The 114288-nt window shown below is 41.7% G+C and overlaps 2 protein-coding genes and 1 pseudogene across 5 annotated transcripts; 2 read left to right on the forward strand and 1 right to left on the reverse strand.

Annotated features, from left to right (window-relative positions):
- Positions 1 to 6743: 6743 nt before the first annotated feature.
- Positions 6744 to 68331, reverse strand: ILDR2 (immunoglobulin like domain containing receptor 2). Of its 3 annotated transcripts, XM_072732913.1 has the most exons (10): positions 67651 to 68331; positions 52038 to 52370; positions 51018 to 51137; positions 32700 to 32756; positions 29852 to 29998; positions 28576 to 28752; positions 20219 to 20332; positions 16244 to 16460; positions 13685 to 14360; positions 6744 to 12361 (listed from the first exon to the last, which is right to left on the reverse strand). In XM_072732913.1, exons 1-10 carry the CDS (start codon positions 67694 to 67696, stop codon positions 12326 to 12328), a joined length of 1923 nt encoding a protein of 640 aa, XP_072589014.1. In that variant the 5' UTR covers positions 67697 to 68331; the 3' UTR covers positions 6744 to 12325. The 3 variants fall into 3 exon arrangements, with proteins under 3 accessions (XP_072589014.1, XP_072589015.1, XP_072589016.1); XM_072732914.1 differs by lacking the exon at positions 32700 to 32756; XM_072732915.1 differs by lacking the exon at positions 28576 to 28752.
- Positions 68332 to 81371: 13040 nt separating this feature from the next.
- MAEL (maelstrom spermatogenic transposon silencer) lies at positions 81372 to 111036 on the forward strand. Of its 2 annotated transcripts, none has more exons than XM_072732912.1 (12): positions 81372 to 81678; positions 81974 to 82066; positions 83262 to 83361; positions 84276 to 84431; positions 85610 to 85651; positions 93694 to 93818; positions 94549 to 94603; positions 94723 to 94864; positions 105877 to 105939; positions 106905 to 107037; positions 109938 to 110013; positions 110580 to 111036. In XM_072732912.1, exons 1-12 carry the CDS (start codon positions 81547 to 81549, stop codon positions 110765 to 110767), a joined length of 1305 nt encoding a protein of 434 aa, XP_072589013.1. In that variant the 5' UTR covers positions 81372 to 81546; the 3' UTR covers positions 110768 to 111036. The 2 variants fall into 2 exon arrangements, with proteins under 2 accessions (XP_072589013.1, XP_072589011.1); XM_072732910.1 differs by having other exon boundaries at positions 81476 to 81690; positions 110580 to 110930.
- Positions 111037 to 113669: 2633 nt separating this feature from the next.
- On the forward strand, positions 113670 to 113734 carry LOC112923585 (U4 spliceosomal RNA; annotated as a pseudogene).
- Positions 113735 to 114288: the final 554 nt, after the last annotated feature.

Genomic DNA, 114288 nt, shown 5'->3' on the forward strand with positions numbered 1-114288 from the left:
ATTTGAACAAATTATAGCTGAGAACTTCCCTCATCTGGGGAAGAAAATAGGCATTCAAGTCAAGAGGCACAGAGAACCCCCTCAAGATCAACAAAAATAGCTCAAGAGTACATGATTATAGTGAAATTTGCAAACTATAAAGAGAAAAACCTGAAAGTAGCTCAGACAAAAGGGTTAACCCTTAACCTACAAGGGTTGACACATGAGGCTGGTACAGACCTGTCCAAAGAGACCTGGCAGGGTAGAAAGGACTGGCATGATATATTCAACATGCTAAGTGGGAAAAATACACAGCCAAGAATACTTTATCCAGTAAGGCTGTCATTTGGAATAGAAGGAGGGATAAAGAGTTTCCAAGACAACCAAAAATTAAAAGAATTTGTGAACACTGGGATCCCTGGGTGGCTAAGCAGTATAGTGCCTGCCTTCGGCCCAGGGTGTGATCCTAGGGTCCTGGGACTGAGTCCCGCATCGGGGTCCTTGCATGGAGCCTGCTTCTCCCTCTGCCTGTGTCTCTGCCTCTCTCTCTCTCTCTGTCTTTCATGAATAAATTAATAAAATAAAAAGAATTTGTGAACACTAAACCATCCCTGAGAGAAATATTAAGGAGACCCTTTGAGCTGAAAGACCAAAAGCAAAGACCAGAAAGGAACAGAGTCTATAGGAACAGTAACTTTACAAGTAATACAATGGAACTAAATTAATATTTTTCAATAATTACTCTGAAAAAGGAAATAAGATAAAAATTGAGAGGGAGGCAAACCATAATAAGAGATGCTGAACTCCAGGAAACAAACTGAGGGTTGCTGGAAGGGAGGTGGATGGGGGGAAGGGATAATTGGGTGATGGGCATTAAGGAGGACACAATGTAATGAGCATTGGGTGTTATATGCAACTGATGAATCACTAAATTCTATCTCTGAAACTGATTTTAAAAAATAATACTCTGAATGTAAATGAAATAAATGCTAATGGCTAACAGACAAATGACAAAAATGCTTAACATCACTCAGCATCAGGGAAATACAAATCTAAACTACAATGAGATACCATCTCACACTGGACACAATAGCTAAATTTAATATCTCGAGAAACAACAGCATTAGTAAGGATGCATAGAAAGGGGACCCCTCTGATACTGTTGGTGGGAATGCAAACTGGTGCAGCTCCTCTGGAAAATAGTATGGAGGTTCTTCAAAAAGTTAAAAATTGCTATGGCCCAACAATTGCATTCCTAAGTATTTATCCAAAGGATACAAACATCATGATTCAAAGGGGCACCTGCGCCCCAATATTTATAACCATGTCCACAATAGCCAAACTATGGAAAGAGCCCAGATGTCCATCGACAGATGAATGGATAAAGAAGATATGGTATATATACAATGGAATATTACTCAGCCATCAAAAAGAATGAAATCTTGACATTTGCAACAAGGTAGATGGAACTAGAGGGTATTATGCAGGTGAAATATGTATTAGTTAGAGAAAGACAAATACCATATGATTTCACTCATATGTGGAATTTAAAAAACCAAACTGATGAACATAGGGAAGAGAAGGAAAAGTAAAGTAAAATGAAAACAGAGAGGGAGGCAAACCCTAAGAAATTCTTAGGGAACACACTGAGGGTTGCTGGAGGGGTGGTGGGTAGGGGATGGAGTAACTGGGTGATGACCATTATAGCAAGGGTACTTGATGTAATAAGCACTGGGTATTATATACAACTGAGGAATCACTAAATTCTATCCCTGAAACTAATAATATACTTTATGTTAACTAAATTTAATTTAAATAAGAAATGAAAGACTCTTTTTGGATATAGTAGTGGATACGTGTTATTGTGTTTGATTTACACAGCATCCCATTTCCCACTTCTATCAATACTCCCCTCTCTTCTTTGGAGAAATGTTCTCATCCCACTCTCCAGTCCTTCACAGAATCTCATCTTCCTAGTCATAGTGGACTTGCTATCTTTCCGGCTGCAAAGATTAGGTCAAAGATGGGCACATGACTTACTATGGGTCAATCACAGCCTTTCCTCATTGTTTTCTTGAGTAAGGCCTTTCATCTGTCTTGTCACATAAGCTGGAAAAGTGTGACTCCTGGACTGCTAGTGTCTTTATTCCTGCCTTGTAGAGAAGGTCTGTTCTTACTGGGAAAAAATATAGATATAAAAAGATAAGGAGATGTGAGTGGTGGACATAGAACTGACTACATTAAACCCAGATTTTCTCTCATTACTACTGCTCTTCTTCCATTTCATGAACTACCCCAGGATCTTTCTAATAAACTACCTCCATTCCCTCCTTTTTTTTTTTTTTTCAGCTAGTCTGAGTTGGCTTTCTGTCATTTGCAACCAAAAGATTTTTGACTAATATCACTGCTAAAGGAAAAACCTCAGCTGGAACTTTATGTCTCCCTGTCATGAAGGAATGAGAAAAGCCAGTTCCAGGATGGTAGCAGCAACACCAAGAGGCTGTGATTGAGGAAGGATGCTAGTATATCTATTATAAATGAATTCCATTCAGTTAAACAAAGATCTTTTATAAGAACAGTGGTAAACAGCAGTCAGCATATATATCTTTGGCTTTGCTCTGCTGGAGAATGAACATCTCCAGAAAAAAACAAAGTGAGTCAGTAAGAATATATTGGTGCTGGGCTGTCGCACAAGATATATAAACAAAATACAAGAACACATCTCCTGAGAGCAAGGGTTGTATTTAAAGTGTTTTAATATAAGAGATGACAGAATCTTCTCTACTTATTTTTGAGACAGAGAGAGAGAGAGAGAAAGAGAGATTCATCTTTCTATGGCCAAAGGCCAGGCAATGGACTATTTGGTTGCACATTTCAGTGACATAATTTTTGCTTGTTAATGAGAAACTGGCTTGACTATAACTCTGTAGTATCAAAGTCTGATATGACTTCAGAAAAGACTTGTAACTCAATGGTGTTAAAAACACACTTTAAAATAGCTTTAAATCAAAGAAGGCATGTGCCTCATTCCCACTTGGTCCCAAGGAAGAAACATGAGATATTCCCCACATGGGATCCACAAAAGTCTGCCCTGAAAAGATAATATGGGAAGATCTACACTTGAAAAACATACAGAAAAACTTATCACTTCTAAATAAATAACTCCTAATATACTTGAATTTTATTTGCCAAAGTGAATTCATACATGACTTTTTAAGACTACACCCATGGGACGCCTGGGTGGCTCAGCAGTTGAGGTCTGCCTTCAGCTCAGGACATGATCCCAGAGATCCAGAATCAATTGAGCTCAATTGCATTGAGTCCCTACATGGATGCTGCTTCTGCCTATGTCTCTGCCTCTCTGTGTGTGTCTCTCATGAATAAATAAATAAAATCTTTAAAAAAAAGAAAAAGAAACAAAAAGTCTATACCTCATGAACAATGTGAAGAACACCTCTAATACCTTGAATCCTGGAAAGTTAGTACCAGAGGTAGTTCCTTGGATGTGTGCCACTAGATGGCGTGTCAGGCTAACCCACTGCCCTTCTCTAGAGTTGGGCTTGCTGGCTACCTCTAAGCCTCCTGCCATATTTGGTGAGTCATCTCAGACCACCTAACAAGCTTTCAGGAAATGCTTAAAACTAAATTCAGCAGAAAGTCTTTCACCTAAATGGTGTGATGAGTATTATTAGGATGTATCGTCAAGATTTTTCAGAACCTTTCTGAAACCTAGTTAAGCCTGGTTCTTTATTTCTTAAATTGAATGAATATAAAAATATGATTTTTACATTAAACAAATGGGAATCAATAGGTGCAAACATAAAATATTTTTTCTCCGCAACTGTCTAATTTTGATCCATCCCATGGGTCTAGTTCTTCCTTGCTTCTTGAATAAAATCTGGATCCATAATGTTTTTGGTCACTTTTGACTGGTAAATGGACTTCAGTTTGCTTTTAACCCCCCAAATTATTAAAATAGTGACTCATTATAAAATGATCAAACTATGAACAATACGTAAAGTTAAAGCTTTTTGTTCTCTTTTATCTTAGGCTCATTTTATTTGTATTTATTTATTTTTAAAGATTTTATTTATTTATTCATGAGAGACACACAGAGAGAGGCAGAGACACAAGCAGAGGGAGAAGCAGACTCCATGCAGGGAGTCTGATGTGGGACTCGATCCCAGGACTCCGGGACCATGCCCTGAGCCAAAGGCAGATGCTCAACTGCTGAGCCATCCAGGCATCCCTCTTGGGCTCATTTTAGTCTAGAAGCTTGCTTAGAAAGAAATTCATGTACCTTCTAGATTTATCTCACTTAGCACTTCCATTCCCTCTTCACTCAATTACTCATTTCTCTTGGACCCTCCAGAGAAGGTCCTACCGTGTATACGTAGAGTCATTATGGAGAGAAGGAAGACAGGTAAGGAGCAAGAAAGGTCTTTCTTCACTGGTATCCATACAGTATGGCATTCTACCAAACATAATTTTAAAACTACAAAATGTATAAGGAAATAAGAAACCATAAGTGAGAGTTAACAGAACTAATGAACTTCAAAAACCTATAAAGACTGCAGAAAGAGTAACTGGGTATAAAGTATAAAATTAGTATACTTAACATAGTCAAAGAAATAAGAGGGAATTGTCTACACGATTAAGGAGCAGGGGGCAGCCTGGGTGGCTCAGTGGTTTAGCACAGCCTTAAGCCCAGGGCCTGATCCTGGAGTCCCAGGATCGAGTCCTGCATTGGGCTCCCTGTGTGGAACCTGCTTCTCCCTCTGCCTGTGTCTCTGCCTCTCTCTCTCTCTCTCTCTCTCTCTCTCTCTCTGTGTGTGTGTGTGTGTGTGTGTGTGTGTGTGTGTGTCTCATGAATAAATAAAATCTTAAAAAAAAATTAAGGAGCAGGACAGTATCAACAATGACCATGAAAATTTGAAAAATAACTAAAGTGAACTTTTAGAAATGAAAAATTTTGAATTGAAATTAAAACTCAAAGAAGGAGGGATCCCTGGGTGGCGCAGCGGTTTGGTGCCTGCCTTTGGCCCAGGGCGCGATCCTGGAGACCCGGGATCGAATCCCACGTCGGGCTCCCGGTGCATGGAGCCTGCTTCTCTCTCTGCCTGTGTCTCTGCCTCTCTCCCTCTCTCTCTGTGACTATCATAAATAAATAAAAAAAAAAATTAAAAAAAAAAAAACTCAAAGAAGGAGATTAGAGCCACTTGAAGAGAAAAATAGTGAACTGGAAGATAAACTTGACGGAATTACCCAGAATACAGCACAGAAAGACAAAGAGATAAAAAAGACAAAAGACAGATTAAGCAATATGGAGGATAGAATAAAAAGGCCTAACATACATTTAGCTGGAATCATTAAAAGAGAGCTTAAAGAGAAGACATACTTGACATATTAATAAGTAAGAGTTTACCATCATTAATGGAAAATCCAACCCACAGATTTAGGGAGCACAACAAATCCCAATCTGAATAAAAAAAGAAATCAACACCATGTTAATTAAACCAAAGAACACAAGAGACAAAAAGAAAATCTTAAAAACAGCCAGAGAGACAAGACAGATACAAAGGAAGGATAATTAGATTGGTAACTGACTTACAAGCAACAGCAAAAGTTGGACTAGTATCTTCAGTGTGCCAAAGGAAAATAACTATTAGTCTAAAGTTGCATACTCGGTAAAATTATCTTTCAAGAACAAGAATGATGTAAAGCCTTTGTTTTAGATAAACAAAAATGGACACAGCATCCTACCAGAAGACCACTACTAGAGAAAACTTACTTCAGAAAGAAGGGAAAAGATTTCAAAAGAAGATCTGAAATGCAGAAAGAAAAGATGTGTGGAGAAAACATGTAGATATATAAATCAGTATTGTATTTTTTCTAGACAATATTTTATAAAGCTGAAAAGGCAAGATAAAGTGAAAACAATGGACAAAATCAAAAGTCCAGAGGAGGTAGTCAGAGTTAAATTGCTTTGGAGTCTATCTTCAACTGAACATTTTTAAGGTAACTACTAACAGAATTGAGTCCAGATGCTTCCAGCAAGGATAGGCTTTCTGTTCAACCAGAACTCTAAAATCTAGGACTCCCTTGGTAGGGTCTCCCTCATAAGAAAGGATTAGTATGTCCCCAAGGTAGTTATCCTTTCTTTTGCTAACAAAGATTTTTCAGATCTCTTTGGAACTTCAAATGTCCTCCCACAAATAGCTTCCTTCCTCCCTTCCCCATTTCTAGCAGGCGGATCCTTGTGTCCATCGTGAAAATGAGCTAGGTACCATCACCTTGCCCACCGTCTTTCCTACTGCTCATACTCTCCTGAATGTTAGTCTGTGGAGAGCAGCGAGAGTGGCACTAGAATCTATCCGGGCCATACATAGCATATGAAAGTCTGTGAAAACAGAGATGCCTGGGTGGCTCAGTGGTTGAGAGTCTACCTTCAACTCAGGGCGTGATCCTGGGATCCTGGGATTGAGTCCTTTGTCAGGATCCCTGCAGGGAGCCTGCTTCTCCCTCCACCTGTGTCTCTCTTATAAATAAATAAATAAAATATTATTTTAAAAAGTCTGTGAAAACGTATTTATGCTCTGTTAGTACTTGCCTCCCCTACAATCCCACTGTATTTAACCCTCTAAATACAGTACTTAAAACAATCAGAGGCAGTCGTGTATGATTTTTTTTCCCCCTGCTGAGGTCATTTAATGTCAGATCATGATTAAACATAGTTGTGTTAATTAGGAGCTCTTGGTAACAAATGTAGGTGAAATGCTTTATTTAGAGTAAAACATTACAAGCAAAATCACTTTATATGTTTACACTGAAAAAATCATGGGCAACAGTGATACAACATTTTAGTTTTGATGCCACAGACAAGGCACAAAATAACTGGGCAGGTGACTCTCAAGCAACAGATTTCTGACCCCTTGTCCTGTTTTTCCTTCTATTCCCCTCTTGTATATTCCCAAAAGGAAAATTCTCATGGGATAGTGTCTGATAGCTTTGTTAATAAGCTGGCTTTTCCTTAATGCCAAGGTAAGAGCGAAGTTATTTGTGTCTCTTTTGGTTTTTCCAGAAGAGATGGGTCGGGTCACATGGGCTTGTGTCCAGCCCCAGGAAGAAACTCTAACAAAGCTTCTAACTGTTAGAGCTGCATCGCCTCCTTCTACATCTAGTCCCTCCTAGCTCTGCCTAAAATCCCCAAATGCAGTGGAGGTGCCAGATAGTTCACTTCTAAGCAGGTTGCCCCCAAGCCCTAGAATTCTGAGTTTAGATGAATTTGTAGTTTGGCTCAGAAGTTCCTCTTCAAGAAGGAATCTGAAGTATATTTTTGTCCAAGCCTTTTCTCCTCACAGCACAGCTAATGAAACCAGAAACCATCCTTGAGGGAAGCTGGCTCTCGTGCAGAGCCGCAGTGGAGGAGTGGGGTGGGCAGCATGAAGCAGCCCTCACTGCCAGCCTTCACAGCCTCCCCGCTGCTGGCGGCGTGTGGGTGAGCACGGGGGCCAGGACTCTGCACCAGGTGCAGACCAGTCAGATACCAGTCCTGGGGCGGGGGGGGTTGCAGGATCGTCTGGGAAGAACCCTACACAGACAGAGGGAGGAGGGTGTTGGGAGGATCAAAGGCTATAATGCCTGTGAAAGTGCTCTGTAAACAGTGATATACCATAAAAATAACACAAATACATTAGTATTAAACTTATCACCCTCAGGCAGTGCCAAAACTCGGGATACTGCTTAAAGCAGCACAACATTATCTCCGTTCTCACTCTGATAGTAGAACCCCTTACTTAAAGCTCCACGGATCAGCGTTCCAGGTGACTAGGAGGTAGGATCCTGGCAGGAAAAAAACAAAAAACAAAAAACAAAAAAACTAGGCACTCTTCCTCTAGGACTTTAAGTACCCAGGGTACTATTTTGGTGAATTTGGATCTCTACATCCTGTAAGTCAGTTTTGAACTCTAGCAAGATTCTGGCAGCATCTAAATCTGATGTTGGAAGGGTATATAATGCAGATTTAATTTTTCTTGCCCACCCCACTTTGGGTCTTAAGGTGGAAGAGGGAGTTGACCAGCCAGGCTGATAATTTGAATGCTTCAAAAAATGATTTGCCATTTCCCTTTTCCATTTCCTTCTATTCATGATCTAAGTTTTGCTCAGAATGACATTAAGGGAATGAGAAAATTACCTATAATTCTTGTTGTCAGATCTAAGATTGTCACAACAGATCACTATTCTAGGATTAGAAACATCTAGAACCGGCTCTTGGGGAGTGTTCCTAGTTTCCCTCTCTGCCTCACACAGTTCTCCTGCCTCTGGACCCTGGCAAACCGATCCCCACCATCACAGCCAGACTGCTGGGTGCTTCACTACTGCCTGCCCCAAGGGAGTAAGAAGACGTCTGAACCCACCTAATCAATCTCCAAGGAAGGACCCAACAATACATTTTCAACAGCAATCAAGTAATTTGTAGTTTAGGCAATCTAGGGAAACACTAATCCAGCACAAAGGATCAGGCTTGAAATCTAAAAGCCTAATGAGATTTGTAACTTCACTAATGGCAATGCTGGTTTATTTCTTCACCTTTAAAGAAAAGGGGGGTTGGATTATAATAGTATCTGCAACTTCAGCTTCTCTCAAACGCTCCCCAAAGTCTAGTCAGATGACCTATATGACGTCTTTCAGATTATTTAGAAATACTTAGACATGTGGCTAGGTGTTTTCAGCATGGAGTGCCTCGGGCTACAGTGGCAGCCCCTTTCTTACCCCCAGTCCCATGCCAGGTGCAGAAGTGAGGATCATGTGAAGCGAGATGAGACGCCCATTATCTGTGCCAGACTTTCTGTGTGTTACGGAGGGTGGCCAGCAGCACTCACGGCTGCAGAACTGAGGCCCTGGTCAAGCAGAGGCAGAGCGCCCCTGTGAGCATGCTTGCATGGAACAGCTGACATGTATCATCAGGTCCATGGCAAATGTCCCCAGCTTCCTAGTGAATCTATGTATCGCCTAAAGAAGCTGTTCTGGGGGATACCTCCAGCCACCTGCATCCACTTTCCCGACATATCCCTGACTCAGCTGTGACTCACAAGTAAACAGCAGCTCCTGCCATCATCCCACTGGGCCTTCTGCCTTGTACCCCTCTCCATCCTAATTCACCTCTTTCAATCAGATTTTTTAATACTGGTTTGTAGAACACTGAGCTTATCTTTAAAATACAATGGACTGACACACACACACACAACATTTAAATATCAAAATATACCCATTTAAATTTAAAAACTTTAATTCTCTGGGTTTGTTGTAATTTATCCATAGCAGTATTTCACATTATATGCATAAAACCTCCTACTTCTTTCCTGGGCATGTCTTATTTCCCCTTTTCAATTGCAGGGTCCCAATGGACAGAGATCATCTCTTACACAGGACTTATTTTGTACCCCCAATAAAACCTAGGAAGGAAGCTAATATGTATAAGCCCTTCCTGTGTGGGAAATGCTACTCGGGGAAGAAACAAGAAGACCCACTGAGAAAAGCCACGGTGCTGAGAATGGCCAGCTTTGCCTTTGCTTGTCTAGCCAGTCTTGTCTCTATCCACATACCCAGAAACAACAGTGTTCTCTCTCCGGGGAGTGATTTATGCAGCCCTACAGAGGACAACCTGGTCCTATATCCCCAGGTTATTTCAGGAGCCTGCTATCTTCATGGTTTTGATTGCATTGTCTGTCCATCGTTTTGCTGTCTTTGGGATTGCAGGTTTCCAATTTTAATTATTCCTTCCCATGACTCTCCTAACTTTCTCTAAAATCCTACATGCCCTCGGCTAACAAAAGCAATATGTCTGGTCTCTGCAGCTGGTGCTATGGGGCTCTTTGGTGGAGAGAAGCCTGACACAGTGCTCAGTGTGAAGAGAGAATAGCCTCTGAAGCTACCCAATATTCTCCAGAATTGCCTGAGCAAGTTAAAATCCAAAGCTGGTGACTAAGAAATGACGATGTTTAATCATCCTTTCCATCTGAACTGGGGCCCAAACAGACTAGACCTAGCTCTCAGAGGCCAGGGACATCAGCAAGTCTAAAATTCAGCACCAGGGTTATGGCTTGTGTCTTCCTGCCCTTGGAAGTGCCAGCACTGGGCTGAACTGTCCCTGGTTCCTCTTTAGGCCAAAGCCACTGCAAAGTCCTTTGGTAGGCCAAGTCTCCTCCAAGCATGAGTTGATATCAACTCATCCTTCTGATCCTCACCAGCCACTTCTTTATTTCATTGCAAGCGTAGGACTGTTTTTAGAAGTGCCATGAAGTAAATGGATACCAGTGGAATGGTGCTCTGAGAATAGGGCCCAGCTCCAGTCAGGTGGTTCTGGAGACCAAGGAGATGTTGAACAAGAAGCCTTCATAGGTTGCCCATGGACTAAAAAATAGAAAATTGACCAGTACTGGGAGGCCAAGCATCACTGTCCTGCATTGATTTGATCCAACCATGTGTCCCACCATAATGGTGTGGGATGAAAAGCTTTGGCAAACGTTTGCCAAAGGAAGTGGAGACTGTGATACACCTAAGGTTAGATGGAGTCAGGGAGTAAGGGCTGAACATCCAGACAAGAAGAAACAGTCAGCTTTTCCTTGAAGAGAAACAGACATTTAAAGGGTGCACCAACTTCTCATGCCTTGAGTAGGAATCAGCAGTTTGGGCTGGGCTCAGCTAGGCAGTTCTTTTGTCAGTCTTGGCTGGCTCAAGCCTGTGTTTGCGATCAGCTGAGACTTGACAGACTGTCAGGGTGTAAGGGCTGTTGGGCCTTTTTTCCTCATCATGCAGCGGGGATAGCCCAGGCTTGTTTACCTAGTGGCACCTGCAAGGTTCCCAAGAACAGCAAGAGAAGATAGGCCCCATGCACAAGAATTTTTCAAGTCTCTGCTTGTGTTACATTTGTTTTGGGCCACTGGCCAAATCAAATCACACAGCCAATCCCAGATTCGAGGAGTAGAGAAACAGACTGCACCTCTTGATGAGAAGGGAAGTAGTTGTGGCCATTTTTTGCAATCTATACAAATTACAAAATTCAGAGATATCTAGCTTTGGGATTTAGGTAAAATCTATCATTTTGGCAAGAGTGGGAATAGGAAGTGCTCCTCCTTCCTGAGAGCAGTATCACTCATTTCCCAAAGCATCTAGAGCAGCAGCCTAGTGAGGCAGAGATACGTGCTGCACACATCTCTGGTGTCCTGGAATAACAGAGCTGGAATGGCAGAAACAACTCATGGTAAATGAAGTACTAAACCAGAGAAGACTGAGTAGAGTTTGTGGGGAACATGGCCCGCATTCAGAACATAATGAAATCATATATTCTTTTTCTCTTCAATTCTTTTTCATCATTCTTTATTTTAGGTTACTGTTTCTCCTTTTTTCCCCTTCCTCTTTGCTTTTATATGTGTATTTTAAGCTTTATTAAAAGGCACCTGATGACAATTGAATCAGAGTGCAGAGGGAGGGGGGCTCCATGGGTGGCACCAACCTGTGGAAAATCCAGGGGAAGGAAGGATGAGGAGAGCCCTTAATGTCCAAGACTCATAGGTCACTGTGCACAGAGGAAAGAAAAAAAGCAGTTTGTGTTCTCAGAATGGAAAAAGAAATACCACTTATACAGCTTTTCAAAAAGGTATACTCTCAAAAAAAAAAAAATATATATACTCTCTTTTGTCTTGTTCCAGCCACTCAAGAACTGTCATTCAGAACAGCAAACTGAAGTCATTTCTCTGATTGTCCAGCAGGTCATTGTCACTGAACTCACCAAAGGCCTTCTGATTTGTGTGTAACAATAGTCATTGACTAGTGACTGGGAAGAAATGGGGATAAAAGGTGTATTTTGCCCAAAGCTATCTTCCGTTGTCAGTACAAGGCCTTCTTCTAACAGTACTATTAAGTTCTTCTGTCTCTAAGCACAGCACAGAAGGTATAGAAGAACATACTGTAGGCAGAGGCATTTTCGAAGGATTAGCAGTCCGGAGCTAACTCCCTTTCAGAATTGGAAAAGGAATCCTGGTTCGGCTAAGGAGGAACATCAGGCAGGATGAACTCAGTGAGTGAGACACTCCATGTGTGGGAATGTTCTCACACGTAGTCATCTTCCTAAGTTTCTCATACTAGTTAGATATACACTGAGGTTTGGAATCAGCCTCCCTGAAAGGCTGCCCCCCACCCCTTGCCAAAGCAGAGATCAGCAAATCTTCCAAGGTGGTGGCCAGAGAAGGTCCCTGGTGGGCCTGCTGGCTCTTGGATCTGTGTCTTGTCCCGGTAGTCCACTTCTGATTTCTAGTCACCCAGAGAGATGTCTTGAAAACAAACATCAGACCACAAGGGACATCCTGGTTGGAAAGTCACTCTGGAAAAGAGCAGAATGGGCACGGCATTAAACTACACAATGGTTAAAGAAACCCAACATAAGAGGTGGTTCCTTGGGCAGAGTCCACAACCTGTTCAGAGTCTGGCACCCCCTGACTCCGGGCATTTTATCAAGCTTGTGGTCATTATTCCTAAGCCTCAGTTCCTGCTGAAGCCAACATACATGTGACAGAACTTAGCTCTACAGCCAGAGAATGGCTTCCCAAACCCTTAGGGCTAACCACAATGTTCATAACACACAACAGCTAGTGCGGATGGTGGTCATCAACCCAACAGAACCACAAAGTTCACTCCTGCTCCTGGTACTTCATACGTCATCTCATTTTTCTCTTTAAAGAACAATAACCAAGAAAAGTTAATTATTTTGGAGGGGTTAATAATCATGTCAAAATTTCTTTCCATTCACATTCTCTCCCCATACCTCACACTAAAGAAAATGTCCACCTTGAATTATGAAACACAAAATGGCAGAAGAGGCAGAGGACCTGAGGAGGGAGCATGAGCACTGGGGCTTGCAGAGGGGCCCCCAGAGCACAAGGGGCAGAGGCTCTTTGGCAACCCAGAGTGGACATCGGTGACTGTCCTTCCTCTGAAGTCCAAGGCTCACATCTAGGGGCTGAGGGATGGACTGGGCTGCTCTTGGCATTTACAGAGAAAGCAATAAAAACCTATGTAAGGCCAATCACAAAAAGAGGCAATTAACTGGGCAGGGACCAAAAGGTTTCCCTCACACAGAGCACAATTTTCAGTTTCCATTCAACAAAATGTCAAAGGAGGAAAGAAGCGAGCTGTCCTTCAAAAATAGCAGCAGCTACTAACCTTCCCTGGGATGTGAAGGCTTTGGGAGTTTTATGCAAGTCATAAGCCCTCCCGGTATGGGGTGGGAGACCTGGGAGGAATGCGCACACAGGCATGCGCCGAACATGCGCACACGTCTCTGAAGTCCGCCTAAATGATTGCCTCGAATCCCCGATGCTGCACGCTTACAGCTGGTCTTAAGCATGTGAGACTCCACATCCACACACCGCTTATTTCTGCTCTGGGCGAGCGCGCAGGGCCCCAGGCTTACTGACATGAGCCGGTCAGGGGAAGGGCAGGGCAGGGCAGGGCAGGGCAGGGCGCAGCAGCGCGAGGCCCCGCAAGCCAGCCCAGCGTCCCGGCTCCCCAGGGCTCCTACCGCGCCTGCGCGCTCCGTCCCCGCGGCCCCGCGGCCCCCTCCCCCCGCCCCCCCGCGTCTCCCCCCTCCCCCCTCCCCCCTCCCCCCTCCCCCCTCCCCCACCGGCAGCGGCGGGCTCGGCCTCACGGGTTTCTTGCCGGGCTCCTTCTTCCGCTTCTTCTCCGAGTTGCTGTGATAGGGCAGGTCGCGGCCGCGGTAGGACGGGCCCCGGCTCAGCTCGCGCTCGCTGTAGGGCGGCAGCGCGTCGTCGGCGGAGTCGTCGTCGTCGTCGTCGTCGTCCCGCGGCGCGGCCGCCTTGTAGGTGGCGGGCGGCGACCAGGCGTAGTAGGAGGCGCTGCGGCGGCCGAGCTGCGCGCTCAGCCGGGACGGCGTCTCGAGGCTGCCGCCGCGGCTGGCGCCCTCGGGCCGGGCCTGGCGCTCCAGGCCGCCGGCGCGGGGCGCGTGCTCGTACTTGGGCGCGGTGCCCGGCGTCCGGCTCACCAGGCGCGGCAGCGGCGCGTCGTCGGGCCGCCGGCGCGGGGGGCTGGGGGCCCAGGCGCGGCCCGCGTCGCCCAGCGGCTCCCGGCTGCGGCTGCGGCCGTAGTAGCCCTCGGGCGAGCCGTCCTGGAAGAAGCCCCCGAGCGCGCGCGCCTCCGGGCGCTCGAAGCGGCCGCCGCCCCGCGCCTCGTGGCTGTCGCCGTCGGCCCTGCGGGAGCGCGCCCCGTACGAGTCGGCGAAGGCGGCCAGTTCGTCCATGGAGACGGCCGGCACCCCGGCGGCGAAGTTCTTCCGCGACAGCATCTCGGACTTGGAGCGCTGCTGGCTGCGGGCAGAGGGCACAGGAGCCGGCGGTCAGCGCGCCGGGCCCGGAACTGTAACCCGGACCCGCGCGCCTGCCGGGGCGGGGAGCCCGGGGGAGCCGCGAGCGCGCCCCGCGCCCCTGGCCCCGGGCTGAGCAGCCTCCGGGGCCCTGGCCCCTGGCCCCTGGCCCCAGGCGGAGCTGCCTCCCAGCCCCTGGCCCCAGGCTGAGCAGCCTCCCGGGCCCTGGCCCCTGGCCCCAGGCTGAGCTGCCTCCCGGCCCCTGGCCCCTGGCCCCAGGCTGAGCTGCCTCCCGGCCCCATGCTGAACAGCCTCCCTGGCCCTGGCCCCAGGCTGAGCTGCCTCCCGGCCCCTGGCTGAGCAGCCTCCCGGGCCCTGGCCCCAGACTGAGCTGCCTCCCGGCCCCAGGCTGAACAGCCTCCCTGGCCCTGGCCCCTGGCCCCTGGCCCCAGGCTGAGCAGCCTCCCGGCCCCTGGCTGAGCAGCCTCCCGGGCCCTGGCCCCTGGCCCCAGGCGGAGCTGCCTCCCAGCCCCTGGCCCCAGGCTGAGCAGCCTCCCGGGCCCTGGCCCCTGGCCCCTGGCCCCTGGCCCCAGGCTGAGCAGCCTCCCGGCCCCTGGCCCTGGCCCCTGGCCCCTGGCCCCTGGCCCCAGGCTGAGCAGCCTCCCGGCCCCGGGCTGAGCTGCCTCCCGGGCCCTGGCTCCAGGCCGAGCAGCCTCCTGGCTCCCAGCGCCTGGCTGAGCAGCCTGGGACCCCTCTGGCACTCTCAGACACAAGAAGGAGGGCGACCGCGGCTCTCTCCTGAATTTGTGCTAAGGATCAAAACGCAGCGGTGATTTGTAGGGTGCAAAGCACACCGCGGGGCCCTCTGATCATTGTTATGGGACTTCTGGTTGACAAGCACCTATCCCACTTCTGGCACCCTCGAAGCCAGCGTGGGTGGTGTGGCTTGTGATACAAAGTCATAGCCCAAGGATTCCCTGTAATATCTGGTGATAGACGGAGAAGCCTTTTTCCTCCCTCAGAGCCCGCGGCCAAGTTCCCTCTGCAAGTTCCCTGCAGTTGGTAAGTCTAAGAAAAAGGCAATGTCTACTGTCCTTCAAGATGAAGGAGAGGTGAGTGGTAACAGTGCTATTCAGTGGGAAGCAGCCATACAAAACAAGGTGCACATCTTGGCCTCCCATGTTCACTGGCCAGGTGACTCTAGGTAAGTTCCTTCACATCTGTACATTTCAGTTTCCCCAACTTAAAACGGAGCCGTTAACATTACCACCTTGCAGACTTATGAGAATCAAACACAGCAGTATAAGGGGTTTGGCATTTTACTTTTCACATAGGAGCGATCAAAAATGATTGAGGGGCACCTGGGTGGCTCAGTCGGTGAAGCATCTTGCCCCCTTGGTTTTGGCCCAGGTCATCATCTCATGGGTGCTGAGATCTATCCTGATGCCAGGAGTCTGCTTAAAGATTCTCTCCCTCTGCCCCTCCCCTCACCAGTCGTTCTGCTGTGCGCATGCATGCTCTCTCTCAAACAAATAAATAAACCTTTAAAAAAAAAAGTGATGGAGATGATACATGGAAATTTTCAGAGGTTACAGGATAAGATTTTATGAGAAGTGCAAGGAAATGTTAATAAGGTTCCTTAAGGAGCATAGAGTAGCCATTTCAAATGGACTTGAATGACTTACTACACATGGTGTCACAAGTGTTCCCTTGCTTAATCAACATGAGAAGGGGATGTTCAATAGGCAAAAGAGGGGTGTGGCAGGAAAACCTGAATGGGGGACAGAGATGCTATCAGGAACTGACAGTCTCAGAGCCACCTTGCCTTCCAGCTCCCACCCCTTGCATCAAGCACCAGAGCTGCAGCACTGGCACAGCCATCTTCACCTGTACCTGAAGCTCTCCCGATCCTCTTTGTTATATTCCATGGCTGAGGGCCCCCGGCTTGCCCCACTGCTGCCTCCCATGACACCCGACCAGTAGTCAGGATTGCTCTCCAAGTCCCCGGACACAGGGAACTGCTTGCTTCTCATCTGGTGGTAGGCCTGGCGGAAATTGCTGTCTTCCTCATGCAGAGAGCTGAGTTCAGAGATGGTGTTGTTATCTGCAGGAACAAAACCAGGCATGATAGACCTTTCTACATATCAGGATGGGAGCTCTGTTAAGGGCTGAGACCAAGGCTCTGGGGAAACACCCTCCCGAAGGCCTCAATCCTATCCATGTTTTGTTGTAGGCCTGAACTAAGCTCAGCAGGAACTGGCTCCATCCAGAAGCCCCCTTGCTTATAGAGAAGAAGACTTCCTACATGCTCTGATCTTAGAAGAGGAAAACAATTGTTTCTGTTCCACCTAAGGCACGTTTCCCAGAAGTTGGGCTTTTTGCAGCTGGTTTCCTCCTAGGGCATCATCATCCTTGTTCCAGTGTTCTTCTTCTTGTATACTTCTGTGAAAGCCATGATGATCCCGGGCATGTTGACCCAAAATGGGCAAAAAAGAGAGAGAAGCTACAGTTCACAAAATCTTCCTTGCTTTTGGCCGAATCCCAAGATGGGTCTTTGGAACCAGAATAGCCCTATGCTTCAGAGGAACCCATTCCAGCCTCCTCCAGCTGCGCCCTTCAGCACAGAACATAGTCCACAGGGTCAAGAGGACTGCATACCTAGTATCCAATCATCCCCTTTCTGTATACTCATCCAAGAATGTGGACTACCCTTCTCAATTGGTACCAAGTCCATTTCCAGGGTCTATAAAGACTTCTTTGCCTCCTCAAAGAGTAACCCAGGTGTATGTGGCCTTGGGTAACTAGGACAGCTGTGTTGAGGTATGAGGACAAAAGGGAGGTTGGCTGCAGTATGGCCTGTTGGCTCCACTTGTACTTTTCCTAAACAACTGTAAGGGATGGAGTGGGGGTGGGGGGTTCATAGTTTTCTCATTTCCTAAAGTGGCCTAAGTAGCATTTTGCAAAAGCACTTGTGAACAAGACCAGAATCACAGTCTAAAAGAAAAAAAAAAAAAAACCAACTATTTATTTATAGAACTTTGAGATGGATTGAATTTCATTTTACTTAAAAAACACAGCTAGTGAATCTATTTGTAATGCAACTGGATCCATTTGTTTTCTAAAATCCTTTGATTAGAACTTAAAATATTATCAAAATCAATATTTACAAAGTATCAGGACTGGCTATTGAGCAAAAGGTAAGCCAACATAGGATGTGGGCAGCAAAAATATGTGTCTCGGGTTCCCCTCAACTTCTCTTTTCCTATCCCCAACAGTTCTTGGTGGAACAGAGAATTTTGCTGACTCCCACCCATAAAGAAAAGGAAGGACCTGCCCCCTGCCTCTTCCCCCCTGGATAAACACAGCCTCCTTGTCCTGTTTTACCAGGTCTGGGCTTACCGCAGATTCATTTTGGTCATGTAATCAGTTGGTTTTGAATTATGATCTAATTTTTAAACCTTTTCATCCTTCTAAGGAGAATGGATTAGTCAGTGACTATTTGAAAGGAAAATAACTCAGATACTACTGATTAATAAAATCTAGAACCTCCCTTTTCTCATGATCCCAGAGAATTCTAATCTCCTGAGAACAGTAAAGAACTTTAAAACACATCAGACGAAACTATTGAAAAATCACATTGTTGGCTCAGAACTTGCCTTAAACTTCAGCGAATAATGGATCTTTTCCATTTCTCCACATGAGGGCTACCTCAGTGTCACCATTCATAGTGACGGGCTGTCTAGGTTGTATACTGCTCTAACATTTCTGCCACATTGAACTTAAACATCAACATCCCTGCTTCACAAACACCTGACAATGTAATTCTAGGACAGGATAAGCAAACTTTTCCCATAAAGGGCCAGATGTTAAGTATTTTAGGCTTTGTAAGCCATACTGTTACAATTACTCAACTCTGTCATGGTAGTGTGAAAGCAGTCACAGACAGTATGTAAGTGAACTGGCATGGTTCTGCTCCAATACAAACTATTTCTAAAAACTGGAGGTGGAACATATTTGCCCTGGGAGCTATAGTCTGCAAGATCACTGCACCAGTTTCTGGACTAAAAATATCCCAAGAGCAACCCCCTACCTAAAAGAGACAAGGAAAGTGAGGCTCTTATGGCTAGCAAATTCACAAACCTGAAATTCCCAGTTCTTACAGATTCATGTACCAACCCGAAACCATGAGATCCATTTTACAATGAGATCCTCAAGACTGTCCCACATCCATGATCCACCCCAGGGTTTATTCTGCTCTTCAGAAATAGAACCTCTCAAAGCCAAGTGAACTGTATTCCTACTTCATCTCTATGCAATTATTGTCATGTCAACCTGCAGGCTCCAGGAGATCTTGGTTCTAGTTTTGGCACTGAGGTACCAGCACTGGGTACTTTCCCTCTTTGCTTCCTTTCCTTCTCTGTAAGATGAGGGAGGTGGTTTCAACCATCTCAGTCTCTTCAGCTCTAACATAGAAGTCTGTGATCTCTGAACAGGAACAGCTGCTACAGCCATGGAGCCATCCATTTGCTCAAAAATTTACTGCGTAAAGAGCCCAGGACTGGGAGTCAGACAAGCTGGGTTCTAATCCCAGTCCAGTCACTTCAACCCTTTGGGTTTCTGTTTCCCCAGCTGTACACTGCGAAGATTGATCTTGGCCATCTCTAAGGTCCCCTGGGATGCTAAGATGCCATTACCTTAGGACCAGCCAGTCCCTGGAGACCACTGTAATCCAGATGGCCAGGAGACATCACCTCAGTCAGGATCCATCCTTTACTTTTAACCTCAGTTTTTAACTCTTTTTCAGAGCTGAGAGATCCACAGATTTCCTCCCCAGGTCCCTTCTCCTTGGTCGCCGTTTCTGTCCCCTTACCGGGCTCCATGACAACACATTACAACTAACTCGTCAAGTGCAGTGACATCTGCATTCCTGACATTCCAATCTGGAGATGGTCTTTTTATAGTCGGGGCGGTGGGAGGATGCAGCGATGGATGCGGCTCAGACAGGATGAATTTAGCATTGCAAACTGGGAGGAATATGTTGTCCTTAATCTGAATAAAGCGCCTCTAGTCTGGGACTGTTTCCCCAACAATTCCACCAAGTCTCTCCTTGTTTCCAAGGCAAGCAGGGTTCAAAGAGAGAGACACAGTGACCTCACTGCCGTTGCCTGCCAGCACCGCCCAATAATTAGCCCATCCAGGTCAGACCTGCCCTGTGCTCTCTCTCATCATACATGGTAATTTGGAATCCACCCCCAAATAATCAGCTGTGCCAGCTGCAGGGTGTCCAAGGGCTGTGGGTGAGTTAAGGTTGGGGCCTTGCCACCTACAAACTCAGTAATTTAAAAGTCCTTTTGACAAAAGGGGCACCTCTTTGCTAGCCCATCAATCTCTGCTGCTGGGAATCTCAGAGGAACACAGGCTTCTTCTTTGTAGATTCATTGAGCCGACTTATTCTTCTACTTCATCTAGGCCTCCATGTAGCAAGTCGGCAGCTGGACCGTTCAAGGGTAGGAGTTTTCATGTTGGAAAAAACTCACCTTTTTAGTCACTATTTTGAATATATTTTAAAGAGAGTAGTAGGGAAAGACTCTCTGAATAAAACTTTTCCAACCCCAGGATTGCATAGGCCCAGCAATGCTGACTGCCCCACAGAGAGAAACAACATAAACCAAGGTGGTCCACCAGAAGCCCTGTTTCTCCCTTCTGTGGACTTAGAGCTACTTTCTTCAGGATGTCACCAGCATCCCTGCTAGTTCAAAGTCCTGGGAGCTCAGGGCTGCCCAAGTTTGCTAACCCTCAAATCTCCTTTAGCTGTGAACTCCTGCATGATGCACAGATTACAAAGAAGTAACTGATGCTCACATCTGCCTCTCATCCTTCTGGCTGGATCAAACTGAGCCAGCTCCTTCTCGACGTAGTACAGGACCTTCATGGAGTCTCTCTCTTTGTCAGCTTGAATCCGGTAACCTTTGCGAACTGTTGAGAAAGGGCAGGAAAGGGAGCTGAAAAAAGCAGGAGAGGGCCTCCACTTACTTTACCAAGTAAAACACTTGGCTCCTGCTTATAACAATTCTTTTTGAAATCACCAGAAATAATCATTTACGTTTATACTTATGGAACCATACCTGAGATCCCTTTTATCAGATGGTGCCTCTGGAACGGAGGAACAGCAGGTAAACAACAAAATTCTATTACAGTATAGTTTGGGTCATTTGTTACCTTCTGCTTCCTACCCTCTGACCTCCTATAGCTCCACGTAAAGCTCAGAGATGTATACTTACACTAAAAAAAGACAATTTTCTAGACCGAGGACACAGATCACTCTATACCATCTGAGGATCACATCTTTACTTGGTGGGAGCACATGTAAATAAAACAGACACCCAAACATCAGGGACCTTGATGAAGGTAGCCTAAAAGCCTCTAGTTTCATGGGAGACGATGTAAAAACTCCATAACAGGGTGGTGCATAAGAGCCAACATGATTGACAATAAGACACATTAGTGCAAAATATGTGGATTGCTAATTATGGTTCCATTTTATTTCTTCGACATTTTCCTTTTAGGAGAGGGAATACCATATTCTATACATGATTAATTCAACCTGCTGCTATGTGGTTATAAGCAGGTGTTGTTTGGGGGGCTTAATAAAAACATTAATTTTTATTAATTTTGTTAATAAAAAACAAAGCGTGAGAGATATACCACCTCCAGTGTTCCCATCACTCATAGTCTCAGGAGCAAAGCCTGTTTAAGCCCCACATCACTTAGTATCAGTCAAGTCCAATACCAGCCTCAAGGGTGATCAGACACAGGCAAGTGTCATCTTTACAAATAAGAGAAACAAGAGAAAGAAAGAACGAATGGAACGGGAACAGGACAACAGTGGTGAGAGACAACACTCATCGGGTCCTGTAAATGTGCTAGGTACTGTGCTAAATGCTTTACGCGGACATTTGTTCCTCACAAGCCCTACTGAAGTTAGTATTAGCCTCATTTTATGGTTGTGAAAACTTTGGCTCACAGAGGTTTCATAACCTGCTCGAGAATAACTGGCATCACTGGGGCTAGAACTATGTACCTTGATAGAAACCTCTCTGGAGCCCAGAAGTAGAGGTAGTAAGGAGAGACAGAAGAGGAAGACAAGAAAGCCCAGAGTAGGAAACGCTCGTAGGTGTGCCACAGCTGGTATGATCAGTCCTATCTTCGGGCCAGTCAGGACTATACAATGGGATGGAAGCAAGTAACCCAACTCCCAACATTCTCTGTTTCCAAAGCAGGGCAAATACCAAAGATACCACACGACTGCATGTGACTCCAGAGGACATTCTGCTTTCTGCTTTCTAGTCATGTTACCTTGACTGTGGACAGAGTCCTGCACACAAACTGTGCACATGGGAGATTAAAATAGAGTATCCCACAGCACTCTGATCACAGCCCTGGCATTGAAGACTAAAAGAACATCCCCACACCCATTTGCAGGTGCACTGATTTTTCTGTATGAGAATATTCTGAGTTGTTCATATTCACCTCAAATTGTGGAATTACTTAAAAAAAATTAATCTCAGCACACGCTTTTAATCTCACACACCTTCTCCTGGGGGCTAGAGCCCATAATCCTTATGCCGAAGCAATTATTAATAGGAATTATTTTATTTATCAAGCTACACACTATTCCATCTCTGCAGAGGCGTTTACAGAGTTGTACAGACAGTTCAATTAAAATGCAATTATCCCACGGAACCGCTATGTCTGTTCTGAGGCAGTTATGTCTGATGGATGAAACACAGGGCTAGGAAGTAAGGGATCAAGGCATTTGTAGGCATGTTGCTGGTTTATTGAGGGACCTCAAATAAATGATGACCTATCAAGGATCCAGTTTTCATGTCTATAAAATGCAACTAATACTTCCCAGCCTTTGTCTTCATAAAAAAGAGAAGACAAATATAGAGAAAAATTTAAAAAGAAAAAAAAGACGACGACAAAGACCAAATCAATAGATTACTCTGAGTTCTTTATAATTATTAGGGGCAGCTCAAATGGCAACACATCCAGAAAGCTTTCTCTGATTCTCATAGCTAGAAAGTTCTATATCTTCTCTCTCTCTCTCCACCTCATTTCTCTCTTATAAATCATTTACTTTGAACTTTCACTACGACTTTCAATATATGCTACTTTGTTCTAAATTATTTGTATAAATGTCCAATCTTCCCAGAGATACTTGAAGGAAAAGAATTCTTTTTTTTTTTTTGAAAAGAATTCTTATTCTAAATCAGTGTAAAGCCAAGGACACTGCTTAGTAGGCACTAAATAGATGTTTGTTTGAGATGAACTGGTGCCAGTCTGGGGATGGTGGTGGAGTTAATGACTTTTTTTGAAAACAGTATTTATAGTAGAGTTTCCCCCTCTAGACTGTAAACTTCCTGAGGATAAGGACCAGTTCTCTTTGTCTCTGCATCCCCACCACTTAGCACAGAGCCTAGCACACTGTAGACACTCAAAACATGTGTTTGTATGAATGATGAATGAATGAATGAATGAATGAATGAATGAATGAACAGAAACTAGGAATAGAAACCACATTACAAGGGACTACAAAGTAAGGCAGAAGCAGCCATGTGGTTGGTTTGTTGGAGAGTTTTGACCAGGAAGGGAAGAACTTGAATGGTAGCTTGAGGGAGCAGCAAGTTTTCAGCAAGTTTTGTTGTTATTGTTGATGGTGATTATTTTTAAAATGCTAGGATAAAACTAGCAATTTATAGGCATTAGGGAAAGGGCCTACTCTACCCGACTTATGGCTTTATCTAGGTGCTTTTAATATGTGAAGCACTGTTATGGTACACATTCAGTCATTCTGAGATAAAGTGGAGGTGGGGGGTGTTCCTTCATGGAACAATGTACTGGCCGTCCCCTGGTGGTGAGAGATGGTGGCCACTCTGAGCAACAGCTGGAAACCTCTCAGTTAATTGCAACTTGCACTAGAGCATAGACTGTTTTCTGTGTCATTATAACAAATTACGGTCCTGATTATGAGACAGATTTGATTACGTATGCACAGGTTATCATGTCCCTGAAAAGTTACAGTAACTATTTCCAGCTTCAAAATGAAGATGGTAGGTTTACCTTTCAATACTGGTATTATAAAGGGACTCCACCGGAATAGATATTTTCAGCCTTGACTTCTCAGTCACCCCAGGCTAATATCTCCATAAATCTATGTCCCTCTAATTTGCCAAGAAGTATTGATATTTAGACTTTAAAGGGATCATCCACTTGGTTTCAGTAGCTAAAAAGCTAGGCAATTCTCCCAGTAAAAGATGTTGGCTTTTGTTTTGCTTTGTTTTGTTTTAATCTGTAATCTGTCTGGAGATCAGAGAACTCTGATGTATGGTGATATTTTAATAAGATGTGTCCTAGACTATGGGCCAAAGTCCAGCACTTTTTTAGAAAATGACTTCTCCCTGCAGGGATGTTTCAGTTTAGGTTGGATGGATGATTTATTTATCTTTTTCAACTTCTGTCTGGTCCAAGTCCTTTGGTTGGTGTGGCTCTTCATACTTGAGCTCCTTAGCCTTGCCAACCTTGGTTTTAGTGAAGAGGGAATATTGGGATATTCATTCTGATGCCAAACTGTAACTTCAAAAATTCCTATTGTTAAGGCAGTTGAGCTGATACTTTTGACCCAGTTAACTGAAAATTAACTATTTTTCAGCTAATTTCTCCTTTACAGCTAAAACTAACTTATAAACTTGCAAAAGAAGTCTCTAAGGCAGATACCCATGGATATAGCCTTGTTTTTCCTGTCCTATCTTAATCAGCTAAGTAAGGCTGTTTATGGATGATAGAACAGCTGCCAGAGTCCACCCCCAGGGTGATAGCAGCTCAGTTGTGGGAGAAGTGATGCTTAAAATTTGCATATTCTCTGTATACATACAGTAGGCATATATATAGACACACATCCTTATTAGTTTTGAAAATGACATTTCAAAACCCTACTTGCCTACTCAATTCTTTTGTAAGAAGGATGAGTGGGGGCCAGGTAGATGTGAAAATGAATTAGAGCAAAGCAAGAGATGCTGTGGGAAGCCAAGGTAGGAGACAGTTGCATTAATTAAGGAAGGAGATGATGGTAGCAAGGACTAGGATGGTACAATACCGAGATGGAGGAAAAGTAAACTGATTCAAGGTTATTTTGAGGTATAATCTGAAGGATTTGGTGATGAACCAAATGAGGGAAATGAGGAAGAGATAAGGATGAGGTCCTTGCTTCTGGTCTGGGCTGCTAGGTGGACAATGGTGCCATCCACTGAGATAAGAATTGTAGACGTTGGTTTGAAGTTGAAAAACAGCAGATTAATTCAATTTCCTAGAGTTTAAGCTTGAAATGCCTGTGAGATGTACAGAAGGCAATTTGATATATCGGACTGAGGAGCAGAGGAAGGGTTGGAGACTGGGAATCATGAGCATGGAGAAGATGAGAAAATGACTGAAGCCACAGAAGTAGGTAAGATTTCCCAGAGAGAGGACCTTGGACAAAACAGGAACCCCAACATCTGGAGTGTGTCAGAGGAAGGGCAGCCAGCATATAGTGAAATAGGTAGGGAAAATTGCTAAGTAAAGTGTTGAGGAAGGCAAAGAAAGAAGAGTGCAGCAGAGGTGGTAAATGCTTTTGAGAAGTCAAGGGGCTTGAGAATTGAGATGTAGCCATTAGATTTAGCACTAAGGCAATCTTCACAAGCACTGGTTTTTGGAGTAGTGAAAGCTACAGCAAGATGGAAGTAAGGAATTGGTAAAAAGCAGAGGAAATAGAGACATGAAATATTCAAAATGTTGAAGGAGTTTGGCTGTGAAGGGAGAAAACAGACAGGCAACTAACATCAGAGGACTATGGGGTTTTTGCAAATTATTATATTTTAATGGGAGAGATGTAAGCATGGTTTGGATGCTGAGAGGAAGGAGTCACTAGAGAAGAAAAGGCTGGCAATGAGAGGGAAGATTGGATGGACTGTGGATTCTCAATAAAAAGGGAATCTTGACAAAGCTGAAGAGGCTGCATCCAGAGGAGGGTAGGACGAGACAGTCTTCTTCTATTGGAACAGAGATCTCAAATGAAGAATGGGAGAAGGAATCAGGATGCCTCTTCTTGTCTCTCACATTTGGTAACCCTGCCTTTTCAACTACCCAGAGGGTTCAAAAGGGCATGTGTACAAATGTAATCTTAAATAAGTCACTGTTGCTAGATGATTACCCTAAAATTGAAGTCGCATATAAATATAAAATAGGACAAATTTACATATTTATTAATCAGCATTTCTTAACATCTCTAACATTCTTTTTAAAAGAAGCTACATGCAACATTGGCTTAAGCCACCTTTGCCTTAAAGGACAAATAGCCAAATGCCATCATTAAGTCTAGCCATGGGACCTTGAGTTCAGAAATGTGTCCACTGGAGGATCATGGAGAACTCCATCTGACTCTGTGAACCAGACAATGACACCCAGGGCCAGACTAGCTGTGGCCAACATCAGCTGTGCATTCTTCCCTTTTCCCTTGCTAACAGAATGCTGATTTTATTCATTTCTAAGGTGAATAGTGTTCTGAGCTCAGAGGTGAGTCTTGATTAATTCAAGCCAATCTGGTAGAGAAATGGGCACAGGACATGGTTCTTGACAATGAAACTGCAAGGAGAAGTCTGTTAGAAGGGGCAGGGGCTTCTGGAAGAGGTTTCCTCACTCTTGAGAAAAGCAACACAAGGAAGAAGCATATCTTTTTCCATCTCTAAGCGCATTTAGTACCTGAAACTATGGGAGTCATGACAGGATCATGAGGAGAGCCAGCCCAGAAGGACAGAGCAAAAAGATGGAAAGAACTAAGTCCTACACTGGTACCATCTGAACCAATCAATTAACCAACCCCAGAGCCATCTTTCCTTGGGATTTCTTGCTATGTGAAATAATAATTGTTCCTATTTTTCAAGCCACTTCTTTTGTTTTTAAAAAAGATTTATTTATTTATTTTGAGAGAGAGAGAGAGAGAGAGCAGGGGGGGGGGCAGAGGCAGAGAGGGAGAGAATCTCAAGCAGACTCCCCCCACCCTGCTGAGGGCAGAACCTGACACGGGGCTCGATCTCACCACAAGGTCATGACCTGAGCCAAAATTAAGAGTTGGATGCACAACTGACTGAGCTACCCAGGCACTCCCAAGCCACTTTTTTTTCTTTTTAAAGATATTATTTATTTATTCATAGAGACAGACAGAGAGAGAGAGAGAGAGAGAGAGAGAGAGAGAGGCAGAGACACAGGCAGAGGGAGAAGCAGGTTCCATGCAGGGAGCCAGACGTAGGACTCGATCCCAGGTCTCCAGGATCACACCCCGGGCTGCAGGTGGCACTAAACCGCTGCGCCACCGGGGCTGCCCCCAAGCCACTTCTAATTGCAGTTGGTTAGTATGGCAGGATGGGGCCAAAATGATTGAACTGCAACAAGCAGGAATTAGAAAAAGGTTTAAATCAGTAGAGAGGAAGTACTTATCCTATGAATAAGAATTATTAAGAATTATTTCATTATGAGAATCCATTTCTTAAAAAGTAAGAAGGAACGGGTTCTGGTGGGAAGGAAGGATAAAAAGACTGGAAAAAAGGGGAAGCTGCAAATAAAATATGAGACAAGTTCCATTAATGTCCCTTGGCCCACTCTATCCTTGGAGAAATGAACTGTATTGTCTTTATCTCTCCAATTCCCTGTATGTCCTTGATCATTAACTTTTACTTCTCAGTCTGTGACTCATTCCCAGGCTCAGACGTCAGAATTCTACTAATAGTTCCAGGGAGAGAAAAAAAACTCACAAATACCAATTACTCACTGAGGATATCCACTCCTTCCACGGTCAAGCACTGACAGTTCAATCGTGGGCCAGATACTCTTCCCCTCTCCCACCACAGGAAGCCAGGATACCTCCAGGGGAGAAATGTCTGTTTTACCAACCCTACTGGCTCATCCACACCTAGGGATTTAAAAATCACCTCCTGCATATACTTCACACACATCTAACCTTTACTACCCTGTTCAAATGCCTCCAGGGAAGCTAATTTTAATGCCCCTCCACCCCTCTACTCCTCTGCCCCTGCCAATAACCATGAATTCATCATTCCCTAAATAACATGGCTAATCCCCATCCAAATAAACCCTTCTTACCAATTACTTAATTCTATGATGTGCATCACTGGGCAACTTGGGCTCTTCCTGAAGCCTCCCTTTCCTTCATTCCCTAAAGTCACATTTTGAAGTATCTCTCAGATTTACCTAATCATTTCAATTCCCATGGCCTCTATCATGACCCAAGTGCTTTCATCCCCCCTTAATGGCTTCAATCACATCTCAGCTTGGGATCTCTGATCCCACTCTCTTCCATTACCACTCACCTTGGCAGCATGTCACCTCTTCAAGAACTCAGGAACCTTCCTGCAATGGCTCCCGCTCACTTATGGCACCAAACCCTGGGCTCTCCTGGATGGGTTTCAAGACCTTCTCTAATCTGGATGAGGCTCCACCAAAGCCCTCCACTTTCTTCCAGTCAGCCACGTTGGAGACTGTCAAACACACACACACCCTATTCTTCCAGCTTCAGGCTTCCACAGTGTGTCCATCCTGGGAGGTAATCAGCACCTCCCTCTCTGCTCTCCTAGTCCTTTGTCTCTTCTAAGGCCCAGCTCAATTTCAGCACTTCCCTGAACACTCTGTAACGCTCCGGCTCTTTCTCCTTTGAACTCCTAGCACCATACTCTTTGCAGTATCTAACTGTCCTGATAAAAGTACATTCTCCCTCCCTGGATGGACCCTAATGCTTTCTGCAGAAACCCCATCCTATACATCTTAATGTCCCTTACAGTACCTGTTACACTCCTGAACACTAGGTGGGGAGGAGATAACTATTTATTAATTGGATGATCAACATTCAAGGTGTACCTTGCCTGTTTTCCTTATCATTTTAGTTATTGAGGAGCCTGGGAAGAAAGCAAAGACAGCTACACCCTGCAGTCCTTTGGAAAGCCTGCATTGCACTCCAGATGACATCTGATACAGCTGGAGGGATCCCATTTCTGGAATGGAGATCATTGTTTTCCAAAGAAGAATCACGGAGCTGATGGTTCTTATCAGTAAGGAACCAGAGTAGAAGCCAGAGAGGAGCATGGGGCAGGGCAGTCTGGAACTACATTTACCACTGTGGCTTCCTCCAGTGGAGTCACTTGGTGCCAGGGGAGGTGGATGCGGCTTGTCCATCAGCATGCCAGATGAGGGGGCTCCTCCCAAGGGGACAGAGGGGATGGAGTAAGGGCCGGGGACACCGGAGACAGAGGGAGGGTACCCGGCCTTTGCTGCTTTCCCTGCTTCATACACTGTGGAGGGAGATGAAGAGCAAAAGAGATTATATTATCATCCCACCCTCCACAACCCTCACACCAAAACTGCCTGAGGATTCGCTCAAAGGAGCTCCCGGGTGTGTGCCTGTGTGTATGTGTGCTCTCCTAGGCCTGAACTGATTCATCAGAACCACTCTACCCCACTTCCTTGGACTCCTCCAGCTCCACCAAAAGTGAATGACATAAGGAATTACAGTGTTTAATACCTGGCAACTGAGTAATTAAGCAGTACTAGGAGCTGTCACAGCAGCCTCCCCGGTGACAGCCGCAGCCCACTCAACCACACTGTCTGCAGGCCGCCTCAGTCCCTCTGGAGGAAGCCTAGCACTGGGCCACCCAGGGCTGCTTCCAGGAGGATCCTGAACCCTTTTAGAGAGGCAGGGCAGGCAATGAGCTTGCACTTGGCTCTGCTCTGTGATCTCAAAAGCAGAGCAAATAATCTGACTCTTCCTGGAAACTGTTTTATTCCTAAGGACATTAAAGATACATGTATGTCTTTCCCTTGAGGATGTATTTGGTTTCTGGCAGGGGTGCCCAACATAGTGTCTACATGGGCTTGGCCATTAAGATACAATTGTGAATTCTCAAATGAGGACTAGTCCCTTCGTGGACTATTGTGTCATGGAAATAAATAAACTCATCTGTGGCTGGATGGTATCCAAAAGCTGCAGTTTGCACACACAGCTTGTAAAAAGAAGAGTTCTCTGCATATGAGAGGCATGACCAGAGAAGGTTTCCTCTAGCCTAAATGCCTGAAGAGAGGGCAAAAGCCTTACTCACAACCTGACCATCTGGAACCTGCCCTTCCTTTCATCAGTAGTGCCAATGACAAATGCAAATGCATGGGTGATTGGTGTGGATAAAGAGTATGGAGAAGTGCATGCAGGCAAGAAGGCAAACAAGAATGGCCATCTCAGGAAGCCAGGAGCTCCCAGCAGAGGAGTGAACCTGGAACAACCAACTTTTAAGGTGGAAGGAAAGGAGGTGGAGAAGGAATCAGGGCACACAGCTGTCTGATGGAGAGGTGACATCTCTTCTGATCACTCCTTGTCTCCCCACTGGTCACTTTACTCACAGGCCTGAGGGCAGCAGCAGGAATCTGGACAACATGGGCACCGGATGTAGCAACAGCAGCTGTGAGGGCAGCACTGGCACCAGCAGATTCCCACCAGGACGAAGAAGAGGAAGACTCCCAGGATCACCAGGCCAACAAACACCCACTCTGGAAGGACGCACAGAGAAACCCACACTGGAGGTGGCCCACTGTTGGGACACGCACACTTTCATCACTGTGTCCTGTGAGAGGAGTGGGTGAGAGGGACCTGGGGAAGTAAGCATCTCATGACAAGGCATGGAGCCCTCACACTCAGGAGGAACTCTGAGAGTGAGATGTATTGACTTTACAGGTTAGGGATATGGAGAAGGCGGAAGAAGGTTACCTAGGTCATACTGAGCACATGTAATGACCAGCACAAAGTGACGGGGGACTTTTGGGACCCCCACCTGAGAAGAGGGTTTACCATATCAACTGTAGTGTCAGGACAAGTGTGGACAAGAGCAGAAAGACTCCTGGCTGGGGAGAGGAGGAATCTTGCTTGCTGAGCTATGACGTGGTGGGTTCTGTGAATATGTTCCTTTTGTGGTCAAGTTATTCTTACCTACAAAAATATAAGTCCTGAGAAAAAATTCTCTATGTTTCCGTGATCTTATTTAGGTGGTCTGGGTCCCTTATGTATTCATCTATTTTCCCTGTTGAGCACCCCCATAACACCTGTACTCAGCATCAGGGCTGAGACCAAAACCTTTTGCTTATACCTGTGTAACAAACCATGGCTAGAGAAAACTAGAGACAAAGACTCAGGTAGAGAATATGCTGTCCCCATGCCCCAAGAATGGCTTGGTTTGATTGTACTCGGGCTAACCACGCTAAGTAGCCAGCAGAGCCCCAGCTAAAATGGTGCAGGGCTTTGATGACTATATTGGCTGTTTGTTAACTTCTGCTATTGTCACACCTCCACCAGGGGCTGAACACATATTCTAGCTCATCTGCTAATCCAAAAGATTAGAGAAAGGAAACAAATTCCATTTGGCTTAGTAAAAAATGACTGTGACCCTCAAGTGACCTTATGTCACGCTTTCGGGACTTGGCTACAGGACCCAGCTTCCCACTGAGGCCTAGGACAGGCTGGAGCAAGCCAGGATTTCCTTTAAAAGTCCAAAGATTAAAGTGATTCATCTTGATTGAAAGCCACCTACCCCAAATCCCTTTACAATGAACTTTATGTACATGTTGTTTCTTGAATTTTGGTTATTAAATATTCCTTCAATTAAATGGTCATTCAGCTGGAGCTTGAGAATATGACATTTTTGTTGTATAAAGTGTTCTGTGTTAATGATAAAATTATCTGACCTTTGTTTAGAACATAATTTCCTCAGGAAGAAAACAAATAACTTATGTTTTCTAAATGTCCCTCCTTACTCAGCCATGTGAAATACATTCAAATTAATCAGGTCACCATCTCTTCGGGGAGGAAATGAGAAGGTCTTGCACTTGCTGAGGATGGTCTGGAGAACATTCCTGCTGAGGACAACAGATAGCGGAGGGCTTTGTCCTGGGCCTCATCTACAACACAGTAACATTATGTAGTCTGAGCCAGAGGTGAACTCTGAGGAGCAGAGGTGTGGGGTGGCTACAACTAGAGTCAGGCAGTCAATGGTATAAAGACTGGCAGGTTACCTTGGAGAAACAAAATAATATTATCCATGGAAGGATTCGTGGGGGTCCAAAGGGAGGGATATTCAAGGGACAAGGACCAGATATGAAAAATACAATAACTCTTTCTTGGGACTGGGGGAAATAACATCTAGTTTGAAGCAATGCTTTGTAACATTGTGTGTGTAAGGAACAAATGAGTACATGCTGACAAAACTGGATAAGAGGGATTACAAAGAGGTATCCATTTGGGTCCTTGGGATCAACAGTAATATGAAGACTGTCTATATTTGGGTTGGCCAGCTCATGGCAAAGCAGGAAAATTTATGGAAGAATAATTAGTGAAACTCAAATGTAAAGATTATGGATGTTTTAAAACCTGAATAGAGTCAAAACCAATGGCCAGGAATGTTTTGTATCTCTCTGTTACTCCCAACTATTAACCCTTTGGCAGAAGCAAGACTGAATTATACATAGTAAGGACTATGTATTTCCTGAGTTCAGATATGTCCTTTCCTGTAGTTCATTCTAGTTTCTCTCTGAACTTCCATCCACTATGGACTCTGGGGCTGCACCGAACTCATGTTGGCTTGTCTAGGCTGCGGCAATCAACTCAAGCTACATAAGATGACAGAGGTGTGCATTTGGGGTTTCCTTGACACCTGGTTGGTGGATCTCGGGGATTCAGGGGGCCCAACAAGCCTCCGAAATTGTATACTAAGCAATGTCTCTAAGTGTGTAGTTCAAGGGAGGAGGTGTGCATTACTTTCATAAGGCTTGAAAAAACATTTTTTGATAAAGTTATAAAAGGCAATTCAGAGTCACATGATTGTACACTAATGAATGGATACACATATAACTTAGGGAATAAGGAAATGCAGATAATAATAATTCTGTTAAGGATACTTATAGATGTCTCGGTACAGCTCTGACACTGAATTTGGAGATTGCCAAAGAGCCTGCAAGGCCTGACATGGAAGGACTGGGTCCCCTTGCAGCCTATTTGAATTATGATTGTTCTCTTAGGGCCTAGTAACAGAAGAAACACAGTCTAAAGTCTTTTCCACTGGGCTTAGTTCATCCTGGAAAAGACCACAGAAACATAGACAAATGTGCAAATAAAAAAAAGGAGCAATTAGTGACTAATGCAGAAGCAAGACAGAAGGAGTGACAGCAAATTAAGCAAATAAAGAGTTAAATGACTGAATACCTGGCATAATCTCCACAGCAAAACTGGGCAAGAGATCAGCAAGCAGCCCTGTCCTGCCTAGAAGAGGTGGAAGGAAAAGAAGAAGGAAAGAGGTTACTCCAAAGGAAAATACAGCTTAAAGGCTGGCTCCAGTTGGCACCATCCCTATACAGGGTCAAAGATACAGGCTCTAGCTGGTAGGAGAGGCAAGTCACAGAGGCTGGACTCAGTCAAGAGAAAAATCTTCTCCATCAATCTTTGGCAGCCATCTAAGTGAACTTTGCACCTAAACCAGATGGAAGCAGAAACAGAACTTTCTCTCCAACTATTTATAGGAGGAGGAAATCTCTGCTTCAAATCTGAAAAACCCGGCTTGAGCAGACTGGCATACACCATCTCCATTCATTTATACATTCTTCTCCACACATTTTATTGGAGAGTCAAACCCATCTGTATCCAAACGTTCAACCTACATTTTCATACATCCATACACAGTCCTATGTCCATATAAAAACAAAAGTACATATTTGGTTTTAACTCAGAATTGTCTCACTACATGATTCTATTTTTAGCCTAAAGATGTTTCAATGATTAAAATTTTCAAAGGCAAGGAAAAGATAAAGCTAGATGAGTTATACGCTCTTCTACACTCCTTCTGGTTTCAGAAATACTCTATACATATGTATATGGTATGGCTTTTCCATATGGGACCCACAGCTGGCACTGTATGAACCCAAGTGCCTTCTGCATGATTCAGCATAGGAGCTTAAGGGCTGGTGTGAGAACAGGTGCCCCTCAGGGTTTAGAAGGCAAAGAGGTGTGAAGGAACCAAAACTATGGAACATGTGAGGGAGGAGGTTAGTCCTTCTAAAAACTAGCCTGATTTATAGAAAGAATCACTGAAAATGCTTTCACCATGTTCTCATATCAAAATAAATGTAAAGGCCCTGATGTGGTTTTTGCACCTATACCAGATATTTCTACCACACCGAAGCCTTGCTAATAAACAAGCTCCCAACTAGCAACAATATGAAGCAACTAGCAAAACTGCCCTCCTTTTAGACTTCTGATGGCAAAAAGCCACTGAGGTACCACCTAAGCATGCAACTGAAACTTACTTCACTTATGTGCATAACATATACCCCTAGAACAGCCCTGCCCAATAGAAATAAAATATGAGCTACTCGTAATTTTAGCTTTTCTAGTAATCACATTAAAAAGTAAAAAAAAAAAAGTTAATTTAATACTATTTTTGACTCATACCAATGTAGCCAAAATATTAACACTTCAAAGGTTTAATAGCCATGTGTCACTATTGAATACACAGTTTTAGGGCTCTGTTTCTTGCATATAGATTTGGTTCATTTAGAAAACAAGTTTTTTGAGGTGCATTAGAGAAAAAGCTACCCATGTGTGTGGTTTATATTTTGAGTTTAAGGTTGGTGATGATTGGTCACTGGCCCCCTGTTCTATCAAACCGCTCCATAGAAAAGAAGCTCTGATAAAGGTCAAAGAGAAAGAAGTTCCTCCAGGACATTTACTTTTTCTCGGCTCTCCCTAGCTACACAAGGCCAATGTGGTAAAATACGCCTTGATCATGTCTCCTGCATGGGTAATGGTTCCTCATCTGAAAAATTAATCAGGATCACAATACATTCCAAGGTCAAGGAAGTATAGAGACTGACTCAGGCTAGCTCCGTTTTAGGTTTTAGCAAGAAGCAAGGGCTTCTTTCCTTCTGTATTCTATCTTGTGTATCTGACATGGTAGGGATGGTCTGCCGTTCGCAAGGTCTCTTGGAAGAACATACAGGAGCCAAGTGGACACTGGAGAAAGGCATCCTGAATTTGAAAATTCTCAGGCTAGACTTTGGCCTAAGCCTTCATGAAATGCTAAGAGGTGCCTCTAAAACTCACACGTGGTCTAATCCAGTTCCTAGGATGGGATGCCAGACAGGGATTTGGGGCCAGAGTCTGAGCAAGTGATTAAGAGCATGCATTGATTTCATCTGGAGTGTTCTGTGTACAAATATCTCTTGGGAACTCAACAAAGAAACAGTGGTCAAGGATTGGGGAATTTTGGATGTTGGCCATCTCTTAAAGACACAACTAATATTAATTACCAGCCAATAGCCAATGATCAAGAAGTCTATATGCTGTGTTTTTAGCAAACTGGTTATGGGATACTTACTTAATAGTGGTTTAAAAAAAATTCAGACAATTGGCACTTCTGAATGAATCTCTTATTATATCTGGTAAAATGAAAAGGCTTTTCTTGTGTCTACTCTTTAGCTCTCAAGCCTACCAATGTTTTAAACATCTCTAGATGTGCTATAGCCCATAATTAACTACATTGATAATAGAAATGTTACTGATGATATAAACAACTGATTTGTACACCCTCCCAGGAAAGTAGTCGTGTGATAATTATTAACTGTAAAAAATCCATATATTCAAGGAAAATATGGTGCTCATATATATTACATAAAGCACATTAAACTAGAAAAAGCAGTGGACTGGGGGTCAGGGTACTGGGAGTCAGCTTTGCCATTAGTCTACTTGCTACTACAGGCAAATTACTTCCTCTTTCTAGATCTCAATTTTCTCATTAGTCAAATGAAGTGGTTGAATAAAGTGATCTATAAATAGGGAGACCATATATCCTGGTGTGTGCCTGTTGTCCTGGCGTAAATATTAAGAGCACTACTTTTTACTCTCAAGGTGTGCGATTTTGGACAATTAATTATATGGCCATCCCATCTATAACATTTTTGGTTCTCATATCTGCTACTTAGTGATTAGAGTTTCAAACTCAGCTCTGTATGTTTATAGGGACAGCAGGCAATGCAAGTAAATACAGCTTGCCAAATGTATTACCACAGGGAGCATTTAGGGGTGAAGCAAATGGCAGATTATGTGTCTACGGGGACTGCTACTACTCACCTCGAGCCAGTCGCTGCCTCCTAGGAATGTGTCTCCATGGTCTCAGGTCTTCTAATTTTTCAAGATTAGCCAGACCACAGAGTTTTGTGTGAAATATCCTGATTTTCAAATGTTGGCAACTGATTCACAGTTTTTTTTAAAACACTAGACAAGCCATACAAAATATATTTTGGGGCTGTATAGAGCCCAGAGATCACATACTGGCAACCACTGACGGGTATATACAAACCAACATATTTATGAGCATGTAAAACACACACAAAAAGCTGGATTTCCCCACAGGCTGTTTAGGTTATGTTGTTGGTTTCCTGACCTTGCTACTACACACTGAATGTCAATGAATACAAGCTCTAGGAACCTATATTCGAATTAAAATCTGAAAGCAACAGTATTACATGCCAGACTGTTTGCCCTTCTGATTTTGGGGAGGGGCTGGAATGGGCATCATGGAAGAACAATGAAGGAATTTTCATTTCTAGATTTTGTTTATATTTCTAATTCAAAAAAATTAAGGATGGGTGGTATCAAAAATATGGACAGGAGATTCACAAAGCTTGTCACTCCAACAGAAAAACATACATCAAGCTTCTCATTCTCCCTGAAGCAATAGAGTTTTCCCAGAATATGCCCATGTAGTGCTAGCCCCAGGATGGTGTGGGTGAAGAATCTTCCCAGATAGTGGGTGAACTTTAAGGTCTTCAGAATTCAGGACACAGAAGGAGTTCTGGGATAGCAGACAATATGACTATATCATGGCAACAGCAGAGAGAGAGAGTGCAAGTCTCTCTGGCTTTTATACCACAACTTATATTTTACTGGGACTAAAGACATTTTTAAAAGTAGATTTATGCTGGAATCATATATTTCTGAAAATAATTTTGCTTCCAGCTTCTTACCTAACAATTCCTAAGAAATGCTGTTGCCAGTTAGAAATGCTCCATCTTTTCTTCCTATTCTATCACATCCAATAGAGGTCTGATCTTAGAAAGTCCAAACAATTGCAGTAAATACTTTCCAGATTTCAGTAGCACTTTACCAACACTTGTGAATCATTGCTTTTCTTCCAGGATTCAGTTTAAGAGGGGCAATTACAAGTCACTTTAATGTCTGAGGAAAGGATAGAAAACAGACCCTGCAAATAGAAGGCCACGTTTATTCTTTTCAAACCACAGCTCAAACTATCAGTAGAAAATACAGTTTTTACATAAGCACTCAAATAGTTTTCCCCAAACCTTGCAGAATCCATTACTTTTAAGAAATTTCCACATGAATAGACCAAACAAATTAGGCATACTAATAGTTTGTACACGCACGCACACACACAAATGCCAGCTTTGTACAATTACTCTCACAAACTTCATAGCCAAAAACACTCACACACTTTGAGTTGACTGATCAGGGCAGAAACATGAATTGTGGGAAAAAATGACCCTTGTGTCTTACCTATAGAATTCTCTATTTCATAGCTGTTTTCTACCATTGACACATTGAAGTTATCCCCACCTGAACTCTTTGTACATATTCCTGAAAACCAGCCCACTTCTGGAATGTCCCCAATTCATTTATTCATCATTCAGTCAACAAAGAAATATGGACTGTGCCAGGTGGAGACACAGAAATAAGATGTGAACCCTATGCCCGAGAGGCTCACTGTCTAGCCCATGCTGCTTGTCCAACGGTGTAGGTATAAGAATGAGTTGTAGCTAGCTGCTTATTTCACAAACTTACTAAACTCAAAGGACTTTCCTCCTGCCAAATTCAATTATCATCAGGTTTTTTTTTTTTTTTCATTTTTGACATCAAGCTCCATCTGATGAGGCCATGAGGCCTTTCCCCAGAAACACAGTCCTTGCCTGGTTTCCAACCTCTCTTCCACTCATGGCCTTATCTCTGCACATTTCACAACAAACCATGTCCTGGTGCTATTTCCCCAAGGTTCAAATGCTCTTTTCTTGGTAGGCCAGGCTCCTCAAGGCAGGATTTACTTACCTTCTTTAATAATATAACCAGCTAACACAGTTCTTGATCTCCTGCTTTGTTCAAATCCTTACTACACACAGTCTCCAAGACTCTGAAATCCATCCTGGTAGAGCCCTGGAAGAGTGCTGCCCCTTTCCATGCTCCTGAGGACCCTGCAGACACCTTCCTGAGGGCACTTATTTCTCTGCTGCAGTAACTCCTTTACACGTGCCTCCTCTAGCAGGATGGAAACCCTTCAAAGGCAGGGACTGTGCTCCGTGCTTGGCATCCCCAGAAGCCCACCTAACCCAAGTGGACCTTGAAGTGTTTCCAATAGCAAATCCCCAGTCTGATATGCTGAGCTTCTGGCTGGACTTCTGGTTTATTGTTCACAAGAGTACTTTTTATCTCAGATGGGAACCAGCTCTTAATAAGAACATGAAGGAAACATTATTCATTCATAAAGCACTATTCTATGTACTAGAGAATGTTTAGCACCCCTGGACTCGGGGCTCAATGCCAGGAGCATCCACTAGTCCTTGCAACACCCCCAAATGCCATCTTGCTATCTAGGGGGATTGAAGCATCTCCCCACCCCACACTCCACAAGTTGCAGACTACCAGGCTATGGTGTTTTTAAGGCAGTCACTTCAGAGAGATACAATATGCATACAAAATTTAGCCAAAAAAGTTGTTTTTGTCTCTACTCTTAAAACTTAAATCTAAGCTCTGATTACTAGTTCAAACCTTCAAAGTGCAATGGAAAGTACAGAAATTCTGGATTTAGGACAAACTTGCTTTCAGATCCTAGATCTGTTATTCAATTACTTGCAACAAACACACTATTTAAAGCATTGGAACTCATAAAGAGGAGAAAAAAAATAATACTTTCTTCATACTTATGATGTCACCACTCTTGACAGCATTGTTATCTTCAGTCATTTCTTTGAAGGTATTACCTTGGAGTCCTCCTTAGGTTTACCAATATTCATACCAATGACCTTTCTGTTCAGGATGATCTAGAATGCTTTTCTTCTCCAGTTCCTTGTCATTTCCTTCTTCTTCCTTCTGTTTAATGCACATCTGGCTTCATCCCACTTCCAAGCTTTCCTAACATGCCCTAGATCCATTTTCAGGGATGTACTATACCCACCCCCTGGTCTCTCAGCTCCTAACCATCCAAAATGTTTCTCTCCTAAGTCTTTTAGGAGAGCAGATGGTTTTCTCTGGCCCCCTTAAGTGTAAAGTTGTTTCTATGGCTATTTGGAATCCCAAAAAGACTGGAAATTTCCCAAGTGCACACACATCCCTGTTTTTATTCTATATCCCCATAGCAACCATGCATTCAATAAATATAATTTATGATTATCCATCACAAATGTGGATATAGCTTCCCTTTCTTTTACATATATTTATAAACTGTATTTAAGCATTTCATGCATGTACTTTTTTCTTTTATATCTTTTTCATTTTAGGTCACTTTAAATTATAGTGAATAATTCTGACAGTGAATTCTCTCCACAAAATGACTAGTATTGGACCATCTGCAATTAACTATTAATAAGTGCTTCAGCTTTTTGGCAGTGATTATAAGCTTGGCCTAAGGCACTGACTTTTTTTTTTAATTTATTTTTTTAAGTAGGCTTCACACCCAGCAGGGACCCCAACACAGGGCTTGAACTCAAAACCTTGAGATCAAGACCTGATTATGCTTGACCAACTGAGCCACTCAGGCGTCCTGACACTGACTTCTATTCACACAGAATTCCAGAGTTAGATGTTATAGCTAGAAAGAATCTCAGAGGTCATCTAATCCATAACCCACTCCATGTTTTCAGGAATCGGAGGATCAGAGACATTAAGATCCTTAAGATCTTACTCAGAGTAACATAGCTAATGAACCAGGAGTAGAACCTGAGTCTACTCAGCCTCATTGCAGTATTTTTTCCTCAATATCTCCTCCCCCCTCAAGCTTTGCTTATCCTTAATTTAAAAATGTGCAGCAAGGGCTTTTTAGCCTCCTAGTATTTGCAAGGAGCAACCCTGAAATTTATGTTTGTGGCATTACTGCTCTACTTATATAATTAAGGCATAATTTTTGGATGTACAAAATGTTAGAGATGGTTAAAATTTCGGCATCTCTTAAAGTTGTGACCAGAAGATGATTACTGAATACATCATAACACAGTATGAGCTAATTAAGACATTCACCATGCTGCTACAAACTAATAAACAATAATAAAAATGATTGCAAAGTACTCTGCTTTTGCAAAGTGCTAGAGTGAACCATCTCCCTGCCCCCAGAGAAAGAACAGATGCCAAGCATTATTAGTAATAGAACATGTACAACTTGGCCTGCAATGAAATGCAGAAGACAGCTAGACTTGACTCCAAGATGACATAGAGGAAGGTGGGACTTAATGGAAGGAGGAAATGGGCTTTCTTGGCACCCAGTGGGAGTTCCTGAGCTCACTGTGCTCCATGCAACAGACCGGCACTGCAAATTAAACACAAAGATAAGAACGGCTACTCTCCTTCACCCCCTAAAGCCCTGGTGGTCTGAGGCAGAGGCGGAGGGCACAGGGCTTGTAGGCAGGTCTTGGATGGCCGGAGTCCCTGCCCTCTCCTCCCTGGCCAGCCCCTCTTGGGGTGAGGGGCTTCCACCGTGGGGCCTTTCCCAGACCCCAGTCGAGGCACCGCCCGCGTGTGAACGCGAATCTGCACACTTGAATGGCAGCAGCTGGCTCCGGAGAAAAATGGAATGCCTGTTTCCTGCCCGGCTTTCAAGGGCCGCAGCTCTTTCTTTCCAGGCCTGAGCCGATTTCTCGGTGACACCCACTCTCCCCTCCCGCGCCCAGGCCGGGAGACCACAATGAGGCTGGCGGGCTGACCCGGCTGCTCCAGCTCGCGCCCCGGTAACCACGGCAACCGCAGGCTTCAGGAATGCGCACTAATTGAAGGCCGAGCTTCCTCCCACAGTGATGAGCAACAAGTGAAGCAAAAATAGTGAGGCGGGATAAAGGCTGAGAGCGAGCTGGGGGCGGAGGGGAGAGCTGGCACCGCGCGGGGCGGGGGCTGCGGGGCTGGGGATTAGCGGAGGCAAAGGGCGCCTTCGAGACCTCGTTTGTTCTCCTAACAACCCGGGGTCGGTCGTGAGGGCCTAAATGGACATCATTTACCCTGCAGACATCTTAGTGCAAAATCTCCAGTGAACAATTAAGGCAAACCACCATCGCCGCGGCGCTGGGCCCCTTTGCTTGTTTCTAGCAAATGAATGGAGATGTGCGCATCCCTGGGTCTCCACGAATAAAATGCCAGCTAGCAGCAAGGGTTTCTCAGTGGAAGAAATGAGCTGACACTAATTTGCCCCCAGTTTCTCTGGATCTTCTGTTTCCTTCAAGCCCAAAGAAGAACCTTGAGGGTGGTCATGTTTATGGGGTGACCATCACCAGTTTGACTGCACAATGCAAAAGTTTATGCCTGTTGTCTTGACATAAATCATTAAAAGTTTCCCTGTGTCACTCTCAAGTATTCTGGTTTAGATAGTAAATTATAGAGTCACCCTATCTAACGTCTTTTCAGGGCCATCCAGATCCTAATCCAAGTTAGGTGTTCCCTAAACCCCTCCAGACCTCATCAAATGGCCTGTATAATCTTGTATTTAGGCACAAAACACCCTGTAATTAACTAAGGGCCATCTACTGAGAAATGGGAACTTCCAACAGCAACCAAAATATAGTAACCAAAACAAAACATGCTGGGACAGACTGTCCTGAAATCCACTAGCAGGAAGAGTCCCACAGGGCTGATTAGGGTCACCACTGGCAAGGCACTGCACAGATGTCATTGAGAAAACGTGAATCTATTAGTAATAGGATTGCCAATTCACAGATGGCTCGTTAAAGCCTCTGCCTATGGAACAGGCTAAAGGGAAATTGGCTCTCTAGCAGGAGTCCCAGAACACAGAATTCCCTAAAGAGGGTTCCCTCAGATTAAGGATGACACATTAGGAATGAAATGTGGGGGATGGGAACTGGTGGGAGTTCTTATTATGTGCCATTTAATCCTCACAATAGGTCTTCCATGTAACTTTTATTACCCCTTCCCCACTTTTATAAATAATGAAACCAAGGCTCTTCAACATCAACTTATGTAACTAAGGTTATTTTGCTGCACTGAGTCCAGGGATATCTGACCCCAAAGCCCATGCTCTTCACAGTAAACCTCGTCCCAGTATCCAGATGGACCTTTGGTCAAGATCAGGATTTTGCAACATAGGCACTACTGACATTTGGGGCCAGATAATTCTTTATGGGGTGTAGGAGGGCTGTCCTGTTCATTGCATAATGTTTAGCAGCCTCCTTGGCCCCTACCCACTAGATGCCATAGCACCTCACAAATTGTGACAACCGAAAATGTTTCTAGACATTGCCAAATGTCTCCTAGTGGGGGAAGCCAAAATAGCTCCCTGTTGAATACCAATAGCCTAGACATTTAATATCAAATACAGTCAATCCCTTCTTGTATTCTCAAATTGCTTCAGAAATGCAATATTTATCTTTACCAAAAGACAGTAATTTTTATAGGGACAATATAGTGTCACTTGTTTATTTTGTATCTTCACTGTGCTAGGGACACAGTATGCAAAAAAGACAAGTTAAATGTAAATCATAATTTAAATGTAAATCATAGTTGAAGCAAAACTGACTCTATTCCTTGGTGCCTATCAAAGAGCAAGGTTGCAATTATGCAGCCAAGAGTTTTGAAGGCCACGGGAGACTTCCTGCAAAGACTAAAAAGCATAATCCAAAGTCTTCGGAGCATCCACAACCCCCACTCCACTGCTCACAGAGTAGAACGGTTGTCGCTGACAGTTATTAACCAGAATCACATTCTAGTTGATGCCTGGCTAACTTTGTAGTTCTTCCAACAGAGGCATCTAGGTAAGCTCAGGACACAGCGGACCAGGACTAGGAGAGAGGACTAGGAGAAAAGGTGATAGGCTAAAGAGCTCACTCCTCATTAGTTCTCTTTCTCTCCTTCCATGGGAGCCAGCGTGGCTATCTCGGCTCTCTCGGCTATCTCGGCTCTCTCGGAAACCTGAAGGCACATGTGTCTACTGAAGATAGGATGGTTCTGCCCTCCTAGTGGAATTGAGTCCACTTAAGGTCTTTCATACGGGCCAAGATATCTGAGGTACAATTGAGTCTACAAATGAAAATATGAGCACAGCCCAAAGCCAAAGATGTTCCAAAGGTGTAAACCTCAGATTTATGGCTAGAGTGTGGCTCTGTAATTAATTCCTTCTCTCCTTTCTGCCAGGAGTAAACTTCTTCTTTCTTCTCCCCCAATTCTTTTCCCTCTTCTTCTGTTTGTAAATCTTGGAGAGAAACAGCGGCAGCCACTCAGAGAGATCAAAGTTTTAGCAAGCAACAAAGACCTCCAAGGAGGCTGTTGCCATGGGAACCTGGGAGCTGAAGCCCTTTTAATCGGCAAATCTCCTTGGTTAGCAGCACTGGGCTGGGGCTGGCAAAGAGGAAGAGAAGGAGGAGGAGGAGCCTTGGCAACAAGTAGCCGTTCTCAACAGCCAGAGCTAATGTCACGGGGGTGGGAGTGCAAAAGACTTCAGACTGAGGCAGTGCTGACAAGGGGTGAGTGCGAGAGCATTTCTGCTCAGGCTCAGGAGCACGCACCTGTCAAAAATCCCTAAAGTCAATGGCAAGTTCTAAGATCTCCCCTCCCAAGAATCCCCTAATTTCTGGGAGTGTGTCCTTAATGGCTTCTTAATACTAACAGGCTGAAAGGTGTATTTTGGACCACAGTAACAATTTCAGGCAATTTCAGGTGTTGTGAACAACTTGATTTTATAAAAATTCATGGATGTCTGTTCCTCCGCCCCTTGCCTAGGTAATACACATTTGTACTTCTGGGTAAGTCACAGCAGGAGATACGAAGGAAAATAGAAGCTGACGGAAAACAAAGGTATCTCTGTGACATTACTGTCACAGGGAAGAATCAATCCCAACTTAGCGCCTACTCACAAGGACCTACTGGGAGCAAATCTATTTCTGGCATCCTGGAATAGCATTGCATCTGGCCTATAAAGAAGCACAAATGGATGCATTCCACAAAATATTAACAGTGTTTGTTTTTGCCTGCCTTCTTCATTTGGAAACAACTGCCCAATTTCCCTTTAGGAAGCTACTCCTTATCTTTTTCCCCTTCAATTCATATGGTTCAATTGGGGCTGGTGGTATAGTTATACTCCTTTCCCAAAGCACAGCCCACCCCTAATAAACAGGATTATGGCTGGAACTATGGAGAAAGGTGCTTTACCCTCCTGAGATGGAAGTCATTAAAGACCATGGAAGTCGGGATCCCTGGGTGGCGCAGCGGTTTGGCGCCTGCCTTTGGCCCAGGGCGCGATCCTGGAGACCCGGGATCGAATCCCACATCGGGCTCCCGGTGCATGGAGCCTGCTTCTCCCTCTGCCTGTGTCTCTGCCTCTCTCTCTCTCTGTGTGTGACTATCATAAATAAATTTAAAAAAAAAAAAAAAGACCATGGAAGTCTGGACCTGCTGGGGGTTATCTTTGCCCCAAATGGGGAGCCTCCCTGAGAATTAAGCTAACACAGAGGGGACAGAGATTCTTTAAAATATAATCCGAACACTGAGACTCAGCCATGCTTGAGCTTGGACTTGTCAGTTGCCTAGCCAAAAAATTCCCCTGTGCCAAGTTCAGGGTCTAGCCCTTGTGATTGGAAGAGTTCTGAAGAATATAGTCAGTGGCTCTGGATGGTGAGATTTTAGGAGATATTTTCTTTATTTGTACATGCCTGTTCTGCTTGAAATGTTTACTATATATATATATATAATTTTTTTTCTAAAACAAACAATATTAAAGCAAAACAAGACAGCAGTATTCTAGGCATCACCCTATATAGAGAATTAATTCTGCAATCCGTGGGTCTTCTAAATAAAGTCAAAATCATAGAAAAGACTCTGAAAGCTATTTTGTTTATCCTAATATCTGAGACAAGAGAACCTGTTCCATGTTGAAAGCTCATCAGAGAGGGAGTTTCTATAATTTCTCCCACCAACCATAATTTCTAAAAATTGTTATTTACCATTAGGAAAGCCTTCCTTAGCTTTAATCTCAAGACCCCTTGGGTCATGTCCTCTTCCTCGCTTCTTGGTCCAGAATCAGGAGTGTTCACCCCGCCATGTTTCCCTCATTTTTCTGCTTGAAGGGCCTTCAAAAACAAGCTACCACATGGGACATCAGAAAGAAGGGGTCAGGCCCTCATATTGCGCATGGAAAGAAGTAAGAACAAGGCGAGCTGCTTTTAGATTTTAAAATAATAACTTCTCTGCTTGAGCCTTCCTGAATGTTGAAGTCTTTTTCCTGCCAGCTGGAGCTGTCCAAGGGAACCTTCCTCCTATCCAAACAGTGGCACAGTTCCAGGTTATAAACATCCTGTCCTTGCCACAGATCTTAGACCAACATCTAATCTCAGGGTGGCACATTTCTGGACACTCCCTGCTTCTGTCTGCGGGTATGGCTCTAAGATCCCAAGTGTCTAAATGTTTCTAAGGTACCTGTCACAGTCATCTCAAAGCATTCAAAACACCAAGTGTATTTCCAACTTCTGTATGACTTTACCTCCTGAATCATCAAAAAGAGATAAAGAATGTTCAGCATAGTTTTTATGTTTAATGTTGAATCAGCAGTTGTCCTCCCATTTCTCTGAATCACTTGTCTTCAGATACTTCTGAAACCTCTGAAAGAAACATCCATAGTGATTTATAGATGGTTCAGATGTCTGGGAAAAGGAGGATGGGGTCATGCTCAGTGGGGGAGGTATGCAATATGGGCAAAAACGACTATGCCTTTGAAGTGAGGGCCTAGGTCAATGGTTGTAGGCAGTTTCCCTAAGAAATAAAGTGAAGTACTAAAGCAAATCTGGGACAAGTAAAAATGATTACCCATGACCTCAAGCAGCAACCACAGTTTTTAAAACATGGCTCATGGGCGCCTAGGTGGCTTGGTCAGTTAAGCCTCTGACTCTTGATTTTTAGGCTCAGCTCATTACCTCAGGGTAGTGAGATGGAACCCGGTATATCAGACTCTGTGCTGCAGGAGGAGCCTGCTTAAGATGCTCTCTCTTCTTCTCCCTGTACCTCTCCCTCCCTCTCCCCTGTTCCGGCACTCTAAACAAACAAACAAACAAACATGGTTTATGCAGAGGAACATTCTATAGCTTCTTAATATACACAGGTCATATGGTATCATGGAAAGAGATGAGGCTAGGAATCAAAACATTTGGGTTTGGGACGCCTGGGTGGCTCAGTGGTTGAGTGTTTGCCTATGTCTTTGCCTCTCTCTGTATGTCTCTCATGAATAAATAAATAAAATCTTTAAAAAAAATGGGGTTTGATCATCATCACTATTTTTTAGAGGGATAACTGTCATAAAACCTGAACATTAATTTCTTCATTTGGAAAATGACGAAAATAATGCCTTCTCTCCTACCGTATGCAGTTCTTATAGGAAAAAAAAAATCTGTGAACTTCGAATTATTATCAGTGTACATTAACATTAGTAGCAGACATAATAATGGCATCACTTTGGTGGATATTTATTGCTTTTTTTAAAAATCTCACATCCATTCTTCCTTTGTTTTGTAAGAGTGCCCCAATTTGCTTCACAGAATTGATTCTTCTCCTTATCTTGATGGACTAGCCACCAAGAGCCCTTGGTCTCCCAAGGCTAAGCAGTGGATACCTGTCTAAACTAGGCCAATTGGACTCTCTCTCCTGAGACTGATTCTTGAGTGGGAAAATGCAAAATCAGAAAACAAAACAAAACAAAACCCAGTTGAATTGACTTTTTTCTGGCTATGGAGCTTTAAAGACATTGTCTATTAATTCTTGCTACATAGACCCTAAAGCAACTGTGGCACAGTAAGGACTGTGCTGTATTCATCAAAACACTCTTACTTTTTCATGGGAAAATACAAAATAACAGCAGAAGTGACCCATCTCACTGTCAGACCTGGCCCCTAAAAGTCCCATATGACCTTTCTCCCTTTCTGAGCAGCTGGGAGCAAATGTCTTCAGTACAGCTGAGCCACATAATGGGGAAGGTTAGACCCCTACTCTACCACCTGGAAGGAAGCCTTCTAATCCCCATCTGACTAGGACAAGAGGAAGTAACAGACTTCTGCTATAGTAAGTCACTGAGACTTGGGGGGTGTTTTTACAGAGCTAACAAGTGTTACCCTACCATACTATCCTTTTCAGAGACTGATTTTTCCAGCCTTCCTTTCAATTATGATACCTTTTCAACAAATTATTTTCCTGCTGAAGTTAGCCAGAGTCCACTTTTGTTGCTTTCAACCACAGTCCTTATGGATCCATTACCAGTAATAATTTAAACAGCCAATAAAGTATTATGATCAGATTAAATCATGTTATTTCACTTGAGACTACATATTTATTGTATTGATCCTTTATAAGTCAACAAATACATAGCACTAACATTTAGGAGGCATAAAATATTAATTACAGATTCTGCCCATTTATCATTTAAAAAACATTCACACCAGCCTCTTTACACTAGACACTCTGCTAGGCATTATAGATATAAAGACAAATGAGCATTGGTCCTTTACTCTGGAAAGCACATGGTCCAGTGCTACTGAGAAGCTTGTAATGTTGCAGGAAACATCAAGACGAGTGCATATGCAGTGCCAGTGTTACCAGTCACATGAAGTAAAACTAGAATATAAGACTGATAAGTTCTGTCCTTGGCCCTTTCTACTTTATATAATCTTCCTTGGTGACTCATCTATTCTTCTATGGTTCTATCACTCAGGATTCTCAAATCTATTATATCTAATCCTGTCTTCTCCACTGAGTTCCACACCTACATTTCCAGTTGTCAGCAATACATCCCTACCTGGGTGTCCCACAGGCCTCTCATATTCAACATATCAAGAACCACAGTCATTCTCCTGCCTCTCTAACCTGCTTTCCAGCCTGTATCCTCTCTTAACTGACGGAACAGTTGGCTACCCAGCTAGCTAGAAATCATGGTGTCCTTTTGACTCATCCCACTCTCTCATTTCCTTTTATACATAGTCACCAACATCCATCATTTCCATCTCAGAAATGTTTCTGTGTTGTCACTTCTCAATCCACTGCTCTGGTTCAGAATCTCATACGCTCTCACCCATCCTGCTACAGCAGCCCCATTGCCCATCCCTCTGTTCTAGCATTCCTTTTGCACTGTCTACCCTGCTGCTAATTATTGTTTTGACCCTGAGATCTCACTTCAATTATCTGTTAATATTTCTTTACTGGCTCCCAAAAGTCTTCAGGATAAAGTCCAAACTTCTTAATCTGACATATAAGACACTTCACAATCTTGTTCTCTCAATTTTTCCATCTTCACCTTTGTATGATGGGAAAAATAAATTCTTAACTTTGCCTCTAACTTACCTCTTTAACTTGCTTTTCCTTACTAATTGGTCATCTGAAATTCCAACCAGGTTTTGACTCTCCACTTCGTGATCATCTCCAAGAGGAGCTACTCTCAACTCTTTCCACCACCATCAATAGTTTCCTCTCATTCTTGTAGGATTTTTTCCTTTTAACCCTGACCTCCTGCAAAAGACCACAGTCTATTTCTCTGGCTTCCTTGTGAATGAGACTCACCCTGTACACTCTTGTAACTAACCTATAACCCCTGCTATCCCTGTCATGAGGACGGAAGTCCTGGGAGGTCTTTTTCTCATCTATCAAGGTAGTCACATCTCTCATGTTCATCTACTTTTCAATCCAAAAATTTTTAAATTGAAATGAAGCTCAAAAGTAACCTAAGCCCCCTTTCCTATACATAAATATCTCATTTATTACAACTTCTAAGAAATTTCCAACCCTCCTGGGACAAAAAAAAAAATCACTACTCCTGAGAATGCCTACTCCATCTTTAGATGTTTCCCATTGCTAACAGTTATTTCTTCACACTGAGATGGATTCCTCTACTCCTGGTTCTAGTTCTACCAAGCCACACAGACAGAGTAAGTCCAGTCCCTCTTCTGTACAATTTCAATAGAGATACCTCCCATGCTCGCTTTCTCAAGTCCTCCTTCACTAGATCAAGCCTTTCTAGCTCCTCCAACCATTCCTCATGTAAAATTCAATGACTGAACCAGTGGCTCATGAAGGTTGTAATTAGCAAACTGTGGATGCAGTTATATGGCCCCTGAGGTCTTCATCTTTTTGAGGTTTACCTCAGACATCAGGTTGCTCTCTTGGTCTCATATAAAAGGAACACCTAACTATTAGGCCTGCATGATATAACAACCAAATAATTAGAATTCTTAAAAATGTGACAATATTTTGAAAAATTCTCTAAAGAGTATATAAAGATCAGAATTTTGCACCTGGAAAGTAAATATAGTACATCCTGTGTCCAGGAAATTCTCATAGATTTCAAACTACTTCTCTAAATCAATCTAACACATCTAGTGTTGCCCTGAAAAATTTACACAGCAAATATATCATACTCTGAACATTTCTCATTAATGTGGAACACAGTGGAATGTTGTGTTTCTCCTCCCCAAGAACTCTAGTATGTATCTGTTTTTCTCACAGCTAAGCTTCTTCTACCTGTGATGAACAGTGGATTTGCAGCCTCCCCAGTCCTGCCTTACCATTCTTTTTGGAGTGACACTGATTTCTTCTTTTCATCTTTTCTCCCATCTTTGGTGACCATTTTCATCTGAGCCTTTCTCTCACCCACCTCTCTTTGTCTCAAGGACAGCATCTTCCCCCAAATGACTGTACGTTTTATCCAAGGGAATGCCCTTCCTATACTTCAGGATAACCTCATATGACAAGGCTTTTACTCTATTCATTTCCCCACATTTGTAGAATTGGGAACAAATTATTTAAAGTGGTTTTTACCTGGCCTCCTTTTCCTGCACAGGCAATTACTTCTCTGCAAATGGCTGCACTGGCCAAATAATTGTGTTCACAATTAGCTAATTGCAGGCTCAATGAGCCACTTGTTCCTTCAGACTTGGCCATTACCGTTGTGTGATTGGACAGAAATTTATCTCTTTACTCCCTTCTGATTTACAGAGTCATAGCAGATCCCAAATCTGATTTCCCTGTATTCTTTCACAATGTCAGTATAAGCCTTTTCACTTTTTTACTTCCTTTTCTATGTGTGTCATACTCTTCACATTCTTTTACAAATCACAACAGCCATGCTTTGTATATTAGACCCAAGGAATATGTATTTGAATTAAGTCAACCCTCGAGTAAGGGTTATTATTAATTAAAAGGTTAATTATGAATAAATAATTACCTGAACCATAAAAGTAAGGCAGCAGAACAGTTGCACACAGTCATGATAGAGTAAAACCAAAAATCCTAACTAGCAAATCTACTTCTTCCCTGGGCCCTGAGTTTCCCACAAAGGGTAAAAATTAACCTGCAACCTCATCTGCCTTTAAAAGAAAGCACTATTAAATATTCCTCCAAATTGTTACCACCTGGCTTCTTGGAAACTACAAAAAAGATTATTTCATTTAAAAAATGGCCTCAAGTCTTTACCTCTTCTCCTACAATTAAGGGAGTTTCTTTTCTTAATTTCTGTATATTTTATTCTACCTTTCTTGTACAACCAACATGTATAGAACCTAAAATATATGCTCAATTTTTAGTTTCATATAAGGAGGTCATCTCCCACTGACATTCTTCCAATCCACAAAAGAGGACAGGTATAGCCAAAAATAATGAGTTTTCCTTTATGAAGAAATGAATATTAATAAGGATTAGACACATTTGCTTTGAAAATGACTCAACCACTTTTAGGTTTCAAGGCATTTGCCTTCCAATTAAACACTAGCAGACTCTCCAACAGCTCTTTCCATCAGGTACATTTTCTTGTTAAACTCCCAGTCACCCTTTCCCGTGATTGTCTTAATCGTAGGTAACTGAGTGGAAAAAAATTCCTGATGTCTTGGGAGATCCCCACTCACCAATGAGTTCTTATCTCTCAGCTGTCTCTACTCTGCTTCAAAGGCCTCTGGCATTTTTGTCAACACTTAGCACACAAAAAGATAAGTAGAGCATAAGAGCAGAAAGAAATCAGGCTTAAAGGTATACAAGTGAAAAGGAGGGGGGAAAAAAAACCCTGAGAAGGCATAAGAAACATTCAGGACAATGCCATAAAGGGGGCCACAGCCTCTAAGAAACAGGATACAAGAAATATGGCCACTGCTTGTAAAGAGCATATTCTAATACCAGTTAGTACACAAGAAATAAAGTCCATGTATGTAAGCTGCTGGAACATGCAGGGAGATGTGAGGACAGGGAACAGTGCAAGCAGTCTAAGATACAAATGTGCTGATGGCTCTCACTTACCCAACACCAGCAGTTCCGCCAAGTCCTCATTTTTGCCCTCCAGGTCATCGGGGGTAGTGATAATACAGTAATAGAGTCCGCTGTCTCCCCACATGAGTTTTCCAATTTGAAGATCTGCATCTGTTATCACAAAAAGAAGTGCCCAGTCCTAAAACTGGCCCCTGAAAGGAAAACACTGAAAAATGGAGGGTGAGAGGGGACCCTTCTGGAAGGAATGTCTGCTGTGTTTTACTTCTCCACCTAGATGGTGGTTGACAAGATGTTTGTTTTATTTCAAACAAATACACAAATAAAAACCCAATAGCAAACACCAGCATGCCTAAAGTGAGAGACTTAGGGTGACCCCAGAAACTGGTCTAGTTCCAGTCCAGTTTTAGGAATAGAAGATTGCCTTCAACTAACCAGGTCTGCAGAAGCCCCTGAAAGCCAGATATATTCCAGAATTACTCTGGACTCTTGGAAATGAGCTGGCTTCACAAGCATTCTTCAAAGTTCAAATAATCAAACAAGTCAGGTCAGGCTCTTAGGCCCTTTTCTTGCCCAATGGTTTACGGAACAGAAAAAAGGGTAGAACTGATACAGAACCAGGTGGGGCATCTACCTGGCTCTGTAATATCTATGCCTACATCCCTTCTCCCAGCAGAGAAACTTCTAATGGAAGCCTGCTTTCTGAGTTTGGGAAAGGGCCATAGAGGCTGAGGTCAAGGTGTATTTGAGAACATTCTTTGACTAGAGCCTATTCCAGTTCAGTTCTGATAACAAGCTCCTCAGACTAGAGGTCAGGTTGGAGAAAGACTATTTTCAGAGCTCATCTCTGTGTCTTTCTAGATATTATACCCTCCACCCTTTATTCCCCTCACTGTCTCATTAAGTAATCTGCTAGGCTTCTTGGTGTTTCCATCTCCCATAAAATCAAAATCTTGAGGGGCAGCAAGGCAGAGAGGCTGACATTCCCTTGTGTTTGGGACAGGGGAACTAATCTTCCTTCTATTCCTGGGTTCAAAGCAGAGGCATCATTACCATGCACAATCGTGATCTCTCTGCCCCTGTAGAAATCCCCCAGGGTGACAGTTGAGCCCTGTTTTGAAGCTACCACTCGAACAGTCCTCCTGCTGTCTAAACAATCCAAGTAGGGGTCCCATTCCAGGTTTCTTTTGCTGAGAGGCTGGGCTCGGGGAGAGGCCATGCCCAAGGATTCCCCCATGCGATCTTGGCAGTAAGACTTGAACTTCCACTGCACGACTGCAGGCTGATGGGAGGATGTGGAGAAGTGGCAGCGAAGCACAGTAGGCTGAAAGAGCATGGCCACCTTCTTCTTGTCAGGCACCGTGACTTGAAGGCCATCAGCCATGGCTGCAAAACAGAATGAATATGTCCAAACAGCATCCATATTATGGACCTCACTTCACACCCCACAGTCATGCCTTTCCACCTCACCTCTGTGACCTGTCTCTCCCTGCTTTCTCCATCACCATTAATGGCATCAATATCCATCTGGTTGTGTTGTCCAGAAGCCTGCCCTTGCTCCCAATACTCAAACAGTCACTAAGCCGTATCAACTTGATCTCTCTCTTTCTCTCTTTTTAAAGATTTTATTCATTTGAGAGAGAGAGAAAGAACATGAGCATGAGCTGGGGGAGGAGCAGAGGGAAAGGAAGAGGGAGAAGCAGATTCCCTGCAGAGCAGGGAGCTGGACATGGGGCTTGATCCCAGGACCCTTAGATTACAACCTGAGCTAAAGGCAGATGCTTAACTGACTGAGACACCCAAGTGCCCCTCCACTTGATCTCTAAACATCTTCAGTATTTCTTCCCTCCTCTTTGACCTCACTATCATTGCTTTGGTGGTGCTCTCTTCATTTCTTACTTAGAATTTTACAATAATCTTTTGTCTGGTCTCCCTGCCTGCAGTTGCCCATATGCCATACATTTACTTTGCTATATAATCCAGATGATCTTTCTAAATCTAATTGTCATGGCTCTCCTTCTTTAAACCCTTTCCTCAATCTCTATGGCCCAAAAGTTCCTGAAAAGGCATTGTAGGTGCTCCATCATCTACCCCTTACTTCCTCAACCTCACTTCTGGTGGCATCTCTACTTAAGCACCAACCTCCAAGAATAACCAAACAAGTAACAGTTTTCCCAAGTGGGACATGCTATCTCACACCTCTAGGTCTTTGCACACGATGCTCCTAGCTTCTGTAATGCTTCTTCCTCACTTCTTTCCTTGGGAAACTCTTTCCTGCCTTTCAAGGCCCAGGTTAAACGCTTTCTGTAGGCCTTCTCTGACCCTCAATCCCTTAGTCACTTCCTCCTTTGTGCCATCAGAACCCCAGCATCCTCTTCTAGACATTTCTTATAATTGCTTTGCAAGTATTTATTTTCATGCCTGTATTTATTTTCATGCCTGTCACCCCTAACAGACTTGTCAGGTAAGGAACAGGTCTTATCTTGCTGTCCCAGCTTGTGAAGCCCATAAGTACTCAATAAATATTTGATAAATAAAGACAATGAAGCTGGGAAGTATGACTTCAGGAGGAAGTGACTTCCCTTCCAGCTGATAACCAAGTATAGGGGGCAGAGATGAAGGGGAAATGAAAGCTTTAAGAGAGATGAAGATTTTCAGATCAAAAGCTGTAGACTAAGTTCAAAAGCTTTGAAGGGTAATCAAAAAAAAAGGGAGAAAAAAAAGTGCTAGAGAGTAGATGAGAAGTTTAAGTGGTGAAAAGATCTGACCTGAGACCTGGTGTCCAAGAGGGAAATTTCAGTGAACGGAAGACCAGGGGAGTGTTTGAGAGGCAAATGGTCTCTTAATTCAATAGTGAGATCTAGAAATTCCAAGCAAAGAGAACTTAACTTTCCCAGTTGAAAGAGAGAATCAAGAGTTTTTAACTTGAGCTGATATTAGAAGCAGAAACAGAATGATGATGAGAGGCAGAAAAAAGGAATATGAATAAAAAGATACCATAAAGAGATTTTGAATTAAATCTAGGAGCCTGCCAAGTCAGTGTCAGGTAGCTTGAGACAGAAAGCTCCACCCTAGAATTACAATGGACTCAAGACACACAAGGACTAGTTTCCGTGGGGCACCTTCTGTCCTTCATTCCTGCCAGTGTTCAAAATGACACTCTTATGGTTCAAACACACACTTATTTATGAATGTCTCTTATGGAAGCACCCTTGACAAGGGCAAGATACTACGTTTGTGCTCATGTCTTCTGATTTCCAGACCAGTGTCTCTCTACTATGAAAAACCAGGTTCTAATTCTTCTTGGGAGAAAACAGTTTCTGCATTCTGTGGACTGAGGAAATGAGAGTATTTGAGATTTACCAAATCTTAGTGTTTTGAACCTACCAAATGCCATAGAATAAATGAAGGAAAGCATGCACAAATGAATAATTACTACTATGGGAATCTCCAGCATTTTTAAGAGAAAACCAGTTAAATATGCTATAGATAGCATGGTATAGTAAAATAGCATTGGAATCAAATAGATAATAGGACTTTGAATCCTATCTGGCCATCCACTAGCCATGAAGCCTCTTAAGCAGCCCTCACTTACAAAATGAGCCTCATAATCCTTACTCACAGGGTTATTAACAAACAACTTGTAGGGAGGAGACTCTAGAGCAGAGCATTGTGACCATCCCCAGTACTGGTAGATCTCAAACGCTAATCTTCCTTTCCATTTCCTCCTTTTCATCTACTTCCCATACTGAGGCCCCCTGAATCTCCATGACCATTCACCACCAATAAGTTTGATTACAGCCAGAATTTGTAGATCAGCCTCACCAAGGGGCAAATAATTTCCTTCTGGAAGCTCACTGAAGAACCTCAGTTTTAGGCTCCATTGTTTCCTTCCACCACCCTCAAATATTGATGTGGCTAATTCCACTGCTGTCTAACTCACAGAGCTGGATTAGGAAATTTCTTTAGTTTCTCCTTAAATTCTACTGCATTAATTCTTAACCTTGTAATTCTCCTCCAAATCCTTATTCACACTCCAATTCTCCAGGTAACAAAAATGGGACAGAGATATGAAGGGACTTCAATTAGCAGTAATTGAGGGTGGATTGTTCCCAGTACAACACTTTGTACTTGACCATGTCACCTTTCTTCTCAGCTATCTATTCAGGCTATACCTGGGAAATCATATTTCCTAGCCTTTGTAAGATAAATAAAACAGCAAAGGAGGCAAGGGCTAAATAAAAGTGTTGTAGGGTTTTCTGTTTTGTTTCATCAGGGTTTTTTTTTTTTTTTTTTTGACAGAGAGTTAAGTGTGGGGTTTTGTTCATTAGGTGATTACCAAGAATAACCTCTTTCCAGCTCTGCTGTCTGTTAGATTAGCCACTTGACCAAGCCATTGGACTCCCTTAATTTTTTTTAAAAGAGGGAGGGGGAGGGGCAGCAGGAGAGGAAGAGAGAGAATCTCAAGCAGGCTCCATACCCAGCACAGAACCTGACATGTGGGGTTGGATCTCACAATCCTGAAATCATGACCTGAGCCAAAATCAAGAGTAGGACGCTTAACCCACTGAGCCACCCAGGCGCTCCTGGACTCTCCTAATTAGTAATAGAGTTTAGTTGGTTCTTAGTTTATGCCATGACACACAATATAAATTCAAGCTCCAAAGAATAAGGAATACAGTGTCAGAAGCATCTGCCTTTTTATAACATGAGAGTTAAAGGCATGGATTTTGGAGTTAGTCCTAAATTAGAATCCGAGCTCTACCACTTCATAGCTGCATGGCCTAAGGCAAATTTCTCAACTCACAAATTTCAGTTTCCTCATTGGTAAAACCAGAATAATTGTAACTACCTTATGGAGCTGACTGAGGGTTAAATGAAAATTTAACCTAAGCACTTAGGATAATATGGTATATAGTAAACAATAAATGTAGCTGTTGCTGCTACTGTCAAAAACAGTAAATAGAAGTCTGTTGACTTCTGTGAAGCTATGAACCTAGAACTAGGTGAGCACAGATATCAAGATGGGAGATGCTGAATGTGTATAGTGCAGAATGGGCAAAAACCACACAGGAATGCTAGAATAGGTAATTAGGAGCACAACAGTAACAGTGCCTGGGTGTGCTCATCACTACCCAAGTATGCATCACCTTCTGGAAATCAGAAAATGGAGGGTAACCATGTGTGTACATGTGTGGGGTATGATGGGAATCCTAGGGCTGTAAGCTAAGGATGAATCTGGACAACTGGAGAGGACAGGACTAGACATTTCAAGGAAATGCCAGTTCATTGGATCTTTAAGGACCATAATAGTGAAGAGTTAGAAAGAAAGCTGAAAATGCCAGCCCCTGCTTTAGCTCTGTAAACTGCAAGATGAATGCCACCCAATTCTAGAGTCTGCCCTGGCCATGCCTATTTGGAATCCCATTCCCATTGAAGGATGTGATCTAGAAGTGCTCGTCTGGCCCTAACTAAATCCAAGCCAAGGTGAAGGCTTGGATTCCTTACAGCCACTAAGCAGCATCTCTTTTGCTCAACTTGTGTTTATCCTGGACTGTTTCCTCCTTACTTCCTATCCATTTGCCCCACTGGGACTGAGATCTTACTCTAAGCACCGGCCTGCTTGCCTGGGCCATGACACCAGCCCCTTCTCTAGAGGATTTGGTATTGTTTCCTATATCCCTTACACGTGACTAAACCATATCTGAAATTGATGTGGCTAACCACCCAACTTCAAAAAGTACCTCTCATGGGATCTCCATTCCTACCTCCAGATCAGGCTCCTCAGAGATAGTACCTCCCATTTCCAAGAGATCTACCTTGGAGTGAGGTTAGTGTCCTGAGCTTTGGTCCTCTCTCCTATAGAGTTTTTCCTATTTCAGCACTCGTCAGATGCCAAAACCTAGTACTTCTTATGCTGGAGTTTATAGTGAGAATAATTTTGTATGCCAGGTAGATAAATTAAAAATGTTCAGCCTCTTTGTGGTGTTCATCTGTGCATTTGATCTAAGAAATCTTATTCATTCCCACAGTTCTATCATTATGTCTCAGACCTCAACTCTCAGAAGCCTCATTTGCAGGTTTTAAGAGATATTTCAAATTCAACATGTCTAACCTCATTCATGATCTCTTTTCTCACTTCTTGCTTATAAAGCTGTCCTTCTTCTCTCTCCCCCTCTGGTTCCTTTGCCGTATACCCTCATCCTATCACCTCAGAGAGAAATCATAGCTTTGATGATTTCTTCTCTGTCCCCAAATACATTTGGTTGGTCACTAAATCCAAACATCTCTTAAATTTGGTCCTTCTTTATTTCCACTGCCACTCCCTTAAATTAGGTTTCTATTCCTTCTACTAGGTATTAAATATGAAATGCTTACTAGGTGTCAGAAATGGTGTTAAGCATTATTCATGTAGTATTTTTTTTAAGATTTCATTTATTTATTCATGAGAGACATAGAGAGAGGCAGAGACATAGGCAGAAGAAGAAGCAGGCTCCCTGTGAGGAGCCTGAATGTGGGGCTTGATCGCAGGACTCCAGGATCATGACCTGAGCCAAAGGCAGATGCTCAACACTGAGCCACCCAGGTGCCCCTATTCATGTAGTATCTTAATGAATTCTCTCAAAAAAATTCTATAAAGTAGGAATTATTATCATACTCATTTTATAGGTGAAGAATCTGAATCTCAGAAGTTGTATGTATCTTCCCTATCATCTCAGGGCTAGCAAGTGACAGTCAGGTATGAGCCCAGGCTGACTGGCTCCAAAGCTCTTAACCATCACTTTACATAGGCCTTCGTCACCTCCTCAGTTTTATAATAGCTTCCTACGTGGCCTCCATACTTCCAGCCCAGTATACTTTCCACATTTTTTATCTAGAGTTGAGAATATATAGATATAGTATTTATACATATAGAATAGATACATTTAGAATTTTAGAATATATTATATATACTATATATGTTATATTATATATACAATATATATACTATATATATTTTTTTTTTTCTGTGCTTTAAGGCCTCCATTGATTCCCCATTCCATCCAGGATGAGACCTGAATGCCTATAAGGTCTTCCCTGTGATTTGGTCCCAAGCAACTCCAGACATATGAAAACAGTTTTCATTCTTTAACTATAAATGTATTATCCCTTTCATCTGGGGAAACACAAGAACATGTAACTGAAGGAGGCTCCGGCAGCCAGAGTGTGGGTCATGCAAAGGCTGGGACTTTGAGTCCAGGCACCAGTGACACCGTAAGGGACTTCTGTGTCAGTGTTCCCATAAAGAGATTCACAGAGGTGAGGAAAGAATCTGAGTCTCATCCTCCAAAGAAAGCCAAGTATTCCAGGGCACTGGAGACAAATAGGGAAGAGAGCAAAAGACAGAAAAAGAAGTAAAGCAAGGGAAGGGATCATCCTGTATAGAAGGTGCCTATAAAAATTAGGATTCCTGAATGAGAGCAGCACTAAACTGCATACAAAAGATCATAAGTGAAGACTGCAGATTGTGTGCTCTTCTACATCTGCAAAGGAGGGAATCCTCAGTCTTAGACCACCAGACCATTCCTGTAACTTCTATTGTGCTCTTGATGCACAGAGAAGCTGCCCTTGACTATCTAATTCAAATTCAATCAAAAACATATTTTAAAACATTATGTTAAGTTCTGGGAAAATCAATTTGAAAGACCAGTCCCAGATCTTGAGAAATCCAATGTAAACTTAATTTCTAACTCTAAGGTCCCTGAGGGCAGGGACCAGGATTTGGTTGACTGTGTATCCCTGGTATATAACAAAGTCATAGAATATGGCTGAAGGTCATACAATGTGGAATGAATCAAAGAATGAAAGAATAAATGAAGGAGTGAGTCAGAAGGACCTTTCTTAGCAGATTACCCCTAGTGCAGAGGATGGATTCCAGCAAATAACTAGAAAAGCTGCCTAGAAGTAGAGTGATGAGTGACAGCTCAGAGAGCAGCCCCCAACTCAGCCAGCCACTAGGCCAGGGAAGATCAGCTCCAAGTGCAGACAATGCCTCCCTTCATGTGGCAAAATAAGGTCCTGCCCCAATTCTCATGTAAAGAAAAGGATTCTATACACAACGAACCCGTGTTCTTGCAAGAATAACAAAAGCAGTATCTAAAGCAAAGCTGTTCTTATTTTAGCAATTTCATTTTTTCCCAAAGCCAGTTCCTTTTCCCCACTAGTTACTTGGTAAGCAATTCCTGCCTGCTACATCTTTGAGAGGCAGATCTTAAGCACAGCCCCATTTTACAGAAGCAAAGATTGCTGCTGAAGGTTATGGAAAATCATCATTGTAAAAATAGGTATCTTTAGAATAAAGAGCTCATCCATCTTTAAGTCTTGAAGTCCCAGAAGTGGGATTTTGACCTCAGACTCACATGTTCCCCAGCATATCCTGGCCTTCAGACTCCTAAGGTTTCTCTTCATTCAGTGTGACAATACAACTCTTCCTTTTCCTGCCTTCAAGTTGATCTTCTTTAAGAAATTTATCTCTTGCCTTCACGCTTTTAACATGTTGTCCCAATTTCTTAAGACACTGCTTAGAGACAACTGATGGACATATTTTCTAAGGGTAAGAGATGAATATGAAGTATCTACCCAGGTCCTTTAGGTTTAGTTCACAATCCAGATGAGAAAATAAAGCCTGTCCACCCCTCAGTAGCATTGTCAGGCTAGGAGAAAAGTATTTGGAGAAATGTTGCCCTGTAGGCTCAAGGTTTAAAGGTAAAGAGAATGCAGCTTGGGTCTTTTTTTTTCCTCCCTAAAGAAATAGGAACGATTCATCTTCCTGATATACCTGGATTAAAAAATAAAAAGATTTTACAAAGAATAGTAGACATTCCCTTGGTATTTGCCTAATATCTAAGCCTAATTATCCAGCTTTCCTGTTGGTTCTGTAAGTTAATCAACTGCTTTCCAGCAAATTCCTTTCCTGCCCAAATTGGCCAGGATCAGCTTCTCTTGTTTGCTATCACGACACCTGATTGCTCAATCCATGTTAGGGTTAGGGTGACCAGATGTACCATTTGGAGATTTAAAACAAAAACAAATACAAAAACGAAAACATGACAGCATCCTGTGTGCTTTCTCCCTGACAGTCCCCAAAGGCAGCAATAGTTCCCCCACTTCCATGGGACTATGGAAAATGTCAGTGCTGCCCTTGCCCAAGGAGGCTTTGCTTATGGCCTAGTTATTATCTGCTACCCATAGCTCTGGTACTTGTGCACACAGAGCTTGCCATTCATTAAGCATAAGTCCTGTGTGTCCAACTGAGCCATGCTTTCCCATTCTCGGCCACCATTGAGCAGATAAAAGCCAAAAGCATATTCTTTTCTGTCTGATTTGCCTTGTCTCCCAGAGACCTGGAATGAGCTTGTGACTAATGCCTCACTGGCCCCCCTGCTGCTCCAATGGGACCAAAGCTGTACTAAAAGGGGTTAGTCCCTACCCTGCAGGGCAGAGGTGCTGTGGAAGCTGTCCTGGTTAACTGGGTGGGTCAGCTTTCTGGGATGGACGGGTTCTTTGGACAGAGAAAACTCCTGATCAACCTTTACCAAGCTGTTGCCTGTTTCCAGTTTAGATCTTTCCCCTGAGCTCCAGACCCACATACGAACTTCCTTCTCCACATGGATGTTACACAAGCACCTCTGACATGTCACTCTATAGAGGGAGACACCTACTATCCTCTTCCATTAGTAAAGGAACTGCTTGGGTCTTAATCTAGCCCCCCAAACCAACCACATACAACATTTCCTAACTTCTTTGTAGCTAATTGTGACCATATGCTCAGGATGAAAGTATGTGATAAGTGATATGTGCAACTTCTAGGTCCCCTTTCTAAAGCTGCAGCACAAGCTGCATGCCCTGGCCCTCTGCCTTCCTTGGTCCAACTGCTGAGAATGTTTGTCACTGGAGCGGTCTTGGCAGCCACACGCTGGGAATGGGAGACTCACCCCCCACTAGGTCCAGATTGTTATAGGAGAGAGAAAATTATTTTCTGTGCATTACTGCATTTTAGTCTGTTATAGCAACTTATATAGTTCATACTCACAAATGGTATCCCCAGCAATCCCAAGCCACAAAACTGAAAGTATCTTTGACATACCCACTCCTTCAACCTGCACATCCAACCATGCCACTCCTCCACCTCCAGTCACTCTGTCCACCTCTCCCATCCCCACTGCACCCTGTGACTTCAGGCTCTCAGCATGCTTTGTCTCTCTTTCCACAAGGGTCTCCTGGGTGGTTTCTGCTGCAAGTTTGCCCACATCTAACCTATTCTCCACATTGTGGTCCCAATGACATTTCTAAAATGCACATCTGCTCGGGGCATTCCTTTGTTCTGACCCTTTTAAAGACTCCTCGCCACTTTGGGAGCACAACTGGCCCCTTTCAGAGAGGGCCACTCTCTTTCATTACTCCTGCCGCAGTAAATTCCCCAATCATACTAAAACATTTGTAATTTTCACAAATCACATCCTCCCTGATTCTTGGCTTTTGCACATGCTATTCCCTCTATAAATTCTCCTTCTCCCATCCCACTTTTCTCCTAGTAATTCCTACTTATCTCTCCAAACTTGCTCAGCTGTCACTTCCTCTAGAAGTTTCTTTTTGCTCTTACTGTAGTTCCAGCACCCCAGAGGATGACATTGCATTGCCTGAGAACTTCCTACCTAGCTATCTGTCTCTGCCATTAACAACAAACTCCCCTGTAGCCTTTTAAAGACTCTGCTACATAGTAGGTACTCAACATATTTGTTGAATGATTTAACCCAGTTAATAGAGCTTATTATTTGTTCCCAATTAGTTTTCCCTCTGGACTCTTGCATTGTTCCCTGTAGACAGAGGACACTCACCACTCCAAAAACCCTGGGCTTTTCTGCACGACATGCATGCCATAAGACACGTCCAAGCAAAAGTTTAAAAGGTGTGTACATGCTTTGGCTCTGGCACTCTAAGCGCTCTCCCTACCTTCTTGAGCCCTCTGCCATAACAAAAGTATGCCCAAACAGTGACTGATCCCTCATCCTGGGTCTCAGAATAAGAAAACATTTGGAACTGAGCCAAGTATACCAATTCTAGCCAAGTCACAGCTAACTCGCAGCTGACTTTGGCTCCCATGTAATATGAGCAAGAACTAAATGTTTGCTCAAGTGAGCTATTGAGATTTGGAGGTTGCTCATTGCGGCATCAAAATGCTGGCTAACATACCTATTTGGGGTTCATAATTAGTATTGAGGGCCTACTGTGTACCAAATATTGTGCTACGAGTTTTATATAATTCCATTTTAATTATCACAACAACCTATAAGGTAAATTCATTTCCCACTTTAAAACCAAAGAAGATACAGTAAAATATTAAGCTAGTTTTCAAATCCAGGTCAGTTTGAATCTAATCCCTCTTCCTGCACTGCCTCTGAGTCTGCCTCCTGATGAGCAGAGGGCACAGGAGGAGTGATGATGCAGGATCCGGGACCAAATGCAAGGGTTCTACTCCTAATGCAGGACCGCAGGTGCTGCAGGGAAACAGGGGAAGCAGCATGCTCTTCGGAGTTCTTATTTGTTCTTGGCCCGTAAAGAACACTAGTCATCCAAGATGCCTTCTTTCTTTTTCAGAGAGCCAAAGACTATCTTGAAAACCAAAATTTTAAGCATACATATGCCACAGCTACATCCTGTGTGGCTCCTGAGTGCATAGCGCCAACCCCTAGTCCCAAATGGGCTCTGATACCCTCTCCTGTGCTCACTGGAGCACTTCTCATTTACTCCTTCCCATTAGATCTTAGAGGTATTGGAAAAACAAAATGTTATTCTTTCTCACTTTTCCCTGCAATATTTCCCTGAGCTTTATGACTTCTGAGCCTCACTACCCAGTGTCCCATAAAAGACACTATGTATGTTCACTTAAATCGAGAGTTCTACTTTGACCCTTGGATTCAGGCAGAAAAGAAGTTTCCCTTGGACTCAGGCACTTGACCCAACCAAGTCATATTAAGTCAGTGACACTATTTCTTATTCTTTTAAACAATAAGATACCATGGACGTGGACAAGTTATTTATTCTCTCTAAGCTTTTGTCTTCTTATACAAGGGTAGGTAATATCAACCATTCTTGCTTTAAATGATCAAAAGGCGTAATGTATAGGAAAGCCCTTTAACACAAAGAAAAGCATCATAGCATGTAAATAAGCAAGAACAACCACATCACACCTTTCTTTATATTCTTGATGGCAGAAAAGGAGACATAAGTGCTAAAATGTCAGAAAGAGTGAAGAGGTAAGTAGGTCCTGGAACAAAAAGTTCACACCAGAAGGGACTGTGTTGGCTAGAGTAGGATTCATCCCACCTAGTCCAAAGTGCTTGCCTTGCTTTACCAGTCCCCAATATGAGAGGACCCTCTCCTATCTACCAAGCACCAAGTGCCATTCCATCTATCCCTCTGACAATCCTAACAAGAGCTTTCCCTCCCCAGCTAGTGTTTTTCATTCCAATCATTATTGATCAGGGAAAGGCTGAAGAAACTGGGGCTTTTCACTAGGTGAATTATAAAAGGAAGACTGGACCTGTCATGCTTTAGTTGTGACTTCTAACTCATTAAAATTAAATGGAAAAAAGATTTAAACCATAGAATCTTTGAGCTGAAAGTGACCTTAGAAGTCATCTCATTGATGACTATGAGACCCAGATCATGAGATTTGGGTCTCAGCAGATTATGAGACCCAGATCTCATGGTTACATAGTCAATCTATGGAGCAGGTAGGACTAGAACCCAATCCTTAACTCCCAGGTCAGGATTCCTTCCACCAACCAAGTCCTGGCACTGAAACTGCAAACACTGTACTGAGTACTAACTACTTGCACTAACATTGCTGCTACTACTAATTCCAAGTCTGTAGAAACTAGCCAACCAGCAGAATCATGTGAGCCTCTGACACAAGTCCCCTCTTCTAGTCCAGAAAAAAGCACCTGGCTGGGGGCCGGAGGGGAGTTGGGAGAGCTGTGACAAAGTGTTGAAAGAAGATGCTCTGGTAAGGGCAAGGTCTCTTCTGCAGGGGAAAGAAGAACAGTAGAGGGAGAGAAATTGAAAGGTAAGCAGGACAGAGAAGGAGACAGTGGAAGGTGAGGTGTCAGCAACCTCTGAAAGCCACTCTTCCTTCTCCAGGGCTAACAGTGCTTTAACTCTCCACACACAGTCACCAGGCATCTACCAGAATGCAAGCCAGCCCAGGCAACAACCTCCCCTAGATACCAACTTCTCCCTACAGGCTGGGCTGGGACCCAGCCCCCATGGAGCACCCCAAAGCACTCGGTGCAGATCTCTGCTACTGCCTGGGGATAGGCTACTCCATAATGGTGTCCTGCCACCAGACTGCGAGTGCTGGAAGGCAGGGCTGTGTCTCATTCATCTCCATAACCCCAGTACCACGCTGGATGTGGTTAGTAACTCAGCAGCTGAAGAGGCATGAACACATGTCTCCTAGGAGCTCCTTTAAGACTGCTCCGCCTCCACCTCAGGGTGCTTGGGTGCTCTCCTAGCCTCTGTGTGGTTCTCACAGCTCTCATCAGAGGACCTTCTGCTTCCAAACCACAATCACCAGAAAAGTCACGACTAAACTGACAACTCTGAGGGGAACGGCTGTGTCTTTCTCTCTCTTTATCCTCAGCACCCATCACAATACTTAGAAAGCAGAGGGATTTAGTGTGTGCCTGTAGAATGGATGGGTAAGTGAGTGAATACAACCAAAAGGCGACCAAAAGAAATGCTAACAGAGCATAGCAATCTTCACCACAGAGACCCAAAAGTCTCAGGGAAAGCACGTCGCCAGCTCCCTCCCTGGGAGAGAGCCTCTGGCAGCCTCTGCTGCCAGGAACAGAGGGAATGCCATCCGCCTTCAGGAACAAAGACCTGGTGAAGCCTCCTTCAGGTCCTACTGCTGGATGGCACCTGTTGCTAAAATAGCAGCTGAGAAACACTATGTTTGTTCAAAACAACAACAGCAACAATTTATTACAGGAAGCAGCATCACAGTGACAATGAGAAATCATGAGACTAAATATACAGCAGAATTTTAGCGATGAAAGACAAGGAAGGAGCTGCCTGAGACTGAGGAAAAAACCTAAAGTGTTGATTAGAAATTGCTCAGCCGACATTAGAAGAGAGAAACAGGGGAGGGGAGGAGGGAGGGGAGAGAGTGGGGGAGGACAAAGGGAGGGAGAAGGAGAATGAATGTGTTTTTCCCCTGGCTCTCTGACTCATTTTTGATCTGTCCTTCCCTCTCTCCTTCTCTTTGTACCACCCCCTCAGGAGAGAATTCATTGATCGGGCTGGACTGAAATTTCTTACCTTTCCTCTCAGGGTTTTTCTGGGAGCCATGAGTCTGAATCCATCTCCTCCTTGACTGCTCCTCCCCCCCCACACACACCCCTCAGCCGCCATTGTCAGCTCCTCTACTTTGCTGAGGCTGAGGCAGCGTGTCCAGCAGCCTGCCGGGATGGGGGGGGGGGGGGGGAAGCAGAGGATGGGATCAGGGGATGCCTGCAGTGCTCAGTGGGATCTCAGAGAGCCAACCTCCTGTGCAGAGCATAGAAGCTCAGCCTCTGACATCTGAGGAGGCCCTAATAACTAACCTGTTGCCTGCCACTAGGCAGGGGGGTGGCCTCTCCAGGTACAGAGCAAAGGAGGCATGGACAAAGCAGCAACTCCCCTCAAAATACACACAGAACAGAACTCCCTACAACAAAAAAAAGCCCTTTGAGGTAGCTCAGGAGAACGCAAATGGGATTGGCCTGGGGTTTGGAGAACTAGGTTCTAGTCCCGGCTCCATCACACATTTGCTGGGTGCCAATCACCTCTTTGGGCCTCTATTTTTATCAACGAAGGGACTGGACTAGATGGCCTGTGGCCCCTTCAAATGATATGATTCCATTTCATAAAAAGCTGCTAGCCACAAGGGCTCTATGTTCCCCTTCTGCCCCCACTCCCTGTGCTTTTCTTGGGCATACCTTGGGGTATCTAGAAGAGCATCTCTGACTTATTATTCTTGCCCCAGGATGCCTCATTGGCCTCAGGGAGGGGTGATTCGGGCTTCAGGCCTAGTTGCCTTCTAGTGTGATAGCGCAGAAGTAGAGGCAAATTAAGGACATTCAGAATCAGTGAGGGTGGAAGTAGAAGGCACTAGGAGGCCAGGGGAGTGGGGAGACATGGATCAGCCAAACCCTGAAATTAGAGATGATTCATATTTGAATAATGTGGGAGGGATGAACTCAGAGCAGCCAAGAGAAGAGGCTAACTCTGCTGACATGCCCTGTCCACCCCCATCCCCTATACCTAAAGCCAGCATGGGGCAGACTGAGTGTTGAGGGCCCTCATTTGGAATAAGAGGGGGAAAAAAAATGTGAGGCAATCAATAATCTTCTTTGAAGCTATGGGAAATGGAGTTTTTGCTTTTCTTCTTAAATACATTTTATCTGCTTTCAATGACTGCCTTAGAGATTTTAAACTTGTTCCCCTTTTCCTACTGACTGGATTTTTCCAAATTTTCTGATTGGTGCCCCCAGAGGGAACAGAACTTTTTTTTTTTTTTTTTTTTTTGGTGCTATTTTCTGATTTCTCTCCTGCCCTGCACTGCCCTCATCCTATCCTCGCAACCTTTCTGACCCCTTGTTCCTTTCTTAACCATTCCACCTTGCCTGGAATCTTTGTCTCAGCCCCTTCCCAAACTACCCGAACCTTCCTCACCCATGCACACCCCCACCCAAGCTGGGTTACTTTGTGAATCTCTCAGGACTGGCCACGGGTCCCTCAGCCTCCCAGGACCCTCGTGTGAGACAACGTGCCAGGAGCAAGAGCCTTTCCAGACCTCAGGCTGGCGGGTGGGGAGAAAGTTCACCAAAGGGGAGGAGAAAGCACACTAAGGACCCAGCTAGCGGAGGGGACTTGAATGCTGGGGAGAAGCTCTACCTTCTGGATATCTCTGCAATTTATCCTCACTGGGGGAGGGGAGACTGTTTATCTGGGGAGGAAGGTTCTTCTCGGCTGTGGGACCACTCCCCCAAATGGCAGCACGCGCGAGCGAGCCAGGCCCTCAACTCCACAGCCAATCAAGCCTGCATCCCCATCTCCTTCCTCATCCCGCCCTACCGCACCGCGAGGCACAGGGCGGACGCCGCGGGGCCTCCCGGCTTCTCCAGCGAAGGGATCAGGGAGACACTCCTCCATCCCTCACCTCCAGAAAAGCAGTTCTCCCGATTAATGTCTCCTCCGAGCTTTCTTTTCCTTTCTTTCTTTCTTTTTTTTTTTTTTTTTTTTTTTCCCCCCCTAACCGGGCTCTTCCCAGGAACCACACAGCATTACCAACTCAGGGTAATATCGACGAGAACCGTTGTGTGGAAGAGGAAATGCACCAGCGCAGGAACAATCCCCCAAGGAGTCAGGCACCTGCACGTCGGCCCGTCTCACTTGCAGCCGAGCTTCTCCCCCGCCTCCTCCATCCTCCTAGCGCGCCCGGCCCCTGCCCCCACCTGCCGCCGAGCCGCGGAGCAGCTCCGAGCCCAGCCGCGGGGGACGCGGCTCGGGCAGGGCGGGCACAGCCCCCACCAAGGGGATATGCAGAAAGTTCTTGGCGCTGGTAGAGAAGGACTCCTACCTGTTAGCCAGAAGAGCGCGGTCCACGCCAGCACGACCCCGTCCATGTTCCCCAACTTCCCATTCAGAGGAAGGAGTGAGCCGAGTGGGGAAGGGCGGCGGCGCCAGGCTCGGGGTGGCCAGGCGGCGGCGGCGGCGGCGGCGGCGGCCGCGGGGTGCGGGGTGCGGGGTGCGGGGTGCGGGGCTGCGGCCGCGCGCGCGGGCGGGCCCCCGGCGTCCCTGGGCGCCGCCGCCCGCCGGGCCCGCCGCGCCGCCTGCCGAGCGCGCGCTGCCGCGGCCTCCGGGGCTGGCTCGGCGCGGCTCCCGGCCGCTCCCGCACGGCGCTCCGCACGCCCAGGCAGCGAGCGAGCGAGCGCGGCGCGGGGCGAGCGCCTCCCGGCCGCAGAGCCCGCCGCGCGGGGGAGCTCGGCCGCCTCCGCCTCCGCCTCCGCCGCCCGCCGCCCGCCGCCGCCGCCGCGGGGCTTCCCAAGTTTCTGGGTCACGTGCCGGCCCCGAGGTCGCGCCGAGTAGCAAAGTACACGCGGGGCAGAGGGTGCGGGGGAGGCGGGCTGCGGGAGCGGGGCGGTCGGCGCTGCGTCTCCCAGGGAACCCGAGACCCGACGGAGCGGAGGCTCCGGGAGGGGGAGTCCGCGGACGCAGGTGGCTCTGGCCAACCTGAGCCGGGAGAGGGACGGAGGCAGGAGGGGCGACGCGCGGGGACTGGGCCTGAGCTGTCACGGGGCTTCGCCCAGCAAGTCCTCTTGGGCGAAGGGGCTCCGCTTCTGCGGCCCCCCGTCCCTCGGTGGGCTTCCCTTCTTGGCAATGCAAGGGACCCCAGAGGCTCTGCAAAATCGGGAAAGGTAGGGGTGGGAGAGAGACCCGCGCTGCAGCCTTCTCCTGTGAAAACACCCCGAAGCATAAGAAGGGCACCTAGCTCCTCTTTTTTTTTTTTTTTAAAGATTTTATTTATTTATTCATGAGAGACAGAGAGAGTGTGAGAGGCAAAGACACAGGCAGAGGGAGAAGCAGGCTCCATGCAGGGAGCCAGATGTGGGTCTCGATCCTGAGTCTCCAGGATCACGCCCCAGACCAAAGGCAGCGCTAAACCGCTGAGCCACCGGGGCTGCCCGCACCTAGCCCTTTAACAGAAAATAGGTGAAACTAGAATGAAATAGTCATGGCATTCACATGGGTCCACCTCTTAATCACTTCTCGGCCTTTGGCTAAGATCAAATGCATTTGTTCAACACTTTACACTTTGCAGGGTGCACTCACATGGATTGTTTCCTTTTTTATTTTTTTAAACGGATCTGTCACATGTGTGTAGGAAAGGAGTCTAAATGTATGCGTTGAGAGACACATGAGAAGAAACTTGAGTTTTGCTTGACAAGTATGTATTAAGCATCTACTAGGTCCTAAGACCAGCACTGCAATATGAATAAAACAGACTTCCAAGCCGTTCAAGAGCTTCAACGTGGATCCGGAGAGGAAGGAAGGTGAGGCCATTAAACGCATAACACATATTTGTTGTAAAATGGAGCAAAGATGGTAAGGGAGACATAGCAAGAGTGCCCTCAGAACACGATGGAAAGGAGCACCTTGGGTGGCTCAGTGGTTGAGCATCTGCCTTGGGCTCAGGTCCTGATCCCTGGGTCTTGGGATGGAGTCCCACATAGGGCTCCCTGCAGGGAGCCTGCTTCTCCCTCTGCCTCTCTCTGTAACTCTCATGAATAAATAAAACCTTAAAAAAAAAAAAAAAAGGAACACATTGGAAGGAGCATGGAAGGAGTGGGGCACAGCACCACAAGAAAGAAACGGTGGCATCTCCTCCAGCATTTGCAGAGTGGGCAAGATTTGGGCTGTTCAGGGACTGGTGATGGAAAGGGGGCAGGACAGAGAATTCTGGACAGAGAAAAGAAAGGAGACAAGGCAGAAAGGTGTAAAATTGCCTCTGAAACAGAGTAGTTCGAGGCTTGAGGAGAGTTCCTGGAGAGAAAGACTCTACACACTTAAGAATGAATTTATAGATGAAACAGATGCAATATGAACATTAGAAAGGGTGAGAAAAGACTCTGGACACTGATCTTTTATGACTACTTGACATTTGAATTGCCTTCTTACTGTGACAGAAAAACTAAAAGGACTCATGAAAGACCTCATTTTTGCTCCTTTCCCTGCTTCTGTTCTCACTAGCGCCTGCAGCCCCACACCTTACACATACCTCATGGTACAGATAATGTAGGTCCTCCTTGTACAGCTCAAGGAATTCATGATTTCTTTGGAGTCTTCCAGCACAACAGATTATATCTAAGGAGTGACTGGGCAAGGTCATCATGTAGATCACTAACTCCAGACAGCTTGATGCCAAAACCCCTGGCTCTAGGGCATCAGTAGCTTCTGGAGGACACTTGAGCACTCACCCTTGTTTTGACTGGTTCCTGGATGCATGAGAGGACATGTACACCAGACCACAATAAAATCCCCAGGCCGCAAGCAAAGAAAAGATTCATTCTCCTTTTTCTTTCTGAGTCCCTCAGGTGCTCTGTATCTACTCTGTCTTTAATAAACTCTGTTCTTACTTCCTCTCGGCTCACATTTGATTTCTATCCTATCCTGCACAAAGCCAACGACCCTCTTGGCTTATAGCTGGTCCGTGGACCCCCTCTGGGTCCTCAGACTCAGTCTGCCTATATCATTGTTTTTTATAAACTCCAAGTGTGGGAACCAGAGAGTCTAGAGCCACCTCCCTAACCCAGCTGGGATACAGGCCCAGGCCACAGGCCTGACCAGGAACCTCTCACTCAGAGCTTTTTGAGTCTGGAGCAAGTGATAAAAGAAGCAGAGACAGCAGAGAATCAGATTTTGCCCCTGAGGGGGTAGGGGTACCCAGTGTTCAGGGGCAGCTATGGCAGAGGTCAGGCCACCAGATTGCTCTGAGGTGGGATTTTGGCTGTGGTCTTGCTTGTGCAGATCTCTCTGGGTTCCAGCCCATTTTCTGCACCTGGCTCTTCAGCCTTCCTGGCACCCAGTGTCTTTCATAAATTCCCTCTTTGTGTATTTTGGCCAGAGATGATTTCTGATACTTGCAATTAAGAACCCTGACTAATATGCTATGTGAGAGAAATTTGGAGGATTATTTCATAAAAAATAAAATAAAATAAAAATAGAAAATAAGAATAAAGGAGATACCTAACATTTCCTCTTAGGTTCTAAGCACAGTCCTAGGTGTTTTACAAGCTTTCTCATTTAACCCTAATGAGGAAGTTCAGGCTCAAAGAATTTAACTTCTCTAAGATTAAGTAGCTTGTAAATGGTAGAGGTAGGATTTGAACTGAGGTCTTTGGACTCCAAAGCATATGCCCCTTGTACCATAAAAGGGCACCCAGACCAGAGAGTTGATATGATGATGTCTTTGTATTATGTTCTCCCATTTATTGTATGTGAATGTGACTGTGGGTGCATGGGCGGGTGCACATAATGCACAAAATTTTGAATAGTGTTTAATATCTAAGCACACAGAGTAATGGTATTTTATCCAAAACTCAGACAATTTTTAAGAGTTAAACAATTGGGAAGGAGAGATGGACTGAGCAAAGAGAACCTGCATAGACATGGGAAGTGGAAAGTGAGCACCAACCAAAGAAGTGAGCTTTGCATGTGTGCTCTAGGTATATGCCTGTGTGTATGTCAACAGGGTTTCAGGAAACTTGGGCAGAAGCTTGTGCCAGAGTGAGTCATAGAACACAGGGGCCTTGTCCACCAACCTGGTCATTTGTTTTCTGTATAGCACTCTGCATACCTTCCAGCTGGAGAAGGACAATTGGTCTAGGCTTCATCTTCCTGAGTGTCGGGGACTCCCAGCCAACTCTAAGGAGGTGCCAAACTGGGTTAAATAGTGGTGTATACCCCTCCCAAATGCACAGGTTACTACCAAGCTGATGGAAGGTTAAGAGAACCTTTGAGGGCACACCTAATGGTTCAAAACACACAGCCTAAAGGATGGCAGTAGAAAACAGGCAGAACAATGATATTATTTTACTGTATTGTTGATGGTAGAGGGGTATGATGTCAGAATCCTGGGGTCCTTCCAAGGATGGTTTTTGAACTTTCAGCATCAGAATTACAGTAAAGTGTTTACTTATTTTTTTTTTTTTAATTTATGATAGTCACAGAGAGAGAGAGAGAGAGGCAGAGACACAGGCGGAGGGAGAAGCAGGCTCCATACACCGGGAGCCCGACGTGGGATTCGATCCCAGGTCTCCAGGATCGCGCCCTGGGCCAAAGGCAGGCGCCAAACCGCTGCGCCACCCAGGGATCCCAAGTGTTTACTTAAAATGCAGATTCCCTGACTTTCTAAAAACTAGGATCAGGAACTCTGGGAGGGGCCTGAAAATCTGCATTTTAACTGCCTTCCTTCCTCAATCGCTTCTGAAGCACTCTATGGTTTAAGAGGTAGTACCTAATTACTTTTATTGTTTCCCTGGGGAGCTGTTGAGTTGATGTTTGCAAATGAGCCTCAGATTCAGATCTGGTGATGCTCCAGTTATCCATTTCTTTTGGCCAGAAAGGACAGGACCCACAGTAGAGATTAGCTTTCACAGCTATGGCAAGGTCTGAATCCCTAATACTTCAATCTCTCTGCAGCTGCCAGGGACAAACATGTCAGAACATAGACTCCTGGGACCAGAGCAGAGTCGAAGGAAGCCATAGCTAGAATTGTGGGTCTTGGGGATGCAGGGGGAGTGGACTAGCAGACTGCTTTATTAAAGCTGTATACTGTAGAACAGAATCAGGACATGAAGAGAAGTGAACCACCACAAAGAGATATGCTGGTAGCTGGTAGCAACCTCATGGTTATAAATATAATGCAGCTGAATCCTCTTTAAAACATGATTTCATTGCAGGCATATAGGCATGCATGTACATAAATCCTGCTTAACACAGGTCTTTTTAAAGCACACAGATAACATCACATTTCTACTTCTCTTCTCTGATCTTGACTTCCAGGAAGAATCTATGAGGTTTGACTTTAAAATAGATACCATGTTTCTTACCTAAGTTTTGTTCAGCTTTCCTTCCCTGTGCTACCCTTTAGGTCTGTTATCTTCCCCATCTCTCGCATCTTCAAAACCACCTTCAGTGAATTGTAAGTTTTTAAAAATCTAAATTCAAGCAAGGAACTGAAAAAAAATTGGAGATTCTGGGCACTCTATACTGGAAACTAGAGACATTTTCAATCTGAAAGCCCTTTCATATTGAGGAATAAATTGTTTCATTAAGAAAATGCTTTAAAGAAAGGATATGCAAATGTAGAGTGCATGATGCCAAAAAATTTAAAAAGCTGTACTGCCAAGAACAGTGGTAAGTATATAATAAGTAAAAGATTGGAAAAATGTGCTGAAAATTCCATGTACTTGAAGCAGATTTAACCCAAAAGTCTGCTATTTCAGGCTTCCAATCAAACTACAGTGGTGTAGGATGCTGAATTGGATGGTGACTACCTGCCCCATCCTGAGCCCAGACCTCACCAACAATGGGCAGCCTCTACCTGAGTTACCTTTCTAATGACAATTTCCCTGCAAAGGTCCATCCAAGGACAATGTACAGAAAAAAGAGCAGAACATAAAACTGTAAAACAGGATGGTCTGAAATATAGGAAATACAGGTAAAAGAGTCAATGGAAACAACAAAAGACTGAGAATGGTTATCTCTGGGTAGGATTGTCATTCATTTATATCTTCTAAATAATTTTCTATATCCTCTAATATTTATACAACATAGAGAAAGTTGCTGGACAAAAGATACAACTGTGCCACAATTTACTGTTTCTGGGACATCACTGGAGGAAGGAAAGAGGCACAAAGAAAGAGTGACAGATGTTTTGTCAGGCCTGTATCTTTAGCCAGATACAAAGCTCCCAAATGTACACCTGCTCTCATTCTGTCTCAATCCTGAGCAGTTAATCAAGTTAATTATGAGCAATTGAAGCCCTGGGAGCCCTTACTAACTGATGGTTCAACTATAATTTCTTTGAGAGTTACGGAGCCAAAGATGAAGTCAGCTTGCTTCTCTTTCATGAGCTCTTTCTCTGATTTTTGCTTTTGTTTCTTTTTTTTTTAAAGATGTATTTATTTATTTGAGAGATAGAGAGCATGTGAGGGGGGTAGGGTGAGAGGCAGAGGGAGAGAGAGAGTCTTTTTAAGAAAACTCTGAGTGCAGAACCCACCACAACCTGATCCCAGAACCCCAAGATCACCCCCTGAGCCAAAACCAAGAGTTGGACTCTCAGCAAATTGCACCACCCAGTCACCCCTTTTGTTTCTTTTTGTTTCAACGTTAGTGTCCTTCGGAGACCTGAACAACATTAACAACCCCCACATCAGCAGCAGAGCAGATTTCAGTGCTTGAGCAGTATACTTCAGCCCAAAGGAAAGATTAAAGAGGTCCTGTCTTCCCATATTTTATCAAGGCCTTGGGCACTAGGTCTTGATGATTAAGCCAGAAGATTGCTTCTCAGCTGTAAGCATCCTTCTAGAGGCCTTCTTCCCTGGCACAGGTCAAAGATGGGACCTAAGAAAGGGAAGTGAGCCAGAACAAGTATGTCATCCAATGACCTCACCCCCAGAAAACAGGCAGGAACGGGAGCTAGAATAAGAGAGCCTGGACACTGAGCATAAAAGGAAACAGCTCAAACAAATGAGGGGTCATTTGTAGGCTCTCAAAAGCTAGTTTTAAAAACAGCAGCTTTGACCTTTGTGTTGGGAGTTGTGGAGAGAGGTGGGGCTCTCTCATAGAATTGCTGGTTTTGTACCTCTACCCCAATTCTGAGTGGGTGCTTTAGACACAGAGATGATCGATGTGGATTTTTGTTTAATTAACTACAAACTTTTTAGGGTCTTCTTCCCTTTTCCTGATCTTCTCTCTTCCATGAATTCATTCATTTAGTCCATATACATGTATTGAGCCCTTACTATATTTTAAACACAATCCTGTCTAGAGATTTAAGATGAAAGGAATTTAAAGATGAATGAGTCACAGCCCCTTATGTCAAAGAGTTTACTGTTGAGATGTAGCCATGTGTGTGTGTTGGGGTGGGGAAGAGACAGACATATGGTCTTGAACTGTGATGGTGTGACAGGATCTATACTAGGACAAATGCCAGGTACGGTGGTAGAAAAAGGGAAGGGGGTCAATCACTCATTAAGGAGTGTGGGTCAGAGATATCTTTTCAAGAAAAGGTAATCCCTGAGCTAAGTTTTAAACATTATCTGGGCAGAATTTCTAAAAGCAGAAATGGAGCCGGAGGTAGTACAGACTCAAGCAACAGGCAGAGAACATGTCTGCTGTCTGGAACATGGGCAGAGATAGCAATAGGGCCAGAGTTGGAGGCCAAGGGCAGACCAAGGGGACCAGGCTCCCAGGTCTGATCTTAATTCTGTGGGCTATGGACCACACCAGGATTTCTCAGCAGAAGAACAAGATTAGTTTCAGCCAAGTTATTCTGGCCACAGGGTGTAGGATGGGTTGATGGGAAGAGAGACAACCTCTTCCATGTGAGAGCTCATTACAAAAGCCCAAAAAGGAACAAGAACCAAAACTAGGCTACAGGGTAGCAGAAATGGGAAGCAAACAATAAGTGGGAGAGACATCGCAGGGAGACACAAGGTAGAATCTGCGTGACCTGACTGAGCAAGCAGAGGAATCAACTAGGCCTTAGGCTGAGTTACTCAAGGGTGGTTGTGCATTTGGGCAACATCTAGAGCTGACGGGCAACTTGGAAATCCCCTTTTGCTTTGGTAAACAATTATATAATAAACATCCTCGAGTATTGATAATGAATAGCTTGCAGTAAGAGCTCTAAAGAAGCAGGAATTTCATAGAGGTCAGAGGCACTCATGGGCTGTGTGGGCTGGGGATGTCACTTTACTACTCTAAGCCTCGATTTCCTGTTCTGCAAAATGGGGATGATTCTATAATTGTTTCACAAGTGAACATTACTATTACTATTATTACCAGCACAGAATGCACACTGAACAATGTCAGGGCTTTAACTTAAACTAGCATTGGGAAAACACTAGCATTAGGAAAAATATTTTCCTGAAATGCCATGTGTTCCTGGTGGTTTTGTAACACTCAGTTAAAAATCACTTCATACTTCATATTTTAAAAAAAGAGTAGAAGTCCTCCAAATCTCTAATGGCTTCCCACCCATTTAGGTGAGATCTAAGATTCCTATGATGGCCTTGTAAGCCCTGGATGGTTTGGCCCAAACTCCTTCTCCAATACCCTCTGTTTTCCTACTTTTCTTGCTGCACTGCAGCCACAGACTTGCTTTGCTGTTCTTCACACGTACTTGACATGTATCCCTTGGGGTCTTTGTACCTGCTTGCTCTTCCTTCTGCTTGGACTACCCTTTGCCTGACATCTTCATGGTTTGCTTCTTCACTTCCTTCCACTGTTTGCTTAAATTTCATTTCCTCAAAAGGGCCTTTTCTGACTACCCTAAATTGCACCTTCAATTGGTTCCTATCCCTTATCCTGCATTATTTTTCTTCATTGGAGTTATTGTCTAATAATATATTCGGACAACTTATTATATTCATAATTGTTTATTTCTTTATGGTCTGCATTCCTCACTATGTTATACACTTTGTAATGTGTTCTTGGACCTAAAACTGAGCTTGGTAGTCCACAGACTACTACTAATGAGCAGACAAAGTCATTTAAGAGTTATTCTTTTTTTTTTTTTGCCAATTTGGATGCCTTTTATGTGTCCATATGTATCTATTAAATGAATGAAGTGCTTTCCCTTGTAAATACTCTCTTGTCTTAGTTTCCCTGGTTTTCTCCTTGCATCTTCAGACATTCCTTTTTAGTCACCTTTGCTGGGTTTTCCTGTTCTTGCTGGTATTTCAGGACTCCATCCTAGAAACTTTTTTTCCTCTCTTCACTCTCTGCCTAGGTGATCTAATCCATTTCTATGAATTTAAATACCATCTTTATGTCCAAATTGCTTCCAAATTCTGTCTCTAGCCCAGAACACCAGACGTACACAGCCAACTGCCTACTTGACATCTCCCCTTGGATGTAGAAGAGGCATTTCAAAATTAACATATGCAACAGAATTCTTGATCCCCCTGCCATGCACACCCTCAACCAAAACCTACCACTCTCTAGAATTTCTGAATAGGAAGATCAATCTGGTTGAAAAGAGGGAAAAAACTGATCCATTTACATAGGACTTTACTTAACTAAGACTGAAAAAAATCAGGTGTGCCAAAGAAGGAGAGGAGCAGGTAATAGAAAATATGAGGAGCAGTGGACCCTCTGTGGTACCAGCACTGTCCTCCTTCCCCCAGTTCTTGCTATTTAGAAAAACACATGAGTTGCCACTGGGTTACTCAAGACAAAACCCTAGGAATTCTCCCTTTCTCTCACTTCTGCATCCAATCCATCAGTTATTTCTTTTTTCCCCAAAGTACAATTTGAAGCCATCCTCTCCCTTTCATTTCTCCTGTTTCTTTTCTGTTCTAGGTCACCATCATCTCTCACATAGACTTCTGAAGGGACCTCCTAACTAGTCTCCCCATGCCCATTCTTGCTGCTTTGAACCTATTCCCAAAATAGCAACAAGACTGATCTTCATCAACTGTAAGCTATGTCATGACACTTAAAAAAAAAAAAATCTTTCAATGACCACCCACGTACTTAGTAATACTTGAACACTTGACACTGCTATGCTCAAATCCCAACCTCCGCAATCACCTTCTCCACCTGAGTGGACACACAACTGTAACATCAATCAGTTTTCTGTCTATTCTGATGATACACCAAACTATTTATTGTCTGAGACCAGTACACATGCTGTTCCCTCTATCTAGAATGCTCTTATTTTGATTCTTCACATGATTAGCTCTGTTCTTTAGCATCCATTCTCATTTTAAATGGCTCTCCTCAGAGAGATTGTCCTGATTATATATCTAAAAATTTAGCAGTTGGGCAGCCCGCGTGGCTCAGCGGTTTAGCGCCGCCTTCAGCCCAGGGTGTGATTCTGGAGACCCCAGATCGAGTCGCACGTCAGGCTCCCTGCATGGAGCCTGCTTCTCTCTGCCTGTGTCTCTGCCTCTCTCTCTCTCTGTGTCTCTCATGAATAAATAAATAAAATCTTAAAAAAAAAATAAAAATAAAAATTTAGCAGTTAAATCTACATATTGTTTTAAAATGTCAAAATAAGGTAAAGCAATCTTGACCAAGGTGGAATAACAGTGAATGAATTTATCCATCAGTCTTAAACAACTAAATATTTCAAAAATAAATATCAAAAGCAATGGTTTCAGACACTGGACATCAAGGCAGGGTAAGTAATCCCTGAAAGAACAGAAACAAACAAAGTGATCTCTATGATTGCCCCAGATTCCTGGAGAGAGTATCCAGCATGCAGCAAGAGGGGTAACCCAGACGAAGCCCTGTGGTCTCCCTGGGTTGAGGAGATGGAGTTGGTATCTAGGTAGGCCACAGTGACTATAGTTTGCAGGGCAGAGTGCCAGAAAAGAAAGAACAGCACAAAGAAAGAGCTCTGGAAATCTGCTAAGGATCTCCCTTGAAGCTCCAGCTGAATACTGATCTGTGTATGTGTGGGAGGAAACTACAGAGTGCCAGGGAAAGAACAACCTGAAAGGATTAGAAGGAACAATCCTTGAAATTCACACAGGGCTAGAAATAGCTTGTGTTTCCATCAGCCAAAATGGAAAAACTTCCAAATTCATGGGTGTCAGGCAGAGTACTAAAAGGGTATCATATCAGCAGAGGAGAAAATTAGCCCTAAAGGTTGCTCTGATTCCAAATAACAAAGCATAAAAGCAAGCCTCAAAAGTAGGAAAAACTACATTTGAACTGTTTGTAAATAATATAACTCTGTCCCAGAAGAAGCATAAGAATATTTATAAGAATACAAACATGAAGCATTCAAAAGATAAAATTTAAAGTTGTCATCAAATAATATATTTGTTAGGGTTGGTAAAGCTTGCAAGAAGCAAGACAATACAACCTACAATAAGGAGAAAAATCAATCAGTAGAAACAGACCCAGAAATGACACAGATGATGGATGGAATGAGCAGACAAAGCCATTTAAGAGTTATTCTTTTTTTTTTTTTTTTTTTTTTTTTTTTTTTTTTGCCAATTTGGATGCCTTTTATTTCTTTTTGCTGTCTGATTGCTGAGGCTGGGACTTCTAGTACTATGTTAGTACTTTCAACAGTGATGAGAGTGGACATCCCCTTCTTGTCCCTGAACTTAAGGGAAAAGCTCTCAGTTTTTCCTCTGCTGGGAATGAAATTCACTGTGGGCTTTTCATATATAGCTTTTGTGATTTTGAAGTACGTTCTCTCTATCCCTACACTATGGAGTTATTTAATCAAGAAAGCGTGCTGTATTCCATCAAACACTTTTTCTGCATCTATTGAGAAGATCCTATGGTTCTTGTCCTTTCCTTTATTAATGTAGTTTATCACATTGATTGATTTGTGGATGTTGAACTACCCTTACAGTCCAGGAATATATCCCACTTGGTCATGGTGAGTAATCCTTTTAATGTACTGTTGGACCTATTGTTGGACCCTATGAATTTTTGCATTCATACTCTGTAATTCTCTTTGTTGGTGGGGTCTTTGTCTGGTTTGGGGATCAAGGTAATGTTAGCTTAATAGAACGAGTTTGGAAATTTTTCTTCCGTTCCCATCTTTTGAAACAGCTTCAGTAGAATTGTTATTATTTCTTCTTTAAATATTTGGTAGAATATTTGGTAGAAGCCATCTGGCCCTGGGCTCTTGTTTGCCGGGAGATTTTTGATTACTGCTTCAATTTCTCTGCTGGTTATGGCTCTGTTAAGGTTTTCTATTTCTTCCTGTTTCAGTTTTGATAGTTTATGTTTCTAGGAATGCATCCATTTCTTCCAGATCACCTTATTTGTTAGCATATAGTTGCTCATCATATGTTCCTATAATTGTTTGTATTTCTTGGATGTTGGTTGTGATTCCTCCTCTTTCCGAATTTTTTTATTTGGGTTCTTTCTCCTTTCTTCTCAATCAGTCTGGCTAGAGGTTTAGTGATCTTATCCAAAAACCAGCTCCTAGTTCATTGATCTGTCCTACTATTCTTTTGGCTTCTATTTTATTGATTTCTGCTCTAATCTTTATTAATTCTCTTCTCCTGCTGGATTTAGGCTCTATTTGCTCTTCTTTCTCCAGCTCTTTAGGGGTTAGGTTAGATTGTATATTTGAGACTGTTCTTGTTTTTTAAGAAAGTCTTGTATTGCTATATATTTCCCTCTTAGGACTGCCTTTGCTGCATCTGAAGGGTTTTGAACAGTTATTTTTTCGTCATCCTCTGTTTCTGTGAATTTTTTAAATTCTTCCATTAATTTCCTGGTTGATCCATTCATTCATAGTGATTCAAAGGAGCACATGCATTGGGGTGACTGGGTGATGGGCACTAAGGGGGGCACTTGACGGGGGCACTTGACGGATGAGCACTGGGTGTTATGCTATATGTTGGCAAATTGAACTCCAATAAAAAAAAACCCAAAGGGGCACATGCACCCTAATGTTTATGGCAACATGTCTTAAATAGCCAAAATTTGGAAAGAGCCCAGGTGTCCATTAACAGATGAATAAAGAAAGAAAATGTCACACACACACACAAAAAAAAGGAAATTACTCAGCCATCAAAAAGAATGAAATCTTGCCATTTGCAATGATGTGGATAAAACTAGAGGGTATTATGCCAAGTGAAATAAATTAGTCAGAGACAGATAAATACCATATGATTTCACACGTGTGGAGTTTAAGAAACCAAACAGATGAACACAGGGGAAGGGAAGGGAAAATAAAACAAGATGAAAACAGAGAGGGAGGCAAACCATACCAGAGGCTAAAACTCTGGGAAATACACCAAGGGTTACTGGAGGGGAGGTGGGGGGGGGGATATAATTGGATGACAGGCATTAAGGAGGGCACTTGTTACGATGAGCACTGGATGTTGTATGTAACGGATTCTACCCATGAGTAATAATATAGTATATATTAACTAAATTGAATTTAGAGAATTTTTAAAAAGAAAATAATGTGTGTGGGGGGGGGGAAGCTTTCATAGTAGCTCCAAATATATTCCAGGAATAAAACTAACAACAAAATGACACCACCTTTTTGAGGAAATCTATAAAATTGTGTTGAAGGACATGATTTTAAACCTCCGCTCCTTATTGTGCTTTCTAACACGTTAAAAATTGATTTCAAAAACATATTCTTTGCAACTATAACAAGCGTCATTTAAGAATGGGGGGAAAGACAGAAAAGCAGTCACACCTCCCCCCCCAGTGCCCCACAAGGGTTGATGCACTTGACATCTTCCCCTCAAACGCCCCCACTAGATTGTAAACTTCTTCAGGGACAAGATACTGTTTGTCATGGTCCTCACTCTGCCGCCGCCACCCAACACGTTTCACAGTGCCTGGCACAGAGTAGGCCTTTGACAGTCACAAAACATGAAAGAACTTGAACCACTCTCTCGTCCGCTTTTTCTCCACCTACTTCGACATATATTACGCAATAATGTACAGGAATTGCGCCAAGCCCTCCTGGTGACAGCACGCCCACCAACGCCTCATCTCAGCCAATCAGAATGCTTCGCACCTGTGACCAGGCTCCCCCGCCCCCCCACCCCCACTGCCCCGCGAGTCAGTCTCAGACTTTTTCTCGGAGCGACGCCAATGCGGCTGCGCACCGCGCCCTGATTGGTCCAGCGCTGTGGGCTTTGGCGCGCAGGCGCCGGCCTCGGTTACTAAGGGCGGGAGCCCGGCGAGGGCGCCGGCGGCTTGTGCTGTCTGTGGCGCAGGTTGTCGAATCCTGGCCTCGCTCGCCATGCCAAACCGCAGGGCCAGCCGTAATGCCTACTATTTCTTTGTGCAGGAGAAGATCCCCGAACTACGGCGGCGAGGCCTGCCTGTGGCTCGCATAGCTGATGCCATCCCCTACTGCTCTGCTGACTGGGCGGTGAGACTGGAGGTAGTGGGGTGGGGGTGGGGGTGGGGGCGGGGGGGTAGGGAGGCTGCGGGGGGGCGGACCAGGCAGTTGGGCAAGTGGGAGGGCGAGGCGGCAAGGAAGGAGGCCTCGAGGAGGCCTATGACTCCTTGGCTCCAGCTGGCGTGAAAGGAAGGCCCCTGTTCCCGCCCTAGGGCAAACCGACGTAGGGACCGCCGGTGAAGTCCTGGCTTCTGCCTCTGGGGCCCGGGGCACTCGGTCCTCATTGCTGCTTCTCTCCTTTCTCTTCTCCTTAAATGTCCCCAAGCTTCTAAAGGAGGAAGAAAAGGAGAAATACGCAGAAATGGCTCGAGAGTGGAGAGCAGCCCAGGGAAGGGACTTTGGGCCTTCAGAGAAGCAGGTAAAGTTAGCCTGAGAAGAGCGCTACCTGCCTGGCACCTGGGCGTGTTCAGTAAATGCTGGATGGGTGAGTGGGTGACTTAGTGCAAAGAAGAATTTTTCATTTTTTCTTTTTTTTTTCTGGCGTCAGAATGCCTGTGAAAAACCCAACAGGTTCCCTTAACTAGGAGACATGTTGCTATTTGGTAGTGAAAGGCCAGGGGAATCCCTGTTAGGAAACCTGCAACCAATAAACTTTGATCTGCGAGGAGATTGTTGGGTTTTAGGGTTGGTACCAGATGAACGCTAAGGGTTCCTTCCAACCCCTTTATGATTGAAGACCCCCTCCCCCCCCCCCCCCCCTTTTTAATGTCTCAGAGTAGCTTGGGCCATTCTATTCTTTTTAAGTGACACCTGGAACAAGCAAGCGGTTGTGTTTAAAATATTGAAACAACAAAACTTGCACATGCTAGTGAATATTAGTATGCCTTATAGGTAAGAGTTGAATAAAGTTTATTTGGGTAAATTTATGTGTAGTAGAATGATAAAGTATTGAATAAACTTTTTCTTGTTGGTTTGTATCAGGAAAATTCAGGGTAATTGTGGACTTTTACCCTCTCTGTGTTCTTTTCATTCTGACATAGTAAAGTTCCATTCTTACTTTAAACTGGCAACATTGGATTGAAATTGAAGAGCACTTTGCTTGCTTTAGGTTTGAGCGATTTTAAATTTGTAGATGTGTGTTTCAGTAGAATTGGTACTTAGTTTATACAAGTGAACCTTTTTTTTTTTTTTAAACTATAATGTCTTATGCATACTTTGAGAATGTCTTATATCTCATTGAGACTTGAAGTCAGCATAATTGGAGTACTTTGTTGAATGATGTTCTTTTGGCCACTGGGCTGGTATGTATTATGGGATTCAGTGGGATTACTTTAGATTATCAGCAGTGGGCAAATGGTTTTCAGCAATGGTTGAATTGGTTGTTTGCCACTCACTTTTTGATTCAGAATATGTATAGATTTTGCCCTTGTCTGCCTTTGGGTGTTGATGTCACTGACAGATGTGTGCTTCTTTACTCATTGGGTTCATTGGCCTAGAGAGGTTACTGAAGTAGTCAGTGAGTTGTTTTCCAGGTGTTTTGCTAAACTTAAGTATTTGTATAAAGTGCTCAGTAAGAGTTTGATTATGTGATCAATTATTTTCTTCCTCTTTAGAAACCTGTTTCCACTCCACTGCGGCAGCCAGGCATGCTTGTACCGAAGCAGAATGTTTCACCCCCGGATATGTCAAATTTGTCTCTAAAAAGTGATCAAGGTAGAGTAATCCTAAAATTTTTTGCTTAGGTAAATGTGGTTGCTCAGAACACTATGATATGTTGATCAGTAATTATGTGTTCTGTTTATTTTGATCCTGCATTTCAGAATAATTGACTACAAGTATTCAAATGTGCTAAAGTTGTAAAAGATTGGGTAATTTGCATTTGTAGAAATAACATGAGAGAGATACAAGAGAAGATTTTGTTTTATACAAAAATCCGGTCTCTTGATTAATAACCACTTCATAGGTTACTAAATATACTTCTTAGATTTAAGTGTTTATAGCTAGATCTTTAGATACATTTAAAGTATAAAGATCTAGCCTAGAAAAGAGCTTAGCTAATAAAAGTCCTTGTTATTTCCTCTGGCTTTTTTCATTGTGTTCTGAATTTACTGAAGATTAATAAACTTTTAATAGTCTTAAATGTGGCTAATCCTGGTAAATAAGAGCCTTCACGCTTTCTCACATTTCTTTCTTTAGAGAATTTATCAGTATTTTTGTGTATATTGGTAAAAAGTAAAGAGTGAACTAAATTGTCCATGGTTTATATCAGAGTTTTTCAGTGCTGATTCTACTTAGCTTTATTTCCCAAACCTCTTGTATTTGTTGAGTACAGGTCACAGCTTTTAAGTCATTCCTGAAATTCAGGGCTTATGTTTAGCTAAATTATGTAGAACTGGCTGCAAGTTTGAATAATTTTGTTGCTTCATGCAGAATGGTTACCACTGTAATTCTTGATAAGTGTAATTATAAAAATTTTTATTCATTTAGTTGGTACAGATTAGTTTTCTCTTTTACAGCTCACATAGGATTGATGATAGGAACACAAGGAAAATAGTTTTCAAACTTGGTTTTGTAGAGGGGTAAACTCTCATCTGTTTGTGTTTTCTTTTTTTCTTTTTCTTTTTTAGCTCTTCTTGGAGGCATTTTTTATTTTTTGAACATTTTTAGCCATGGTGAGCTCCCTCCTCATTGTGAGCAGCGCTTCCTCCCTTGTGAAATAGGGTGTGTTAAATACTCTCTCCAAGAAGGTATAATGGCAGAGTTCCACAGATTTATAAATCCTGGTAAGTAGAGCGAAAGATGCTAGATCTAAACAGTATGCATTTTATCTTGATTTTATTTAACAGTATTTGTTTTCTTAAAGGCTGATACATAGTTGAGTTCTTAAAGTATAACAAGACTTCATCATAATTGGTTGAAAAATTACTAAGAACTAGGTGTTTACAGAGTTTTTCAGTTTAAGCTTTTAACCTGAGAAAGCATTAGAGTTGAGTGGGATAGTATGCCTAAAAAAATGTGTAGCCTGTCATTTGCTTACCTGTAGCCTTACATCTTGGAATTTTCTAAAGGCTTTTTATGCCTTTTGCTCTTTCATTTCTTTGACCCATCCTTCACCATAGTGATTACTAGATTTTAACTTGATGTTGTTTTGTAACCTTGAAGAAAGTTATTTATCTTTCTGAACTTACTAGCTTATCTGTGAAGTGGGAATAATACCTATTATTGGCTGCTCTAAGGAATACAAAGGAAGATATGGAGATAGCCTAATATTTAATAGTCTCTCCAATGTTTTTAGTATCTCTTCTGGCTATTGCACTCTAGCAAAAGCAAGTAATAATGAAGACCTAGGATTCATTTCAGTTCCCAAGAAGATAGTTAAAGGAACAGTGTACTTTTAAAGGCAAGTAGGAGAAACATATAGGGGGAAGAGTAAAGGAGAAAAGGTTGGGGAAAGAAGATCTTCATCTTTAGTTTTGCCAGTTGATTTAAAATTCATTAGAACAAGCCAGCACTTTTTCTTGTGTTTCAATGGCAGAGCAACTAATCATCCTACTCACACTAGTAAGAGTTGCTGCTTAGGATAAATTAAATAGCTACTTTTGTTCATGTGATTGTAAAACATTAAAAAGATAGAATTTGGAAACTTTTGTTGAGAAATACATACATGAGGCCCTTAATAGGGCCTCATGGACCCCTAGCTAAGACTCCTTTTAGCACAACTTTGCTTTACCTACTATTTCTTTTTTATAAAGAAGTGACTTCCTTTTTAAAGTAGTTTAGACAGTATACCGAAATTCTTTAATAATCCTCATTCCTTTGGTTTAAAAGAACTCTTATGAAGGTTTAATTTTTTTTCGTATTTTCATATAGCAATAACTATTACCTACCAATTGGTCATCCTATGGCATACGGCTATGGGAAAACCAGAGAGCTTCTCCCAACAAAATATTTTGTATTACAGGTGAAATTCCACGAGGATTTCGGTTTCATTGTCAGGCTGCAAGTAAGTATAAAGGAATGTGGTAGAATGATAGGCATTGAATGGATATGTACCTCGTTAAGATTTACTGCTTTACATGGGCACATAAAACATTAAGTTGGGGTAAGAAATTGTTGGAGAGTCTTCATAGAAATGGTAAATGATATATGTGATCCTTAAAAACTTTAAAATTGAATAGACTTGTGGGATACTAAAGGATATGACCATATACCTAATAAGCTCTGAACTAAATTCGTCTAGAAACTAGGTTTTAACCAGTTTCCTATGATTAGAATGAAAATCATGGTAATAGTTTTATTTTTAATTTATATTCAAAAAGTTTTTTTTTTTTACTTAACGTAGACAACTAGCCTGTAGAAGTGTTTGAAATTACAAATAAGTTTTTCAAATCTGCCATAACAAGCAGCTATTTGTGATATTTATAATGTTCTTTATAAATGAAGAGAATATTTTTAGAGTCCCCTTTGCTTATGAGCTTTGAGTTTTTTCCAGTCTTAGCAAAAAGTATATAGTAGTCCTTTTTGTGTTTGGGATCAGGGCCATAGATTGAAACAGGTAAGGGAAATTTTTTTAGTTGGTCCCTTTATGTAGCTTTGAATGAAAAAAATTTATAATACAGATTTTGAAGTGTGAACCTAGCTAATCTCCCCACAAGTTACATCACCTGAGGTATTCACTAAATAGGTGGTGGTAAGACAAAAATAGAAACTTAGCTGGTGAGTTAACTTCATTTTTACTTAAGCTGTTTCTGGTTTGTTCATCTGTTGAGTGCCAGATGGGAGTGCCACTGGCCTTACTTACTGTTTATTATTTTGGTTCTGATATATACTTGATTTTTAAAAAGTTTTTGAGGCTTATTTTTATAACCTTTTCAAGTTAACCAGATTAACATAAACCTATTAAAGACACTAGGAATGTCTTCTTAATTTAGTATTCAAACTAATTGAAATTGAACACAATTTGTTCAGGAAAGCTCACCAATTTAAACAGGCCTTAAATTGCCAATTTGATAACCCTGGGTAACGTGCCAGTTAAAGAAGATAAATGACTATATTAGACTGACGGCTATGTTAACATAATAACTGAAAATGCTTATGGTGGTGTAATCAACCTGGTGCTTAGGAAAATACCATATTTCATAGAGGAACACACTGAAGCAAGTTTATGTGTGGATACAGTGTGGGTAGTAGCTAAGGAATGTGTGTGTAGATTTTTCAAATGCTCCTGTGCTATCTGGCCTTTTATGAAATACATGTAAATGTAATTAAGTGGATACTTGATGGATGGATGTTTATGGTTTAGCAGTCAAGGAATGTCAGGATTGGAAGAGATATTGATACGGAATCTATTGATTTTTTTTTTCCCACCCCCACTGCCATGTTCTTCTCTGAAGGGGTACTTCGGGTTCTTATGAGTGCATGGAGGCAGGAAGTTTCTGGCCCTTCTCCTCCTCCCCCACTTCAACCAGAGGAGCTCTGATTCCATTTTATTGGTTAATTTTCTTGAGGGAAGTTCTGCTTTAAAATAAGCAAAGCTTTGAAAACTCCTTTTAGCTTCCTATACGGAAGGTCCATCAGCTTTTAATATTAATTTTCATACACAAAAATTTAACATTGACTTAAGGCATAAAGGATATTAATTAATGAACAGTAGTGCATTCCCCAGTCAGCTGAAGAAATAAGAGCAGTGTGCTGTCATCGAAGGTCCCTAAATCTCTCCTTGACTGCATCCACCTCTCTCTTTATAAGAGAGACCCTATTTAGAATTTTGTGCTAATCATTTCCTTTCTTTTCTGAATAGTTTTGTGAATACTTTTTTTTTTTTTTTTTTTTAGGAGACAAGTGCACACAAGGGGTTGGGAGTGGTGGGTGAGGGGCAGAGGGCAAGGGTGAGAGCAAGAGAGAATCCTAAGCAGGCTCCATGCCCAGTACAGAGCCCGACTCAGGGCTCAGTTTCATGACCCTGAGATTGTGACCTGAGCTGAAATCAGGAGTTGGATGCTTAACCAACTGAGCCACCCAGGCACCCTGTGAATATTTAAGTTATGAATTTAATTTTTCTTTTTCAAACTTTTACATAAATTAACATTGTATGCTGCTTTATGTACCTGTATTTTTTCTAACTCAGCATTACCTTTTCCTAATTTTTCTATGGGATTGTCTTTTATATTGGCTTGTGGAATTTTACTACATATCTGCTTATTGATATAATTGCAGATCCCAATTTTCAGTTTGTACCTTGTATTTTTTTTTATTGTCAGTACAATGTCTTTTAATGAACGAAAGTTTTTATTTTTGACTTAGTGGATGTATCAGTCTTTTCTCTTACATTTTGAGGGGGTTTAGTATCTTATTTAAGAATCTTCTTCTACCAGAAGGCCATAAATGATAGTTTTTATTAAGTTTTGTTTTTCATGCCAAAGTTCTTAATTCTCCTGGCATTGACTTATGTTTGGTGTGATGTAGAGATTCTGATTCATTCTTTTCCCATGTGGATAATCCGTTGTCTCAGCATTATTTATTAAATGATCAGTTTGTTCTCAGTATGTAGTGCCACATTTCTGTTTGATGCCTGAGTCTTTCTGATATCTTTATTTTGTTCTATTGGTCTGCTTGTTTGTTTGGTATCCATATTGTTAAACACAAGATTTTAATAATACTTAGACAAGTTCCTTGACTTAATTTTGGAATATCCTCATTATTCTTGACCCTTTGCTGTTCATACGATTCAGAGTTGGAGTATCCTGCTTTACAAATACCTTTGTTGAAATTTAGATTAGAATTACCTTTAAATCTTCAGATCATTTTGGAGTGAAGCTTCATGACATTCTATCTGTAAACAAGGGGTGACTCTTTTATTTTTTAGATCTGTAAGCCTTACAACACTTAGAGTCTTCTTCACAAGGATCTTAATATCTTGTTAAATTTATACCTTATAAACTTTATTTTTAAGTGATATCTCTTGAAATTATATTTTTATTTGCTTTTGTATTTTAGTTTTATCCAGCCATTGCTAAACTGTAACTCGAGTTCTTAAAATTCCTTATATAGTCCTGTCTGTGGGATGACATTTTTCTAATCTATATTTTTTTATTTAAAACTTAAAAATTTGTCGTAGGGTACTGGATACGTAGGAATTCTAGTTTCTAATGTTTCACCAACAGCTATGCTGTTTGCTTTATATTTGGTTTCTTTTTTCTTCATGCATTTTTTTTTTTTTTGTATGCATTCTTGATCACAGTAAAGTTCTATTCCCAGTTTGGTTGGAGGTACCAGTTGCACATTTTAATGAACAGTACTTCTGTCTCACATGATTTGTGTCTTTTGTTCATCTGGTAATTTGCTAATAACCAACCTTCCATTCTAGCAGTAAACCCAACAAAGTCACTACATCGCTGTTAAAGAAACTGCTGGATTTGGTTTGTTAATATTTTGTTTTAGGATTTGTGCATTCATGTTAAAGACTGAGGATAATTTTACCTAATTTTGTTACCAAGGTTGCTTTGCCCTCCTAAAATGGGTTAGAGAATATGTCTTTAGTTTTTTTTTTTTTAATTTACCTTTGGTTCTTTTTTATGGTTTTGGTGAAATTATTAATATTGATTTCCCTGAACATTTAAAGTTTTATGTCTGATAACCCTATTATAGAGATCTTTTTGGGTCTGTTTATCTTGATGCTCAGTCAAGGTACCAGATTTCTTCATATGTCTGATCATTTTTTTTGAGTGCCAAACAGTAGATGGGAAAACTTGTTATTCCTCTCCAAAAAAAAAAAAAAAAAAAAATGTGATTGCTTTTGGCAGAAAGCTTCTGTCACTAGCCATCTCAGAGCACCTTAATTCAATTTCAGGGATTGAGCTAATACAAAATTGGGTTCAGATATTTTAAGAGTCCCATCTATTTCTAGGTGATCTCTAAAAAAGGAAAAAAGGCACATTACCACTGAAGGACCACTTGTGAAATTTGTAATTGACTTCATAGCATAAACAGTGGAAGCCAGAAGACAGTTGAATATTTTCTAACTACATATTTAACATATGCAAGTAATACTGGAGTAATATTTTTTTAAAGATTTTATTTTGGGGGTGCCTGGGTGGGTTACGGTTAAGCATCTGCCTTCGGCTCAGGTCATGATCTCTTGATCCTGGGATCAAGCCCTGCATAGGGCTCCCTACCCTGCAGGGAGTCTGCTTCTCCCTCTCCCTCTGCCCCTGCTCACATGCACATGCATTCTCTCTCTCTCTCTCTCTCTCTCTCTCTCTCTCTCTGTCGCAGATGAATAAATAAATTCTTTCTTAAAAATTATTTTTAGATGGGCAGCCTGGGTAGCTCAGTGGTTTAGTGTCGCCTTCAGCCTGGGGCGTGATCCTGGAGACCCAGGATTGAGTCCCACGTCAGGCTCCCTGCATGGAGTCTGCTTCTCCCTCTGCCTGTGTCTCGGCCTCTCTTTTTCTCTCTCATGTCTCTCATGAATAAATAAATAAAATCTTGAAATTATTTTTAGGTAATCTCTACAGTCAACATAGGGTTTGAACTCACAGCCCAAAAACCAAGAGTCCCTTTCTCCACCAGCAAAGCCAGCCAGGTGCCCCTGGTATAATATTTTTAATTCTTACAAGTCTAGGTCTGTTGAAAACTACTAATTTTCTCACACTCTAAATCTCCTATTCTAGAATTGATAAGTGCTCAAATTTCCAGTGAACCCAAATGCCAGAATCAAGCTTTCTAGGATTTCCTTCCTCTCTAAGACTTTGGACTCCTGATTCTCACTGCAGTTTTATCTCTACAGTGCTTTCAAGCAGGTGTTTCATTTGTTCAGTTTCTCACTGTCATTATCAGAAATTGAACTCTATCCTTTTATATAACTTTATGCTGAAATTCATAATTTGATCTCCTCAGATACAAGAATGATTTAAAATCTGTGCTGAATAACTTCAGTAGCTGAAATACCTTTGGATCTCCTTGTATCAGTTTTGGTTTGGTTTTCCTTATTTCATGTACCTGGTTATTCATGTAGACTAAAAAAATCTTTTTTGAGAATGGCAAATTTATTGGTATTTTTTATTGGTACTTATTAAAATGTATTTTAGAGCATGTGGGGCAGGGAAGAGGAAAGAGGGAGAGAGAGAATCTTGAGCAGACTCCCCACTGAGCTTGGAGACCAATTTGGGCTTCAGTCCCAGGACCCTGTGATTATGATCAAAGCAATCAAGAGTCAGGCACTTAACCAACTGAATCATGCAGGCACCCCAAATTTATTGGTATTTTAATGAAGACCTTCATTTCAGTTGTTTCTCTCCCATCTTGACCTTAGGCTAATATTTCACTTAAGGTAAGAAAAGAATACATAAGAGAAGCATGTTATTTTAACAAACAGTAAAATTACAAAAGTGGAAAGTTTGCTTACTCAAAGCAAGTTGAGTTCATGTATCGTGACATAATTAAATCATGTAAGAACTAATAGTTCTATATACATTTCCATTGTTTGGGGTTTACTCTAAACTTGAATGCAAATTAACAAAGTGTTGGGAACATATACAGGTTACTTCTCTGTTACCTATTAAAAGAGCTCAGCGAGTAGTGATTACCAATAAAATCATCTGAAGCTGCCTCCAGATTAAACACTGTAGTTGTTTTCAAGGAAATCATTAGACTGTTTCTTTTATCTGTGACTATGCTTTTAAATATGTGTTTATCACATTAACTATCACAAAAATCTTTTTTGAAACCCTGTAATACATAGATCGAACAATGTATATGTGGTCAAAGATCCCATAAGATGTGTGTAAAGATGCATTTTCTTTCTTTTTATCTTTGGTACCTGAATTGTGCTTTTGAAAGGCTGTTTATATATGTTATATATTAACATATATATACATCGAATTATATTACTGTACTAAAATAATTTTTTTATTAAGTCTAAATCAAATTCACTTTCACAAGTTAGTAACTTAAGCTTTAACCGAGTTATAGAAAATACATTATTCTCCTCTTCATTTTCATGCGATGTTGCTTTTTGGGTGTTTCTACCTTTAAAAAAAATAGCCAAATATTTAATATTATATATTTAAGTTTTTGGTAGTTTGTTATTTGAAAAGAAACCACTTCCTTGTGATTTGCCTCAGGATTTGATGGAAATGCTTATAGGAACTGGCTAATAACAAAAACCAAGGGAAGCACATTCAAAATACTTACTTTTGTAGCAAATGGTCTTTGAAGACGAATAAATAGGTAGACCCACTGAAATGGTTGAAGTGGGCTGTTTAGAATACTCAACAATTTATATACAATTTTTAAATTTTTTTCTAAGGAGCTAAGTATTTGTACCAACTGCTAGCAGTGCAATACCTTGTTTATGATGACTTGAAACAAAACAAATGCCTATGAGGACAAAAGCTGTATTTTGATTCTCTAATATACTTTCAGTATATAGTTCCATAACCTTTTCCTCACAATACAATTCTCCCTCTCTCTTAAAGCTATTCCCGGGAGCCAGACAGTTTAGGTTCAGGGAGTTAAGAGTAATTGTTTGCAGTTTAAATAGACAGTAACTTTATACCTCCCTTTTAATGTGCTAATAGTTGTGTTTAAAAAAATAGAAAAGTACCATTTCTGATTTTTTTTTTAAGCGAAGGTCTTGAAATCTGCATTTAAAACATAAAGTAATTCTGATTTCAAACTTATTTGTGTTCCGCCACTCAATCTTAAAAAAGGCGGCTCCAAGGGTAATCTTAATAACCATTCTTTAAAAAAGGAAACTATTCCTTTTAACTTGACACTCCACACTCCAGTTTCAAAACACATGATTTGTCTTGGTCATGGACATTTCCAAGATGAGATTTTATATTTTTCTCCCGTAGTTTCTGGTTATCAGAGAAACCATGCTTTACTTTATTGAAGGAGTTTTGGTCCTGCTAATGTTGGTGTATTCCTTCCAGTATTTTTCATCTTTATCTTTGCTTCTGGAGGCATTTCCTTTGGTTTACTGTCGTCGTCTTCATTAAAAGCTGCTGCCGCTGAAAAGGGTTTTGAAACAAGAATTGGAACAGTTTTTTTAAGGCTTACTTGATCTGAGTTTGATGGATATGGCTGGCTTTCTTTGTCATCTAACTACCTGTGGCAAATCCAGACTTGGATATTTTTGTAGACTTTTTTGGGAGGTCTGCAGGCTGCTGCTTCAGCTGCTCACTTCTCAGCGCAGCAGCTGGAACTTTCCCCTCCATTACTCTGGAGGCTTCAGTTTACCATGGCTTCTCAGGCCTCTATTCTCCCACCTTCCCATCCGCCATTTTCCCTGCCATGCTGAAGAAATGATTTTAAAGTAATTGAAAGCTAATAATGATGTTCCCTTCATCCAGAGAGGATTTATGTTTGCTAGACAGAAAAATATTTTTTTTTTAAGGTTTTATTTCTTTATTCATGAGAGACCCAGAGAGAGGCAGAGACACAGGCAGAGGGAGAAGCAGGCTCTTTGTAGGGAGCCTGATATGGGACTCGATCCCTGCACCCAGGATCACATCCCGAGCCAAAGGCAGGTGCTCAACCACTGAGCCACCTAGGCGTCCCTCTTTATGTGCTCCTGATATCCTCAGGTAGTTTAAATTTTTGTGAGCAGTTGGTCTGAATTACTTGGTCCATTTTTTTACTGGAAGTGAAACCTTAATCCTACAACCTTTGAAAAAGCAGTCCTTGCTATTAAGTTCTCCAGCCTTATATATAAAACAGATTCATGAATGGCAGATGGGAATAGTGAACACACATAGGCTCAGTCACTTAAACCGGGCTTGAGTCCTGACTCCATTGTTTGCCAACTATTGACCTCTGCTAACTTTTGTGATTCTCAGTTGTGTCTTCTATAATATGTGTGTATGCCCTTCTTATAAGATTATGGGGTAATATAAAGTACCTAACTATAATTAGGCTTGGTACTAGTGCTTAAATATGAGTTACCCAGTACCTTGTTCCTGTAACCCTTCTTCCTTACCCATTTCATAATACTTACTTTGATCAAATTTTGAACTCCTTACTCCTTTGTATTCCCTTCAGGTGATTCTAGTCACAAGATTCCTATTTCAAACTTCGAATCTGGGTATGACCAAGCAACTGTGTTACAAAACCTTTATAGGTTTATTCACCCAAACCCAGGAAACTGGCCACTTATCTACTGCAAGGTAATTTCATTTTAAGAATATTTTTTTAAGGCATGTACTAAAAGACCCATGAAAGGTACCCAAAGAAAGAATGTTTGCTTGTGTGTTAGCTGTGTGTGGTAAAACATGTTCATTCTGAATTGTTTTGAATGTGATTAGGTATAATAATTTCTGTGGTATTGGAAGGATTTTGAAGACTGCAAAAGCTGAATGTTATCTCTAATTTGGCAGATCTCATGTTTTTAGTTTCTCCTGCTGAAATCCCTTTTTTACTCTGAAGAAAGGGTGCTCTAATCTGTACACCTGTCCTAAGTAAGATCACTGTTTTTTAAAAACTTTGTAACAATCTCTTGATCCTCTTTTGTAATCTTTAGAGAGCCTTCATTCTTTATTTTGTCTAATTCTTTTAGGCTAGGAGTTGAAGAACTGGATTTTAACATTACTATTTTAGTGTAACCATGAACAGATTACCTTATCTTTTTCTGAACATTGGTTTCTTCATGTGCCTACCCTAGATCTCCTTTGCTTTTCACAGAGTCTCTTAGCATCGCTTTATAAATGTTACTGGTTATTAAAAGCAGTAGTCTTTTAAAATGTATGTTGCTCTTTTTTATGGTTCTCATTTAGTTGTCACAAACTCTTCAGTTTTTCCCTTCCTGCCACCCCCACTTCCCCAGTTTGAAAGGACAGCAATTGATTAAAATTAACTCAGTGTAGGAGAAAATACAAGTAAATTTTTTCCCTTCTCCAGTCTGATGACAGAGCCAGAGTCAACTGGTGTTTGAAGCATATGGCAAAGGCATCAGGTAAGTAAAACTAGGTCACTGTTTAAGTGCATTGTAACATCTGTTATTTCCATTTTGGTATATATGTTCTGTGTACCTAAATTCAGTAATGTTTACCTTTTTCTGTTTACCAATGGAAGAAATCAGACAAGATCTAGAACTTCTCACTGTAGAAGATCTTGTAGTGGGAATCTACCAGCAAAAATTTCTTAAGGAGCCCTCTAAAACCTGGGTTCGGAGCCTCCTAGATGTGGCCATGTGGGATTATTCTAGCAACACAAGGTATTTATAAGTGATTTTGTGATAGTGGTTTTGAATTTGTGAACTGACAAAATATGACAGGGTTAGTCTTTTCTTTTTTTTCGTCAACAGGCACTATTTTCCTATGAAACCTTGGACTCATTATTTCCTTGAATAAGATTCCATTGATTGTGCCATACATTGTCATGTTGTCTACAGCTAAAAGCAAAACACATTACCAAATAACTGAGATGGTGCTTTATCACTTAGAATTTTTGTACTGATGAAAGAATACATTTATTTAAACAGATGTTTTATTACATGGGATTTTTATACTACTTACCTATAAGAAGTATGTCAGTGAAATAAATTGAAAATATTTTTTATTTTGAAATAATTTCAGGTTTACAGAAAAGTTTGCAAGAATAGTACAGAAAAGAAAAAAGGAATAGTACAGAAATTTAAATAAAAACTTGAAAATTTTGAGTGCAAAGTAAGACTGAGAAACTATTTCAGTTAAAGGAGTCTAAAGAAACCTGATAACTAAATGGAGCATGTGGTCCTGGGCAGAATTCTAGACTAGATTTTTTTTCTTTCACTATAAAAGACATTATTGGAACACTAGCAAAATATGAATATGGCCTTCTGATTTGACAATAATATTGTGCCAATGGCAATTTCTTGTTTTGATAATTTTATTGTATATTAACACAAATTAAATTCAATCCAAGATCACCTGTTGCATTTAGTTATCAGGTTTCTTTAGACTCCTTTACTCTGAAGTAGTTTTTCAGTCTTACTTTGACTGTTTTGTCTTTTTTTCAAGTTTTTATTTAAATTTGTGTCAACATATAGTGTTTCGGGTATAGGATACGGTGATTCATCACTTACATACAACACCAAGTGCATTCCTTAATGCCCATCACCTGTTTAACCCATTCCCGTACCTTCCTCCCTCCAGAAATCCTCAGTTTGTTCTCTGTAGTTAAGAGTCTCCTGATTTGTGTCTTTTCTTCCCCACCTGTGTTCATCTGTTCTGTTTCTTAAATTCCAGTTAGGAGTGAAATCATATGGTATTTGTCTTTCTCTAACTTATTTTACTTAGCATAATACTCTCTAGGTCTATCCACGATGTTGCAAATAGCAAGATATCATTCTCTTTATGGCTAAGTGATATTCCAGTGTGTGTGTGTATACCACATATTTTTTATCTATTCATCAGTTGGTAGACATTGGGAAATGCTCTTTCCATAGTTTGGATATTGTTGATGATGCTATATAAACATTAGGTTGCATGTATGCCTTTGGATTAGTATTTTTGTAACTTTTGAGTAAGTACCTAATAGTGTAATTGCTGGATTGAAGGGTAGCTCTATTTTTAACTTTAGGAACCTCCATACTGTTTTCTAGAGTGGCTGCACCACTTTGCATTTCCACCAACAGTATAAAAGGGTTCCCTTTCCCCACATCCTCACCAACACCTGTTGTTTCCTGTGCTGTTAATTTCAGCCATTCAGACAGGTATGAGGTAATGTCTCATTGTAGTTTTAATTTGTATTTCTCTGAGTGATATTGAGCATCTTTTCAAGTTAGCCATCTGTACACCTTCTTCAGAGAAATGTCTATTCATGTCTTTCACCTTTTAACTGGATTATTTGTTTTTTGGATGTTCAGTTTTAGAAGTTCTTTCTATATGTACAAATAGCATTGGGAAAACTGGACAGCCACATGCAAAAGAATGAAACTGGACCACTTTCTTACACCATACACAAAAATAAATTCAAAATGGATGAAAGACCTAAACGTGAAACCTGAAATCATCAAAATCCTAGAGGAGAACACAGGCAGTAACCTCTTCGACATTGGCCATAGCAACTTCTTACTAGATGTATCTCCTGAGGCAAAGGAAACAAAAGCAAAAATTAAACTATTGGGACATCGTCAACATACATCAACATATAAAAAGTTTCTGCACAGTGAAAGAAAAAATAAAAACTAATAGGCAACCTTCAGAATGGGAGAAGGTAGTTGCAAATGACTGACTTTGAGTTTCATGATCTTAACTTTTTTTAAGATTACAGGCCAGTTGCTTTATAGAATGTTTTAGTTTTAGTTTGCCTGTATTTCTTCATGATTAGTTTGAGGTAATATATTTTAGACAGGAATACCACAAAAATTAGGTCTTCTCATTATGTCATATCTGGATGCATATGATGTCCAGTTCCATCACTGATGATAACTTTGATAACTTAAAATAGTCCTTGCCAGATTTCTCCCTTGAAAAGTTACTGGTTTTCACCTTGGAATTATTTTGTAGGGAGATATTTTGAGATTTGGTAGATAATATCAAACTTTAGTCTGCCTCATGGTTTTCACATCCACTGATGACTTTTGCCTGAATCAGTAATTATTATGTTTCTAAATGGTGAGTTTTCTAATCCAGCTGTTCCTTTTACATTTATTAGTTGACATTCTGTAAGGAAGAGCTTTGCTTTTATATATTTTTTAAGATTTATTTACTTATTTGTCACGGGGAAAGGAGAGGGAGAGAGAATCCTCAAGCAGACTTCCGTCTTAGCAGCAACCTGACATGGGTTGCTTGGGAAGATAACCCAAGCTGAAACCAAGAGTCAGCTGCTCAACTGACTGAGCTACCCAGATGCCCTAAGAGCTTTTATTTTTAAAAAATAATTTAGGAGTGTAGAATCATGGATTCCTATTTTATCAAAAGGGCTGCAATCTGTTACTATCAACTTAGTTTTTATGCTCAGTTTGATTTAAGGCCAATGGGAAGCCCTTCAAAGCAGTGGTTTGTCCTTTTGACATTTCTTCATAATTCTTTGAGTGCTTTGCTTTCTGACTTAGTGTTGCAGGCTTATCTTTGTGCTTTCCCTGCTTCAGCTTTGGATTACCCATTTCTCCAAGGATCCCTGGTTCCTTTAAATGGAAGACAGCGTTTAGGAGATAGAATGTGGGTACAGGTATGCTCATTCCTTCTAAAGCATCACTGATTATCCCCTGTAGTGGAGAGAGCTACAGATATATACAGCCTCTACATACATTTTTATGTCTATCTCACCATGAGTTCATACTGAATACCTATAATTCCAGTTCAACACATACTGTTTTCTAGTTTTCCACTTTTCTATTTTTGTATTTTCCCTCTCTGAGTAAAAAACCTGGTGTTCAATATTCTTACTTGTTTGTTCAGTCCTAGAATTCAGTCTTAGGATACATGAACTAAAAGTCAGTTGTTTAAAAATTGAGTGATATTACTGTAAAAAATTAATAGTTCAGAATTTGCTTTCAGTTGTTTTTTAGTCTGAAGGCATATAGCCGAAATACTTTGCTCAAAAGTTATCTGGGTTGGTTTAACCCCTTTTTCAGCATGGTTAAAATATTCCTTTGAAATATAATTGCGTCCATTTGCTTGTTTTATTCCATTTGTTTTTCCCCATCCTTACTGATTCTCTTACCTTTTTAATGTGTTTAAACAAAAAAGTATATTCAGAAGTATCACTTCACTTCTGTCTAGCTCCATGAAACTCCTTGGATTGCATTATATTTATAAATTAACTTGGGGAGAACTGAAATGTTTATAATGTTGAATTCTATCCAAAGACAAGAGATTTGTCTTTCCATTTCTCAAATCTACTTTTGGGTCTTTCAAGACCTTTAAAAGTTTCTCCTACAAGTTGTGCATATCTGGGACTGGCAAATTTTTGTGGAGCAGTTCTTTGATAACTTTCCCTGTTCTATGAAAATCGGTTTGATTAGGCTTTCTGACTTTAATAGGATCTGTTTTGGTAATCTGTACTACTTCCAGAGATTTTACATTTTATGTTTCCAAATTTCTCAGTTGTTTGGTGAGCCCATTCAGTATGCAGAATCAGGTCTTATTCCTGGAGATTTTTATTCAGTTGTAGTTTATTGGTTCTGTTCTATTTAATTTCTTTTCTGAAGGGAGTCCAGCATATGTTTGTAATTTAGTTCTTTTCTGATGTAATTTTATTTCCAGAGTTTTGTTAGCTCTTACTTGTGTTCTTAGTTTTGAAATTTCTCATTCAGGACATGTTATCATATCTTAAAATTCTTGTTTGAAGATATTTAATTCAACACAGAGTGTTATGTTATAGTTTTCCTCTCATGATTTTTTGACTGGGGAGGGAAGGAAGGTAAAGAGAGGGTTATCAGCAAGAGTGTTTTCAGTCTCATTTTCAGTTTTCTTGTAGCTTTCTGTAGATCAAGGTATTTTGTTCCTTTGTATTTCTTGGACATGGCTGGTGGTTTGGAGATTCATAGTTCAAGTGCTCCCTCTTCTGTCAGTGTACCAAACTAATTTCTTTGAATGCTTTCAGGGTAGCAGGGGTGTGGTTGTGGGGATTCCTGTTTTTCTTTAGGAATTTTCAGGACAAAAGAAAACAATTTCTCCCCTTTTGCCTTTTTTTTCCCTCCACACAGTTTTTTTTTTTTAATTTTTTTATTTACTTATGATAGTCACAAGAGAGAAAGAGGCAGAGACACAAGCAGGCTCCATGCACGGGGAGCCCGACGTGGGATTCAATCCCAGGTCTCCAGGATCACACCCTGGGCCAAAGGCAGGCGCCAAACCGCTGTACCACCCAGGGATCCCATTCCACACAGTTTCTAAATAACTCTTTCCTTCCCTCCCTTCCAGACTGCCTCCTGAAACCTCACAGGCACTTTTAAGTTCCTTTGCTGTAGTCAGTACCCTGATCTATCAAGATTCTGAATATTTATAGATCTTATCATTGTGAAATGATTGTGACTTAATTTAATCTTAGGATCTCTGTTTCCCTTCTTTCTCTCCCCCAGTGTTTTGTGGACTCTACTCTCCCTATAAAGCCATATAAAGGGTCAGGTGTGAACTTGAGAAATTACTCTGTTGGAAATTAACAGGTTTTTTTTCCTTGTGCATTTTTGGTGGGAGTGTAAATTGGTGCAACCACTGTGGAAAACAGTATGGAAGTTCTTCAAAAAATTAAAAATAGAAATACCATATGATCCAGTAATTCCATTTCTGGGTATTTACCCATAGAAAATTAAAACTAATTGGAAAATATATATGCACCCATGTATATATTGCGTTATTGCCTTATTTGCAATAGCCAAGATATGAAAGCAGCCCAACTGTCCATCAATAGATGAATGTATAAAAAGGATGTTGTATGTGTGTGTGTAGAGTCACACACACACACACACACACACACACACAATAGAATAATATTCAGCCATAAAAAAGAATAAGATCTTACCATTTGCAAAGCATGGATGGATCTAGAGGGTGTTATGATGAACGAAGAGAAAGACAAATACAGGATTTTACTTATATGTGAAATCTAAAAAACAAAACAAAAGCAAAAATAGGTTCATAAATACATACAACAAACTAAACTGATGGTTGCCAGAGGGGAGGGTGGGGAAATGGGCAAAAATGAATAAAGGGGGGGGGGGGAGTAGGAGGTATAGGCTTCCAGTTATGGAATGAATATGTTTTGGGGATGAAAAGTATAGTATAGGGAATATAGTCAGTGGTATTTTAATAGTGTTGTATGGTGACAGGTGGTAGCTACCCTTGTCAGCATAGTGTAATGTACAGTCTTGTGGAAGTACTATGTTGTACACCTGAAACTAATGTAGCACTTGTGTGTCAATTATACTTCAATTAAAAAATGAAAAGTAATTTTAGAGGAAGGATAAAGTGTATATGGTTACTAGAAGAAAAAAAATAGGCTGAGCAAGTATTCTACAAAGAAATGTCCTTGGTTATGTCCATATTTAGAAATCAGGCTGTATAGCTGAGTAAGTGCTCTGTATTCAGTGGGTATTATGAATTAAAATTAAACATACATAATGGGTTTTTTATGTATTTTTATGCTGGTGTATGAAATGAATTAAAATGAAACATACATAATGGGTTTTTTTAATGTATTTTTATGCTGGTGTATTAAAATTCTTCTTTGCCACTGACACCTACCTTTTCTGTGAGTTTGATGCTGGTTCTTTCTTGATCTTATCAGATGATGTCAGCAGAAAGTATTCAGACACAAACCAATACTTTCTCAAATAATCTTCAAATGGTTTATTGACTAAAATGAGTTGCAATTGCTTATCATCAAGAACAAGCAAATTTGTACATGTTCAGGCAACGCAACTAATTCTAGATTGACCAATAGCAATTGTAAAATACCTTCAATTGTAAGATGCATTCCAACTTCAGTTAAAATGTGGAAAAAGAAGACATGTTTTAAAATTGAAGAAATACAGGGTTGAGCTCAGTTGAATAAGTACAGGCTGTAGCAAGGGTAGATTTGTTTTAAGACACTCAGGCTTGTTCCATGGGTTTTGTTAACGATGAGACTATTACACAGTACTGTAAGCACTTTGTAACAAGCTGCTTTGAACAGGATGGATCTACCTTTTTCTGAGCTGCTTAATGTAAGATTCCAATATGTAGTATTTAGGAGGGAGATTGGGTTGTAGTAGCCAACAGAAGCTCTTGTTGGGATCAGTTAATATAAGCAGATGGGGCTCATTTCAAACACTATCTTAAACTTTTGTTTTTACATTAAAGTTTTTTGTTTTTTTGTTTTTTTTTACATTAAAGTTTTTAAGAAATTTTTGATAAATGTCTCTAGCTTTTGGAGAAATGGGTAAGTGAAATGGGTAGATATTGGTGAAATTGAGTTCAGTTAGACTAAGTATCGGAATCTTATTAAGCAGGCTATATTTTGAAGGCTAGAATATTTATAACTTTTATAAATCTCCCATTCTCCTGGTTACTTCTTGTCATAATTATCTTTAATTTACTGTGTATGACCTATGGATGAGACAAGGCAGCTTTTATTTAATCAACCAGTATTTATTGAGGATCTTCTCTGTCCCAGGCACTGTGCTGCGCTGAAGGTAGAGTGGTGAACAAGATTAATGTGGGTTCTGCCTTCATAAAGTTAACATTTTAGTGGGAAAGTGAAACAATACAGTAAATAATAAAATGGTAATTTTGTGATCAGCGCTAAGGAAATCAACAGGATATTGTTCCTCTTTTAGAAGAGTGTATAGAAAGACTACTTTCTAGAATAGTCAAGACTTTTTTTGAGGATGTAACCTTAAAACTGAGATCTGAAGCAAGAAAGTAATGCAAGCATGTGAAAAATGTAAAGAAAAGCATTCTGGGAAGAGAGGTGCAAAAGCCTGGAGGTGAAAGCTTGGTGTTTACTGGAAATTGTTGTCAGTGTGACTGGAAGATAGTGAGCAAAGGGGAGAACACACAAGGTGAGGTTGAAGATAGATATAAGGATTATAAACACCATACACCTTCTTCACTACAGAAAAGAATCCCCCCCCCCTTAGCAACCATCAGTTCTCTGTATTTAGGGGGGTTCAGGAAGGAATTTTATCAAGCAGGGAATTCACAGAATGATTAGGTTTCTAAAAGATGGCCTGAGCTTTTAATGGATATATTGAGAGGAGGCAAAAAAGGAAGTATAGTCTAAAACTATTAGACTATTTCTCTGGTCCAGGCAAGAAATGGCTTGCAGGGAGGTGACAGTAGAAATGGAGAGGATTAAGTAGATTTCATCTTGGTAAAAACCAGTGGAACTTGCTGATGGACTGGATACAGGAAGAGAGAATGAAAAGAAATAAAGACCATACTTAGGTTTGTAGTATATACTTCAGGGTAGATGGGGAAGAGAGAGAAGAGCAAGTTTAGAATGTTTTGAGGCCCTGGTGAGGTAAGATCTAGAAATAACAAGGAGGCTGGTGGTTCTGGCCTAACACTCTGGAGAGGTTTGGGTAATGCCAGTACTCATTCATTATGTGCCAGGCACTGTTCTGGGCCCTGAAAATACAATGAAGAGAGACTAGTCTTCTGTAATGGATCTTACAGCATATGGACGAGGTCACTCAGAGAGAGGGCATAAAGAGAAGAGGACCCAGCACAGAGCCCTGACAAGTTCTGACATTTTAAAACTGGGCAGAGGCTACTTTTGGAGCCCTCAGTAGCTCTCAGCCTGCAGTTACTATCATGTTACACATATTGCCATAGCCGCCATCATTGTTGGTTTGGGTTGCAGATAAGAGGAAGAAAACTAGGATCATAGATACAATAATTTCACAGATCTCATTGGGATACTTGTTGACGGAGTGGAGATGTTTACTTTGGTTTTCTGGATTATCTCATTCTTTGGGGTTGTGAGTTGTGTCCTGTCTTGATCTTTTCATGTTGCATGCTTTCTTTGAATGTCTGATTGTCCTTGGTTATGTCCATATTTAGAAATCAGGCTGTATAGCTGAGTAAGTGCTCTGTATTCAGTGGGTATTATCAACTAGTTGGACTTTACTATAGGGAAGCAGATGAGGGAGCTAGAGGTTACACTGAGACAGAATCCTAAATGCCAGAGGTTCTCCAAGAGCAGTTTACTTCTTTGTACAAGGTCAGGGAACTCGACTATTCTTTGTACAGAAGAAGTTCAGCTTCCTGTCTTACTCTGCTTTCTGGCCAGGGATATCTGCATGGATTCAGAGTCTCTCTTGACTTCTGGGAGGCATATCTCCTTCTGTGCAGCTGTTTCTGTGAGAAGTGAAGGCTGTGACCTCCTTTGTCTAGTTACTACTTCCTCCTCAGTTCCCACTCCTGCATTTACTTTCTGTATCCCACACATTTGTTAAACTCCCTTCCATGGAGGTCTCCTTCTGTTTTCCCTTTATTGTGGACTGCTACTGTTTTTATTCTTTGACTTTTGTTTTCATAGTATTGGGATCAAGAGGAGATAGATTTGTTTATTTTAAGCTAGAAGCCTCAGCAATAGTAGTTTTTAAGGGGTGAAATTTTGTATATTGATGTCACTTTAGAATAGTTTTTTCTTAGCCCAATTTGTTGAGTTTTTGATTTAACAAATCCTTGGGCGGCTCTTGTACATAAGGCCTGAAACTGGATTCAGTGGGAAATATGGGAAAGGGCAACATGATTTTCTTTGGCCTCAGTGTCTCCTGGCTGACAAAAGCAATAAAGCATGTAAAGATGCTGGAGTTGTGTGTGATAATTTCTGATAACTGGTGTTTCAGAAGATGATGATACATCAGGGAGAAATTACATCAGTGTAAGGGCTAAAAATGTATGCATTACCTTATGAGGTAAATTTTTTATTTGGTTCTGCTGGAATGATGCATAGAATTTCTCTGAGCAGAGATTTGGGTTGAAAGGAAGACCTTCCAAGAGAAGAAAACGACCTGAACAGTGACTCAAAGGACAGAAAGCACATGAACTGTTGAAGAGAGACTAGTGATTCGGTTTGACTAGAGTGTAGAGCCTCTGTAGCTGCCAGGTGATCCTGCTTCCTTAGCAAGGTAGAGGCTGGGCTATCCTTGAAAAGGAGGAGGAATCGTCCTGAAATACGAGGAAGGGAGATTATTGCCACCTTTGGAGATAGGAAAAGAGGAGTCTCAAGGCCTTTATGCTACATGTCCTTTGAGTGAATGAGAGTGTTAGATTGTGACCTCATAACTTTAGAATTTCATCAAAGAAACCCATCTAAGAGGTGTTAAAGCTAGGGCTAGATTTGTTATTGCAAAGTGAATGTTAATAGCTTAACAAAGTATACAAAGCAGTTCTGAATTTTGATAGATACTTAGAGTGAATCTTCCTTTACTAGAAAATACACTCATATTTTTAGGGGGATTGGTAGAGTGATTTTGAGGAAGAGAATCAAGAAGAAATAAGTCAGAGAAAGACCAGTACCATATGATTTCATCATATGTGGAATTTAAGAAACAAAAGATTATGGGGAGGGGTTGGGAAGGGAGGCCAACCAAAAAACAGACTCTCAACTATGATGGTTATGGGGTGGGGGTGGGGGCTTAAATAGGTGATGGGGATTGGGGAGTGCACTTCTGATGAGTACAGGATGATGTATGTAAGTGTTTAATTACTGAATTGTACACCCAAAACTAATATTTACACTGTATGTTAACTAACTGGAATTTAAAGGAAAACTTAAGTAAAAAGAGATGAAAACACCGTAATTTTAAACAATGTAACTAGGTTGGAGGCATTTTTCCCCTGGGGTCAGATTTCCATAGGCTTGTTCTTGGGTTTGTTTTTAATCCTAGAATACATTGTTGGTTTTTCAATTGCTTTTATTTCAAATATGATTTATAATGGAAATGTGTATATGAGGCAGTAAACTTGGTTTTAAGTTCCAGAAAAGGAGCAAAACTAACTGGGAATTTAAAAATTACTTGATTCTGTGTGCATATGTAAGAACATAGGCTTAGTTTCAACTTGAGCCTTCATTTTAGAGTTAAGAGTTTTATGAATCCTATTTACTGAGTGACTTTTTAGAAAAGCAATGGGAGAAATTCTTAATCTCATATTTAGATAGTCTTCTATTCAGTTAAGTAACTTTCATTAAGTGTAAATAACTAAGTTTTTACATTTAGTGTTTAGCATGTTTGTAACTTTTAAATGATTCTTGCTAGGGTTCAGGCAAGCTTTGAATTATGCAGTTAGTACTGTTCTGAGTTTCAGTAGACATTGCTCAGTGGGTGGAAAGATACAGGTTTATGGTGGCTGCCATTGTAAAAGTATGTTCATCATTTCCATTTGTAATTATTAAGACTTTCTGTGTTTTCTTCTTTCTCTCTATCTCTCTTTTTAAACATGTTTCATTCAATACTGTTTGTCTGGAGCCAAGATCAATACTTGGTAAATAGTATGCACTTAGTAAACAAATGTTGAACAAGTGCATGTTAATCACAGTCACTAATGTGTCCCTGTAACACTCATTTTATTTCAAGGTAGAATTTACCTGGTAGAGTTATGTGTGGTTTGCATAGCATCATGAATTTGCATCAGAAGAGATAACATTTAAACAAGTCTTTCTGAACGAATCTGGTTTTTGTTAACTAAGAAACCTTAATCTTTGAGTAATAGTGTCAGTTTTTCTTAAATGATTTTAGAAATCTGGCATATAAAAACCTTTAAGCAGTGCTACTGCCATTAAGGATATTAAAGTCCTTTCTTTGTACAGGTGCAAGTGGCATGAAGAAAATGATATTCTCTTCTGTGCTCTAGCTGTTTGCAAGAAAATTGCGTAAGTCGGAGAAAAGAGTTTCTTCATAATGCTGTATTCTGCATTGAATTCTTTGCCATTTTGCTCGCTGTTGCTTTTGCAAATTGGGGTTAAACACTGTTCACCTATTTCCATAATTCTTTTCTAAAACAAATGGTTGGTTTTTTTTTCTTTTTTTCTTAAAAAAACAAACAAACAAAAAAAAACTTCATGTTGGGACGCCTGGGTGGCTTAGCAGTTGAGCGTCTGCCTTCAGCTCAGGTCATGATCCTGCAGTCCTGGGATCAAGTCCCGCAATGGGCTTCTCCCTCTGCCTGTGTCTCTGCCTCTCTCTCTCTCATGAATAAATAAATCTTTAAAAGAAACAAACAAAAAAAGCTTCATGTTACTTTTATTATTCTGTCCATGTCTCACTTGTTGGTATAGTTATCACTTGAGCCATTTGGGTGAACCTTCAGAAGCACTTACTGAAAGTTCTCCTTGTAGGAGATGAAATTCGCTAATACCATTAACATTAGATGTTAAGATGCTCAAAAAATATAGACACTTTTCTTCTTATTTTGTAGTGAAACCACCTGGAGCCTTAGATTTTTCAGTGCTCTGGTGGTCCCTTTACATGGCTGGTTAGTTGGTTCTCAGGATAAATAAGTATTTTTAAAGTTGTAATATAATTTCTGTTGCTGCCCTCTGCCTGACTTAAACATTTGAGAATTCTGGTAATCTTTACTCTCAATCCTATTCCCTTAAAATGAACCTGAAATTTTATCTGGTAATCAGAGTATTGCTTACCAGTAATGATCAGTTTATAAGATGTATTGCTCCCTGAACCCATTTCTTCTCCAAATCTCTAAATTTCTTTTTTCCCCAATTTAGAACAGTATATCTTACATGCTTTTTCTTTATATTATAAATTTTTAAAATATGAATCATTTTAGAATGAATTAGATCAGATTCTGATATCCAGCTTTTCTTACCTCCTTTTGAAGGTACTGCATCAGTAACTCTCTGGCCACTCTCTTTGGAATCCAGCTCACAGATACTCATGTACCACTTCAAGATTATGAGGCCAGCAATAGTGTGACACCCAAAATGGTTGTATTGGATGCAGGGCGTTACCAGGTAAGGAACTGACTTTTAGGAGGTACTGATCACTCTGTATGTGGTACTCGCTGTGGCTCTGGTCAGCAACAGCTAAAGATCAGGAGTTTGGTTCTTTCTTTCTTCAAAAACATTTTTTTAAAAAGTCTTTCATGGAATGTCAGACACCTCCCTCCCCCCAAGATTTATTTAAGAGAGAAAGAGAGCACGTGGGGGAGGGGCAGAAGGAGAGGGAGCAGACACCCTGCTGAGCACAGATCTAGATATGGGGGCCTTCTCAGGACTCTGAGATCTTGACCTGAGCTGAAATCAAGAGTCGATTGGTTACTCAACTGACTCAGCCACCCAGGCACCCCTGGTATGTCAAAGACCCCTTAATCCATTTGGACCCAGTTGCGTAAATCTTTCTCCTTCCTGGTATATTTTTCCACTATATTTAATGAAGATTTAAGAAAATCAACATGAGCAGTTAGTCTTTAACAAATCATATCCAAAATTCATTCCAAATATTAAATATCTGAATGTAAATAATGTAAATATTTAAAATATTTACTTTGAAATGGATAAGACCTGATTCAGGATTTGATTAAGAGCTATTTAATCTCTCTAAATAAATTAAGGGAATTAATTTCTTGAGATTTCCTCCTTGAAATTTATTTACTAGTAGACCTCTATATGCTACTAACAGCATAGCAGCTAAGAGTATAGACTCTGGAGTTAGAATTCCTGAATTGGATTTCAGACCTACTCCATACGGGCTGTGTGACTTTATGCAAGTTATTTGAACTTTCTGTGCTGATTCCTTATCTATAAAACAAGAATAGTAATAAGGGCTAGTAGTTGTGGATTAAATGCGACTGAATATGAAACGGCCAAGAACTCTACCTTGGAGCATAGTAGGTAATAAATATTAGTTAAAAGTAGTTCAGAAAACAGTGAAAAGAGAACCCCCAAAATAGGATAAACTATTGATAACAGTCAGTAATTAGGATCATTCTCAAAGGTATTAATTATACTTAGCAAAAAGAAGCATTCTCAAAATATTATGTGGCATTCTTGAAAAGACAAAACAATAATGATAACCTATCTGTGGTTTCCAGGGGTTTGGAGTTGGAGGGAGGGTATAACTGTAAAGGGATAGCATGAAGAAAGTTTTTGAGGTGATAGAATGGCTCTATATCCTGATTGCAGTAATGATTTCACAAATCTTGTCATGTGTTAAAACTTGTAGAATATACACACCAAAAAGTCCATCTTAATGTATGACAATTTAAAGAATAAATGTCCCAGACTGTCCATATATTCTGAGCAAGACTCTTCTTTCTCGTTTTAACTCAGTTGTTATCAGCTAGGGCCTATTTTGTGTCCTCTGGGAGACATTTGGCAATGTTGGGAGACATTTTTGGTTGTCAGCTATGGACAGGGTACTCCTGGTACCGAATGGGTAGAGGCCAGAGATCCTCCCACACATCCTGCAATGCATACGACAGCCTCTCACAACCAAGTGTTATCCAGTCTAAGATGTCAGTAATGCCTAGGTTGAAAAACCCTGCCTCATTAGCCCTATCATCATTGTATTAAGACCCCAGAATTAATCTCATTATGCCCCCCTTTGATTCTTTTTTTTAAGATTTTATTTATTTTTATTCATGAGAGACACAGAGGCAGAGACCGGAGAAGCAGGCTCCATGCGAGGAGCCTGATACGGGACTCGATCCCAGGACTCCAAGGTCACGCCCTGAGCTGAAGGCAGACGCTCAACTTCTGAGCCACTCAGGTGCCCCTAAAATCTTTAGGCTTTAAATCTTATGCCATAAAGACTGTAGTGCCTAATAACTGCATCTTGGAATCAATACGTCCCTGAGTTGGTTGTCCTCATTCCTAGAGCAACACTGAGCCAGGAGAACAAACAATATTCCTGTCTGAATTCTTGGTTTCAGTTTGCCCATGTAATCCTTCCAACTGCCTGACTTCTTAGTTCCTTGACTTTCCATTCTCCAGTGGTCCTGTTTCCTGGTGTACAGCAGGTACTCATTCCCACTATCCTGCCCTAGACCCTAGTGGTACCCCTGACATATATATGCAGTGCAACAGCCTTGTGTCTCCTTCTGTACCCCTCTCTTTCCACCACCCATCATCTCTTTCCTTCCCAGGAAGCTTAGATTCCTTGTTCTATTATTTCCACTCACTTTTGCAATATCAAGTTTTTTATCAAACTTGGTTGACAAATACCCTGATTAAACCTAGCTCTTCACTTACTCTGTTCCCATACTCATGAAGCTAAATGAGGCTGAAAAGAAACTGCCATACTGACTAGTTTTATTAAACAGCACTACCAACTTCAGGTGAGCCCTTAGTGGAACACTGTCAGTTGTCCATTTCTCCCAGTGTCCTAGTGTTATTTCTCACCTTCTTTCACTTCAGACTCAGTCAGCTCTTCCCTCATCCTTATTTGAGCTGATACCCTTGCCTCCTACTTCTCTGAGAAAATAGAAACAGTCAGAAGAGATTTCCTACATATTCCTACCACTGCATTCTGCTTTTTAATGCATGAATTGTCTGTGTTCCTGCTAAGACCAATCCAAACTAATTTATGTCTGAGATCTTATTCTCTTACCTCCTCAAAGATATGACTCCAACAATTTACTTCTCTTTCCTGCATTTTTACCATTTCTCTCAGTACTGAATCATTCTTATCAGGATACATGTTATTATTCATCTTTAAAAATAATCCTGTCTTAACCCTGTAATTCCCCTCCAAACAGTACCTTCTGCTTCACTTTACAGCAGTACTCTTCAAAAGTTGATTATATGTTGGAAAAATGGGTGTTAGTATTTTATAAAAAATAATCTGAAGTTGAAGTAGATCCGATAATTAAAAAATAAAACTTATTTTTCCCTTGTATTTTTGTTACTTATAGAAGCTAAGGGTTGAGAGTTCAGGATTTTCTCATTTCAGTTCTTCTAATCAGGAACAAAGATCAAACCCACCCACTGGTAAGTATCTTCTGTTTCCTAAGAATGTACTTTAGACAGTATAGGACCTTAAAGCTTAATCAGATCCAGGGTATGGTACTTAAAGATGCTCTAAATGAGTTTGAAGCTACAAGGATCTTGTTGAATTAGGAGTTTTATTTGGCGTTATTAGCACCTTAAACAATTTAAATATGTACATTTTTGTATCACTTTAATGTAATTTAACTTATCCTCCAGACTTTTGTTCAGGGCATTTAAAAACTAAAGTCTGATATTCTTGTAGCAGCTATAGTTTTATAGTTTTGTGATGTTTTGGGGCAGATAGGAAAATTTAAAAGCTTAGGAATGTGAAATTTCAAGTAGTGCCTGAAGAACTTCAATTAAGGTTTCTGGAGCTAAAAACAAAAATATTCTTGTTCAGCCTTTTAGCTTTTAAGAATCTCTGTCCTAAAAAAAAAAAAAAAAAAAAAAAAATCTCTGTCCTGTTCATGAAAGGCTTACAGTAGGATAAGAGTCAAATGAGGGATCTCTATAATAAAGCCATGAAATTGCTACATATTCTCTTCTTGTATTTCCAATATCCTTAGGTGACTATCCATCTGGGGTGAAAATTTCTGGCCAAAACAGCAGTGTTCGGGGAAGAGGGATTACCCGCTTACTAGAGAGCATCTCCAGTTCCTCCAGCAATAGCCACAAATTCTCCAACTGTGAGACTGCACTCTCACCTTACATGTCCCAAAAAGATGGATACAAATCTTTCTCTTCCTTATCTTAATGATGGTACTTTTTTCAATTTCTGGAAAAATAACAAGCCCAACTTCCCTTTTGACTACAGTCATATTAAACAGATCACATCAATGATAAATGTCACCACTGTAAAAACTACTTAATTTGTAAGGAAATTCTGTTTCATAGTAAAAATAATTGTGGTTGGAGAAGATCTTGGCATTTTTGCTTTTCTTTTTGCTTTTTTGTGGGGTTGTTCTACTTCCTGACTGTATGGTGTGAACACCATTAAAGTTTTTAAGTCCTTTAAGAACAAAACTGGCATTTCAGAGTTGTGCTTTTGGGAATATTTTGATAATCTTTTCCTCTACAATAAAGGTATTGAATATCTGTTTTGAAAGGCTTTTTAAACAGTTAATCTGTCTTACCATTATGAAATGTTGGAACCTTATTCAGTACCTACTTTATGAACATATATATCATCTTGTAAAATCCTTATAACCACGCAAAGATTACTTTCATTTCTCTCTGTCTCTGTCTCTCTCTGTCTCTCTCTCACACACACACACACACACACAGCTCAGAGATTTAGGTCATATTATGGAGGAAATGTTAACTGATTCCAAGACTGTTTCTCATATATGACACTGTCTTCTTCTTTTCTTTTCATCTGTTTTTGGTATCAGATCTTTGAACAAGAAATAACTCACATAATGTAAGTTTATATATTGCATTTTTTACTAGCAGATTTTTAAAAAAATTTATATCCAAGCTTTGAAAGCATATGTTTCTTCAAAATCAGTATGACAGAGGGGTGGCTTGGTCAGCTAAGTGTTTGACTCTTTGACATAAGCCAAAAATCTTAGGATTGTGAAATCAAGCCTTACACTGGGCTCATGCATGGAGTGTGGAGCTTGCTTAAGATTCTCTTTCTCTGCCTCTCCCTTTGACTCTTCCTCCTTCCCTCCCTCCCTCCCTCTGTGGGGAAAAAAAATCAGCATGACAATAATTTGGCTGGCTGAGGAAGTAAAGTTGAAGGGAAGGCCTAAAATTATAATTTACATCCATGGCTTTGGGTGTGTGTCTAAATCCTTTTTTTTTTTTTTTTAATTTTTATTTATTTATGATAGTCACAGAGAGAGAGAGAGAGAGAGAGAGGCAGAGACACAGGCAGAGGGAGAAGCAGGCTCCATGCACCGGGAGCCCAGTGTGGGATTCGATCCCGGGTCTCCAGGATCGTGCCCTGGGCCAAAGGCAGGCGCCAAACCGCTGCACCACCCAGGGATCCCTGTGTGTCTAAATCCTGTTCTGCCATCTAAATTTAATCCTGTGTTAATCAACTTACATTTTTAAAATTATATAGGTCGTGTTGTACTTTTGAGGTATATGTGTCAGATAAACCAAAAGAATAGGTCCCAGGAATTTACTTAAGAAGAATAGCTGTTCTTACTCTCGAAAGCTAATCAAAACTCCCAAACCATATTAGTGAAATTCAAACTCCTGTCTCCTTTTTTTTTTTTTTTTTCAAAATTCATTACAGGAAATTTGAGGTATTAACCTACCCTTCAAGAAGACTTTATTAGTGTGGGGGACACTCCTAGATGTCCTGGTTGAAAGAGATTTTTGCTCTATTTTCAGGAGCATTTTCTTTGTGTTAACTGACAACACTTAGAGCTTTAATTGTTGCTGTTTGAGTTCATGACCTATTTTTTCCTCAGTTGCCAACTTTGAGGTGCCCAAATTTCTGTACAAAATGTTCAGTAAGTGTTTGAATAATCTCGATATTTTCTCCTATTCTGTAGGTTGCCTTCTAGTTTTGTTGATTGTTTCCTTTGCTGCACAGAAGCTTTCTATTTTTTTCTATTTTTTTTTAAAGATTTTATTTATTCATGAGAGACAGAGAGGCAGAGGGAGAAGCAGGCTCCATGCAGGGAGCCTCAAAAGTAAACTATTTTTTCAGTAAACATGTTTTGAGGATTTGCTAAGTGCTGTGTTAAAAACACTAAGGTGAATACAGATATTTCCCCCACCTGCAAGGAACTTTGTTTCATAGGTGAAATAAGTGATTAATGTATTATTAAAAGTGCTAAGATACATGGGTCAATGGAATAGAATTGAGACTCTAGAAATAAACTATGGTCAATTGATTTGTTGTTTGTGCCAAAACCATTCAACAGGGAAAAGAATAAGAGTCTTTCAACAAATGGTGCTGGAACAATTGGATATTCACATTCAAAAGAATGAATTTGGACCCTACCATATATAAAAATTAGCTCAGAATGGTCAAAAAACTTAAATATAAGAACTAAAACTATACAACTCTTTTAGAAGAAAGTGCAAGGGTAAATCATGACCTTAGATGAGGCATTGATTTCTTAATAGGACAGCAAAGATACAAGCAACAACAACAAAAGAGAGAAATTGGACTTCATCAAAAGTCCAGTAAAAGTTGTCTATGTGCATTAAAAGATACTATCAAAGTCAAAAGACAACCCACAGAAATGGGAGAAAGTATTTGGAAATCATTTATCTGATAAGGGTCTAGAATCCAGAATATATAAATAACTCTTACGATGCAACAGTAAAAAGTCAACCTAATTTAAAAATGGGTATGGTGTCTTTTAAGTTCTTTTGTCCATTTTTTAATTGGGTCGTTCATTTTTTAAATTTTTAAGAGTTCTTTATACAATTGGATAACAGTTACATATCACATGTGTCTTTTACAAATATTTTTCTGTCTTTGGCTTTTCATTTTCTTTATATTGTGTTTTTTTTTTTTAAAGATTTTTTATTCATGAGAAACACAGAGGCGGAGACATAGGCAGAGGGAGAAGCAGGCTTCCTGCAGGGGAGCCTGATTCGGGACTCAATCCCAGAACCCCAGGATCACAACGTGAACCAAACACTCAACCACTGAGCCACCCAGGTGTCCCTTTATATTGTGTTTTGCAAGCTTTGCGCAGTGGCAGTATCGTAGCCAATGAGGTTTATCTGAGGCACGATTATTGCTATATTGTGTTTTGCAGAACAGAATTTTTAATGATGTCCAGCTTACTGATTTATTTCATGAATTTTACTTATAGGGTTATATCTAAAAGGTCATTTCCATATTCAAAGTCATCTAGATTTTCTTCGTTATCTTCTAGAAGTTTCATAGTTTTGTGTTTTACATTTAAGTTTATGATCAGCTTGAGTTAAATTTTGTGAAGGGTTAAGGTCTGTGACAGATTCCTTTTTTGGTTTTTTTTGCACATGGGTGTTTGATTGTTCCAGCACCATTTGTTGAAAAGACCATCTTTTTATATTTTGTTACCCTTGCTTTTTTGTCAAAAATCAGTTAACTATATTTAGGTGAATCTGTTCTAATCTACTGATATGTTGTCTATTTCAGTAACACACTATCTTGATTAATGTTGCTTTATATAAAGTCTTTAAAAAAAAAAAGACTATTTATTTATTCATGATAGAGAGGCAGAGACACAGGCAGAGGAAGAAGCAGACTCCTCACAGGGAGCCAGATGTGGACTTGATCTCAGGACCCCAGGATCACAACCTGAACCGAAGGCAGAT

The sequence above is a fragment of the Vulpes vulpes genome, chromosome 13 (assembly GCF_048418805.1).
Source record: "Vulpes vulpes isolate BD-2025 chromosome 13, VulVul3, whole genome shotgun sequence".
Taxonomy (NCBI): Eukaryota; Metazoa; Chordata; class Mammalia; order Carnivora; family Canidae; genus Vulpes; species Vulpes vulpes.

Excerpts from the sequence above, each read along its gene's own strand:
- ILDR2 (XM_072732913.1), bottom strand. The coding sequence starts at position 67,696 with ATGGACGGGGTCGTGCTGGCGTGGACCGCGCTCTTCTGGCTAACAG. Across the intron at positions 51,138-52,037 it reads AGAGATCACGATTGTGCATG|ATGCAGATCTTCAAATTGGA; the intron begins GTAATGATGCCT and ends TTGTGATAACAG. Across the intron at positions 29,999-32,699 it reads TGCTGTGGAGATTATGCCAG|AGTGGGTGTTTGTTGGCCTG; the intron begins GTATTCAGTCAT and ends GCGTCCTTCCAG.
- MAEL (XM_072732910.1), top strand. The coding sequence starts at position 81,547 with ATGCCAAACCGCAGGGCCAGCCGTAATGCCTACTATTTCTTTGTGCAG. Across the intron at positions 81,691-81,973 it reads ACTGGGCGGTGAGACTGGAG|CTTCTAAAGGAGGAAGAAAA; the intron begins GTAGTGGGGTGG and ends AATGTCCCCAAG. Across the intron at positions 107,038-109,937 it reads TGGATGCAGGGCGTTACCAG|AAGCTAAGGGTTGAGAGTTC; the intron begins GTAAGGAACTGA and ends TGTTACTTATAG.